Below are 144,179 nucleotides of genomic sequence, written 5' to 3'. Positions count from 1 at the left end.
GTGGGTGTGTTTTTTGCACACTGCACTCCCTGTTCACGCTTCTGTGTATGAGAAAGCCTCTATTCATTTAAAAGGCTGAAACAGGTTTGTGTCTGTGTGCTAGAGCAGTGAGATCTCATTAACAGAGAGAGTAAGGCAGACTGGTCGAGGCACTCATCCAAACAGTCTCAGAGCAATCATCCTCCCTCGACTGCCTGCAGAAGCTCACAGCAAATTAAAACTCTAATGGATATCGATCAGATACCTTCTAATAAACCCACTGCTATCATCCTATCGCAGCCTCCTTTTGCCTTTCTCGCACAAAGCATTTGTGTGCGCGCGCAATCACAAGGCTTTTTCTCCAGACGTACAGTTTTGCATTGCCATAGATGTTTTGGGGGAAAATAACAGCAAAAGCAAAAGTCTCTCCTGTCAGCTCAAATAACATTTGTATCTTTTCTTTTCCCGTCTGCATGCTTGATGTTTTTTTCTTTAATCTTGCCTACCATTGTATCAACCATGTAGAGTTTGAACAACAATCTTGAAAACAATATCAGTAAGAGAGAAAATACTGGAAGAGAAAGAGGTATAAATGGATATTTTCTTTTTCTGAACAAAGGTGGAGAGATTCTGTGAAAGCCTGGTAGATTTCTAAAGGTCTCCATCTGGTATTCACAATAGGGGCTTCAGTTTGAATGGGGAATCCTAATTTTCTCATTCAGTCAGCCAGGCATACAGCCGCTAATGATTTTTAGATGTGAGATGAGTCATGAATTTTCTGTCTGTGCAATATTCCTCTGAGAGTTTTGAAGGGCGATGTGATCAGATCACGATTGGGGAGCCGTTAACCGGGTAAGAGGGCTGCGTTGGGTCAACTCGGTCAGCCAGAAGCCTTGACCTTTCACTTCTGGCTTATAATAGTTCCCTGAGGAGTCTGGTACACCAGCCAAGCATAAATCCCACACACCAGAATGTCTAGCCAGAGAGGTTAATAGGTCAGGATGCTTTGACCTGACCTGTCCCATCAGGACATGCAGATAACATGCAGCTCTGTGGACAGAACGATCATTATTGCGAGATTTGAGGTGATTCTGTGATGTATGATTCATGTTTAGCTACATCCAGGTGAAGATCAGTGTCTAGATACAATTTGGAGAAAGCTATCCATTAGCATTTATCATTCATTCCACGGGTACTCGTTCACCTGCCAAAGGACCTTAAGTGATAAAAAACAAATAAGATCTAGAGCAGGACACTAATTAGCTGGTTCGGGTGTGTTTAATTGGGGTTGGAGCTAAACTCTGCAGGACAGTGTTTGGAGACCCCTGATCTAGAGTAACAAAAATTTGCAATATTATCATTTCATGCTGATTTCCATCCCCACTGATAACTACCTGATATAATCAAATCCTGGTGTAACACAAGGTAAAAGTGTTCCTCAGAAAAGACCCGCACCAGTATTGGAGAATAAAATTGTGTTGCAATCAATCCAATCCTCATAAAAACGGACATGTTTTGAGATGGAGATTTCTAATCGGCTCTACCCAAATGTTATAAATGAAAGATATGGGGATGATTGCTGTAGTAAGTGTTCATTGATATTAAATAGAAAAACGTAATGGGCTTATTTTTCAGCTGAATTGGCATTGAAATCAAATGAGAGATTGTCTGCCTGTGCCATTGCCTGCAGTCACTTCAGCTTTAAAAAAGACTCCCTGCCAGGCTGGAATAAGGCTCTTTGATTGGCATCTCTGGAAATATAGCTTCATTGGACTTGATTTGATGGCTGCAAGTTTGTTCAGGCATCAATTGCCAATCAGGGGTTTGATATGCTGCAACCAACTATGCTCCCTACCCTCAGGGGTCACACTCGAGACAGATAAAGAGAGAAATAACAAGTGCTTCCCTTTGCATCTCCCTCCTTTAGAAGCTCCTTGAATATATATGTTGATGATGGATAGTCACTCAAGATGTGGACGACAGCCAATTTACAGATGTGTTATTGTTTAAGCCCCAGCTAATGAACCCTAGCAAGCGTTCTTAGTTAAAGGCTTCCATAAAAGCACTATTTAGATCGTCTTAAAACAACAGTTAGTAGGCCATGAAAATGTTAGCCTGCTTGCAAATTGCTCTGCACTTTTCTGCATTTGCACCTAACATTTTTGCAAGCCTTGGTTCATTATTCAGATTTAGATAGCTTTCAGAGGGATCATTTATCATCAATGTTTTGGGTAGTTTGTCGTGGTTCCCTAACCACTAAAATGGCACAGCACACAGATTCTAATGTCTCAACTACATTTGTCTTTGCCTGGGTTATATTATTTTTTAAGGCTTTGGTGGGGCAAAAATTACCATACTTACCTAAATTAGTAAAGGAACAGTTCAAGGGTATAGCCCTGCCCATTGTGAAATCTCATTGGTCCAAAGAATCATTAAATGCAACATTTTGTGTTCCAGAACAACCCTTTTATGAACAAAATACATGTCTCATTCAAATAGTTTTTGCCATTTTGTGTCATGCTGGGTGCAAAGGTGGTTTCTGTTATTCACAAAATGAAAAGTATCCACGCTTATTGGCACAAAATTTTGTCTTTTTGTTTTTCTGACTACAAAATGCATCAAAGTATGACTGCATTTTGTCATGGAATACTCCATTTCATGTCATGTAATCCATTCAGTCCACAAATTAGTCAAGTGACACTTGATGCCCCATACAGTTATGCACACAGCTTCCCAGTGCTCTTGCTCTATAGCAGAATGCTTTTGGTTCAGTGTATCTCCTGGAGGCTGCATTGTGTTAATTTGATTATCTGAGACAGGAGCGCTGTACCAGGGTTTACACCAACCAGTTAATAAAATGTGTGCGGGAATAATACATATCATTTACAAGGGAAGATTAAAAGATATTATGTCTAAATGAAGTAAGTACTTCCCCCGTGAGTGCTAATAAAAATCTTTCTTGTGCCTTATATCAGGTTTGTCAGATGCTCTAAATCTAGCCATGTGTAAAATCTCACTGTTTTCTATGGCAATCAAATACTAAACTTTATCTTTTGTAACGTAAAGTATTGAGAAATAACTAGCTAAAAGTAGCAGTGCTTTTAACTACATTTATTTCAGCATAGCCATCAATAGTTCAGTTGTTTTTAAAATACTGCATACAAATTACTTTTTCTTTCAACAGTGCATGACACTGTTTTATAACTAAAACAATTTCATAGTGATGCTATATGAAATATTTGCATAATGCTGCTGTTCAATCGGTTTTTTTTTAAACTCATTTTAAAAATTTGCAGTCAATAAGATATTTTTTTGTTTTCGACATTAACAATCTTCAAGGCTGCATTTATTTGTTCAAAAGTACAGTAAAACAGTAATATTGTGAAATAACTATTTTCTGTTTTAATATATTTCAAAAATGTCATTTATTCCTGTAATGCTCAGTCTCACATGATCCTTCAGAAATCATTCTGATATGCTTATTTGCTGGTCAAGAAACATGTCTTCTTATTATTAATGTTGTCAAAAGTTGTGCTGCAAAATGTTTTTGTGGAAACAGTGATGCATTTTTTTCTCAGGATTCTTTGAATAGAAAGTTCAAAAGAACATTTATTTGAAATTGAAATCTTTTGTAGCATTCTAAATGTTTTTACTGTCACTTTTGATCTATTGAATTAATTCATTGCTAAATAAAAGTATTAATTTCATTATTTTTTATTAGAAGCATGTAGCCTATAGTGTAGCTAGATACTTTTCTTCTTCTTCAAATTTTAGTAGTTGCACCTTAGTGGTGAGATTTTACCACTGAAAATAGTCTGAAACTGAAAATTGCGGATTGTCCATTTTCATTGCCAGATCAATACATCAAAATGTATTGAGGCTGTGTCTAACTGTGTACATTTTAAGTATGAAACACTAGCTGTGAGTTGCATTTTTTTATGCTAGGAGGGCATTTTGCATAATAGCATTTAGGTCATCATTTGCAGAAATGCCTCGCTGCAGATACGTTAAATCACCCCCAATGTGCAGTGTGATAGAGCTTTAATTACACACTCGCACAGCCTGAGGGGGTGGATGTCACTCCCGGCAAATGCACACATGGCTGTTGGCTGATGCCTGGAGAGTCAGGTGTCAAAAGCATAAAAAAAAATTACTCAAACGACCAAAAGCTTTCGCACACATATACATGATCACATAAGCTAGTTTTTTTTTTTTTACGTTTCGCACCACACTTGTGAACATTTCTTCCACACGTTCCTCTCCGTTCTCCTTGACCTTTTCGTTTTGCCTTTGGCAGAGCTGCAGTCAGACTGGGCGTCACGGCTGCGGCACGCTCTCGCTATCGCTCCATGATTTATTCACCAGCCTGCCTCTGTCTGCACAGCCCCCCAACCTCACACAAACTCCACAGTGCAGGCTGTCCCCAAGGGCTCGCACGTACACACAAACGCAAATGGACAAACACCGTACAACATCTCTCCCCTCCTCCTCTCTCAGCAGCAGAGCATAGATAGATCACGTCACCGCTGCTCTCGGCTTGGGTTGTTTGCATTTCATTAACTGCGCCGGGGAGCAAGCGCTATACGCCATATGCAATCACACAAACACAGGTTATTTCTACACAAACCACCAAGAGTAAACATATGCGAGGACACACTTTAACATTCGCAAACATAACCTGAATTTTGTTACTGTGTGTCTTATTTGTGTATAGTGATATTGTCATAATTTTGTTCTAAACATGTGTGATTTTCTTTTGGAACACAAAAGAAGATATGTTGAATCTTTTTTTTTTTTTTTTTTTATGTCCATCCATACAGTGAAAGTCAGTGAGGTCCAGTGTTCTTTTGGACCACACTGACCTTCATTATTTGGGCAAAAACAGTTGAAACAATTTTCGGCATACCAAGTCGATACTTCAATTTTAATAAAATAATGGTACCAGTCTTTCTGCAGTTCCAGTAGAACTGAGAATCGGGTCAATCCGGTAGCCGCTAATAGACAGCTGCTTTCAAACGCGTATTTGTGTGAGCGCTCTGTAAAGAGCGTCAAATGTTTCTATTTACAATGTGCTTTTGCTACATTGAGCATTGTAGCCAGTCACAGTTTGTTTATCGCATGAACGCAATGCCCAAGGCTTTTTAGTTAGTCAGAATCAAATTTTGTTCAGTGTGAGCTCTGCATGCGTGCAAATCATTTCATTATAACCAACAAAGTATAAAGACGATGTAAATAAGAGATTCATTGTGCCGTATCCAATTGGGTGTTTGCAAACATCGATGATGCGTTTGTGGGCAGAAAATGACAGTTCACGTAATAAAACAATAAAAAAGGTGATTTTCGAGATCATGGCCGCGGGAACTAGGGGTGCTGAGGGTGCTGCAGCACCCCCTGACGACAGCTGTTTCACTACATTGGAATTTAAGATGACATGACTTTTAAATAACTTTGTTTTTCAACCTGTTTTTAAGAACACCTTCAAGTGCTGCACGATTAATCGTATCGCAATCGCGATGTCATGCCTACGCGATTATATGACGCAAAATGCTGCGATTTTATATTAAATAAACAAATTAGCGCTGTTAACGCAATTAACGCAGCATCTGTTAATTTTTGGCATCCTTTGGCTAGTGTTACATGATCCCGCTCTGCAAATGCTTTTAAACCATTCATGCGTGATAAGACAAAAAAGAACGCGCTGTCAGTGAATGTCCTCATGACACACACACACACACACACACACACACGACCCACAGATAGACGCGCGCCAGGATCAAGTTCTCTTTCGCTGTAGAACGAACAACACGCATGTATGCCAAAATGAACGCGCTGCCTGTGAATGTCCTGACTGTGACACACAGAAAGACTCTAATATCGTAAGTGCGCACAAAACAGCATGCCAGAATACAGTTCTTGAACGAACAATAACACACACATTATGCCAAAATGTATTTTTGTCGAGTGTCTTCATAACATATGAGTAGTCTTATGATGAACGTGAAGAGTTGTGACTCGTGAGAGAATGAGGCGCGTGTGAGATCCACGCTGACAGCAGCGGCTGGTCTTAAAGGGACAGTACACAGTAGCCACTAATTATATCTGTCCTAAAGTTAATCAAAGAACAAAGGGAACAGAGAAAAACACTCACTGCTCTTGACTAAAGAACTTTTTTCTTTAGGCAGATTATCACTAATCTGTGTGCATTTATTTTCCTTGAGACCCAAGCAAGTTGACTCATGAAACCATTTGTTTATTATATCGCATATCGCAATCGCAATATTGACCTCTATTATCGCAATATGACATTTTCCCCAAATTGTGCAGCCCTACCTTCAACCTTTATAAAATTACTCTAAAGATTATTTCGTTTTTATATGTTGTCGAATAGGGTTTTATGACTCTAAAAGAAATGAATATATCATAAGGCAATAAGCCGATCTCGCATGGAGTGAGTGACATGACACTGGTTGAGGACCAGCATCTCAGAACTGATTTGACAGCCATTTAATGCATGTGAAAAAACTAAATATAGATGTATTGATTAAAGCATTCATCGGCATTAGGGGCTGTTCACACAGAACGTCAACCATTCCACTCTGCTACTTTTCCATTGTTTTTCAGTGTGAACGCACTACTCGTGTTTAACTGTTGTGCTCGCGTCTCACGCATGACACAGCATTCTCAAAACGCAGCACTCAAGTTAAAATAAGTTCAACTAAAACGCGCCTCGAGACCTTGCGTTTTCCCCCCGTTCCATTGCTCACGTTTGACGCCTTGCGTTTTCGGTTTGAAAGATTATGCTTTCTGTGTGAACCGGCACTCCTGAGTGAGTATCATAAGGTAATATGCAGATTTGTGTGCTGTGCTTTTTAAAATGTATAGTTCTGAGCGTTCTCACAACTCTGTACTCATTCATTTGTATGTTCACCTTTTTGTTTGGGCTGTTTAATATTAGGATTTTGTTTAAAAAAACTCTACCATAGCACCGCCCCGCAATATCAAGCCCAGCCCTTTTAGCCCCGCCCCCAGCACCCCCCTGATAAAATATGTTCCCGCGGCTATGTTCGAGATTATATCTCACAATTTTGACTTTTTTTCCCCCATGCATTTCCGAGTTTATATTTCACAATTCTAAGAAGAAATATTAGAATTGCAAGATATAAACTCAATATTCTGTCTTTTTCTTCTCAGAATTTTGATATCAACTTGCTATTTCAAGAAAAAAGAATTGTGAGATAGGCCTAAAAATGTTGTTTAAATGTTACTTATATAAACCGTTCTTGGTTTAAATATTATTTCATGCTGTAACTAAAGCTAGTATGCCCCTATGAACTGCTATTGGGAATATTATGTAGATTTGTACATCAAATCCATGCTTTAATAGTAGACTAATCATCACAGTTTTCATCAGTCCAGTCTGTGGCTTGCAACCATAAATGTCTGCGTTTAACTTCACAGAACGTCTTTGACGACAGTATTCTATAAATGTGAAGACCATCTTTTTTGAATTCTGTTTCTGACATCCAAAGGCACAACAAGACATTTTTTCTCTTATTCCGTGGATTTTGCTCATTTTAATCCATTTGTTACCACTGTTTTTCTGCCACCACAATGTACAGTTGTGTGTGCAACACTCAAACACGTCTATCTAGTGCATAGAAAAACAATGGCTTAGCAGTCCAGTGGAATGCAAAAACTGTGTTCTGTGTGAACAGCCCCTAAGAAACTCACTTTTGTAGTATTTACTTCATGAGTCTGGTTGTGAGAGTTTGCTTCTGAGCCCAGACTATCCTCTCTGCTCCTGTGAATCTTTGGTTACTCTATGACAGGGGTGCAAAACTCAGTTCCTGGAGGTTTACAAGCTTGCAGAGTTCTTCTTCTTCTTCTTTTTGAAATTTTATTGGCGGTTGACAAACAATGAAATGGTGTATTACCGCCACCGACTGGTATGGAGTGTGGATAAAACGACATACTCTCTCCCTTTTTATATATATATATTTAAAAAAAAAAAGAAGCATATCCTATCACACAAATTATTTTAAGATACTGAAAAATATAACATAACATTCATTTCCTGAGTTATTTTGTAAAATAACTCCTAGTATACATTTTCCATTAGTATCCTTCATTCATCCTCGTATTTCTGACAGTATAGCATATGTTCCACAGTTTCTTCTTGTCCACAAAATTCACAACTTCCCATCTTATGTTTACCCATCTTATAAAGTGTGCTGTTTAGGTTGTATGTCCAAATCTCATCCTTGATTATCTCATCTCTCCTGTTTCTTCCTGCACTTCTCATCTCTCCCACTTTCCATTGAATTCTATAAAACCATCAACCTTTCTTCTCCTTATCCCATTGTTTTTGCCACCTTTCCTTCAACCTTTTCTTAATAATACTCTTGATTTCATTCTTACTTAGCCTAACAATTAAGTTAATGTTGTTGTTTTTTATGGCTTCTTTTGCTGCCTTATCTGCCATTTCATTTAATTGGATACCAATATGTGCAGGTACCCATAAAACTACCACTGTAAGGCCCATCATTTAAATTCTGTACAATGTTTGCTGTATTTCTATTAAAATGTCTGGTCTACTTTCCGAGTGACTATTGTAAGCTAGCCAATGATGAACTTGAGTCTGAACAAACTACTGATTTCAAAGGGCTTATCTCCTCTATCCACTGTTTTGCTAACAATAGTGCAATCATTTCCCCTGTATAAACAGATAACTCATCACTGATCCTTTTGCTTATTGACAAATTAAACTCTGGAACGGTAAACTCTATTCCTATCTTATTGTCTAAACTCTTAGATGCATCTGTGTATATCTGTACATAGCTGTTATTAATACATCATTAATATATGTCTGCATCTTATATGAAGTACATTCATTATCCTTGTTTTTCTTTTCTAACATTGTAAAATCTACTGTAGCATCTGAAAGTAACCAAGGTTTTATTACAGGTACTAGCGGTACAGTTTTAAAGTATCTAGTGTTGGATGCTCTTGACTATGGCCTTGTAAATTAGCCCAATAATTCACTGATAACTGTATCCTTCTCATATCCAATGACATTTCTTCCATTTATACCTGTAGTGCTGTAATTGGTGGAGTTTTTATAGCTCCTGTACATAGGCCTGCAGAGTTTAGCTTCAACCGTAATTAAATACACCTGATCCAGCTAATCAAGTCCCTCAGCTTTGTTTGAAAACTACAGGTAGGCCTATGTGTGTTGGAGCAGGGCACAGATTTACACCCCTGCTCTATGACATTACTGCCATTGTATGTGTGCTATATGACCTTAGCACACAACCTCAAGCCATAATGAATAACCATGAGTCTTACTGGTTAAGACAGGAGGCAGTGAGCCAGCTGCATACTGTAATGCTTCCAAGAAATGTGTTTGCCTTTGGTCCGATATTGGTTTGGGCTGTAAACAATTTTGTATTGTAATATCTGGTAAATGCACTTAATTGAACTATAGATTGCAGTACCTCTTTTGTAACAACTCTGTGTTCTTCCAAAACCTCACAGAGGTCATTATAGGGCACGTTAGAGCCCTATACCCTTTGGCTAGTAATTAGTGATTATAGAGTTTTATTTAGGGTGTCTGCTGAGTCTATCCTCTCCTCACCATGTCGCTGATGAAATTTCAATCAATCACCAAGATGGAAGACTCTGTGTCAAATAATTTCACTGACTTTAAAGTTTTTAATTCTAAAACGCACCTCAACGCAGCAATTTAACAGAAAGACCAAAATGACATACAAAATCATCATATAAATATTACTATATTAATGGAAGGTGCATATAACATTAGACAGTGACATATGACCGTAGCTTGGCTTTAACAGCCTCACACCCTGAAGGTACAGCAGACATTGTTTTGCAGTCTGTTGGTTTTTGAGTGGATGCTCTTGATAATGGTTGAGATGACTGAGGTGCTCGTGGATAGGCCTGGTCTTATGAAGATGTCTAACTTAGATGGCCTGGACATTTTGTAGCCCACAGCCAATAATGAGCTTCTCTTAATTCACCAGTGTCTGCGGTGAATCATCTCATCACATTACGCTTCAGGGCAGAGTAGCTCCCATACTGGGCTGTGCACTTGTGGAAGTTGGCCAGGTTGTGTGATGGCATGCCAGTCATCTTTAATCTGTAGGGAATGAAGATCTACAGCTATCCATTTTGATCGCAGAGCAGGTGTGATGTTAGCTGTCTGACCCTCTCTGTTTCAGGCCCACTTGTGATCTCCTCCTTGATGTTCCCTGTAGTCTACACTCATCTCTTTGATGTTCAGAAAGCAAAGCACCATGTTGCAAGTGCTGCAACTTCCTCTCTGTCTGTCAGATGTCCTTAACTTTGTGTCAGTGACATCTTAAAAACCATGTTAGGAAAAGCAAGTCTAACAAAAGAACTACATTTCGGAAGAAAAATGTATCTGTCATCACCACCTATGGTATTAAGATGCTGTCAGTGTTCACCAAGGTGTTGCTAAGGTGTTCAGAATCAGAAAGAGCTTTATTGCCAAATACAATGTTCTGGCATGAAACTCTAGAAACTCTAGATGTAATGAAACTAGTTGTTAATTATTTTTAACTTTGAGCTCCACTTTTCAAGGCTCAGCTGACCAGCAATGCGTCGCATTGGTAACGTTAACGCTGAAGCCGATGCTTCAGTGAAGGGTGAGACCATGACATATATATATATGTGACCCTGGACCACAAAACTAGTCTTATGTGTAATTTTTAAAAAATTGAGATTTATACATCACCTGAAAGCTGAATACATAATCTTTCCATTGATTAATGGTTTGTTAGGATAGGACAATATTTGGCCGAGATACAACTATTTGAAAATCTGGAATCTGAGGGTACAGAAAAATCGAAATATTGAGAAAATCGCCTTTAAAGTTGTCCATTTCTATTGGCGATAGTGCTGCATCCATTCACAAAAATAAATGTTTTATATATTTAAGGTGGGAAATTTACAAAATATCTTCATGGAACATGATCTTTACTTAATATCCTAATGATTTTTGGTATAAAAGTAAAATCTATAATTCTGAACCATACAATGTTTTGTTGGCTATTGCCACAAATATACCCATGCATCATAAGACTGGTTTTGTGATCCAGGGTCACATACTGTATATGGTAGAGACCAATGGCATTGATTCAATGCGTGACTTGCTGATTTTTTTCCCGCTGCTTCCTCGCGCTGTGGAATGCTGACCAGCGCTGACGCCATTCATGGTAAATACCCTTAAAAGGGTGATACAACAAATATTTTGCTTTCCTTGGACATGGCAACCTTTTCACAATAAATGACTTGACAGACGCAGGTAATCGCACGCGCTTAGTCAATCTCTCTCTTATTTATTGTCTGTTTAGGTTTAAGTGCAAATCCATGAAGCCTCTGTACAAATTACCAAACAGTCTTGTTATCATTATTAACTTATTTAACATTCAATACACATGCACGAAGTTCAAAACAAGAAGGGTATAGCCTTATGAAAAAAGAAAACACGCGAATATTGCGGTTACTTGCATTCCTCAGCGGTTGACTTGTCAGTAGCGGCGGTACTACAATATTGTCCCGTACTTGCTCTGCAGCAGCAATAACCTACAGCAGCAGCAATAACCTACAGCAGCAGCAATAACCTACAGCAGCAGCAATAACCTACAGCAGCAGCAGCGTAGCATATCTATTACATTCAAGACCAAACAACATAGTCATATCCATTACCATGCCAATCACTCTGAGAGTTATGACAGAAGTATGTTTGCACAGACAAGTAATTTGTTTTGGTGACAATCTGGATGTATACAGTACATGATTTTGACCCTATTACTATAGGCATCTTCTTTGGCCTGGTGAAGTTGTCAGAGTTTCGTTGAGAATCATAGTTTGTTGTTGTTAAATAAGTCCTGGTAGGAATGCACATATCCTCACAGAAACTGATGTATGATGTGACAGAATCTGAGCTCATTGGCAGCAGCTTCAAAAACACTTCAGTTAGTGCACTCGAAGCAGGCTTGTAAATCCCGCTTTGCTCTGTACACCTGGTAGTCCACCAGATGTAACGCGCTGTCTGGAATGGCTCCATTTAGCCACATTTCTGTGAAACACAGAGCAGCATAGTTTGAAAAGCATTTATTTGTTTGAGAGAGAAGTTCATCCATTTTATTGGGTAGACAAGCAAAGATTCACCAGATGGATACTAGGCAGCTCAGTTCTAAGGCCGTGCTGTCTGAGCTTGACTAGCGTGCCGGCTCGCTTCCCACGCATGCGCGTCTTGGAGCGATTGAGCTTCGCCGCTGCTCCTCCAACTACAATGTTCAGCAAAACGTCAGAATAATCAAAACCGATACGTGATTGGGTGGTGTGTACGGCCGAATGTTCTGCAGGTGAAAGTGGTTGTATAAGAAAAAAAAGAAAAAAAACGTACAAAAAAAACTAATAACAGTAAAACAACTGGAGAGCTCCTGAACGATTTTTGATTGCAGCAGAAATATCTGCCGATTTTGAATGGCAGAAGTATCCTTCAATGCCTTTGATATCCCACAATCCTGTGCTTTCCATTCTGTGACAGTAGAGCTAGAAAAATAAAGATGGTGTCTGAAAGTTGTGGCTGGTTGTCAGTTTGTGTGTAAATGTAAATTTTTGATCAACGTTTTCCACTTATGATGTAATTTCTAGTGAGAAATTACTATTGTAGTCATTAAATATTCACTTAGTTTTCACCAAAGCTCGCTCTATTTTGCTGTAGATCATTAAACCGTTACGCTGCCTCAGAAGTCTGTCCGAAATCAGTTTCGTGAGGTACCTTCGTGCACAGATGCTGCCTGCAAAGTCATTGCATGATAGGGCAGCAAGGCAACAAGCCAGCTGCCTAAGTTTTCTGCGATTGTGGTTTCGTGATTGCTTAATTTGTCCGTTTTCTCCACCATTTGTTCACCTTTTTTTTTTTTTTACCACTATGCTGCACAGTTTCTCCAACACTTTTTGACTGTTTTATCCACCACTTTTTTACCATCCAAGTGAAAAGTTAAAAGTTGTATCACTTAGAAAAGTGATGGCACATCTCTTCATCATTATCATTCATGTTTGTAGCACAAACAGGGCAGTCTTACGAATCGTACAGGTTGCAGTGCTGCCACAATAGCAAAATTTAGCTGGCTAAAAAGGTCCATGTTCAGTTGTCAGTACTGTAGCAAAGTATGAAGCATAGATCAAGCAGCTGTCTGTTAGTCAGCACAGCGAATCAGCTTGACTGACTTGAATCCATTGGAAAATTTGCTTGGGGAAATATTTAACCCTGACCCAAAATTCCCAGTTGCATGAATTCCTATTGAAATGACTGGATTTCGCCCGCAAAAATCTGGCAGACAATGTAAATGTGACCCTTTACGCACTGAAATTTACTGTATTTATGTTAGAGGTTTGTTCAAATCCATTAGCTTTATCGAGCACCACTAATTATGTAAAAACAAATGAGGGCTTGCTGAACGATTCTCTTCCTTAAAAGTACTATTTTGCAGAAAGGAAGGATTCTGTAAAGATTTTACTTGCCTATAAACAGTCCCTTCCACCAGCGCAAACACTCTGAGACTTCAGTGACTTACAGGGAACACCCTGCCAATCTAATGCCTGCTGGTGACACTGATGTTTGCCAGGGCTCAGTGTGTTCAGATGTATGACAGTAATGAACAGAGAACTATCTGTCAGTCACTGCAGGCTACAGTGGGCCTGATGAAAGCCCGAGAGGAGGGGTATTTGCATTTAAACACACAAGTTACACTTCACTGCTTCCCCCATTATCCCTTTGAGAATGCCAGTCAGGTCAAGCTGAGCGACTTCTTTGATTGGAGTTATGACAGACTGAGACAACGATTGATTCGTTTGAGATTATATACTTGGGTGTTTCCTTCAAAGATGCTGTAACTGGAACATATATGAAATCACATCTCTAAATAAAAATCTTTGAGCTGTGCATACAAAATATCTGAATTCTAATACTGATTTTGTTATGCTCATCAATGTTTAACATTTGAGATTACAGTTTTTTTTATTCGCTTTGGTACTATTTTCACAAGTTAGGTGTACATTTTCAAAACTCTTAGTGCTAATACCACAACAGATAATCAAAAGTGCACCTTTTTCAAACATTTCATCATGTTTTCAATTGTGTTAGCACAATACACACAATCACAAAGTATCCTTTTCACAACACAAAATAAGTGTTTCGTCTGCATAAATGTTTCATTCACAGTCACTGCCTTTCATAAAGCTCTTACTATCAAACCTTTGATTTGCATCTCTTCTTGTTCAGTTTAATACATTTGTCTATGATTTAATCCAACTGATCTTAATGGTTAATCAATGAATCATTTGGTACATCTAAAGATTTCTATAGATATTGATTCTATATACACAGTTTCTATAGAACTTGTTTGCAATTTCCGATATGGATAACCAAATGTAATGAATTCTTTTTAAATAAGTGATTTATAGATAATAACCACCACAATGTTCAAAGTGTGTGCACACGCAAGTGTGTGTGTGTGTGTGTGTGTGTGTGTGTGTGTGATAGAGAGAGAGAGAGAGAGAGAGATACAGAGAAATTTGCCATTTGTGCAAATACTGTAAAGCAGAATAGAGTATAAGGGAGAGGAAACAGTCGATGACTGTAAAACATCAGATTGATCAGAGATGCATCAGTAGAAGGGAGACAGACGGCATCAAATACAGCATTTTACATTACAGTATGTATGCCATGTGATGCTGTAAACATGGTAGAGACATTACTGTAACTCAGCCTTCATCTGTAAAGGTCCACTACTGTATAGATTCAGTCAAATGGTCAAAATCATTTACTGTATTCATTGCCAGCAAACTCTGTTAGCACAGAACCTCATGGATGTGCTTCATCACAGCTTTTGATAACACACTGGACAGATACTATTACAAACATTATGGATTCAGTTACATAAGTTAGCTTATGCACGTGTATTTTCTAATGTGGCATATCCTGTATTACTGTAATTAATTCAGCAACAACTGTGATTTGAAACATGTATCTTGCATTGTTTGCTGTTGAATGAACTGATTGTTAAAAGTACTAAATTGAAAGAAGATCATACTGTTGTGTTTCGGTGATTAAACCAAATGTTCTCATTATATTACAATAATCTTGTGTTTGAAACAATGATGTGGACTGAAAAGTGTATAACTGTAATGAAAGCATGAGATCAGGTTTTGAAAGAATGACTAGCTGTGTTACAAGTGTGATCAGTTTGGATTTTTGTACTAAGAGTTTTGAAAATGTACACCTTACTTGTGAAAATAGTACCAAAGCGAATTAAAAAAACTGTATAACTTCAATTTACAATAATGATCCACAAAATTGAGTTTGCCTCTCATTAGATGCGGATTTTTCAAAATATCTAAATCAAAATTCTAACACAAAATTGTATAGATGGATGGATGGATGGATGGATGGATGGATGGATGGATGGATGGATGGATAGATGGATAGATAGATAGATAGATAGATAGATAGATAGATAGATAGATAGATAGATAGATAGATAGATAGATAGATAGATAGATAGATAGATAGATGTTCCCTTATGAACTAGCACAGCATTATCACCATGATGTTAGCTAAACCATTATGCTACATTTGTACTGCATTTTGAAGGTTTAAGCGTTGTAGAGAATTTCACAAGCTTGTTGCGATGCGTACACCCTTCACTGTGCTGTGACGTCAAAATCTACTAATAAAGATACTTTAAGGAGAACAATAACTGTTTTTCAATTTTTTCATTTTGGGGAAACAGATGAGAGAAACCTGCTGTTTGAACCATTGATAGAGATCTTCACAAGCATGTGGTTCACCACAGATCGGTGCCTGTGGAGACAGTGGGTCTAATCGTCTGGTTTTGTTGATGAATGTTAAGGTTTCCAGACAGCCATTGATGTGAAAATGTGAGGATGTGCAGCGAAGCCCTCAGCTTGATATCCCCCCTTGGGCAATTAAATGTGTGTGTCTGTGAGTGTGTGGTTTTTGGTGCTGCTCTATATTTGTGTAATGTCTCCTTTGAGATCATATCCTGGCAGTAAACATTGTGTAGCCTCCTTCAGAGTCCCAATCAAGTCCCTAGATGGTTTGTAGGAGAGGGTCTGGTATACAGTACTTCATCTCTCCTCTCAAGTCTCTCGAGATGTTACAGCCTGCATCTCATTGTCTGCATTGATCTACAGACTGCACAAGGATGATGATGATCAATATCTGGATTAGTGGAGGCAGGTGCATCTTTGTCCGTCTCTGCTTGGCTTTAACCTCATCATCAAGATACCAATCCAGTCACAAACTGGAGAAGAGAGGACTGAACACAGACAAGGCAGATAGTCCTTCACTCTCATTCACATTGAATGCTATATTCACTCACTTGCTCATGTAATGCCAGGATATCAATAGAACGTGCCTCTGCTCATAGCCACTACACTATATCTACATATCTGTGTTAATTGATGTTTGCAGTTTGCCAGGTTGTGTAGCTCCTGCCTGCCGTTGCCATGGCAGCAATCACAGGGCCTCAGCTGGCGAGTTAGTGCTGCCCTATAGGCTTTCTATCTCGCCACTCGTTTCTCCAAGCCTGACAGCCGCCTCAGCAGGCCTTTTAAGGGATATTTAATAAGGCAAATAATAATCTCTCATGTATTAAACATTCTTAATTATTAAACATTCTCTAAAATTAATGTTTTATTTTATTGGTTTAATTTTGAGACATTTTCAGCATTCACTACAATTAATGTGTTTTTATTTTATTTTATTTAAATTTATGCATTTGGGCATTCCCTAAAATCTATGAAGATGATGATGATTATTATTTAATTAATTAAAATGAAAGCTTTTAGGGACTAAAATGAATGAGGCATTATTTTTGGCATTCCCTAAATTAAATAAAAAAATATTGTTTTATTTTTTATTTAAATTGATGCCTTTTTTATTTCATTTTATTTTATTTTAAATTGATGCATTTAGGCATTCCCTAAAATATCTCTCTCTCTCTCTCTCTCTCTCTCTCTCTCTCTCTCTCTCTCTCTCTCTCTCTCTCTCTCTCTCTCTATATATATATATATATATATATATATATATATATATATATATATATATATATATATATACATTTTTTAGGCCCAAAATGCTTCAAATTAAATTAATTATATATATATATATATATATATATATATATATATATATATAATTAATTTGAAGCGTTTTGGGCCTAAAATTTTTTGGCCATTCCCTAAAATCTATGATTTTTTATTTATTTAATTAATTTAAACGGAAGTGGGGCATTCTCTAAAATTATTCAAACTGAGACATGTTTTAGTATTGTTTATTCTTAAATGTTTTTTTGTTTTTTTTCTTTGCAGTGAGGGCCCCCCGGTTGCTCTGTAGGGGAACAACACTGTCAACCCTCTACTTTTCTCTCTCTCTCTCTCAATTAGAGACTAATGTACTCTCACCTTCACAGCTGATGAGTTCAGGGTGCAATCTCACAAGGTGAAATGCATTAATACCATGTCGAGTTAATAGGTGTTTTTCTGAAGAGGTGAGAAAAAGTGGATTGTGAAGTTCAGATTATTTTTCACTTATTAGAGATGACTTCATAAGATCTGCAGTTTTGTCATTGTACTTTATCTTGAATTGAAAAAAGTTGTTTGATTTACTGAAAATACTTCTCAAATTGCATATGAATAGTCGGCCTGTTTAAAAATCTAAAGGTGTTTTAGCTGTGAAGATTGCTGAAAGTTCTGGTTTTCTTAAAAAGTTCCTCCCCGCTCTCTCACTCTCACACAATGCCCATAAGCCTCATTTGCCATCTGATTATCCAGTAGGGAGAGCTGTTCAAGCAGAGTCCCACACAGAGAGCGCCTGAGGCCTGGGAGGGGCAGAGACGGCCCCATCTCTGCCAGCATATGGCCAGCTAAACGCTCATGTGACCTGAAATGACCTGAGATTAAAACACACAGGCTCAAACCTCCAGACTGCTAATGCAATAATTACCACGGTCTCTTTGCACCTAATGCTGGAGACTCTATAATTTAATAATAATCTAGTACCTTTCCATTATGTAAATAGGCATTTCTATAGCTAGTATTTGCAAAGATAGTACTTTTATTTATTTATTTATTTATATTTATTTTAGTAGATTTCTTGATAGAAACTCACTGGTTTCTATTAAGGATAGGTATAAAACTGAATATGTCTGATAAATAATTTTATGAATTATGCAAGTCATATTTGCTATTTTGAGACTATAAATATAGTTACATCTAAAAGTGGGCTTTGTATTTAGCTAGACCACGTCTGTGTTAAGCTCCGCCCATATCAGTATTATTTATTATTTATACACAATTATTGTATTTATTAATATTTTAAATTTTAGCTTTTATTTTGTTATGTGCTTTTGTCATTCTTATTAGTATTTGTTTTTTCAATATTTCTATATAGCTTTATTGACTTTAATAATTAAAGTTATAGTTGCCAAGGCAGCATTTCTAAGCTTAAGATTTTCATCTAATATTTATGTTTTATATTATTTCTGCTTTATTTCAAATCTAGTTTAGGTTAACAGTAACAAGACCCACATCTACTTCTGTCTGAATACAGATATAGATAATTTTGTCATTGCAATGGAATGGCTACAAGTCTTTTTACCACATATAATGCTGTAACTCTTAAACATTGCTGCTTTTATAATTAATTCAATGTCAACTTTTATGCAAAAGAGTTTCAAACCACTGTAGCTGAAGTATTGAGGTTCAAAGTATTCATGTATTCAGGCCGATAGCGTGTCCTTGCGGTCATCCTCACTTTTGCACATCTTTCGCCAACTAGTTTGGCTACAGTAATTGGTTAACATAGCGAGTAACTGTCGAGGCATGAAGGGAAGAGAAGAGAGAGAGAAGGAGACAAGCAAGTTGAAATGCTTTACAGGGGACTAGTGGTGAAAGAGGCTCCTCATTAGCCCAATGCTTTTTTGGAGGTTGAGCTCTCCTCTCCGCCTCTGTGTATGAAGCACGCAGAGGCCGTCCTGTCCCTCATCATCCTCTGTGTTGATGTGCAATTACGAGCTGGAGTGCTCATCAGCCACACAAAGACATGCTCACATGCTCTGCCTGTCTGCTGCCCATTTTAATAGGATACATTTCTTTATTCAGTACTCCACCTTCAAATAGAGACATCAAAGACGGAAGGATGGACAAATAGAGAAATATGCAGAGGTTTTCTGAGTGTAAGGATTGTAGGACCTCCCACAAGAGTGTAAAAGTGTAAGGAAGCCCTCATAAAAGCCTTTACTTTTATGAGGAGAGGGTGAAATTGGCTGACATTTTCACTTCTGGAAAGGTTGATGTGAATTCTTTGTCTTGAGCTCCCTAGCTTTTGGGAGTGGGTTCCTGTGAGTGCTTAAAGGGATAGTTCACCCAAAAATGAATATTCTCTACTGTGGGCCATATTACCGGTAGATAAGATTTGTCAACCGGTAGAGATTTCTATGGTCTCTATCGTGGATACGCTCACGTGACGTTGCCGGGCTGCGCCGTCAAGTTAGCGTATCATTTGAAGTCTTGCGGTTAAAAAGAAGTGAAAAGAGAACTCATTTTGGTATATGCAGCTGATAGGATCATATAGGCCTACTGAAGTTAGGTTTTTATTTTATTAGTTAGGATAGTAATAGTTGTTTTTGTGATTTTGAAATTGGTGATGTGAATTATGAAATTTCATTGCAAATTTAAAAAAAAAAAACGTATCTAAAGCAAAAATAACTATATCGTGATATTATCGTTATTGAGAAATATAAATATTCATATCGTGATATAAGATTTTGGTCATTTTGCCCACCCCTATTCTCAAATTTGTTGATTACATGCTTCAAAATCTTTTTTGTGTTTTGCAGAAGAAAGTCAAGTGTGAATCAGTATGAGGGTGAGTAAATGATGACATGATCTTTATTTTTTGTGTGAACTATGCCTTCAAGGTCAGTCTCTCGTCCAATCATAAATCCTTGTGAAAGATTGTTCTGAGGTTGATGCTTGATGTCTGTGTTTGTTTCGTAATCACATTTCACTATCCAAGACAATTACTCAATGTTTCAATTACTCAATGTTCAATGTTTTATGCTTTGAAACTGCAAAATCAATCAAATGACTAATTAAAAAAAATAATTAAGAACTATTTGGGATAACTTGATTTCTTTTTTTGTGCTTGTTTGAAGGGTTGCACAATTTGGTGTAAAATTGTGTAATTTTATATTTAAATATCTATATAAAATAATATAAAAATTATTTGTATTATTATTTAGTTGATATTATTATTATTACTAAATAAAAATAAAAATATACATATACTATTATTATATTATTATTCCTATTGTAATATTTCACTGTAAAAAAAAAAAAATAGTATTTAGCATGGAAAGTATTTATCTCTATAAAACATGCTGCACATATATTTATATAATTCAATTGCAGTCTTAGTTTTTTGATAATCACACTAAGACGTATCACAATTTTGGCTTTAATTCAATAAATCGTGCAGACCTACAAGAAATACACATCATAGCCCTTCACTTGTTAAAGTGATACCCCCACACATATTCTCCCTTATTTAAAAGAGCACCCCCCCCCCCCCCCCCCATGCTAATTAGACGCACATTAAATCAAAGCAGCATTGGAGTTAATTGATTTTATCCAGTGCCTCTGTAATTATATTGTTTTTAAGTGGTTAAACCTCCCTTGTGTCACTGAGCGGTGCACAGACCCCAGTATCACAGAGCCAGACCAGGATCCTGTACTCAGCACGGCTCTTCAAGAGTGTTATTAACTGAACGAGGGAAGGAGGGGGATTGTATTGCCACGCCACTGTAATCAAACTCATAGAGGCCTTCATTAAACTATAATTGCTTTGTCAAAGGGCTGCTATTCATATTGTGCTTTTTATTACAATTAAAATTAAAATGTTTTGTGGCTTTAGCTCATGTCTATTAGATTTGAAGGCAACAATATGATGGTGATGCCGGACATTTTGCTGCAATTACTGAGTGCAGCAAAATGTACATAAAAAGTGTGTACACAAAAAGTGGGACAGATCTACACTGTAAAGCAGTAGTTTCTTTAAGGAGGTATTTCTACCTGATTCTATCTATACATTTTAATTTTGTTGTTGTAACCTAATTCAGTCAGGTTTATGTAACATAAAACAAGGGAATGCTTAACTTAATTGAGTGACCTAATATACACTTTCCAATAAAGCTCAGGATGGACACATTCGACATATGCGCACTCCAACTGCACCACACCTATTGGGCAGACTAGTCGTGACTCGTGTCAGCTACAGGACATCTGCTCTGAAGGACAAAGAAAAAGAAAAGGTTTGTGTTTGGCTGCTGGAGAAACCTTGTCAGTAAAACCTTGTTTTTTCAGGTTAGTCGAATTCAGTGATGATCAGTAATCTTAAATAATTTATTTCATTTCAACAAAAGCAGTTATTGTAGATGTTACCACATGAAGTACATTTTCTAAGTGACAAAACAAGGGCTCTCAAGTTTTATCCAAAGTTTGGAGTAAGATCTGTTAGGGGAGGAGCCACCCAAATATTTGCAGCAGCGGCCCCTCGGCCCCACCAAATTCAATTTTGCCTATTGTTAATAATTGACCAGCACAAATGGAAATTATAACAATTGGTAAATCTGATGAAAAATTTGGATGACAAATTCATCCAAATAAAATAAATAGTTTCTAATTTATCAAAAAATAAAAAGAAATTTGGCCCCAAACGAGTCAACTGAACATCAGCTCAATGTACATACTCAGTCATAACAACTTGCCCTGAGCATGTATGTCAAGTTGTGTGTGTGTGTGTGCGTGCGTGCGTGCGTGCGTGTACACATTTAGCTTATGAATGGTGTTTTGTGTTGTAAGTATTAGTTGCACATTTTGATGCCTTGATGACAGGGGTAGGGGGCTCCCTCTTAAAGCACTGTGGCGTGGCTCAAGGCCAGCCATTTTCACAGTCATGATGGATCATAGCGTTCCATCCAGAGCCAAACTGTTCCTAGTTTTGGTTTGTTCAAACCCACCACGGAGAACACTCTCTCTGCATCTGCATGCGAGTGGGGAAGAAATAAAGCCATTTTGACAATCATAGAAAGCCTTCCAAATCTGCTCAAACCAGTCACCTTTAAAGGGGTCATCTGATGCCCATTTTCCACAAGTTGGTATGATTCTTTAGGGTCTTCATGTAAAGTTTGTAACATACTTTGGTTAAAATTCCTCAATGGTTGTGTAAAACAACTCCCTTTTTACCTCCTCAAAAACTTGTGGACAGTATACAAAATGGCTGAGGGTGGAAATATGCTAATACGGGAAATATGCTAATAAAGGACAGTCCGTCAGCGCTCGTGGGCGGAGCATGAGCAATATTACATCATATTGCTCAGAAAATCCAAACGCTTGATTATTGAGAGTGTTTAGGCTTTTTGAGGATTAAAAAAAAGTGAATGGATTTTTTTCATTGAGTGGTGGTTGTGTCCACACACTGCAAAGACACATTTATATGCAAACACCATATAAAAGTGAATTTTGCATCCGAGGACCCCTTTAAAAGCAGTATTTTTGCGATTCTGCTTGGTGCTGTTAGTGGCAGGAAAATACACACTTCACCTCTGAGCATAAAAGATGTGAGTCTGTGTTATAATTGCAGGTGAATAAATGAAATTGAGTTCCCATGCGTTCTTGATGGATGTGGAGAGGTGGATGTGCAGGAGGAGAGGGGATGCGAGTGCAGTTTCTCTGGTGATAGTGATTCATATCTACAAGCACTGAGGACCAGAGCAACACACTCTAGCTCAGAAAGGACTTTATCTTCTGTCTCTCTCTTTGACATTCACTTTTTTGCCACTCTCTTAGCCCTCCCTCAATGCACATACATTCTTACCCATACACTTAAACTTCTCGCTTTATGAACATTTTCTCTCACAAGGAATGGAAAACATACAGATGTATGCTAATTTTCGATAAGCATGGTTATAGCTGATGTTCATATAGGGCACAGTGCAGGAATTGGCTGACACCCTAAATTTAATTTAAAATTTACTGTAAGAGAGGGAAAGGGAGAAGAAACAAATTATGTGAGGGAGGACAGTAGACATTAAAATGAGTAACTATCAGGCTATAAGCATTAAAGTGAGAGAAAGAAAGAGAATATAGAAAGGAAGGGAAGTAAAGTCTGATAAAAAAGACTAATCCTTCCACTTGCAATGTATTATTAGCTCAGATAAAGGCCAACCGAGAGCTCAAAGATTAAGATTCATCAGCTGCTGATCTCTGAACTGTCACTTCACTGTTTCAGTCTTCTGCTTCCCACCTTCATCTTCATCACCTCGTTGCTAGACAACCAGACACTCGTCGGTTTCCCGACTCAGCATCTGCTACTGAAACTGGCTTTCTTAACAAACACACAAACATGCCATATATATTCAGTATTCCCATTTTGGGTTAATGACAGCAGCACTCGAGCTGCATGAACTCAATAAGATGGTGTTAAACCTGATGATCATGTTCTCCAGCATGATTTGAAGGGGGTACATCCTGGCTGCAGGAAAAAAACAACCTCAAGACTGCAAATGCCACAGTCCAAAAGCCGTCACACATTAAAATTCTGTCCTGTTCCTGCAATGCAATTTGAATTATGCAGTCAGTGAATACTCATTAGAGGAAATGCACAGCCCCGCGCTTGACATTTTGAGCTGAACTGCATTCAACATAGAAAAATGAATCTAGAGAAGATGTAATCACGTCTGCTAATTGTTAGACTTAAAGTGTCCCCTGGCTGAATAGCACATACACACAAGAGTCGTGACCTGGCATTTGACATATAATTTCTATCTTACCAAAGAACAAAGAACACAGTTTAGGTCTATTGGAGATGTTTGGACTCAGTGAAACGTAACAAATGTGTGGTTTATTACATCAAGACACTAATGACATGTAACAGTTCAGCTGCAGGGAATGAAGTGGAAAGCACCGGACTCACAAAGGGTATATTTTATTCCGCAAAGACAACAAAGGACAAGACAATGTGGCAGAATTTACCGAGAATTCACATTATACATCAGACTGCTTAGTCACATACTTGTTACATTGCTAAATCAGGGTTTTAAGCTTAAAGTAATAGTTCAGCTAAAAATGTTTTTTTGGTTTTTTTTCCATAATTTCTCAACCTTGTTGTTCCAATGTCTTTCTTATTTGGGAGATATTTCAAAGCACTGTTTTTGTCAATGAAAGTCAATTTGATACAATTTTGTTTTTGGACCCCATTGACTTTCATTGTATGCACAAAAACAGTTCTTTGAAATATCTTCCATTTTATATCCAAATTTTTTTTCTAAATATCTTCTTTGTGTTCCACAGAAGAAAGAGTCATTCAGGTTTGAAAACGAGGGTGAGTATAAGTGTTGATAGGACTTTCATTTTTGGGTGAACCATCTGAAATAGATTCACTGGAAGTCCAATGCTCTGATGCAAAAGACACACATTATCATGAAGTACACTGCGTGTTAGGCCACCACAGCTGGAAGTCATTTGTTTTAGTTCTGCCAAGAACATCCTCTCAATTGCAGACTGTGCTATAATTTGAAAATGAAGTGACAGTCCTCAAACTCTGTGATTCAAGGACTATGAGAATCGTTAATTAGTAGGAAGGAAATGCGGCTGATGTGAGAATGAGATTTGTAGCAGTAATGGTTAGTAGAACAGATGCTGCAATGGTGTTTCTGTGTGTTTGTGTGTGCGTGTCTGGAGGTCGGCAGTCTGTTTTCAGAGGAAGACTGCAGCCGTGAGCGGTTCTGCCTTATGTTTTACTAACTCACTGTAACGGCTCATTGGGAGGAGGCTGAAAAACAGAGTGTTTGTCAGAGACATGCTGCGCTGATTTGGCAGAACTCTGCAGGTCAACGCAGCAAGCCGAACACACACATATACAGTACAAACACACATACAACAATAACGCTGGAAATTGATTTGTTCTGGGTCTCACTCTCTCATTTAATTAAAAGAAAATCTCTTTTCATGATTTGATAGTTAGATTGCTTTGCTTTTGTCAGTAGTGGTGTTTGCGAAGGTGCTAATGATAGTGCTAAACTGCACTTGACAAAGCTAATTGGTTTATTCTGCCTTTTTGTGCTATAGACATGAATGATACCTCAAATCATGCGGTTTGTTAAGGAGAGGTTTGCTTTTACTTATGTAAATAATTAGGCTGATGATTAGATTTTTTTTTTTTCCTGACATATAATAAAACAAGTTTTCAAAAATCCCATAGACTTGTATTAAAGGAAAGTCATTTATAGACAATAAAAAAATATATTTTTTTTTTACTTTGGCGGATAGTAAGCACGTCTAAGGGGTTGTGGACCCATTGGACCCCTTTAAATTATTCATTACTCTCTGTAAAATATATGTCTTGGCTAGAAAAGGGGAGAAGAGAAGGACAGTGGGTGAGAGCGAGTGAAGAAGACCTTTACACTGGTATTGTGTACTTGTGAGGAGACTGAGTTCACAAGAGTTTTGCCTCTTTGGAGAGGTAGTTTAGGGCAAAAACCTGATTTACTAAGTACACGCATTCCTGTTGAACCATGCAGGTGCTGTCTGTGCTAGTATAGCACTGCACCAGGCATATTTAAGCACTGTCATTTTCACTTGGCATTGCAAACACATGTACTTTATATGCTAATTAGGCTCATTATAGATGCGGCTCTCAAAACACTCTCCTCAAAAAATGTACTCTCCTTCATCTCTTAGGATACGGAATTGTTTTTCCTTTATATTTTTCGCGTACAGATGACAACGTTGTCAAAACGGTCCCCGTTCACATGGATCCGTGAAAACTACTAAAAACGCTGTATTATACATGCCAGGCCAGTAGTTGAGGATGTCACTTTGTAACGAACCACTATGCGGCTATAGATTTATTTATTTTTTGGCTTGAACAACAATTACAGAACATGAACAAATGTAAAAATAAAAAATAAATAAAAAATGCCAGGGTTAAGGATACAAAAATATAAAATACAAAAAAAGTGAGTAAAAACAAAACTAATTAATAGACCAAACAAACAATATAAAGGCTTTGACATTTCACAAAATCTTAAATGAATGGTTTTAACAGCTTTTTTGTTTGTACTGTCCTTAATGGAAACCATATCATTTTCTAATTCTTTCAATACCACAGAAGTTTCTGATTACTAAATTTACACCAATGAATATGAAACTTAACTAATATAATCACAAGATTAATATATAAGCTTCATTTTCCAGACTCTTTTTGTCACATTCACCGTCTGTCATCGTCCTGTCTTCGTCTTCACTACAGTTCCCAGAATCCTCCTTGTTTCCACACCTGAACTCACTCCCTTCGTTATCCACCTGTTCATCATCATCATCTGCATCACCTGTCTTGTGTTCATCTGTCTGTGTATTTAAGTTCCTTCTGTTCACTCTTCACTGTCGGTCAATGTTTATGTCAGTGTTGATTCTGTACTCTGAGCACACGCTCCCTGTTTCTTGTATTTGCTTTATTGAGAATTAAAACCTTGGAATTATCATCTTGTTCGCCTCCTACTTCATCTGCCCTGAGAACCCTGACACTTTTCATATTTGAATATATATATATATATATATATATATATATATATATATATATATATATATATATATATATATATATATATATATATATATATATATATATATATATATATATATATATATATATTACATGCTCGTATAACAAAAGAAAGTTGCATTCCAATTTGTTATTAATAAATTTAGAAACTTCCCACCATAACCTTTGTATATTGACAGTGCCAAAAAATGAGGTACAGTGTCTGGTTGCATAAAACAAAATGAACAAATTACATCTATGTCTTTGTTAAATTTGGATAGAAAATGTTTAGCAGGGTAAAATTGATGAAATATCTTAAATGAAATTTCCTTGACCTTATTTGTAATATATTTATTAGGTAACAGCCAGACAATTAATATTTCCAATAAACCTTGACCAATAGGAAATGGCATGTGGTTTACTGACTAGTTCTTTCTGAAAAAGGATGTGGCTATAGACTGAACACACAATACATATGCGCAATACATCCGTTTTCACACACTTGCACTTTGAAACCCGTTTTCAAAAGTGTGTGTTTTTATGTCCTGTAAATGACCATAAAAAGTTTTCAGTTTTTAGTTGAAAACTGTGTCATGTAAATGACCGCTTATCGCTTATGGATGTCATGTAAACCCTCTGTAAATCTCAATCATACCCATCTGCTGCTTATGACTGTATCTCCCTTTCCTGTACATTCACCTTCTTGTTACTGTTTGAATACAGACAGTTTAAAATAGCCTGAAGACCTGATGACATGATTAACCAAAGCTGAATGAGCGAATGATGTTGCTTCTGTGAGTCCGAATAATTTCCGAATGTTCATTTGAAATCATATACTTCTGCAGAATCAGTGTCTATTGAAAGGTTTACCTTTTGCCTCTGACTAGGCAACTGTCCAAAGATATGTGGTTATTGTTTTCATACAATTATGAGGTAACTGATTATATTGCACGGAATTTACTAGGAATAAATTGTATTCTCTGACAGCATTGTGGAAGATGCTTCACTGGGGCTGTACAGTATCACTCTACCACTGTGGTTCAGACACCTGATTTAGCTCTTTATTAGAGAAAGTGCGCATGACTGTATGCCTGATTATAATGGTCTTCCCCTTGATTTAATGAATTATTGCTACTATGTTCAATAGAAAATAGAAAATACTTAAAACTGTTTAGCACCTGCTTTTGGTGTTTTTAATAGTAATTGCATCAGTCAAGTAGTGATGAGTTTTTGCAATCTATAGAAAGCCCAATTTGCAAAGAAAGGAGGTGTGTTTACAGTTTTTTTATTTACACTATCTGTTATATTTTTGAAAGAAGTCTTTAATGCTTACCAAGGTTGCATTTATTTTTTATTTTTTTAAATACAGTAAAACACTAATATTCTGAAATATTATTATGATGAAAAATAACTTTCTATTTGAGTATATTTTAAAATGTAATTTATTCCTGTGATGCAAAGCTGAATTTTCTGCATCGTTACTCTAGTCTTCAGTGTCACATGATCCTTCAGAAATCATTCGAATATGATGATCTGATACTCAATAAACATTATTTACTATTGATGTTGAAAACGTTGTGCTGCTTAATATTTTTGTTTCTCTTTCTTTCTCGCAGGATTCTTTGAATGGGAAGTTCAACAAAACAACATTTACTTCAAATATAAATCTTTGGTAACATTATAAATGAGTTACTGTCACTTTTGATCAAATTAATGTGGCCTTGCTGAATAAAAGTATTTATTTCTTTAAAAAAAGAAAGACACCAAATTTTCAAACGATAATGTAAATGCAGTGCATTTACTATTTCGGCGCATTTAGTCCCTGCATGTTAAACTGAATTTCAGCTGGTTAATACTACACTGTACTGTTTGGATACTCTCAAGCCTCTCAAGTTCTCAAGTCTATGAGCTCAATATTAATAGGTTCCCACAACCCTGCCTTTGTTAGTTTGAATAGTTTCCATATCAGTCAACTAATTATGCAACCGATAACAAACAGAATGCAACATCAGTCAACAGCAGTTTGGAAAAGAATACAGCAGCACAAAGAAAACTGACTTTGATCAAGCTGCTACTGACAGGAATGTTGTTTGTGACAATCACGAACCGACCCTCAGCTTTATGACAAGCATCTATAAAGAGTTAAATTCAATGCCCCAGAACAGAAGTATAAGGTTCATTTAAATGGCGATACCACTGATGAGAATGATTGCGAATCCTGGTTGTTGGAGCACAAGACCAGGGTAGCATCAACCGTTGTTTCCTGCCTGGCCCATTTTCTTCCCATCACAGTCAGTCATGCTATTGTGCTCCTGTTTTCAGCTCATTAATATACACTTCTGTTCTCTTGCCAGCCTTCCCCTTTCTCCTCCCATCTATCCCACCCTCCTCCACTTCCATAAGTCAAGGTCAGACAATTTTACCTTTGGTTTTTCAAATGGGAAATCAGATTCATATCACCCCTCCCCCCTGTTCCATTTTCCTGGCCACTGGCTTTGAAGAGAGAGAGAGAGAGAGAGAGAGAGAGAGAGAGTGTGTGTGTGTTTGTGTCCTCTTGTGTGCCCAGTGGAGAAGTTTAATAAATGTAGTGTCACTCTGCAGTATGGCATGTGAGATTGCTTGGCCTGCAGTCTGTGACACGCGTGGAATGCTTTTGAATGGCGGACCTCTGTAAAAAGGCTGCAGAAGGTCTGAGAACAATACAGCATGGCATATGAAAACTGCTAATGACGTGGGCTGACAAGCTTGTTTTCATTCAGATTGCTGTCAGATTGCATTAGTAAGATATTGTTCCCACTGCTCTCATTAATGATCAATTGTCTTTTTTGCACGCTTGCATACCAATGTGCCTGAGTGATCTTTTGCTTGCATGTTGCCTACATAGCAGAGGTTGATTGAATTTAGTTTTTTTTAATTGCCATTGGTGATATGTTAATTTGCAGTTGTTACCTTATGAACTCATCTTAGCCTTAAATTTTGTTTTTAATGGTGTAACGTAAAATATTTAGGTTGATTCAGTATTAAATAATATTTGTGACTTAACATTGTGACTTCTGTATTTACATCGGGTAAATATAAAAGGACTGTCATTTTGTTCATTTTACATTATAACATTTATTGGTATTAAAATGTCTAATTGCCTACAACTTTCTGTTCATTTCAAGGTTTATATGAAAACATCCCAGACATCTGTGATCTCAGGCTTTTGGGTCTTCTGTATATGTTTACTATACTCCACTACAGCTTGAGCACATTACCAGTTTGATTATATTTCAGATTAAATTGAGGTGGGAGGTGTGAGCCTGATGTTTGTCTGTAAGAGTGAGTTATGCTGTTGTTACCTGAGTGGGTTGGGAGCTTGTCGCACAGTGCAGAGGCTCTACTCCACTAATCTGTTCCTGTGACCTTGGGGGGCATTGACCTGAGGGATGCATTCATCACTGTGATGCTGTGGGATGGGGGAAGGGGAAAGGGGAGCTGCTTGCAATTGTGGCATGCTCATTACTAACCTACATCTAGCTTCTCTCTGTGAATATCTATGTAAGTGTGTTTATATATCGGCAAGTTGTTTTATATTAGCCTTTGTTACTGGTTTAATGTTTTTATTGATTACAGTTTTTCTCGATTGCTTTAACACATTTCTTGAAAATATGCCTCGTATTCTCAAAACAGTAAACACAAATCCATAACGTCTCACCCAATTCCCCAAACATCCTATTTTCAGGTCAAAATGAAGCTCTACGCTCAAAACCATTCACTCTTGCTGAAAAAACAAACTTTGCCCTCAGACATCACACACAAGCCCTCTGTAACGAGTTACAGTTTAAAATATATATTTATATTTATAATTAATTTTAACGGATTATAATTAATCATAAATATTTTAGTTATTTTTAGAATTGACTGTAGCAGAATTAATAGTACAATTATTTAATCAGTTCATCCAATGAACAGAAAGCATAATCAATTATTAATCCTAGGAAATATACATGTATTATCTTCCTGGCCAAGAAAGAATAACCTTTTCCAACTGAAGTAAATAAAGTTCTAGCAGGGTAATAGCATAGGTATCGCTAGATCAAGATGTTTAGTTTAAAATATTCTGGCTGACCCCCCAGCGTGAGTTTTTCAAGGCGACCGTTATTTAGAATGTGTCCCTTTATGGTTTCCATGGTGACGCGTCATTGCTTGTCACGTGAAATACCGTAGCAACAACAGAGCTGAATGAATGATGCTCTGCTTTTATGTCATTTTCCCTTTTTTATTCAAAATATTCACATATTTGTTAGATATGGCATGAAATATCTGGTATTCCGATTGTCAAATATATGCAAGTGGAAGTGTTTTGTTGTTTAAACACCTTTATAACGATCGCGTTAGTTGAGCTGTATGCGCGATGGGCGCCGCCATGTTAGTTTGTGCCGCAGACGCAGTTCAGAGAATCGGATCTGTTGGATTTACAACACGTGAATTCATCCACTTCTCCCGAAATACATAAAAGTAAGTGGCTGGTGAACTGGGAGACGAATAGAGTAAACTTTAAAGTTACTTACACAATGTGTATTTGATATGAATAAAACGTGTCTAATTATAATGGAAAGGATTATTATTGCCTCTTCCTTTGTCATCAGTGTGTATTTTACAAACTCTAAATGTATTGGTTTTTTAGTACTTATATGTCTGAAACCTAAAATAAACATTATGTGGTTGAAAACAGTGAAAAGTTGTGATATATGACAGCTCTGAGCGCACCTGTCTCTGTCTCACAAAGCACATTTGAATTTAGCAGTTGATCACGTGATGCACTGACCGTTCTAATCACACCGGTGTGATCGTACGCTCCAGGGACCAGCCTAGACTGATCACACCGGTGTGATCGTACATGCTAAAGGGTTAAGTGACTTCGATAGGTGGCAAACACAGAGACAATAAAGCGTCGATATAATGGTTTAATAAATGAAACTAGGGTAGGCTACACACACAACTAAACTAAGCAAAGATTGTATACGAAATCAAGAAAGTAAAGAAAAGTGAAGAAAGAGAGAGAGAAGAAAAGAGAATGGCAAGATTACAATCAGTTAACCACAACCTACGAGAAACATCAGAGAATCAGGGTCAATAACTTAGAAACGCATATAAAGGCTGCGAACAGGTACTTGCATTGACTTTGGTTGCTGAACAAGTCCAGATGCAGGAGATTCTTGAGATTCTTGATGATTTTGTCAGGAGTGCGCTGAAGCGTTCGTTTGGGTTCTTGGGGTGGTGGAACACGTTGAATCCAAAGAAATTAACTTGGTCCACGCTGAATCCAAAGAAGTTAACTTGACGATGAAGTTGCCGGAAGAAGACAGGAGAATGTTGTCTCAAAGAGACTGAGCAAAGATCTGAACTAATCAGATACTCTTAGAGGTCCTATCAGTTCACACCCATTTGTTGAGGTGACCAATCTAAGATGACCTGGAGAAAGTCTTTGTTCCATCTTATCTCCATTTGCATGTTCATGCTGGCATGGAGAATTTGTGCAGTCTTTACACAAAAGTATGGTACAAATATTTATGATGCAATTTATCAAAACATGTTGTACACCATTGATTATAAAATCAAAAGGGGATTCTTTTGATCCTAAGAAAGAGATCTGGACATTAAAGCAGTCATACATCATCTTTGGATAGAAACATTGGAAGTTACTCTAACATAACTAAAGAATCATAACTAGGCTAATAAAACATAGGGACATGCATAAAACACAGGAGAAATACTATAAACATTTGGGAAAAGTTTGTGGGTACGTATGTCCTTTGTGTATTGGAGTTTGTCTCTATAGTCTTTAACCAAATGGCTAGTGTCTCCTGTGCTGTCTTTGAGGCTTGTACACACAGTCTCTTGCTGAGATCGTTCAGTGGAGCCGAAGTGATAACAGCCTTTGAAGAGAACTGGTTTTAGGGCCGATGACAACAGGGGAGAGGGGGAAGGTTTTCTGACGTCTAGGTCATTCGTTACACCTCACAAACACATACACTACAACATAGTCTTACACACTGGTGCAAAAAATTCAAAACAACATTTCCAAAACTGGTAAGTTATGTTGCTTGTGGTTCCTTTTCACATGATGAACACAAAAGACACAACCAGTAACAACAACATTGGCACATTTTTTCATGTACTACACAGTACAACACACACACACACACACAAAAAATATATTCCGCCTCAGCATCCCGTCTTTGGTCTGGGTCAGGCTAGAGAATCTCGTCCACATCACAGGCTATATTGGCCCTAGCCAGGCAGCAGGGGTAAAATCCTCTTGCATGCCTGTTCCCCGCTGGCACGCATCAAATGAAATATTTGACAGGCTTCTTCCATTTCATCGTCTCTGTGTCCTGGAAAAATAGAAGTACTGATTACTGTAACTGTAACACATCCTTTTTACAAAATGGAAGCATTCAAACTCTATCTGTATGTGAGGCAATTTGATGCATTTCTTTTTATTACAGTAGTATAGTGCAACAGCTACTGTACATCAGTGGGGATTTCTTTAAGACTGCAAGGGAAGCTCGGCTTCCCCTATAATGGCAAAAAATTAATGGTCAAATATGTTCTATTGTGTTAACATTTTACTGACTAAAAATGCGTTAGAACACGTTCATCTCGTTCAGTTCGTTCAGAATCAGCTGCATATAGCAGGTTGGCTGACTCGATTTCCTTCTCATACATTTCTGTAGCGTCACAGTGCATTTCCCTGTTGAAGCCCAGCGTCCATTGACTTCAATGGGGCTGCTTTGAACAGTTTTTTTTCAGTGCTATGAAACTAGACAGTCATTGGATAAATGTTGCGATTATGTCTCGTCCACGGATGCTCAGCGTCTCGGGGGGTGAATGGAGGAGTGGGCTGGCCTGGACTCCGGGCTTCTGCGTGATGATTGGAGGGTCTATCGAAAGACTGCATCTCCTTTTGATTGACAGCGATTTTGTACTATAAAAAGTCGCTGACGCTGAAGCTATTCGAGCTCAATCCCATCGCGGATTTTGCAAGTGTAGTTGAAAGACAACATTTTCTTGAAAAGGAACGTAGGGCATAATTTACGTATAAATAAATGGACAATTTTTATGATGAAGGCCGAAAATGAGCTTCCCCTCTTTGAAAGACCAGCAGCCGCCACTGCAGTACATGTATAACAGCACATAGTACAGTTCTCAAAAAATACAGTAGAGAGCAGTCTGAAGTACATCTACCTGTTTTTCTCCTGGAAGGTTCTTATGATCGAGGCGACGGTGAAGCGGCTTAAATTTGGCCTTCCTCGTAGCCCAGCCTCCCTCATAGTCATACCATGGACAAAGACATGGGCAAATAGAGTGGCACAAATTTCATCCGAGACTTGTCTCCTTGCCCTTGCCCTCGCCCTTCACCTTCCTCCTCCTCCTTCTCCTCCTCCTCCTCCACTCCAGTTTCCTCGACCTCTTCCTTCATGTCTTTCTGGATCCATTGTTCCAAAACTGAATGAACTGACTCTGACCCTTTTATCTATATTGAAGGTTCTGATTGGTGTGTGATCAGTTTTCACTCTTAGTGTTTCCACTTGGGTAATTGTGTGCTAATTTAGCTGAAGCTGTGCTGACTTGAGTGAACAATATTGAATGCTAGTGCTTTCTAAATGACAACATGGTGTATGTAAAGACCACCCATTGGCCCAACGACGGAAATCCAATGGCCTGGGTGAAGGGATACTGCGTGTATGTCTTTTCAATGCTCCAGTGAAGTTCACTAAATTTATTGCAATTTAGTTTCAATATTACTTTAGCTCTACGCTTAATCTGACTCCAATTTCAAATGATAATCAAATTTAGATCGTGTTTCTGATTAGAAAATAATCATAAATATTGATTATGAATTAATTTAGATCTTTGATTATTCTGAGCATCTCATAATTTCAAATATTCGTTCATTAAGGACCCGGTGTCGCTTAGAGACGTCACGTCGCGAATGTGCGCTCACGATCACAAACTAACCAGTTCTGAAATAGTCAGAGGGTGCAGTGCAACTATTTTACCCTAAGCGGCCGCTCACTGCTGACTCATAACAAAGGTGTAATTTTTGTAATAGTTGCGAGCTTGCAACGTGCAAAGTCAGTGATAGTCAGAAATCGGAAGGTCTCCTTAAAGATGTGCCCCAAGCTCCATTCATAGTGCCTTCGGTTTGATCTATCCTGGACAGAGATTTGCAGAAACACCAGACTACACTTTAATCTACTAGTAATAATGATTTCTGAAAAATGCTGAATAAATCAAGATGTAACATTTATTTGTCAGGTAAAATGTATTATGCCAATTACACAAGTGATTAAAAGCCAATTCAGAAATAATAAATAATACATGACATCAATTACTCAAAGATGACTCTAAAAGTAAGCAATGCATTCCTGACAGAGACACACAGTGGTGTGTGAGTGTTTTCCAACAGGAAAACATTGAGACAGCACTGTATGGGGGGATGTTCCTGGTTACTGGCTCCCAAAGACTGCTCTGTCACCTACCCTTAAATACCCAGACCAGAACAAAAGGGTTGTACCAATATTTTTGGGTCAATTCATGTACCCCAGGGGGTAGCACCTGGATCCGGGAGATATCTTGAAGAGACATCACCCAAAGAGGAGAACAGGATTCTCCTAAGTTCTCAATCTTTCTCATTAAACCAATGACTGCAATGAAATTAAGACCATTTTACCAATCACACTGAGACACTTAAAATGATACCAAACATGAAAAGGAAAAACAATAGATTCACAAGATACATATAGACATTCTTAGTGAACTTTTGGTGACTTGACTCAGGGGGAGAGGAAGTGTGGAGGGAGAGGGGGATGCAGAGATAAGGAAAGAGAAAAGTTTGGACAGGACAATGTCCTGTGCTCTGTCTTTGCTATCTTCTGTCCAGGGTGCATTTTATGGCTTTATTGCAGGGTGAGTTTTGACTTAGCAGGAAAATCAGTTCTTATAGTGTAGGCAATGAGAAATGAAGGGATTTGTGTGTAGAGTTTTGCAGTGACAGTTCAACAAATCTGACTCATGTGTCAAAACAGGGGAATAGTGTTTATAGTTTAGGGAAATGGGTGTACTTTTTGATAAATGTCGTTATGGTTTTGAAATTTGAAGCCTGGCTATAGTGTTTATGCAATCAAGAAAAACTATAATTTATTTATTTACCACAATAACAAGCTTCCTATGGCCCCACAACCACTAAAAATCCATTTAAAATATTTTTAGATATCACTTTAAATATCACTTTAGATCAGATAAAGTCAAAGTCTGGAATTAAATATAATGTTTTTAAATGTTTTTAAAAATGTGAAAAATTGTAAACAAAGAAATTATGTAAAATGAAGAAAATTCTACTTGTTATGAAAATGTATCATAAGCGTAATAAAGGTAACATGAAAAGAGCAAAGGTCCTAAAACTAAACCCTGTGGGACTTCACTAGAAATTTTATTTATTTATCAAATAACAGAAAATGGTTTGTTCTGTATTCTCTAAAATGAAATGTAGCATTAAATATTATGAGCATATACTAACCTGAAATGATATAATGTAAACCTGAAAATAATTAAATAAATAATTTTAACCTGCAAATGAACAGATAAACTATAATTTTACATTTAATCATTTAGCAGACGCTTTTATCCAAAGCGACTTATAATTGAGGACAGCAATAGAAGCAATTAAACTAACAACAGGACAATAATATGTAAGTGCTATGACCCTTCCTAGTTTTGTCTAACGCAGTTGTGTTTATATTTATATATATATATAATAGTATAAAAGAAGAGAAGAGAAGAGAAGAGAAGAGAAGTGAAGAGAAATTGTTAGTATTAATGGATCAAGTGTTGCCGAAAAAGATGCGTCTTCAGCCATTTCTTGAAAATAGTAGAAGAGAAGAGAAGAGAAGAGAAGAGAAGAGAAGAGAAGAGAAGAGAAGAGAAGAGAAGAGAAATTGTTAGTATTAATGGATCAAGTGTTGCCGAAAAAGATGCGTCTTCAGCCATTTCTTGAAAATGGCCACGGACTCAGCAGCTCGGGTTGAGTTAGGCAAATCATTCCACCAGCAGGGAACATACCAGGTAAAGGTCTGTGAAAGTGATTTTGTGCCTCTTTGAGATGGCACCACGAGACAACGTTCATTTGCTGAACGCAAGTTTCTGGATGGCACGTAAGTCTGGAGTATTGAGTTTAGGTAAAAGGGAGTTCTGTTGGCAAGCATCAGTGACTTGAATTTGATGCGAGTGGCAACTGGCAACTGTTGTGTAATTTTGTGAGGAGAGGAGTGATGTGTGCTCTTTACGGCTCATTAAAGACCACTCTAGTTGCAGCATTCTGGATCAGTTGCAGAGGTTTGACAGTGCAAGCTGGAAGACCTGCCAAGAGAGTTACAATAGTCCAGTCTGGATAGAACAAGCGCTTGGACAAGAAGTTGTGTAGCATGCTCTGATAGGAAGGGCCTGCTGATCTTCCTGATGTTGTATAAGGCAAATCTGCAGGACCGGGCAGTTCTAGCAATGTGGTCTGTCAAGTTCAATTGATCATCAATCACAACTCCAAGGTTCCTGGCTGACCTTGATGGAGATATGGTTGACTAACCTAGCTGAATGAAGAAGTTGTGATGAAGTGTTGGGTTGGCGGGGACCACAAGCAATTCTGTCTTCACAAGGTTTAGTCGAAGGTGGTGATCCTTCATCCTACCAGAAATGTCAGTCAGGCAGGCTGAGATGCGAGCAACAACCGTCAGATCCTCTGGTTGGAGTTGTGTGTCATCAGCATAGCAGTGATATGAAAAACCATGTTTCTGAATGACAGATCCTACTGATGTCATGTAGATGGAGAAGAGAAGTGGGCCAAGCACTGAGCCCTGAGGCACCCCAGTAGCTAGGTGTTGCGACGTAGACACCTCACCACTGCACGACACACACTAAAGGACCTACCTGAGAGGTATGACTTGAACCATTAGAGTGCGGTTCCCGGGATGCCCTTCGTTTTTAGGATTGACTGGAGGATCTGGTAGTTAACTGTGTCAAACGCAGCAGACAGATCCAACATGATGAGAACTAAGGATTTGGAAGCTGCTCTTGCCAGTTTCAGAGCTTCAATAACCGAGAGCAGGGCAGTCTCAGTTGAGTGTCCACTTTTGAAACCAGACCGGTTGTTGTCCAGGAGGTTGTTCTGTGTAAGAAGGGCAGAGATCTGGTTGAAAACCACTCGTTCAAGTGTTTTTCCAACGACTGGAAGAAGGGATACTGGTCTTTAACTTTCCAGATGTGCTGGATTTAAAGGTACCAGGGTGAAGAGAGGTGTTGATGATGTGAGTGAGTGTGGGTACAACTGAAGAAGAAATAGCTTGAAGTAGATGAGTGGGAATAGGATCAAGCGGACATGTAGTAGGGGGATTGGAAAGGATGAGTTTAGAGACTTCTGCCATTAGCAGAATGGTTTTTTCCACATGACTACATTTTTAACAGCAATAAAACCAACTTATCTGATCGTAGTCATGGTAACCAAGACCCTTCTTGCTAGGGTTGCCAACTGTCCTGTATAAGCCGGGACGTCCCGTATATTGGGCCTAAAGGATTTGTCCCGTACGTGACCTCCCTTGTCCTGTTTATTGACTGCTACGCTGATCTAACCATTAACTAAGGGGCTTCACATATGTTGCGTCTTTTTGCGCGCTCAAGTTGTTATTTTAAATGTAGACGCGCTACAAGCACGCTCAAATAGAGAGCAACGCCGCTGTAACGGTCGTTTTTTTCCAGGCGCGTCTATGCCGCAGCGAGATGAAAAAATCTAAACTTTTCAGAATGCTGCAAGCAGGTCAAGTGACATCGAACCAACCGATCAGATTTGGCCTTTCCATAAAAACATTGAAAGCTCAGCCAAGATGGACGAACAGCTGATCATAGCTTGCTAATCTCCATCAATATATCTAGCAGTAGAGCTAATGCAAGGGCTCGAAATACATTTATCATTTGCTGAAACTTCTTCATCATCATGGAGAACGCGGCTCATGATTGCTTAGCAACGGCAGACACCACGTGAGCGTTTAGTTTGTCGGTTTAATTTGTTCTGCAAACTAGGTGTATGCGAGTAAAATGCGGCAGGAACATCTGTTTTTGTATGCATCTGTAGATTTTGTAAGAAAAAATGATGTGGACGTCGAAGATCTCAAAAATGAAGTTTATTACAGCATAGCAGTGGCAAGCACCTTGGGTTCACCGGCGTCAGAATGAACCCAGAGCATCCAAATCACAAACCTTTTATCCTGTTACAGTTTTACCACTCTTCATGTAAATGAAGTTGCTCTTGTAGCAACAGCTGTGATCTGTATGTTAATGAAGTTTTGACACGCCATTGTCTGAGAAGGTTCTCTGTGTCCCACACCCATTTCCATTCTACAATTGACTACCATTTGCTCAGGATGTGATCAACCCAAATGGTCAAGAAACAATATAACTTGACTGCCTTAATCCCTAGGATAATTAAGCCATTTTGGGGATGAGCTCATTCTAAAATATAGTTTGGAGTGGAATCTGGGTCGAGGCAGACTACAATTTCTTACAATTTGCACAGTGATACTGTAATTGGAAATCCATGTTGAAAACAGTTGTGTACATTTTTTTCAGGATTCTTTGATGAATAGAAATAAAAAAATAAAACAGCATAAATCTGAAATAGAAAGCTTTTGTAACATTAAAATGTCTTTACTGTCACTTTCAACACATTTAATGCATTCTTGCTGAATAAAACTATTCATTTCTTTAAAACAAATTATAACTAATCCCAAACTTTAGAACGGTATTGCTCATTTATTTCTATGACGTTAAAATTCTTTTTAGGATTAAATTGTGCATTGATAGGTTAAGCAAAACAAATGTGTTTATATCTGAGAACCTTTTATACACACACTTAACTGCAGACACTGAAATGACATACACTGTGTGGTGCAGTACAAATATTTTGAGTGTCCCTTATAAAGAACCACGATTGTCCCTTATTTTCCTTTTCTGAAGTTGGCAGCCCTACTTCTTGCCCTTGTTGGGGGGATGGGACCATAGATCCCAGAGTGAGTTTTAAAGATTATTTGTTAAATATAACAAATAATTGTGTCTGATTTGTCTCAGTCGTTACAGAAAAGAGAGTAATGTACTAGAAGACACAGGAAAAGTATGCAGGTTGTTAGGATTGCACTGCCTCCTGCGTGTAACATTTGATTTACGTGTGTTAGTAATAGTAGGGATTTGGGAGAACATAGTGAAGAGAGGTCTCAAACAGAAAGATGAGAACAAGTTGTGTAAAAGAGGAAGGAAAAAACACGAAAATAATACTCAAGTGCCTTGTCGGTGTCCATGCTCAGTGGAGTCGCGCAGGTAGAGTCGCTGGTCTTTACAGTCTTCGGTCTTTACACGATGAGGGCTTCACACGAGGGCTGCTGCGGTATGATTATATACTCAACTGAAATGTCATTATTGAATACAGCTGGACATGCCTCACTATTTTAAGTTACTCCAATATTACTAGGTCACAAATCAAAATTTGTGACATTGTTTATATGACTCTTTGTAGAGACGATCAGATGTTTTTTTTTCAAGATGCTTTTTAATATTTTCAAATCTTGATCGAGAACATGATCATCAGCTTTTAACTTGAAATTCTGCTTTTTTTAACTTGAAATTTAACTTGAAATCATTCAAGCAAATAAACTTTTCGCTCTCATTGTTATGCTAAATATTGTATAATTCCAATATTGTATCATTTGTAATGATATGTTGCATTTAATTAGAAAACTAGTGCACTCTTTTGGACCCCACTGTTTATCCCATCAGCATACCTCGCTCTGCATCATTACACATATACACACTATCCTCCATCTATCTCCATCAATAAAGTGTAATGAATAAGAAATGGCAAAGAGGATGCCCCCTCCCCTTTTACTATCAAACAGAGTAGATCAGGAAGAACTAAGGTCATGCTCTTTCTCTGTTTAACGTCTGCCTTTTGAGCTAAAAGATCTCATACTCTGTTGTACATAAAAACAACTGAATAAGAGATAATGGTGAAGATAGGATGAGGAATTGTGAGATCAAAATAACCAATTGTTCCCATTGCTGAGCAAAGGCTCCATTAACAAAATGCATTCAAAGATTTCTTTTCACTGTGGTTCACTTTATGTTTGAAGAGCTATTGTGGTTAATCTTTGCTCTCTTTGTTGACTGTTTCCTTCCTGAAAGCTTGCGCTGATTTCAGTCAACATGCTCTTATGGCAGACTCCAGTCCCATGGAAACACAGTATCCGATCGAGCTACATGTAGGCTATCTGAATGAAGTTTTCCTTGACACATGTACGGTATGTACATAAACAAAGCATGACAGCTGTCTCTACAGCTCATGTCAGTGCACGGCTGAAGTCTTTTCTCTACCATGTGCAATTGGCCAGAGCTCTTCATCGTTTTATTGACGAATGAGACCAGAGGGTTTGTTTCTGTCATTTATGGTCTAGGACCACATTTTAGTTGAAATGAACAGATTTGTTTTGAGTACTGATACATTTTTTTCTTTTAGAGAAACTTAATGCATCTTAGAATTTAATTTTAGAACATGTGTTGATCTGTAGAGCATGACATTGTGGTTGGTTTTATACTTGAAAGTGTACAATGACCTGTCTGATACCATTGCCATATATGAAAATGCTAAATGCTATGGACCAATCAGAATTAAGTATTCCAAATAGCCATGGGTAAGTCTTTGCAGGCTTAAGAGGAAGCTCTGATTGCCTCTGTGGGCTTCTTCACAAAACTATTATGGCAGCACATTCTCAGGTTTCCAATGAAAGTGCAACACAGGCGGCTTGTAGTTAATTGCTCATTTGAATCTATAAAAGAAGCCAATTATGGTTATGTGTGTTGTAAATCTGATTAACCTTTCTACACTGCTCCCCTAATGCCACTGAGACCACAAAGGTATAATGCTTGTTCAACAAGCGTGCGTGATTATAACAAGCTAAGTAAAGCTAACCAGTGCTGATGTATCATAAACATCAGCATATGAGCTGAAGAACTGAGGTGGATTTTTTGGTAGCTGGACAGTTATGGACAGGCCTAAATGTACTTAAATTTTTCAAATCTTTAATAATATAATTATAATTTATCATTTTTATAACTTTATAATTGTATAAATATGTAACTATGTTTATGTAGCCTATAATAATATGTATTTTATCTATGTAATTATACATAATAGATGTAAACAGTGTAAATGCTAAACAGAGCTACAAATTCCTAACTTTTATTGGACATATTTAAATTAAGAAGGAAAAAACAGGTGCAAAAGATGTGAACTTTGAATTATGCACATTCAAATTACAATACAAATTAGTGTTGCTATTTTTAAATAAAACGAAAACTTTAAAAAAATTGTTAACTCAAACAAAGCTGAAATAAAATATAAATGTTAGATGGAAAACTTAAACTTATTTAATTTAGTTGACAACATTTCAAAATTTTAGAATGAAGTGCTAAAATGACTAAAAACTAAAATTTAAAAAAAAAATGTAATTAAATAAAATAAAAAAAATGACCAAAGCACAACTAAATTACTAAAAATAAAAACTGAAAACATTAAAAATAAAGTTTAATTCAAAATATGAATAAATACTATAATATATAAATAATACTAACGCTGTTATTCCATATTGACCTGATTATGGTTAATAAATTAATAAATGGCTTGTTACCACTGTTTTGTATAATTTATCTGGCTTCTTTTAACACAACTGAACAATATTCTTCTTTGAATATGACAGCTAGAATGCTCTAATTTCAACATTTCACTCGGACATTGTAATTTGTAATGCAGCATGCAAAGCCTGATCCTGCTCCATCTCCTGCCATTATCCATTAAATTATCTCAAGGGAAATAAATAAAACTCAGAAATGCCCTGCCCATAACTGTGGCAACCTGAACATTGGTCTGTAAATCAACACACATTCCCGAAAAGTAATTATATTATTGTCTTAAGTTGCTCCCACAAGACATGACTTTTCAGTGCCTGGGTGAAGTCTGGGTTGCCTCCTTTGCAACTCTGAGATGTTGCTCCTGTGCTGAAGAGGTGACGCGGTGAATAATGAATCTGAATTATCACGACAAGCAAGATTAATTGCCATAAGCTGTGATTAGCCCTCCCTGCCAAGCTGATCTTTTATGCCTCTATACGTACTTCATCATTAAACACACTCAGTAATCACGTTTCTCCTCTGCCACCACATTACATATCTCAGCCGTAATCCATATGCAGATGACATTAGGGCGGATTGTTATTTAATTGGTCCCTTGAAGGTCTGTCAGCACGTCTTTATTGGCGAGCCCTTGTCTTTTAACTAAAGCGACCCAGCCATCCTCTCAGATTCATCTGGCCAACAGTAGTGCTCTTGCTGTCATTGGGTGGATGAATGCTAATGAGAGCGAGAAAGATGAGTCCTTAGTGAGATCGGGTTTTGGCTCATTGCTCAGCGAAATGTTTGGCCAGATCATATTTGTCTTTCCCAGTCTATGCGATAAAGCTGTAAGCTGGAATGGGACTGAGGCGGATCAGTGTTGCAGTGTGAAAATGTCCCCCTGGGTGGAGACCATATACTTACATGCTACACTTTTAAGCCTATATTTCAGTATGAAATATAAGCTGAGTAGTTGCCTTATGAAAGCCATGCTTGATAACACCAGGCATGTGTCCCAAATTGTGGAATCACAGCTTCTGTGAGGAAACTTTCTTTAATGTATCTCAAGAAGATTAAAATAACAAATAAATAAGACAAATAACATTTCAGAGATGTAAAAACAACTGTTGCAGACAAAATGTGTTAAAACAGTCGATGTTCTCTATTTAAATATAATTACTAAAGTGCATGGTGTAAATAAATGCAGAAAACCTCATACACGAAATTACATATTGGCCTACAATACACAAACCATATTTTATTTGTAACAATGAGCAAACTCTGTAAATCACCATGGAGCACACCTCATTTTAAACCAGTAATTGTTTTGGTTTTGATGTTTGTTAAGGAAAAAAGTGCACTTAGCAGCTGGTGAGTCAGTCAAGATGAGTCAGTCAAGATGTGTCAGTCCAGAGGGTATTTTAGCAGCCCCCCAAAACAGGAATGTCTGAAAGCCACCTTCTCTGTCAGCGAGGGATAATACATTGAATGATTGTATGTTCATTTGTTTTTAGTTTTCAGTTAACAAGTTAGTTCATTATTAAGAGATGATTGCCAAGTGATGTCTAGTGTGTTATTGAAATCGCGCCCCCTGCCGGTGGAACGATGTCTAAAAAACACATATTTAATGTGGTACGTTAAACCTTGTAACTAAAATGGGTGCTAGAACAACTATGGTTTTATATATGTTTAGGCATTGCCGAGAAAGCCCGATTAATGATTAATCAAATGAGAGAAACACAAGGGATCGGGTGGCTGGGTATACATGAATTTGTGTTGTTGGGGGAGGGAAGAGGTAGTTCCTCGACCCTCGTTGTCATAGCAACAGTAAAGGTGGAGCGATATTTTAACATAGGGGTTGGATTGTTTGTTAGTTGAAGTCACGTGACGTGCCTCTGGAGAATGGGGGCACTTCCTGTTTTACTCTACTGAGACTTGAGCCGCTGTTGTCAGTTTCAACAAAATGGCTGCTGGAGCGCCACAAACGAAAATCCAGTGAACGCTTCACGTCAGTGCAGTATCATTTTAAATGGATGCATTGGAATTTCCCTACCTTCTGAACATCGGGACATTTACTCGTGTGGACTCGTTTACATACGCATTAGCGAACTGAAGGCATGCTGAAATATTTCCCTTTACGCACTTTATATACTCCCAAAAAAATACAAAAGCTAAAACTGCCAGTGTGCGCGCGTCTGTGTGGGTGCGCGCGTGTGTAGCTGCTCCTAAAATCGTCGTAATGTTAAAGCTGATCAACCTTCAGCTGTCTTGCTGACGTGCAAAATTGTCTTTTTCACTGTTTGCGCTGGCATTTTTTTCGCATCTGGATAAATTCCCCTGCATTTTGAGAGGTGAATTCCTCAACTGGAAAGCCAGGCTCGCCATTGCAGCTCACTGCAGGAGCGAGTGTCCTGTGACTGTCCTGACTGCGACTGAACAATATCTGATCTGTGTCAGTACGGGTATCGACAACACCATGCAGCTCATGCATCACATCTGAATGCATCACATCTGAACAGCAGACCGCAGTTGCTCCGTCTGCAAAAAAAAAAAAAAAAAAAAAAAAAAAAAAAAAGGTAAGACAAGACATTTTTAAAACGGTTATAATATTTAGGTGGGCGGGGTGTGATATTTTTTGGTATACAGTGATATTGCGTCATTTTAGGAATTTATTTTGAGGTGTTTTGTTTCTGACAGACAGACAGTGACATTGAGAGGGACGCAGAATTAGTGAAATCACTAAAACCAGGCATACTGTGTTCAAACGCTCGCCGATAAGGGTATTTAACACCATGCTCGGTCTTTTCTGTTTTGATTGTTAGAAATAGCTTTCGTGTGCAAATGTTTACTTCCCCGAACATCAACATTTGCCCATTTTCTAAACAGAGGCGAGATAAGCCTTATTTCTTATCGGATTCCAGTTGATTTTTAGATACATACGCGCGCGTAATGTCTGGCAATGTGATCTATTTTGTGATTTGCCCGTTGTTGCGTTTCCTTAACGCTAGAGTTTGACGCTCGAATGGTGTGTTTTGTAAATATGTGTCCAGGATTTGCGGGCAGTCCTGTCACGTCGTTTTGATGATAAAATGTAAGCTAAGGCAACTCATTACGTGTTTTGTTTGTTTGTTTTACATGATATTGTTATGGAGAATCATGTTACAGTCTTTCTGCAATGACGTTAACCCTGGACGATGAACGATAGTGAAAGAACCGCTGTGCTGTTTATATTTTCATGGGGTTTCGATTAGAAATATCTCACGAAGAAGCTACTATTATTTCTGGTCGTATTCAGATTCCTCAAGTTCCTTGAAGCTTTTAAGTGTTTTTTTTTTGTTTTGTTTTTTTTTTCTGGGGAGAATTCGAGAGGTTTTATTCTCGAAATCATGTTTACCTATTGAGAGTAAATTGTTTACAAAAATTGGTGATAGGCTAGTTTCCGTCAAAATGTCGGTTATTGTTACTAACGTACTTTGAAGAAAGTTAATTCACAAGAAATATCGTAAGCTGCCAGAATCTTCCTGTCACTATTTATTTTACTTGGTTTTTTTTGTTGTTGATGTTTTTACTACTAAATTACCATCGTTTTGTTTTGGTAGCGATTACTGATTTAGACTGACACTATGGTTACCATGGTAAAATTTCGCAAGCACACTGAATACTGTTTTTGGCTGTGTATGACAACGCTACTGAGGACAGCACTAATGCCAAACATACCCAAGACTGTTCTTGTGGTGGTGCAGTTGCTAATTTGGCAGGGAAGTTTCAGCTCCCCTCACAGGGTCAGGGTCCCCCTGTCAGAGCCAGACCTTTGAAAAGGGCTGTGTGTTTTCCAGGAGTGAAAAAGGGTCAGACAAAAAGAGGCCACTTAATGCTCAGATTACCATAAAGCTTAGGTCACATTGCCCCTCTCAGCTTGTTCTTATAAAGCCTTACCAGCATTACTGTGGCTTGGGATTTGCACCATGTGGCTTCATGTTTGGTCATTTGTCGCTGTTGGTTATTGAAGTGGAATCATTGTTGCTGAGTCTGGTGCATGATTCCCCTATGGACCTTAGTTCCTTTACTGTGGCATTTTGAGCAAGACCATAGTAACCACAGATAAAACCATGGATTGCGTGGTATTTCTATAGTAAGGTCAATGTTAGGGTTAACTGGTTTTTGTAAAAAAACAAAAATCACTATTTGTTACAAAAAAATAGAATGAAATTATAACTAATACTAATTGTAAATGATTAAAATAAAATGTTTGATTCAACAACTTGGCTGGATTACATGCAGGTGTTTGCCTATATCCTGCGAACAACTGTCATTTTCTGTTTTGTGTGTGTGTTTTATTTTCTTGTATACACATTTTACAACTGCATGCAACTATGTTGCTATGTTCTACACTTGGTGATGTATCAGTTTAGCATCTGTATTCTAATCTAAAATAGAGGCTCCCATCTGAGCTCGTCACAGTCACTGGTATCAGACTAGTAATGCTAGGTAAGGTTTTATAGCTGAGTGATTATGTCCCATTATTTCCCACAGTCCTTTCACTTTGAAACTTTTTTTTTTTTTTTTTGTATTTTGCTATGTGCTGTGCAGATCTTGGTCTCTTGTCAAACTTTGACATTAATGCCTTGAATCAACCTGGGTTATCATTTTATTTGTTTGGTCAGATAACCAACAGCTGTCATTCCTAAAGTTAGATTTATGCTGATCTCTGAAGATTGTGACCGGATCTGTGTCCCACTGACCCTCATAGGACTTGTTCATCATAATAGATGATATTGATGTAGAGATATTTCTTTCATATCATAATTATGTAAGCCTCTGGAATTGAGATTAAGTTTCTTGAGACGTTATCTATGTTATGAATAGCTGTCATAATGTGTTTTGCATGCTTTGTTCTATGCTGTTTTCTCCATTCACACAGGACTGATGTGAGGAGGTTGAGTTCTTTTAATCTTCAGGATGTGTTTTTGGCATGCCAAGCCCAAGAGCTTTACATTCTTTTTTTGATTGGTTGAAAACCGCAGGCCAAAGGGCAACTCAGATGAGTCGACTCTTTCAAGGGCAAGTTTGCCACTCTGAGACCCACTGTAGCAGTTATCTGAATTCATTAACCTTTTGAAAGGCATTTTTTTATTTTTAGAATGCCACATTTCACCTGCTTGGTTGACTGCAAAATGGCAGCCTTCAGTTACAGTAAAGGTGTTAAGTCCTTCCTGTTCATCTAGCGATAAGGATGTCTTAATATCACAAATTTTAATAACACATAGGGCTGAGAAACGTGGTCTATAACTCTGTACACTGCTCTAGACCAATTGTGAGGTGCTGAAAGTAACAGTTATTTGGTAGTTTATCTGAAATTCATGTTTCATTGTATTCAGAATATTTGTGGCTTTTTCTGGCCACTTAGACAGGAAGAGACCCTCTGACCGACATGAAAAGCGAGCCACAGTTTGTGGTGTTTAGGGGTGAGTAAATCTGAAATGGATAGATACCACAATAATAGACTGGCACAGATAAATTTGATCTAGAATAAGCCGTGATGACAGTCTCCCTGAACTGTTGAAATGTGTTTTGACTTAACGGTCAGTGTTTTTGTTTCCCCAATAGTAATATTGATTATTTCACTGGCAGAAAACAAAGCTATATAGTTTGCTTGCCTTAAACGAAAGTCTCTAAATATCTTGTGCTTTCATACACTACCCTACAGAGTGTTGGGTTGGGTTTTTTTTTTTTTGAAACAAGTTTCTTATGCTCACCAAGGCTGCATTTATTTGATCAAAAAGTAATATGTTAATATATTTAAAAATGTAATTCATTCCAGTGATGTCAAAGCTGAATTTTCAGCATTATTACTCCAGTTTTCAATCCAATGATCATTCAGAAATTATTCCAAAATGCTGATTTGGTGGTTAAGAAATTTTTCTTGTTTCTTATTATCAGTGTTGAAAACACTGCTTGATATTTTTATTTAAACCATGATACATTTTTTTCAGGATTTGTTCTATGAAAGCTCAAAAGAACACCATTTATTTTAAATGATATAATTGTTTTTGTAATAATGTACAAGTCTTTACTGTCACCTTTGATCAATAATAATGCATTCTTGATGAATATATATTAATTTCTTTCAAAAAAGCTTATGAGTTTCACAAGTTTTGTGTGCAGTATGCAACAGATGGTCAGTAAATGTACTGTGGGAAGTTCGTTCTTCGTTTAGGGGTAAAACGAAGTTCGAAATACGTGACCAGCGATATGTTGTTATCGAATATCTGACGGCACTCACACTGCTGAGAGCGACGGTTAGATGAATATGTAAATATGTGCTGCGCGCATTCCTCTCGGTAACAAAATAAACGCACAACAAAACTAAGAAAACAGGAAGCATTTTTTTTTAAATAAAGCATACGAAAAGCATCTGATATAGGAATGTGGATATGTTTGCACAAGCTCTGCAATTCTGCACTCTAGTAAAGTCAGTAAAGTTTACATTGCTATATCAGATGCTTTTCTTATGCTTTATTAAAAAAATATGAAAAAGCTGTTTTCTTAGTGTTATGTGTATATTTTGTTACCGAGAGGAATGCGCGCAGCACATATTTACATATTCATCTAACCGTGGGTGGCGTCAGATGTTCGCTAACAGTATATCGCTGGTCACGTATTTCGAACTTCGTTTTACCTCAAAACGAAGAACGAAAAAGAATTTCGCCATGAGTATGTTGAGGCCTTTAAGCCTTAAAGGGATAGTTCGCTCTTTGAGATATTTTGAAGTTCAAACAACATTGGACCCCATTGACTTTCATTGAATAGACAAAAAACACAGACATGAGGGTTGGGCTGAATGATTAATCGCAACAAAACCGCACGCGATTTGCGATTATCTTATGCGCAGCTTGTCAGTGGAGTGCGGCTGATTGGTAGGGCGCTCTCACGCAAACACGATAAATATGCCCCGCCGCAGAAGTACAATAATGCGCATCATTCCAGGAAATCCCTATCGCTGTAGCTGAATAAACAGAAGATTGAAACTCTTTGATTAAACATGACTTATAAATACACGACTTATAAATGCCTTATTCTGTGTAAGAATCTCTCACATCTCACAGAAGGAGGAGCTCAACTGTCGTTATGAAGTGAGTTTGGAGTAAATGCATGTTATTAAATGTTGTCTGTTGTTGGATGAGGTTCATAATGCTTCTCATGTTTTGGAAAGATGTTTGACGCGTGTTGTTTTTTCAAATGCACGTTATAAGTGACTCAAACTCACAGTGCTTTCAGATGGAGCAGCGTTTACAGAGCCGTACATCAATGACAAGCTGCGCATAAAAAATAATCGCAGCCTTTGCGATTTTAAAATTGCGATAAGCCATCTCGATTTAAGTGCGATTACATGGAAAGTGCGATTAATCGTTCAGCCCTACATGAGGGTGAGTAAATAATGACAATTAAGATTTTTGGGTGAACTATCCCTTAGAGGTTTCATAGGTCCAGTGTAATAGGCTGTTTACACGTCACCGTTTTCAACTAAAACCAGAAAACTTTGTATGCGTTTTGGCCATTTATTTACACAACAATACGTTTTGGGGGACTGAAAACGCAAACTTTTGAAAACGGGTTTCAAAGTACAACCTTTTGAAAACAGTACCATAATTATCTCTGTGTAAACTACAAAAACACAAATTTTTGAAAAAAGTGACGTCATGTGCTACGTATTACGTGTTCAGATAGGCGCGTAGTGTTTCTTTACAAATAGGCCTCGTCACCTACTGGCCTGGCAGCAGAATACAGCGTTTTTAATAGTTTTCGCTGATCCGTGTGAACGGGGATCGTTTTGACAATGGTGTCGGCTGTATGCGAAAATCGCAAAGGAAAAACGTTTCCATTTTTAGTACATTGTTGTCATGTAAACGTACCCTGAAGCTCCCGGAAGACTGAAAGAATGAAGAATGAAAAGCCATAGCTGTGTTTGTACTAATCTCACTAAAATTCATTTGACAACTTTTTTTTTTCCCTTGATGCATCACTAATAACCTCAGAACTGATCACTCTCAATTTAGTCCCCCGTTACATGAGTTTCCTCTTATGCTAAGTCCATTAGTGTGCTGAACTGTTGGATGTTTTGCATTTTATTGAGACAAATGTGCAGTCGCTGAAAGACCTACGTGATTTGAGTATAATGACAGGGGTCTTTATGGAAGGCATTTGTGTGATCTATTAGGGCAATAAATTGTCAGCAGAGCTTGTGAAAGTGCTTTCATTAGTGACTTTGGAGGAAGATGAAAGTCATCGGACTGCTATGACTGCGAGTCAATCCACCAAAAAGCTATTTTTATGTTTGCCCGCCAGGAACTGAACGTATGAAAAATCACCTTTCGCTGTTTTCTATTGGCATTCAGGCTGGTTGGAAGTTTTCTTCTGCTGAATTAAAAAGGTGCCATACAGATGGTCTGGAATTCATGAAACGGGATTTCACGCCGCACTTTCACCGCTGTATAGTTGCCTGTGGAAATAAAATCAGACTCTAAAGGTTCTTTCAACCCGTCTTTTCTTTTGTCTGTTATTTGTTGAGAGCGGTTGGGTGACTAAAGGAGTTTTTCGTGTTATCCAGGGGTTTATTGGCATGTCAGGTCTGGTCTTCTCAAATGGCTTGGAAGTTATGGGTTTCTAATGCCTGATTGTGTCTGATGGAGAGGCTGCAGATTTCTTCCTCTGTAGGCTGCTGTTGCTAGCCAGCAGGTTCCCGAGGGCTCTCAGCTCTCTTGTTTGTCTTGCAGCGCTGACATTTTTTGGCTCTGTGCCCAGAGAGCGTCTAGCTATCCCCCCCACCCCCTCCCCCGCCCCCGCCCCCTACCACCTCATCTCCACAGTCTCTTCAACTCGCTCATTTCCCCTCCTTTCTCCACCTACCACTTTTTCCTACAGTGCTTCATACTGACTTTGACTTGGACCGTATCATAAATACACAAGAGACCAACAATGTAGGCAGTTATGTTGTGGGATGTGTATTTATCTAATTAATTCTGCCCATAATCTCACACACAGGTAAAGCTAAAGCAAATGTCATTATGGACTGAGACATTTAGACTGATATTTGTTTTCATGTTTTGGCTGATAACCACTAAATAGATGGTATCGAAATCTATACTATTACATTTAAATATATAATTAAAAAAAAATCTCTAGAACTGATGTTTTTAAATGCTACTACAAGTGAATTTATGCATCACACAGATATAATGTGCAGTATGAAAAATGAAGTTTTTCAGTTTTAGATTTAAGTGGTATTAAATTCTCAGTCTTTTTATAAAGCAATTAAATAATCTATTTATACATTTTTGTTATTTGAATTCGCACGGTGACCAGATAGGATATGTCAGTGACGTTCTATGGCAAGCCGTTTTAGCTTAAATTGTACCCAGCGTTACTCGTCGTAATTGCATTTTTACTAGTAAGAATTCAATTAGAGAGCTCTACAATTCAATTCTTACTAGTAGCAATTACAATTATAGTGCTCTCTAATTCAATTATTACTAGTAAGAATTACAATTACAGAGCTCTCTAATTTAAATCTTACTAGTAACAATTCCAATTAGAGAGCTCTACAAATGAATTTTCACTAGTCATATGTCTCCATTGACTTTCATTCATGTTTAATTACGGAGCTGTACAATTGAATTGTTACTAGTAAGAATGCAATAGCAGAGCTCTTTAATTCAATTCTTACTAGTAACAATTTAAATAGAGATCTCTCTAATCCAATTATTACTAGTAACAATTCCAATTGGAGAGCTCTCTAATTCAGTTGTTACTAGTAAGAATGCAATTGCAGAGCTCTTTAATTCAATTACAGAGCTCTGCAATTATACATATTTTTAATTCGTATTCTTACTAGTAACAACTGAATAAGAGAGCTCTGCAATTGGAATTGTTACTAGTAATAATTGAATTAGAGAGCTCTCTTATTGTAATTCTTACTAGTAACAATTCAATTGTAGAGCTCCATAATTAAAAATGAATGGAAGTCAATGGAGACATGGCTAGTAAAAATTCATTTGTAGAGCTCTCTAATTGTAATTGCTACTAGTAAGAATTGAATTGTAGAGCTCTCTAATTGAATTCTTACTGGTAAAAATGCATTTACGACGAGTAACGCTGGGTACAATTTAAGCTAAAACGGCTTGCCATAACGCTCGGGATCTGTTGCATTTATTTTGATCTTTAACATTAGATCTTTACAACTTTCCCTTTATTTATACAAAACGAATACTTGAATCCTCCACAATTGTCTTGTCGGTCATCTTTCCCTACTCTCATCACAAGTGAAATCTGACTCCGGTGTAAGACACTTTCAGTTTATAATTTTAGTGTCCACTGTCCAACTGATCTAAATGATTTTTATTTCTATAAAAAAAGCGAAATGGTATCGATGTACGTCCGAACACGGTTTAACACCGCTAATGCTGACTACCACAGCAAAATGACTCTGATCATGTGACACTGAAGACTGGAGTAATGATGCTGAAAATTCACCTCTGCCGCCACTGGAATAAATTACATTTTTAAATATATTCAAATACAAGTCTGTTATATTAAATTGTAATATGTCGCTCTTTTACTGTATTTTGATCAAATAAATGCTGCCTAGTTAAACATAAGAGACTTCTTTCAAAAATATTTTAGAAGATAATGACGTTTGAACAGTAGTGTATCAGTTGATATGTGACGACCACCTGTGTGGTGCCAATATACCGTGCATCTCTCGTTTCAAATATTTATTTAGTGATTATTAGAGAAGAAGAGCCATTCATAGGCTTCCATCAATCTTTTTTTTGGTGCATCTGGTTCATGTCACATTTGTTTATCTCTGATTCATCCACTCAGGCAGAATTTACTGAAAACAGGTGGTATACAACGAAGAAAGTTCAAAGTCAGTGTTTTTATTCCTAAAAGAAATGTTCCTCTAAATCCCAAGCACATCCTTTTTCCTGCGAATTTCTTGTTAACATTCTTTTCTGACTATTGTTAACATAAGCGCAAAGAGTCAGACCAGCTCTAATACCTTTGAGCTTTGTTCACAGATGGATTTTATTTTTTAAAATTTAACTAGAAATCTTTACTTGATCCAGCTGCTTTCATTTATTTGTGCAAATCTAGTTTAAATCAGTGATTTCTGCTTTTCGTCTCCATGCGGGTTGGTCTGTATTATCTAATGAATGTACTGTTTGGTGTTTTTCTCAATACTAGAGGAGAGCATGTCTTTTGTTTAAGTATTTTATCTTTGGTGGCTCAGACTTATTATTGGTGGTAAATCAGATTTTTGTAAATGTAGGCTAAGCCACACTAAGTTTATTACATTTGTGGGTTCACTTTCTTCATTAACAGACATGGAATATTTTGTTTGTTCTTTCTTTTCTTTTCTTTTTCTTATTTTAAATCAGCTACTCTGTATAATGAAAAAAAAAAAGCATACTTAGGTTCTTTTAGGTTTTAGATCATATTCCAATTAGTACTGCCCTTGGTTCTGTGGGTAGTAATATTAAAGTAATAAATTAGAAAAGAAATACATTTGAAAATATCATATTTGCTAAAAATTGTATCTTAAAATGTTCTATTAGAAATACGACATTATAAATGTTGTTTATAATATGTTTGGGAGTTATTTTGTTAATTGTCTCTAATTGTTTTTAAAGATTAGGACCAAAATAACACACAACTGATCTTTTTCACAGCCTTGGGACAAAACGCGTCACACAAAAGGAGAACCATTTGATGGAAGAAAAGAAAAAGAAAAAGCAAGAGGAAAAGAAAAAGAAGGAAGCTGCTCAGAAAAAGGTGAGGGCTTCTTTCCTATGACCTACAAGCTTTCACCTAGAATCTTTTGCTTGCGTCCTCCTTATGAAAGCTGCTTAGCGGACACCTTGCTGAGTCTGTCATAAGCTTCTGAGACATCTTTACCAACGTAAAGCACAGGTACCAAACTGAAGGCCTAGAGCTCACAACAACCTGTTTAATGTCTGCTTGTGAAAACACAGATAGATATTAGGCTATGCGTCTCACTTCTTAGACATCATGGAGTTACAAAGTGTGTACATTTACTAATGTATCATTCACATCCTGCTGCTCTTTGGATTGATTTAGCACATCCAGCTTGATCTCTATTTAGCATAATACTGAAGCAGATATCCATTATAATCCATCTTACATGTTCCAAGATTTATGGTCCGCTAGTCATTTGTACTGTTTTTGTTTTTGTTCCAGAAGCGACACGTTTTTTGTTATAAAGCTTTTGTACGCTAGACCTGTGAAAGTGTTCATCTCTCAGTCTACCTTTGTTCTTTCTTTACAGGCTGCTGAACAGAAAACCAAAGGTCAGTTATGATTCTCTTTGCAGTGCTGCATTAAAGCATGAAGTTAAAAGTGTTTCTTTTTCAAGGATCTTCTCCATTCAGATATGTTCATACCACATGCATCTTGTCAAACACCTGTAGAGTGGCAAAACCTACGTTGCATGTGCTGCAGAAATTTTTAAATGCTATTGTCAGAATTAACACAAACATAATACCATTCGCTATAACGGTTGTTTCATGTGGGACTGCAGTACATTTGATCAGAATCTGCGCAGTCATTTACGTGGGTGAATTGAATGACTGGCACAAGACGGCACAACAGTTGGTAGAGACGAATCAACCACTACTGGTGAATGCTGAGGTATTCAGACGTTTGCACTTTAAACATTTGAAATTTGAATAAATCAGGATTGTTTTCCTTAATGTAATATCTAAGGAATTATTCACAAAAAACATTTAACATACATTGTTCACAGTTTTTTGTAAACAGGCGGCATCAGTGTTTCTTCAACTATGGTCACTTTTGACCCTGTGGACTTTTAGTGTTCAACAGTGAAGAATTTTTGATCATTTTTGTTATTGCCATCATACCTCAAATAATGTGTTCTGTTTGACTGAATTCTGTGATGGAAATGACATTTAAAGTTTTTTAAATGAAAATCACAATTTAAAATGGCTGACTTTATCTTGCTAGGACTTATTTAACATTAGATTAGTTCTAAATACACAATTGAATTATATTTTTATACTGTTTTATGTTTTAACTTTTATATTATTAATTTTAGTATTTATGTACATGACAACTGAAGGACCGTTGTAGTTTGTGTAAAGATTTAAATAGTTTTCACATAGTAAGTATTAAAATCTTACTGTTTATTTTGCTCCTTTTGTGGCATATCATGGTAGATTATCAAATTATGAATTTTCATATTTTTAGATCAAATCTGGTTTTATATCTGTGTCTGGGACCAGTGTAAAACAATAGAATATGTGCATAAATGGTGTTTGCAAAGTAGCCAAATAAATGGAGATATGGAGAAAAGCCTAACAATTTTACAAAAAGAAGCAAGCTTAAAAATTGCTTGTAGGTGAAGAAACACCCATTCATTCAAAGGTATCTTTTCTATGTTAGTCTGGTTGTTAGTAGGTCCTGGTTAAATCCGTGTTAAGCAGCAGATCTTAGATTGACAGGAGAAGTGAGAGGGACAGCACTGCAGGAGAGGAGGTTATGCGCTGACATGTTTGGTTCTGGTCTCCTCACCCCATAGGACAGGTCACGCCGCCTTCATTGAGAGGGTGAGGTATGAGGCAGTAAATTTTAGACGGCGGAAAGGGCTTTTTCAGGGTTGTCATGGGGCAGATGGGAGAGGGGCTTATGTCATGTGAGGGATAGACGGTCATAAATCTCATTAGAGCATCTGCTAATGCTGGAACTCTCAAACATCAGACTTAACGCAGGAGGGAATGCTGGTTTAGTGCCCACAGGAAACTTATGTTGCAAAATATTCTGGAGAATTGAGTCGCAAAGCTATTTCTTCTCCACTTTCCTCCCACAAATTTCTGTATCACTGCATGAGTCAGTGTTTAGAATCTCTTGTTTCTTGAATCGGAGTACACTAGGGGCATTCGTGGAGCTTTGCTAATTAGATCTAATCTGATTTTGCTTTGTTTCACATCTTTCTTTATCCCCTCTTGCGCCATGGTACCTAAGGACACACATTATCTGCAGCTGATAAGGATATGTCTGTTCCTTCCGCCTGTTAGATCTTCTTGAAGTTGGCTGACCTGTTTCTGGGTGGCTCGACATGTGTGTTAGATTTCTTCTGTGTAAACTAAAGTAAGATGCACCAAAGTACTTGTTTGTGGAAAAGAGTTTGTCGAAGGTGATAGTGTAGTATAACCCTCCTGATCAATGCCTAAGCCTTCTAAATGCTTTACCCAAGATACTGTCTTCGTGACTGATCTTTTATAGTCTGACAAATGTGATACAAACAAGTAGATAAAGTGATGTTTGAACCACCCCAACATATTTTCCTTGTAATTTGGCTTTTGTTGATGAAGTTGTATGTTTATGGTAAGGATGTGCACGATTTAGTGGGTTGTTTGAAAAACTACTTCGTCTTAAAAGGATATTTCACCCAAAAATGAAAATTCTGTCATGATTTAGTCACTTATGTTGTTCGAAAAACTGTATGAAAAACTTTTTTTCTGTGGAACTTAAAAGATTTTTAAAAAATGTGTCAATGGTCACCAAAACTGATTGGCTACCAACATTCTTCACAATTTTTTTACTTGCGTTCCAGAAAGAAAGTCATACAGGTTTGTAACAACATGAGAGTGAGTGAATGATGACAGAATTAAATTTTTTGGGGAGTGTACTGTCACTTTAAGGAAGCTATTTATAACTAGGCTGGTTTAGGGCATGCCCATCAAATGCCAGTGTGAATGCCATCAAAAATGTGTTTTTAGCGATGTTTAGATGCTAATCGCAGTTGTTCAGTGTGGTAACTGACAGGTATTCATCCAACAAAATGACTAAATTATGCAACCTTTAGTGCACAAAATTGTCAGTCATTATAAAAACAGAGACCTACGCATGAATAACAGCAAGCGATTTGAAGACTAACAATTATTGTCTTGAGTTCTGAAGTTTGATGGCTGGACACAACTTCTGTTATTCTTTCAGCATGCTAAAACGCTCTCTGAGAAGTGCTCTCTGTGTCCCCTTTAAATTAAAGCCCTGTCACTATAAATATTAAAGCTAAAGAAAAAGAAAAAAAAGAGTTGACCCCACTTATCACCTACTATTTGACCACTCTGACCACAAAAATCCACTTAAAATGATTTGAGCTTGCCGTGCCTTGCCTTAGTAACAAGTACATTGAATGTGTTCCTATGCCAACAATATGTTCTGTGAATTCTGAAAGGACGTTTTAAATTCAGCATAATGCCACCTAAAGATCATTTGTATCATTAGAGAAAGGTGAAGGTGAGCTCTGAGGCATGAATCTCTAAAGAGGCTCGTGGAGGAAGCAGTGATGACTTCAAGACCAACTTTCTCTTTTCAAGAGAGGCCCAGGAGGGGCCTATACACACATGCACACAACCTGGAGAGATTCACAGGGGAAGTGCTTTTGCCAAACCGACAGAGTATTTTTGTGGAATGAGGAAAGGGAGAGAGAAAAAGAAGTACAGGAAAAAAAGTTGGAAAACGCTGTAGGTGTCTGTGTCAATGGAGGAAGGGAGCAGTGGAACTGTGTGAAAGAAAGTGTGAGAGCCTGCTTAAGTTTCCTGTCAGCTCAAGTCTTTTGGTTTTGGCCGCAGAGAAGCTCAAAGGCCTCTGAAGATTTTTAGACAACTGAAAAAACAACCATCCCCCTTTTCCCCCCTCCAAATCTCTTTCTTTCCCTTTCACTTTCTAACTAATTCTCTTAAACTTAATTTGCATATGCGCACACATAGACGCATACCTCAAGGACTAATCAGATTTGCTGCTGATTGTTAAAGTGCTAAACCAGATTCCTGTTGTTTCTGCTCTTGTTTCAGTTCAGGCACCTTTTTTCCCCTTCAGCCACAGAAACTTTCTGTTTTGCTCACTTGGTCCAGTTTCCCTTAAGATAGTTTCAACGCCAGAAAGAACGTCTATGACCCATTTAACTTTGTATTGTATATTGCATGCAAAAAAAAAATTACCAGTGATTGCAATCAATGGTTCCAGTTAGAACTATTATATATATATATATATAATTATTCGTTTCTTATTTTAGTTTTGTATCATTGTTTTATTATTAGACTTTTTAATGAAGTTCAATCATTTTACTGAATCTAAATTTAAAAGTACAAGTCAATAAAATAACCACCCTTTTTTTTTTTTTTTTTAAGTAACGCACAAAATTTGGACAGAAAATAGGCCTATATTAAATATCAATATATTAACACGATTTTTTTGCGAAGGTTTGCACGGTTCAGGTCATCAAATCTTAAAATTTACTAAACAACATATTCTCAATCACAAGTGTATTTTATACTTTTTCTGTGGAGTAATATCTGTAAAAAATATTTTTTTTTGGTTGAACCATTATAAGCATATTTTCTTCGAATTGTACCTCATCTTGTAGAGAAACGCATAGATCATGGGTCTAAAATAGGTATAAAATATAGCCTCTAGTTGAGAGTTGCCAAATAAATGTCATTTTGTCAAATATTCTTTATAATATTTCACTGAGACTGCTGCTGTATTTTATTGTAGTGATTTTAGATTGTCTTGTTTCTAAACATCAGGAAAGCTTGATCTGAAACTGTTGTTCAGACAGCCCTGCTTATCTTAAGGCCTTTTCGTACCAAGGACTGTTAAGATTACTGTAACTATAAAGTTTTAAATATTGATAATGACACAGAGGAGCAATTCATTTTTCAGCTTATGAACGATAAAAACATTAACAGTCAATCAGCATCCACCTGACTTTAAAGAGCGAGGGCATTTAAAGCGGCAGATGATGTAACCGCAGCACACACTTATAATGAACAGAACGTTATCGTCTGTTGGTGTGGATGCCAAGATATTTATTGTTATCATTCTTGGCGTAAACAATCCTTAAGTCTGTTTGATATGGTGGTCAGGGGCAGTTGTATAGGGGTCTATGTCAGGCTGAATAGCTCACACAGGTTTTGTCGGTTAACACCTGCTCTACTTTAAGAACCTGCTCATTACAGCTCCTTCCTATGCCATATTTGCAGAGTTAGGACATCGTTAATTACTGCTAATGACTCAGTCTGGCTGTTCGTCCTTGAGTTCCTCAGTTCGTAAGGAGTTTGATCCCCTGAGACCTTGGCATTCGCTGTATGAACAGAGTACAGGCTGCCTCTCCATGAGTCCTTTACCCAGACATCCTATCTGAGAGGGCAGCCGCTACCCACTGTGAGCATGCAGGGCAGCGAGCAGAAGGATGACTCATGGCTTAGTGGAGTGGAACAATTTCATTGTTTTAAGCTCTGAACTTGCTTTTTAGAAATTCACTTTTGTTGTTACTAAAACGTCTCTTGGCAGTAACACAGACACCAAACTTGAGTCTGGAAAGTATGGAATTTTGAAGTGTGTAGGAATCCTGTATATATAAGTGAAAATATTATCTAATATTCTCCTTTAAATTCTGTCCAATTTGAGTGTATATTTGAACTTCACCTTCATGACATGTCGTTTTCTGTGGGTTGCTTTGACTCCTATGGTGAGATTGTGAAGATGTTTGCTTTCTTGTGCATTCAGATCATGAAAAATGTGCTGAGTATGTTGAAGTCCTGTAAAATGTGTGCTGTGCCAACTTTTGTCACCGTCAAAGTCTCTTCTTTGTAATGGCTGGCACAGTTTGAATTTCATAAAGAAACTCTGCCAACTCTCCACATTCACGTGCATGTTAGTCAGCTGTCAGTGTTTCTCTGAGGAGCAGCAGGCTCTCAAAAGAAGCCCCGTTGATTTGCATTGAGAACCAAACACACTGTGGTTCAATTGTTGCACTTTTACGTGGGTAACTATTTTTACAATATCCCACAAATGGTGATGCAAATTCATGTCGATATGCTGTTGCTGGCCTGCTTTCTTTTTTTAAAAATCTTTCTTGTATTCAGTGTTACATGTGTTGTGTGAGAATGGAAACAATTTACTGATTGTACTGATTGTACTTTTCTTGTCAAATGTCAGGATGCCTGGCTGATGAGTAAATGAATCCAGCACTGCAAAAAGTACTGAATGTTTGTTGTTTAATAAACAGCTGTGCAGAGCTGGATTTTGGACCAATGAGATTTCACTATGGGTGAGGGGCGGTGAAACAACACAGAAATGGAAAGCAAGCGTTCGACAAAATGCTGTGTGGCTTGTCGCACACAGGTCAACACAGAAGAAGAACATTTTATCACATGTTGCTGTTGTTTTATCGTGTTGTGCTTGGTGAGGACACTGTGTGAGACATGCTGCTGCTGTTGAATTTCTCGAATGGTCGAAAAAGGCCCTGGTGGTTTTGCTGATTTAGAGCGAGTGTGTGTTTGAACCGCTGAAGATGGTGGTGTGCGTGTATGTGGGGAGACAGAAACGTTCTCTGACTGGGTCAGTATTTATAGCCTCCCTTAGGCAGTGCAGCCTACCGCCATCTTGTCTTTTTGCCAGCCGTGTATGTGTATTCACACTAGCTCCATCTACCTTTAAAAAAACGACTCTGATAAAAGTGCTGTGCTTGAGTGTGTGTTTTGATTTGTGGTACATCACTTTCTGCGTAAAAGGCCCACCATAGTGGTTATAATAGAATAAAGGGATGGTGGGAGACACACATAATGGCTTATAATAGAGCTGTCGGTCTTCATACCATTTTTGTCTGAATGTCAAACAATTTGGTAGAATGTGGAGCGAAAGAACGTAGGCAGATGCGTACCGGTAGCACAGGTCAGGTGAGCCAAGCTCTGGAATCTGCTCGTCTTCACGCACGTTCCTTTGATCAAAAAGCTCTCGCTCATAAGACCCGGCCTGGACTAATTCCAGCCGAGGGTGTCAGACACGGCAGGTTACTGTGTGGTTCCTCAGTGTTCAGCAGTTAGCGGTGCTCAATCCCAGATTAGAGGCTTGTGCAAATTGCTTTGGTTTAAGAAGTGGCCAAAAGATAGCAGATTCCCCAGTGAAATTTGTGGCTTCATTGTTATGACACAATGTTGGGAAAGTTACTTTGAGGCTAAGCAATCATAATTTAAAGTATTTAAACTATAGTTTATGAAGTAATAAACTTTATGAAGGAGCTAGCTACACTTCAATCTTCTAACTGCTTTTTGCTAACCACATTTAAGCTATTTAAGAGAGCAATCAATTTATCTGGCACGAAAGCAATGAGCAACTTAAAAGGGGACATATCATGAAAATCTGACTTTTTCCGTGTTTAACTGCTATAATCGGGTCCCCGGTGCATCTACCGACCCAGAAAACGTGAAAAGTGACAACCCAGTAACTTTGTTTTGGTAAGCCTTTCTCTGCAAGCATGTCAAAAAATAAGCTTCTGAGGTAGGAAGGGGAACTTATTATAATATTACCGCCCCTTCATCTGCACGTTTCCACCCACGACAGCGCTGCCATTTGGTTTTCGCAAGCGACAACAGTGTAACCAGTTCTAACGCAATGGCAAAAGTTCGAGAAAAGCATGGAATCTCTCTCTCGGGCTACATCCTTGTGGTATTTTGACCCAAAAATGCCACAGCTGTCTTATAAAGACTTCAGGGAACTGTGTCAACTTGTGTTAAAGTTAAACATGACGGTACATGCAAGTCGATGAGATGAATCAATGTAACCCACAACAACTACATAAATGTATCCACTAACCATTCAGAAACATCCAGGTCACGAGGCGCATCTAAAAGTTGCAAACTCTTCTTGAGTCTCTCCGTGAGGCTGCACTCCACTACTGGTTATTTCTGAGATTTTGGATGAGTGAGAAATTGCGTTTTGTTATTGCCGGAGTATCCAAAGCTTGTGTAAAGGATATTTAAAGGGACACACACAAAAAACACACAAAAAGGGGCAAATTTGACAAGCTGTAATAAATGATCTGGGGGGGATTTTGAGCAAACACATTCTGGGGACATCATAGATTTCTTGTGAAAAGGGGCATAATATGTCACCTTTAAATACAGCTAGTAAAATGAAAGAAATTAATGTTTTCTATTTTAATAAATATTTAAAATGTAATTAATTCCTGTGATGCAAAACTGAGCAGCCATTATTCCAGTCACATGATCCTTCAAAAATCATCCTAATATGCTGATTTGATGAATAGAAATTTAAAACGAATGGCATTTATTTGAAATAGAAATTGTATGTAACATTATAAATGTTAACTGTCACTTTTGATCAGTTTAATGCATGCTTGCTTGTTTATTTCTTTAAAAAAAGTGATTTCCCAAACCTTTTGAGCGGTAGTGTATATTGATAAACAACAGTATTTAACTAAATATTAATATTCTCCTTTCAGAAGTTCCTGATTTAAATGAGTCAATCTTTTTATGAACCAGTTCATTAAAAATAGCCGTCTGGATCAATCGTTTCACTAAAATGATTTGGACTTCCCAACATTTCTTTAGAGAGATGATGAAGGCCACTGTAGGAAAGTCCCTTTGTGTGTTGATTCAGTTTGCTGGTGTGTAATACAAAGTGATATTTTACATTGTTACGTTATACTGCTACTTTTTACTGGAACAACTACAACATTTTGAAATCAGCTGATCTGCTGTCACGCTAGTAAAATAAAGTTGCATAACATAAGGAATTGAAGCTTATTGTTATTGAAACAACTCATTTTTAAAGTGAATAGTTTAATTGTACAATTAAATAAACAGACAATATTAATGCATTTGTACAGTGTCAGTGTTATGACGATCCGATCATTTTATTACTCTGTTAAAGAGTAAAAGCATGTGCCAGAGAGGAGGGGAGGGTGTTCATTTGAAGTGCGGTTAATTGAGGGTGAATATGGTAAGGATTCCTCTCTGCTCTGTGCTCGTCCCATGAGACACGTCCCCAGTCACTCCAGTTTTCATGTAGAGCAGCTCCCAGTCTCCTCCTCGTGTGGGTCTTTTCATCTCTCTGCGAGAAACCGCAGGCCTTAAATACAGCTACATATTTAAACGCTGCTAATTAAGATCTCCGGACTCATTCGTGCAAGGTTAAACATGGAAAGCGATGAGATTAGCATGATAGGCGAGCGTTGTGATTATTTCCCTGCAATGTCTTCCACTGATTAATGATCTTATGTTTGAAGCTTTTGAAACGTGTCCATTGCCAGGGTCAAGTCATGCGTCACTCTCGGTTGTGTAGGTCGTATTAGAGCTAATCTTATTGCTGCAGGGTATTGAACTCTCTGACAACGAGCTGGCTATTTTGTTTGACATCTAGAGTTTGATACTGTAAAAACAAAAGATTATTTGCTTGAGCTAATGCAGCACTAGTCAACGTTGGCAAAGCACACGTACAGATCTCAAGCCATTTTTTTATGATGCTTGATGCTGAGATTCTGTTACATTTATACTGGTATATCTGACACCCAAACAGAAAAATTGGTTTGCTCTTATAGGCTATTTTACGATGGCTAGTCATACTTGTAGTTTCTTATCGTTTCGAGTCTTTTGATTTTAATATAATGTGAATTTGCATTAATATTATCTATCTATATTACCATTTCAGTCGTATCCGACTCTTGGTGATTCTATGGGCAATAAACCGTCCATGAATTTTCTTCCAGGGTAGGTTGGCAGGTCTTTCTCCAACCCTCCCTATTACATAGCTTGGGAGGACACACACACACACACACACACGCACGCACGCACGCACGCACGCACGCACGCACGCACGCACGCACGCACGCACGCACGCACGCACGCACGCACAGACACACACACACACGCACAGACGCACAGACACACACACACACACACACACACAGTGCTTCCCACTGAGCCACCGTGCCACACATTAATAGTACACTTATCTTTAATTTGTTATAAATAACATTTTGTTCATTTGTGTCAGTCAATTTCCAATTAAAAAAAGGAAAATAATCAACAGATATAAAGTATACTACTCACCAATGCTGCATTTATTTGATCAAAAAGACAGAGAAAATATTATTACAGTTTAAAATAGCTGTTTTTTTATGTTAATAAATTGTAACATTTTATTTATTCCTGTGATATGCAGTACTGCAATTGAAATCACATAATCCTTCAGAAATCATTCAAATATGACTTGATACTTAAGAAATATAAGACGTAGTACGTCTTTAGACATAAAAATGTCTTCAAAAGAAATAATAAAAGTTTTTTTAAGTCATACCGGCCCCATACTTTTGTATGGTATTTGTGTAAAGTATTTAATTGGCTGAATTATGAAAAAAATTCAACTGAATTTACAGTTATTGTTTCCAGTTTTTCAACTGAATTCACAGTTATTGAATCCAGTTTTTTTTTTTTTATTATTGTTGCTCTATATAAACGTGAAGGATGCTTTTGGTTATTGCATCTGTTCTTGCTGACAAAGCACAAAAATGCAGTGTTGTGTCGTCCTCATAGCCATTCAAATTGCATGGTTCCTTACATAGCAGTTATAATGAAAAGTATTACCCATCATTTCCTGAGCCAGCTGCTTGGTTAACTGTACATAAAGATGCCTCGCTTAAAACTATATTATCTGTTAACATCTGCTCACTCATTTTGACCTGTCAGTTTATTACATTTTGTGCATCCTGTAGCAGCCTGTGTGAGGTTTGTTTGTGTTGTGAGGAAGTGACAGATGCTCTGCTGTGATAAGATCTGGGAGAGGCGGAGAGAAAAAAACAACTGCAAGGTGTGTATCTCCATAGCAACAAGCTTAGCCTGGGACCCGGGGATGCACAAGGCATCACAAGGTGTCTGTGTAAGTGCCACCCTAAGGAGAAATACTCCTTGTGTCTGGCTCCTGAGGACATGCACAAACAGAGGATACCCTCTGCACTAAGATATCAGATGTTTCACTGCTTCAGAAATATTCTCTCAGTAAGGAATGTAAATAGGGGTTAGAAATTCCTGTGAAAAAAAAAGATATTCGAATGAAAGTTAACATGAAAGGATGCGATGAGTAAGAATTTGGTGAGAGAAACTGAGAATCTCTCTCTCTCTCTCTCTCTCCTCTCTCTCTCTCTCTCTCTCTCTCTCTCTCTCTCTCTCTCTCAGCTTTGGTTTTTGTTGTTGCTCTTTTAAGAACAGGATGTATAAGGAAGCCTAACATTAGACCTGAAAAAAATAATGTAAATTAATAAAATCTTTTAATACATTTTATGAATATACATTTTTCTAGTTATGCTCAGCTCTAAAATATTTTATCAGGTAGAAATTGAGTGAAAACTATTTTTAAAGTTCCTAATCTTGATTGCAATGCGGGTCCTTTGAGACCAAACGTTTGTAGAAGAAATGTCTATTTGTGAAGTGCTATCTCTCTTAAATATATTTTTTTAAACCCTGTCTGCTCACAATTAACCGAAAGTCATGAAAAAAAACATGGAAACAGAAACCATGACTATGACTGTATAGATTGCAAATCACTTAAATGTTTCCAAAAAATGTAATTATTGTTTTCTCCAGACTTTCTTGTCATTTGTACATGATTTTCATGATTTTGTAGCCTATGTTTTACAAACTCTATATAACTATATAATGTTTGGAAAAACAAGGACGGTTTAAAATAGAGCATTTACAACAGAGTCTGTCAAAGTGACAGATAATGATTTGGTAGCACAATATCTGCCTGTTCTCTCCTCCACAGACGGCCACTAACGCGCCATTGAGAGAGAGTGACGTTCAATTATATTGACCTCAAAAACCTGTTCACTCTGTGAGGTCTAATTCACATCTCCACATCTCATAACTCACTCACAGGCTGAAATCGGTGCTGGAAAGCGCTTTTGATCAAAATAAACCCACTCAGCGCTTTTTGGCCTCCGTTTGAAGTCACTGCTCATATCGGAAAGCCTGTCATTACGCGTTAGCAGCATGTGCGGAGTGTGTGTCTGTAGTAGGAGGTGCAGTCAGTGTGCTGTATTTACATTTAAGTTGTCTCCTCTGTATTTAGACTGGGCTCAGGTCCTGTAATTTCATCCTACTAAGACATGTTACACCATTCTCGTACCTTTAGTGCTTTCATCTGTCCCGTGAAGTCAAAGAATTGAACGTTTAATGCAGGATTTAATTTCTCTTCAGACAGTAAATGAAGCTGTCTACGTGAAAGAGAGAGAGATCTGTAGCACGCCGTAAGATGGAAAATACTCCCTCGGGCCAATATATTACGCTTTTTTTTCTCTTTGAAATGAAATGCTGCTTAATTCTCTGAGAATTCAGAGTGCATTTGAGCTGTTTTGCAAACAGACATCTTTAATATCTTAGCGGCCTCCCCAAAAGCTGATGTCTGCTTTTTCCTGTGTCCGTCTTTTCTTTTCTCTTTAGAGCAATTTTATTTTATTTTTTATCTGAGCGCCTTTTGTGTTTTTTGTTTGTTTGATAAAAATAATATATGAAAATTTTCTGCACAAGCAGTGTTTGTTCAGTGATTCTGTTCCATACAGTAGATCGAACAATGGTAATTAAAATAATTTTCTTGGATCAGTAAGTCAATGTATATCGACAGCATTAATGGCATAATGTCCATTACCACAGACAATAATTTCTTTTTCTTTCTTTTTAAGTAACAGTATGGCACTTACAATGGAAATACACGGGGTCGTGCACTTGCAAAACGTGGGTTTCAAAGCAGAAATGTGAAGCATATATTTGTTAAAGCACTTGCATGAATTAGTCAATCATACAAATATTTTTTTATATCGTTAAAAAGTTGTCTAAATCGTCATTCTTGTAGTGGGACTATTCAGGGCCGATGAACTAGTTATTCATCACTGTAATCCATATAAAATGTTGTCTTGTATCCACTGGCATGTTTACTTCAAAACAACAAAAAACGTTCATAATTTTTTTAGCAATATAAATGTTATATTATTATATTATCATCTTATTTTATTATTGTCATTATTATTATATTGTTATTTATTTTATTAGTATATTATTATTATTATTATTATTATTATTATTGTTATTATTAACCCATAAAATATAACATAAAACAGATCCTTGCCAGATCTCTGTGTCAATGGTCTTGCGAGTTGCCTTCATGCCTTTACACGTGAGAGTGTGTATCAGAGCGACAAAGCTTTAAAATAAGTCTCAGTAAACTGGTTAGCAGTTAAAGCATTTCAGTTCACATGAATCTCCCAACGGTGTAATTGTTTGAGGATTTGTGTTGTGTGGCCATGTGTCCAGTGTTCAGAGAGCTGGATTTAGATGCATACACACAGAGACTCCTTTTCCCCCCCCTCATCTCCCATTCGAGGACTCATTGCATCTCCCTCCCCCTTCCACTCTCAAACCACCCCTCGCCGGTGCTGCGTTGTGATTGGACGAGTGCTGACAGTTTCCACAGAAGCTTCTAGAATACCCTTCATCAAAGGGCCCTGACTGCAGCAATTTTTCACGGCCAATTTTTTTAAAAGTGTGAATGTGCAGGTACTCCCAGAATAACCAAGAGAAATTAGCCATGCGTTTGGCAGTCCGTATGCTTCCCATAACACGTTCATAATCGGCTGTAACAATGGGCTGACTCAGACACGTATGTGAGAGGAGTGGAGGAATCTGTAGCGATTGGTCGGCCAGCTCTTGGCAGGCAGGCTGAGCTGGACTTAATCGGGGATTGGCGTCACCGATTCCAGCTTAGCACTGCGACTGCGCCACTGGAGAGCGTCTGTGCTGCAAACATGCCATGAAAGAGAGCAAGGGGCCACGACTGGGGGAGGAACTTGCATGTGAGGGAGAGAGAAAGGGAGAAATTGAAAGGACATGTTCACACTAGCTCAGGATTCATGTTTTCATGTAGCATTCAGGCTGTGTCACAATGGGCCTCTCCAGTGCATAATCTATAGAATGTGATTGTGAGGCTCTTTCCAGCCTATTGGAAAGAAGCAGTGGATGCTGGAGAATGTAGTTCACCTGATTACCACAAACCTTCTTTAATGAGTGACTTTAGTGAGTGCTTTAAAGACCTGACAGAAAACGCTGTATTTACACAAATGTGAAAGAGGCTGTGAGGGAGAGATGAGTTCTTATGTCAAGTCCAGTTTCACTCTTCATTTTACTCTTTATTTTGTTATCTCTTATCAAATTCTTAAAGAAACTGAAGTAAACCCAACTAAACTTAAATGTGCTAAAATAACGATTGAATCAAGTTATTTTGAAGTAAACCATTAGCTAAATATACCTTTACACATTTGATGTTAGGTGTTGGCAGCCAAAATATGAAACTGGTTACATCCATTGCATTCCCAAGTGTAGTCCAAGTATTTGTTTTTTTTATTCAGCACCTTGAATTATTGTTAGCAGGTCTTCAACCCAAACACATGTTCTACACATCACCGCAATGGTAACACCCCAAAAACATCAACATAACAGAACATGAATGAGGCCTCCCCTTTTCTCAGCTTGGTAAAAAATGCATAAAATAGCACTTTGTAAACATTTACTCTCCCTATCCAGTCCCATGCAAAGCATGATGGATTGTGGAAATCTTGTTAACAGTTTATGCAATGCTACTTTAACACAATAAAATCATTCATGTAGTCCCAACTCTAATGGATTGTGGTTGAACATGATTAAATTAAAATGACAACATATCAAAAGATTTTCAACAAGCAGCAAAATCCTTTTTTTTTTTTTTTTTTTTTTTTGTATTTCAATGTGTTGATCGACCATGAAGATGAAGTCTTGTACCTTTGCCTTTTTCCTGATATTTATATACGTACACTTTAAAATGCATACTTAATACTTAGTTGCGGAGCTGTTTTTTGAAGTTTTGACCTGTTCGACAAGGTCTTTGTGTGAATAATTGCAGTGCATCAGTGTAGACCTATCTTTGAATGCATTTTGATATTTCCCCCTCTGTCACTCTGCCTCAAAATTCAGAAGCTCCTAGAATCAATAAAAGCCCAAAAACCCACGAAGTAGAGTTATCAAATAGTTTTTGGTGTTTTTCCTCCTCCAAGCTTCTGCTCCTCCATCAGACAGTGGTTTATCCCCGAGCAGTATATGCATCTCCCCCCGTCTGTGAGATAGGAGTGCGTTACGTAAGTCCGGCACTCATTCACACAGATGTTTGTGCTCCCACTGCTTCATCTTTGCCTCTGCCTCAGGCGGAGATCTGCCTGGATCAGTCTCTCTGATGGCTAATTGTGTAACTGTTTCTACCTCCTCCACAACACTGAGGTATTAAGATAAACGGCACTTTCGTTTCTTTTCGTCTCCCTCCCCGAGCGCCCTTCTGCGTCTGTGATTGGTAGAGACAGGCGAACCGACATCCTCAATGGTCTCGCACCCGCTCATCCCTCCCGAATCCTCTCATAGTCGTCATCCCTCTAAAGACACTTCCTGTTTGCTTTCGTTACGGCATGTGCTAAAATTAACTTTATGCTTCCCTCTCCCCCTTCTCTCTCTCTCTCTCTCTCTCTTTTTCTCTCTCTGTCTGTCTTTCTCTCGCTCTTTCATCTCTGTGTCCACAGTGCCAGACTCTGCCAAGCCCAGCCCCACCCCTCCTCCCCCCACCAACCCCAGCACCGCCATCAACCCGTCCGTGCCCTCAGCCAGCAGCAGCACTGGTGGCAATGGCAAGCGTGCACCCTCCAGCAACCAACAGCAACAACAGCAGCAGCCGGCAGCCCCTCGCTACCCGCCCAGAGAGGTGCCCCCTCGTTTCCGTCAACACGAACACAAGCAGCTACTGAAGCGGGGCCAACCTCTGCCCGCCGGGAGCACGGCTCTTGCGCAGCCGGTGTCCGCCAGCCTTACACCTCAGCCCTTCTCCTGCCAGACCCACCCAGGTCAGCCTCTCCTCCATGATGCACACGGGACAGCATGCTGAGTCAGGGACTAGGGTGCAGCCCAGAAAAATCTCATGGCCTTTGTGTCGACCAAAGTTGGTGACCACGTGGTCTTTTTTTTTTTTTGTCGTTTTATAAAATGTTGGAGGAAAGTGGAAGAGCTGGTTGTGGCGGAGGTCGTGTGGATGCTGGTTTGTACAGGCCGTGGTGGTCATACAGCACATTGTGTAAAACTATAATATAAAACTGTGTTCTTAATTAATAAACGATCTACCAGCGAGGTAATAAATGAAGGCTTAACAACAAAACAAATTATAAATAGGCAGAGAAAAGAAAAACTAGACGATGAGAGGCAGCTGCCAAGTAAGCTGAAAAGAAAAGTCATCAAGAAAATAAAATTGACCATTCTTATTTTTTATGGAATATTTTTTTTGGGGGAATTTTATGGTATAATGAATAGGGCTGTGTAAAAAAGGATTTAATGATTGATTGCACTCTTAATGTACCCAACAATATACCCAAGAATCAAATTGGAATTTAATTGAAATTGTGAATCGGAATTGAAACAAATCGGGAAATATGTAACTATATTCAGGCATAATATTAGATTTTAATTAAAAATACAACTTGTAAGTTATAACGGCTTAAAAAAATGCCTCTTCTTCCATTCCACCGTGTTGTCAAGCTATTTTTTAATCTAAGGGGCCATTCACATAACACATTTTTTATTTAAAGAATGCAAGACGCGTGCAGTAGAAATGAGATGTTTTTTTTAAAGGGGTCATATAATGTCATTTTTGTACAAGCTAATATGATTCTTTAGGGTCTAAATGAAAAGTTTGTAATATACTTTAATTAAAAATTCTCATTAGTATTGTAAGAAAACCCTCATTTTACCTGGTCAAAAACAGCTCTGTTTTCAGCACGCCGTTTCAGTGCATGTGTCTTTAAATGATAATGAGCTTTGCTCACCCCGCCCCTCTGTTCTGTGCGTACACCGTTTAAAATAATAATACAAAAACCATAACGCGTTGTTCATTATAAACGTGGGATTATGAATTATATTGAGAACGTCGTACATAGAAAACATGCCATAATGTACCCTGAGTGTAAAAATAGCCACATTCATCGTGAAGCGTGCAAGCTATTTGCAAAGATTAATATAAAGGTCAATAAAACGTTACACTCACTTGTTCTTCTGGAGGTTCAGCAGGAACACGAATAGTTGGTACTGATCCTTTTTTCTGGAGCAGCTTCTTAGCAAAAACAGCTTTATACTGTCCCTCGTTTGTAAAGCAGTCTCGAGTCTGGTGAAATGATTCGCGCAAACATGACAGCATTGACGTTGATCGTGGGGAATATTCCCTTCGAAAACAAACTCAGCCACTGCGTCTTCAGCTGTATGGATTTAGAAACATCATCAATATGACTGCTGTGTTCATTATTACACCCAAGAACAGAACACCACAATCGTTAGACGCCATTCTGCTCAGCACTCCAGCTATCAACAATGAACGCGCCGGTCGGCGCGTGCTATGATTGACAGCTCGCTCACGAGGGTGGGTCTGTGTTTGAAACGCTGCTGTCAATTAGCCATCGTGGGAGGGGCGTCGATATTGTGACGTCACAATATCGAACAGCTTGATTTGAGACAGGAGGAAACATATAAGAAGATTTAAAAAAAAAAACTGGATGGATTTTTAGCATTTTATGATGGTTGTGTACAGGCACTGCCAACACACATTTCAGTACAATCAACTTGTAAAAGTGCATGTACCATTATATGACCCCTTTAAGTTTAACTTTTTTTGAGTGCCACATTTTTACAATGCCGTGTTGTGCGAGACACCGCAAGAAGAGAGAAGCGAGACGCGGAGCACAACTGTCAGAAATGATGGTCTAGCACGTTTACGTAGACAAACAATGTATAAGTAGCACAGTGGAATGAAAAAGTACATTATGTGTGAGCAGCCCCTAATGAGGCACAAAAGATGTGGTTCAATAGGCAGTAATATGGACTAATTTATTCATCACACAGTCAGGGTCTTGTTAAAATCTCCTGTTGACATTTAATCATGGTCTTTTTGTTATATAGTGTTGTTTGAACTCATTCATGTGTGCATGTGCAGTAGGCAGTAGTGGATGCTGTTTTTTTCGCTGTCTCTGTTTTGCAGGCAAAGAAAGTTAGGTGGAGAGAAACAGTCATGCTGAGCTGTTTTTTGCGACTTCCTGTGTTTGGAGGCGTGTGGGTGTGCCAAGAGTGTTGTAGTTTGTACGTGGACTTGGCAGTCTTCAGCTGTTTCTGTGGCTTCTTGACTGATGTGGCGGAGTGAAAGAATGAGTTTGAGAGGAGAAAGGAGAGATGGCAGACGATCAGCTCTGTGGGCAGGGGTGATTCACAGCTTACAGTAAATGTGCATGATTTTAAAGGAGTCTCCTTTGATTGGGAGGAGAGAAGAACTGTCCATGTGCCGGCCCATATATGTGCCATGCCAGAGTATTGATTGGCTCTGGTCTGAAGCAGGGGTCTTCAATGCTTTTCAGGGCAAGGACCCCTCTGGCGATAGAGACATGGAGCAGGGACCCTGATACAAAATGTCAAACAGAGCTACATATTAAGCATATAGTCTTCAATATTAATAGAGACCAACCATATTATGATATACAAGTTATATTATGCTAAGACAGTAGATTAAAACTGTGCGTGTTATTGTTGTTGCACATGCATCATTGTCTATATATTACTTTATATTACAAGCATACATGTTGCGATTAAAAAAATAACAATTCATTATTTGGTCACAATTATTGTAAATTATTTTAATGGATTTGCAGAGCATTTTAATCTTACTAGTCAGATGGACAATTAAACATTTCAAGTTCACTAAAACTTCAAATTGTAATTTTGCTGTGTGATGGACAATTAAGAATCAAATCACTGTGCATCTGAAATTAGTGAGGGTTATCTTGCAGTAAATTGCAGATGTAATGTGTGAGCAACGGATCCACCATAACAAGAACAGCGATGTACAGTGAGACATTTAAGATTATTTACAAGAAGTCATTATTTTTTACAAAATTGAATATCAAAAATATATTGAAATGAATATTTTTCTATTAATATATTAGCCTGCATTTATATTGCACATATCTATTTTGACAATTGAGGGATTTCAATTGTCAAAATTTCAATTGCAATCAATTGCAATTTCGAAAGTGAATCCCGCATTTGTTTGTAGATGTCACATCCACAATTTTGCAGCGTGTACTTAGCCGTCGGTCCTCTTAGCAGCATGAAAAACAAAAGTTTTATTCAATTAATTATATATAGCCTCGAAAGCACGTGAAGTCCACTCCATTTACAACCACTAAAAAGCTGTCATTCATCTCTTTTGGCGATCTTACAAAGTTCCATTAAAATCAATAGATATCTACACTGCATAATAAATCTCTTATTTTGTTTGTCTTTGTTAATGAGAGGATTCGTAAGCATGCAGAACTCTGGCGTTTTAAGCGGTGAGTGGAGTCTGATTAAATGAAACACCTCTGATTGGCCATTGTGTTCAAGAGATCAACAAACATGACTGTGCATTGCCTGTGTGGCAGTCCCAGAATGCATTGTGATGGTTTTTAAAAACCTACCTACAATTGCATTTCTTTTCCTGCTTGCTTCTGTCTCTATTTGTTGAGTTTGCTTTTGGGTATGTTTTGAGTCGACACGTGCACTGAGCTGTGGTTCCGCTGAATGTTACTTAACGGTCATTGGGAGCCTAGCAAGTAATAAGAGCTCCCAGCTTTCTCTCTGCGTGTGTGTTTTTACAGGAAGCCACTGGAATGCAGCCGAATGGCCCACAGCTCTGCTTTAAGCCAGAAGCAGCAGCACAGAGGCTGTATTCATTTAGCTTGTCTCTTTTGCTTTCCTACAGTCGTCACATGGATATCTAATGTAAAACAGCCCAAGGGTCAGAAACGCTTTGCCTTCTATCCTCAGAAATTGTAGAAGTCGATGCATTTTTACTTTTGTGTGGCCTCATGCCCCATTTTCATGTGTCTGTGTGTATACACAATCACGCCTGTAATAGTGTGAATGGGTAACAGCTAGTCAGAGCACAACTGAATAAAACAGAATGCCAGGGTCTTGAGTCATTATTTAGCAGTAGGGTTTGTTGTTGTTGTTGTTGTTGTTAGAGGCACATCAATTACACACTTCACCTTTAAGGCCTAGTGCATTTGTTTCTGAATGTAGATTTGAGGTTTATGTTGCACAGTGTGGCCGGCTGCTCTGTGAAGTGGATTACAACTTACAGGCCTGCTGTTGCAGAGGAATTATCAGATCATTATGGGCCTGTTTGCCTCAGTGAGTCCTGTGTTCTCTTCCCCCAACCACCAAACAGACCTGAGCGCTGGCTCTGCTCCCGGCCATACAAACTTTCTCTCTTTCTCTTTTTTCCTGTCACACCCATACAACTTGCATGCATCCTACCAACGCCAACACTGTTGTGACCGGGAAGTGAAGTTGACCGGGCTGAGAAGGCCCAGCTTAGGAAATGATAAATAGAACTTTCCCATGTAAAATGGAGTGAAGCCTCTCTTCCTCCCAAAAGTAATGTAATCAAGAGCTAAAAAATATTCTGGTAGAGTAGTTTGCTTCAAGCCAGTACAGCTAGCTTTCCGTTTCTTTGGTTTACAGAGAACACATGCACATACAGGCATTGAGGGCTTTGTCAGCAATCTATACCAATATGCTGCTCTGTACTATTTTATTGCCTGGTCTTGATTAGTTTGATGAGTTCTTATTGTCATGCCTGTGTTATTCTGCTAGCATCTGTTCTAGTCGCCCCCTGCTGCCCAATGCTAGTGGTCGCCTAGTTTCAGCCTATTCCTGATGTCACATCCTGCCATGGATGAGCGGGACTGTGGTATAGTAGATCAAGACGGATGGTTGTTGCATAAGACCCTCATGCATACTGGCCCCTCCCTCCTCTCTACCACTATGCATCTTTGCATCAACTGACAAATAGCAACATCAGTAAAGCCCTCTGTTCTTCGCCCCACAGTATCACTGCTATTGATTTGTACATGAATGCATATACAAACACAGGGCAAAAAATGTTAAGGATGCATATGGTGCTGTTCTGCATGACACAGTTTATGCTTCCATTCACACTGGTTACATTTGTTTTATTAAAACAGTGAGATTGATTGCAGTGGAAAGGAATCGAATGCAGAGGTCCTGAGACTTGAGATTTATCCCAGAAAAACCAGCGAGATGTGTTGCAACGTGTAAACCCAATGTAGTTATCATAACTAAAAACTAACAAACAAATAAATGGAAAAAAATGGAAAAGAAACAAATTAGAATTGATGCCTTGGCAACTTGCTGAAAGAAGTTGAAGTATTAATACTTAAAACTAAAACTGAAATAAAAAATTTAAACTATTTAGAAATATTTTTAAAAAATGGCAAGCTCATAACATAGTTACTAAAGGTTAAACTAAAATGTAAATGAAAACTGTATAAAAGTATAAAGTATACAAATAAAAGCGAACTCAAAAATTGTAATATAATAATGTAATATAGAAAAAATACTAAAACAACAATGGTTTAAACAAAACATTTTTATATAGACCATTTAATTATAGCGAAGATGCCATTTTAAGCATGGTATAAATATAGTAATAGGTAAATTACACATTTACACTCCTGATGTGTTCAGTTTAATTTAAGATTAACATTGCTAATACACTGGAATCTTCCTTCTAATTTGAGGAAATGGCAAAGTTTATTTTTTTTTATAGTATATTTTTCACAAAATGTAAAAATAACAATGGTTGACCTCTAATAGTAACAAATTACATCCTCTTTGTTTTAAGTGTTCCTAAATGTTGGCAAAAATCTTGCATTTAGATCTACTTGTTTGAGGATTTTCATAAAAGGGTCATTTGCAGAAAAGGGAATAATCGATAATGAGGCTTTGATTACATCATTGCATATTTGGCTAGAAAAAGCTGGCTCTGAGTTGGAGTATAATACGAGTCTCTGTTCTCTTCGGACTTTGGTGTTTTGTGTATATAGGAGGCGCTGGGATCATTTGTAAACAATGCCCTCCTTGATGCCAAGAGCTAGTGTGCTTTTGTAAGTGTTCATCTCATTTTCTGTGTTTCTATCTCTCCTGTACTGGAGCCATCCCTTCTTTTCTCCCAGCATGCATGCTTTCCGGTCGTCTTTTTGTCTCCTCTGCATCATTAAAGAGCGGGCACACTCTGCACAGACATTTAGTCCTTGGCCACCTGCCCGCCTACATGTGAGCCTCATTTGGTGTGTTTATCCTGTTTCCCATTCAGCCATTGAAGTGTTGTTTTCCTCTAAACTTAGGACCGCACCTCTAGTATGCAGAGCTACAACTTCACACACCCACTGTACTTTTAATATTACAAGAAGACTATACTAAAAATTAGCCATTATGACAGGGAGCTGTGTGTGTGTGTTTCTGTGTTTGCAGTCCTTGCAGTGCAGCCTATGCTCTGAGGCTGGCTTGCTTTTGTGCATCTATTCAGCTTGCTCTATTGTGAGCAGCGGTGCTAATTGCAGTCTGAATGGTCTCGGCTAAATGTTTTGTGACAGTTTGAAAGCATGAAAGAAGAGAAGGGTGCACAAGAAAAGAATCTCTCTTTTTTTGTTTTGTTTTTCCTCCCTCCTAATGGCACAACGGAATGCTTTTGGCTTTAACCTTCAACTCCCATGCAACCCCTTTCCCCTCCCTCACGAGAGAGTCTCCTCTCCGAATCAGGAATAGAGGTAGATATAAATAAAGCCCGGGTGAGGGAACAGAGATCGGATCCTGCCGAAGCTGCGAGGGACGAACGGGGCGGTCGCTCGTGTACTGAGCTGCAGCTCCTTGGCAGCATTTCAAATATGAGCCTCAGAAGCCTCTCGAGCAGCAGACATATTGTAACAGGGATGGCCAGTGCTCTGCACGCAGCCTAGCGCTTCTCTCAGGATGGTCGGGCGACATCTCTCTTCAGGTACTTTTCCACTTCTCTGCGACCCCACCCCCTCCAACCTCATAGTACGATCCTCCACGCGCTGATAACAGGCATTTCCTTTGCTTTGCTCCCTGCTGTACTGCTGCTGTTTGATTTGGAAGCATACCATTCAAATAACTGCAAATAAAACGCAAATCCATAAAGCTGTTGCATTGCTTGTTAGAGATTAATGCAGGGCAGAGGTTTGCTGAGCTCATCTGATAAACTTTCTGTGGCGAGACACTGTAAGATGTTGATGGCAGCTCTAAGCTTTTTTGGCTTCAGTTCAGATTTGATAAAATGGCGTCCTTTACTACGCAGTGACTCTTTAGAAGGACAGCGTTTGTGTTGGAAATGCACTATCCTCTCTTTTATGCACTCCCTCTTCTTTATCTTTAGTTGAAAGGGTTTTTTGCGTGATTGGTGACACAAAGCTTTGTGTGCACGAACGCTGCTGCTGCTTTGCTCAGATCTGACACAGACTGAGCTGTCTGTGCATGCAAAGCCACACAAAAACAACAACAGGGTTGAGTGAGTGCCAGGAGGCTGGGCAGAATTTGCCAACGAATGAACACAACAGGATCCTATTATCCATATGTGTGCATTTGCACTGCTTTCAATGTTGAGCTCAATGTGTCAGATCAGATTTAGAATGAACATCTTTGAAACCAAAGTGCAGTTGTAACCTGTCAGTCCAGCAGAGGGAGATGGTTGTGGTTGGTAGAAGGTTTTGTGATGACAGCAGTGAAAAATAATGACTCCAGGCTAGCACATACATGTGAACCTGCATTTTTGAAGGTGCATTTTTATTATATTTGTATAGGTTATGACCATGGCTACCATGCTGATGTAAAACCCAATTTGTCTTAAAGGAATCCAAGAAAAAAAATTTTTTTGATCGAAGCAGATCTTGCGGTAAATCGTAATTTAGATGAATGATTTGAAGTGTTATGTTATTTTTTTAATGCAAATTAAAAAATGAATCATCTGAGAACTTTGTATTTGTATAGAAAAAGTGTTTTTATATTTTTGAAAATAAAAATATTTTCCAAAATCTAATTATAATCTAATGCAGTATTGATAACTGCATTTATACATATAATGTATTTCGTAATAACATGTCGTCTATAAAGAAAATAATGCCTTGTTGTGATAATATCATGAATTAATTAAATTCATATATTACATTCACAGTATCTTAATAGTTTGTTTCTTTCTCTCCAATTCTTTTTGTAGAGCTGCCCCCACAGAGTGGCCTGGCAGCCCAGTATGAGAATATATCCCTCAGTCGCAGTGCCACTACAGCCTCTACCAACAGCTGCAGCGGCTGGGATCCACTGATTATTGACGAGCGCGATACGGAGGCGTGGCCTTCCATTTCATGCAAAGAAAGCCACGCACCTGCAGGATGCCCCTTGGACACTGAAAGTATCAGTGACATCAGCAGCATGAGCATGGCCACAGGAGCTGGCCAGCAAGGCCATTTCTCCACCAATCACCCCAGCAAAGCCAATGCCAGCCACTCAGGAGGTCTGCTCTCTAGTCAGGGTGGGGCCAGCAGAGGCTGGGGCTCTGGCCCTTCTCCTGCCAGTGGAGGAGAAGGGAAGAATGAAGTCTCCAGCACATCAGTGGGAGCCAGGGGTTGGGGCTCCTCCAACTTTAACTTGAACTTAAACCCCAACGCCAACCCCTCTGCCTGGCCAGTTCTGGGACATGAAGGGACCGGCATGGGTGGCGGCAGCTCAGGAGGAAGCAACCCTCCTCCTCCTAATCTCTGTAGCCCACCGGGCACTTTGCCCAGCCAGGGCTCTAGCAGCAGTGGCAGTATGGGTGGTGCCAATGGAAATTCTGCAGGTAATAGTGGCAATGGCAATGGCAGCACCACATGGGGTAGCATTGTGCCCGGTGACTCCTCAGAGCCACACTCCACCCCATCCACGAATGTGTCTTTCATCTCCGAACCTCAGAACCTTAACACTGATGGACCAAATCACACTAAGCAGGAGCCCAGAAGCCCAGGCCACAGACAGTCTAACTGGGGTGTTGGCCCTGCTGGCATGGGCTCGTTTATTCAAACTCCAGGAGGAGCCGCGCAAGTCAATGGAGACGAGGAACTTGTTTGGGGTAATGGAGATGCCAGGTCTGGTGGTGGCTCAAAAGACTCTGGTTGGGACTCAGGGAGCAGCTGGGGACAAGGAGGGGCCTCAGGCACTTCTGGCTGGGGACAAGCTGCCTCAACTGGGGACTGGGGTAAGCATTCCAACAGTGAGGCCAAAGGATGGGATTCTTCATGCTCTCCCACCCAAGAGCAGCAGCTCAATTCTTGGGTCCGTGGGGCCAATGCTACAGCTAGTGAGGGAAGCAGTGACAGCATGGAATGCCATCCTCGCATGAGGGACCACTCATCAAGAGATGAGGCTCCCCCTATTCTGCCAGCCCAGGATATGGACCCTCGGGTTCTGTGCAACACAGGCTGGGGACAAACACCAGTGCGGCAGCACACAGCTTGGGAGATTGAAGAAGCTGCACGCTCCAACCGCAAGAATGACATTGGAACTGAAGCCTGGTGCTCATCATCAAACGCAGTCAAAGTAGGACCAACACCAACTTCTGGCAGTGCCAACCCGAACTCTGGCACTACATCCAGACCTGACTCTGGAGGCAAGAATGAGGGCCCCTGTCCTAGTACTGGAGCTGCACCTGGATGGGCCACAGCCATGCCATCACCCCAGGCTAGCTCTGGTTGGGCTGATCCAACCAGCAACAAGAAACCTTCCAGTGGTCCTGGAAGTTGGAGCAGTACCCCAGCCGGAGGCCAAGGTGGCAACCTGCAAAAAAGTGGTCAGACTTGGGGTTCAGAGGAGAAATCTCCTACCTGGGAAGACAGTCACTCTAAAGCCAAACCACAGGGCTGGGCTGAGGGGCACAAACAATCTCACGGATGGGGCAATGGACCTGGTGGAGAAAGTGGGTCTGGAGGAGAATGGGGTGAACCTGGAGATGGAAAGAAAAATGGTCCCTCCAGCTCTACCTGGGAGGGAGAGGGTACTAGCTGGAACGAGGGCTCCAGGGGATGGGGAAAGCCTGCCCCGGGAGTAGGGGGAAACTGGGGAGATGCACAACGCCCCAGTGTGCCACCACAAGGATGGAATAACAAGCCTCAAGAGGGCACCAATGGCAGTAGTGGCAGTGGAAGCGGAAGCATGGGTTCTTGGGGAGGTCCTAGCTCTGTAAAGCAGAGTGGCTCTGGATGGGGTGGAGGAAATGGTGGAGGTTCTAAACCTGACCATACTGGAGACCCCACTGGATGGGAAGAGCCCTCTCCACCCTCCATCCGCCGTAAGATGGAGATCGATGACGGTACCTCAGCTTGGGGGGACCCAAGCACTTACAACAAGACAGTCAATTTATGGGACAGGAATAACCCTGGGATCCAAGGCAAACCAGGACCTGGCAATGCCAACAATGTACCCAACAACCATCATCATCATCATCCCCACCATAACCAACCTCCCATGCAGCCTCACAGCCATGGAGGGCCAAACTCAAACAATAATAACATTTCCCCTGATAATGCTGGCCCACATCAAACGGGACCGCCTCACAGTAGAACAACCCACATGAATCCAGGTAAGAAACAAGACTCTTTGGCATTTATTGTCAATGACCTTTAATTAGTTAAAATGTATCACTATACTTTTGATTATAATGCCATACAAATCAAGAAACAAAAAAACTGAGTAACAGTTCATGCTAACAGAATAGTGTTTACATTCAATCTATGAGTGTGTATGAGAGTTCAACATAGTGTTTGAGCCAGGAGGAAGTGTGTAATTAGAGTTGGGTCGCCATCTGTGGGGAGTATCACTATTCCTCAGCAGGATATTTGGAACAGACCCGACGCCCTCTGCTGTTTGTGTGTAGCTTTACACTCCCTGTGCCAAAGCTGTATTTAACATGGCATCCTCAGTTCTCCCATGTGCCAAGAACTGAACAGACATTTAATATTGTAGCTTATTATTCCATTTTTAGAAAGTGGAGCTTACCAAGTTACATTTGTTTTTTAAATAAAGCAAAGCTTTAATGTTTTAAAATGAATAAATTCTTAAATTCACGTTCATTTTTTTAATTCAACTTCGTACTCCATGTGTTATGCTGGTAATGTAATTTGTAGAGGGGGAAAATGCAAAATAGTAGATATCTAACTTTTGGACCCCACTGTATGTACTGCATGGTGCCAACCTTTAAAGCATTTAGTACATTACTAAACAGTACATGCAGTGAAAACTTAACTTAAGGTGCACTTGTTCTGAAGTTTGCAGTATTTCTCTGCAGGATGGGGTGAGATGGCAAATGTCCATTCAAAACCTGAGCCCTCATGGGGGGATCCAGCCGCCCCTGCAGTAAGTGTGGACAATGGCACTTCTGCATGGGGCAAACCCCAAGGTGGCTGGGGTGATAATGGCACTGAGGTCTATGGTCGAGGCAACGGACCCCCTGGATCTGCCCCCTGCAAACCTGGTTAGTTTTATTCATTTACATTTTTTTTATATATAATAATTAAATATTACAAAAAAATCACATGCAATTATCCAGTTGCAAATTTACAGTGTTGGAAATTGATGTTGGTCAGATGCTAGTTATCAGAGCTTTGAAATGTGCAACAACAGGGCCCCCTGTTGTTGTAAATAATGCATTGCAGGATTGTACATATTTTGCCATTTCAGCAAGGAAAAAATAGTTTGTTTCTTTTAATTGTAAACATAACCATTTGCAAATATTGATCTGTACTATGGACACTTCCATTAATCTATCTTTTTCATCCTCCAGCCCCCAAATCTATGCAAGATGGCTGGGGAGGTGGTGAGGACATGGGCATGTCTGCAGGGCAATGGGAGCAGGATGACGGCGACATGTGGAACAGCACTGCATCTCAGGAGAGCAACTCCTCCTGCAACTCCTGGGGCAACCCACCCAAAAAGAGTCTACCAAAGGTAAAAAAAAATACATAAAAAAAGCTACATGAGTTTAATGTAGGTGTTAGTCACATTACATGCGGCAGATTGAGCTCATTGATCTCTGTTTTTGTTTAAAGGGAAAAGTCCCAAACAAGGATGATACCTGGATAATGAATCGTCTCATCAAGCAGCTGACTGACATGGGCTTCCCTGTAAGTGCTGCTTATCTCTGTAAATATCCCAAATATCCCTCTGTATATTTGACTGTTGTGCCTGGGGTTTATTTTGTGATACTGACTGGCTAGTTGTACATTATCCCTTACATATAGCCATAAATGTCTAGTTACAAATGTATTGTCTTTTTATTAATTTGCATTAATAAATTAATATGTATTAATGCAAATGGTTAATTTATGGGTTTTTACTGTGCTTGTGTTTGCCTTTGCAGAGAGACCCTGCAGAAGAGGCCCTCAAGAGCAACAACATGAACTTGGATCAGGCCATGAGTAGGTGTTATACCTGCAAAATCTTCAGTTCCTTCAGAGTTTCTTTTTTCATTTCTAGAATATTGTATTTAAATATTAGTTGTGTTGTAGGCGCCCTTTTGGAGAAGAAGACCGAACTAGATAAACGGGGGATGGCAATCTCTGACTATAACAACGGCCTAGTCAATAAACCAATGGGCTGCAGGCCTTCAGTCATCTCCAAAGAATCCTCTTCAGATCGCCCCCCCTTCTTGGACAAGGTTTGTGCTTCTCACAATTAAAAATCAGCACATTCTGGTTATTCCATCTAGAAGACTTTACATTGTGTAGGATATTGTTTGACTTTTGTTTTTTCGTTCTTTCCTCCTTAGGATGCTGGGCTAGCAGATGATGCCCAAACCTCACCGTTTATGCCTTCTCCGAGCCTGAAGCTCCCATTGGGTAATGCTTCACTCCCTGGCCAGAGCCTTGGAGTTGCAATGCAAAACTTGAACAACAGACAGGTGGGTCTATGAGGATCTATGTATATTTGTCTTCAATATTAAACCATATCTATTGTTTTTGTATATCTATTTAACTTTTTTAAAAGTCTGTCTTTTTTTATGTTTTATGTCTGTATTAGTTTTATATAATACAGTGACATTCATACAAACAAATATTAATTTCATAAGTGTGGCTTAAGTGCCCAGATATTTTTTTGGGGGCACAGTTTTTCAGCATTATATTAGTCATCGTCCACATTCCTGTGTAGATATTGGTATATTGCCCACGTTAAACCAGCAGCATAACAGCTTTGAGCATATCCTCATGAAATCAGATTCCAAATGAGTAGTTTTGTGTGTGTTTGTGTAGATGCAGAGTGGAGTGTTTGGTAGTAGCGGAGCAGCACAAGCCCGGGCCCTGCAGCAGCAGCCTCCTCTCCAGCCGTCAGTGCCACCTCTCAACTCGTCCCAGCCTAGTCTTCGCGCTCAAGTGCCTCAGTTTCTCAGCCCTCAGGTGTGCACAGACATGGACACAATTGGTTTCGCACTAGGGGTGGGAATCACATGGTACCTCGATACGATACACAATACATGGCTCACGATACCTATATCATCACGGTACAGCAATTCTGCGATAATCGGTATATTCCTAGACAATCCTATAATGATACATCACGATATCTGTCTAATTATGAAAACAAAATGCCTGTGAAAAGATTAAGTGCAGATTTCCAAACTGTTAGAAAACAGCACAAAAAGTTTGTCAGTCTGTAAATTAAATTTAACATTTTAAGTAAATGAAACATTTTATGCTTATACTTTATAAAAGCTTAAACTTTTCTTTGTGTGTAAGCTGACACATTTAACTGCTCATCAAAATTGACTTATTTTATATAAAACCTGGGAATATCTCAGTGTTTACCAGCTTCCTTAAAATAAACCTGGGAAGGAATAGAGTTGTCAAAGGAAACAACTTTTTTACATAGCATTGACACTAGCATTTCCCCCTTGCATTTTGAGCGCTGTTGAGCAGATTCTTAAACACCTCTGATTGGCCATTGTGTTCACGCGCTCAACATGTCTGTCTGTGCATATTCGCATCTATTATTTTACTCACACTGCTGTCCGCCATCCCGTTAAAAAACTCTTTTTCTTAGGCTAGTTAACTTATGTTCACGTTTCCTTCATTAATGTGTCGAGCGCCACCTCGAAGAGCCATGAAGTAGCGATGCTGGGAGCAGGGAAATCTATTTAGAGCGCCTTATTTTCTTAATTAAAATATCAATATTTGGTGCCAGCGTATTGATTCTCGTATCGCACAGAGGACGACAACGATATATTGCCCTATCAATATTTTGTCCCACCCCTATTTAGCACCTTACTGTGACACTGACTTCATTTGGTGACACAACACTTGAGTATTGTGTAGGAGTGATGAAATCATGCTGAACTCTGACTGTCTTTTCACTGAAAGGTTCAAGCACAGCTTTTACAGTTTGCAGCAAAAAACATTGGTCTCAACCCTGCACTTTTAACCTCACCAATAAACCCTCAGCATATGACCCTGTTGAACCAACTTTATCAGCTGCAACTGGTAAGTGCCAGTTTTTTGACATCTTGTTGATACTTTCATCTGTAATTTAAAGAATGTATTTTTATTTGTCAGCATCTCACTCCTAATGTCTCATCACAATGTAAATTTGTCTCGATGATTTTGCAGGCGTACCAGCGTTTACAAATTCAGCAGCAGATGTTGCAGGCACAGCGCAGTGTTTCTGGCCCCATCCGACAGCAAGAGCAGCAAGTGAGCAGTTCTCTTCCAACTAGTGTCATCATGATACCATTGAAAATGAAAACCAAAAAAAAACAAGTTTGTTTGTATTTTAAATCTCAGCCGCCTTTAAAGTTCAGCCTGCTCTGTGTTCACAAACATGTCCTCTTGCAGGTTGCACGTACAATCAATAACATGCAGCAACAGATCCAGCAGCACCAGCGGCAGCTGGCTCAGGCTCTGCTGATGAAACAACAGCAGCAGCAGCCGCCCCCCTCACACCCGGGCCTGCATCTCAGCGCAGGCAAATCAGCTCTGGACACATTTCCATCCCATCCCCAGGTCTCCAGCCTCTCTGTTTCCGACCTTCAGACCAAAGAGCCACAGTCTTCTCCAAATTCCTTCTCACCCTACCCTATTTGTGAGTTGCCAACACTGTCTGCTGTTGTATTCTTTGTGTTTAGACAAGTAAAGATCCAAATGTTCTTCTATACAAGGTTCGCACAGTCCTAGAAAACCTGGAATTGCAATTTTGAAAGTCTTGGAAACGTCATGGGAATTTCTGTAGAGAATATATATTTCAAGTTTTTCTCTGCTTTAAAATGGTTCATTAGCTAGATAGTGCTATTTGGTACAGATCAATTTGTTTGCAAGCCATATTGATGTTCAACCTGTGAGCAAATCTTCTTTTTTTATTATCCATTCTTTTCAATGGTCAGTCACACCGGTTCACAATGATTGACCGGAATGATTAATTGGCCAATAGGTCCAAATCACAATGATTTTTAAAAACTCCTATTCAGTTACAAATGACTAGAAAGGTCATCAAAAGGTTTTTTGGAACTTATTTTCTCTTTAAATTCACCCCCGCTGATCCTTGCGAATGTGCTTCTCTGTAGCTGGATTAAATCCCAACATGAATGTAAACTGCATGGAGGTGGGTGGCCTGTCCATTAAGGACTCTCCTCAGCCTCAGTCACGCCTGTCACAGTGGACACACCCTAACTCCATGGAGAACCTATCTGGGAACTCCTCTCCAATGGAGCCCAACTACAGCAAGCATGGTACGCATCACTGTTACAGTTATCAGTATTGTAAATATGTGGCATAGTGGTTAATTTCAGGCCTGATACTGATGATATTCCATACCACCTATTTTATACAGGGCACTCTGCAGGCCCCGGTCTGGGTCACCCCAGTAAGCCCCAGCTGGATGACTCCTACAGTCCCTACAATCTGATTCCCAGCTCTGAGTCTCCTGCCAGCCCTCTGGCACCTCATGATAGCTGGGGCCAGGGAAAGAACACCAATGACAAGATCTCCAACGGGACCAATATCAACTGGCCTCCAGGTGACTAACTGGCATCTGTAAAATCTCTTTGGACTAGTTATAGTATTATGAAAGCTCTGAGAGGACTCAAAAATATTTGAATACTTTTGGACATTTAGGTCACACTTAAAATAACGGAATGTCATTACACTGGATTAAAAAAATACCAAACCATGTAGCCTCTGCAAAAAATTAATTGCATGAATAATTGGCTATTTTTCAACTGACTTTTGCCTAGGTGTCCAGCAGAATAACTACAGGTGTAGGTCTTCACATTAACATAATCCACTAACGTTTGACAACCGTAAAATATTGAAATACTTTGTTGAACAATACATTTATTATTTTATCATTTGAAGATTAACAAACCTTACTTTGTTTTTGTGTGTTTGTGCTATATTTCTTGTAATAAATGCTATTGATTCAATCTAAGTTTCCCAAACTGGGGTTTTCAAAACCCTGGGGGTTTGTGAGGGAACTGTAAGGGGTTTGTAAGATAAAAATGAGCTAAAAATGATTCATCTGATGATAGATATATATATATATATATATATATATATATATATATATATATATATATATATATATATATATATAATGCAAAGATAATCCCACATTTTTAAGTGTGTTCAAATACTATATGTATCAGACAATGTGTCATATCTGTCATGATCTGATTTGTATGAAATCCCTCAGAGTTTTGTCCAGGAGTGCCCTGGAAAGGACTGCAGAATATTGACCCTGAGACTGACCCCAATATGACCCCAGGGAGTGTTCCCAGTGGGCCCACCATCAACACCAACATTCAGGATGTTAACCGCTACCTGCTGAGAGACAGGAGTGGAGGTAAGAGGACCTATCACCTTTTCTCTTCAAAGAAATTATCTTACTTTCAAATGACACTGGAGCCATAAAGCCTGAACAAATCCCATTATCTTTCCATCTCTAGTAAACATCATATATATATATATATATTTTGAATAAAAGGTATTGCGTATTGCACTATTGTTTTGTTATTGATTTGTTTTGTTTTTTTCACATAAAGCAACCACTAAGTTTTTTTTTGTTTTTTTCTTCACTTGTATTATTTTTCTGATTTCCGCTTTGAATTCCTGCCTGCTTTGTTCGGGACACATTGTAGGTTCCACCCCAACTTCTTCACAGGGTGAGGCTCTGCCTCCCTCCAGCGATTGGCCAGTCACTAGCTCTTTCAGTCTGTCCTCCCCCGAGGCAGACAGCACAGGTACAACTCCCAGAATCCCCTTCCTGCCCTCAGTCCTCCCCATCACAGCCTTTTCTTACCGTTCAACCTAGCATGGGGCCCCAAAACGGTGGCCGCATTCCTGTATATCTAGTGCATCCGACTCAAGAGTGGCCCTTTACCCCTTAGAGAGCTCTGTCCCGCCTACATTCATCCGTACATCCCCTCAGTGGTGTTAGTCACACACTGTCCCTTTGTGCAGCATGGTCACCTGCTGTCTGTGATTTTTGTGAGGTGGAAGTGGTGAGAGGGCACTCAGATATATATATAATTTTTTTTTTTTGTGAGCATCTACTCTTATGGGCCTGGACCCTCTCTTTCCTATTTGCGGTGGTGCCTCATTGACTATGACTGCTGTGAGAACACATTTCACCACAGTATGTGTGGAGTGCACAGAGTTAGCAACAGAATTTTTCTCTTCTGACCTCTTCACACATTCACACCTCTGATCTACAGGCAAGCTGTCTGACATGAAGTCCACTTGGTCCCCAGGGCCCATCTCACACACCCAGCCTTCTCTCTCTCACGAGCTTTGGAAAGTCCCACCCCGGAACACAACTGCTCCCACACGGCCACCTCCGGGCCTGACCAACACCAAGTCCTCGTCCACGTGGGGCGGAAACACCCTGGGACTCGTGGCTGGCTGGAGCGGCTCCTACTCCTCAGGTGTGTGTGTGTGTGTTTGTATCTCTGTGTATGTGAAAGGCGCAGTTTAATCCCAGGCGGATATGTGTTTGCACAGCTATTCGTAGGTGTAGGTGTGGGCATATTGAAACAGCAGTTGAATTTTGTCAGTTGACTGTTTTATGTGGGTGTGAACGCTAGTCTAAACGTTGGGGGTTAAATGAGGTGAGGATTGGAACGGTTGGAGCGTTTGCAAGCGCGGGCTCTTGTGGCGGAGCAAACGTTTTTTTTTTTTTTTTTTTTTGTGGTCTCGCATATGACGTGTGTTAGTCAACATTCACACGCTGTTGCTTGATCACACTTTCTTGACTTAACTGAAGCAGTTGTCTACAATACGTTTTTGCTGTAGAAAATGTGATGTCGACTTTCAATGAAATACAATGAAAGTGAAGGGTTGACCACGGGTTGTGCATCATGACATAGGGATGAACCGATATTAATGTTTTGGTCAATCCTGATAATCTGTTAATTGTTTTCAGGTTATGGCCAATCATAAACTCAATACTATTGTCTAAATAAAATGAAAACCATGAAAACAGTTTAAGTGGATTAAGAAAGTGGATTAAGGCATTACATTAATATACAGCATTAACAATGTATATTAATTTTGAGATTTGCTAAGGATTACATTTAACAATGTTGTTAAAAATCAGTGTACGTTAGATAATGGCAACGGTAATCTAGATAATAGAAATAATATATATTATATTTAATAAAATCAAATGTTTACAGAGGTGACCTTTTATATATTATTTTTGTGGAAACCGTGATATATTTTTTTCCAGGATTCTTTAATGAATGGAATGTTCACAATGAAAGAAATATTTTGTAACATTATAAATGTCTTTACTGTCACTTTTCCATCTATTTAATCCATCCTTGCTAAATAATTTGTTTCTTTTTTCTTTCTTTTTTTAAATCTTGTTTGCCCCAAACTTTAATTTGGTGCTTTAATTCTTAGACTATGTTGTAATGGTTATATTAATGCACTATTGTTAACTGTTTGGCATTAAAGTATTGATTTCTCTCTTAGTAGGTACCACATGGAGTACAGACAGCTCCAGCAGGAGCACTAGCTGGTTGGTTTTGAGAAACCTCACACCACAGGTATTCTTGTGGCTACTGTTATGTTCATTGACTTATAATTTCTTTATGAATTGTCTGCAGTGTAATAAATCTGCTCTTTCTGTTATGTGATATTTAGATTGATGGTTCAACACTGCGGACACTGTGCATGCAGCACGGCCCGCTTATCACATTCCATCTCAACCTGACGCAGGGCAATGCCGTGGTGCGCTACAGTTCTAAAGAGGAGGCTGCCAAGGCCCAGAAGTCCCTACACATGTACATAAATCTTTCACCTTTCTTTTTTTTCTCTCTCTCTCTTTTTTTTTGTTTTGAGGAATCAATCTCAACTATATGATCACATTCTTCTGTTCTCTTTCTCTAAATACTTGCGTTTCAGGTGTGTTCTGGGAAACACCACTATACTGGCAGAGTTTGCTGGAGAAGAGGAGGTGAACCGCTTCTTTGCACAGGGTCAGTCCCTCTCGCACACCACCAGCTGGCAGGCCAACCCCGGCACCAATCAAACTCGGCTGGGAGGCGGAGGGACGGCGGCCACACACCCCATCGGCCACTGGAACAGCAGCAGTCTGGGAGGAGGCGCAGGTGGGACGGGGTCCGGCGGTAAGGCAAGCAACGAGCTGCTGTGGGGGGGTGTACCGCAGTACTCCAGCCTGTGGGGGCCGCCCAGCGGCGAGGACGGTCGAGTGGTCGGCAGCCCCACCCCAATCAATACGCTGCTTCCTGGAGACCTGCTGAGCGGAGAGTCCATGTGAGAGCGCCAAGCGCTCGAACCCCTACCGCAGCGAAATATGAAACTTCAAGAGCAAAAACCAAGCAAATCATTTGGCGATAATCAGCGTCAGTGGAACTGTGAAAAAACAAGAGACAGGAGGCTGAGGCCACACTTGCATAGAGGCTGCTGACCTTCTTCATCTACTTTTTTTGTTTGGTTTTGCGTCTTTTCATGTGTGTTATTTTGATCATTAGGCTTGGGTTACAGTATTCTATAGACTTCTTACGAAGAACCGTGACTAAAGGAGAAGTGAACCTTTACAGAAACTTTTCTCTATTAACTGATACCAGTGTGAAAGTGTATTTTACTACAAAACGATGAGACAAGCTGCCATTTGTTTTAAATTCCTCTGGCTCGAGCACATCCTGTCAGCCCAATCACAGCATATTGCCCTCTCCCCGAAGAAATATGCATCATTCCAAACCAACTCCCTGTGTTTTGGACTGGCTTTTTTTTTTTTCAGTTGTCCTTTTGGATTGTTCGGATTAATTAACAGCACTAAACTTTAGCCTTAACTGCTGATCAGTCCCACTCCACTTGTACTCTGAAGAAACATTTTGAGAATTGCACATTTTCTCATTTCTGAGCCAGGACTGTCATGGGTTGGATGTCAGCCGCAGCATACGCGCATTCGTCCTCCTCATTTCCCTCGGTTGCCATCCTGTCCTCGTTACTCTCAAAAGGATGGACATGTATATGACCCCTCTGCACATTTGAGGCATTTATTCTTAAACTGAGAGGACATGTGGACAGCTGAGGAATATATTAACCACTTATCACAACAACAAAAAAACTGTACAGGAAACACTTTTTCAGATGGACTACTTTCTTTTTTTTCTTTAATTTTCCTAAATGACCTCGGTCTCTCGAAAAACACAAGTCCTCATTGTCGTTCGTCTGACGTGCAATATATGCCACAGACTCTTCCGTCCTTTACGCAGTGCTTTTTTGCCGGCAAAACGGTCGGAGCTCATCTGGGGACGGGAGGGATCAAAGACTCGTCTCCAGCTCCACCACCAAGCATGGGACTGAACAGAAGAGGACTCTGTCAGTGTGTAAGCCCATGGTGATGAAACATTCACTAGCACTTCCTCTACACACTCAAGGACAAGTGTGACTACAGGGGCAACAGGGGCTTCAAACCAAATAAGAGGTGTTTCTTGTAACCCAGTAGACAAAGTGCATTTTTTTTTTTTTTCATTGTTGTTGTATTTGGTACAAAAGTATGGAACAAAGGCGACGTGGTTTCTTCATAGCACTTAGCAAGAGCGTCAAGCTCCGACTTTAATGCCAACAAATTACACGTGTACGTGTGAAACTGACAAAAAGCAATCTACCGAACTTCATGCTCCTTTTTGAACTCTAAACGGATTTTGCCGTTTCGTTTCTTCTTCGTCTTCGTCTTTCCACAGCCTTTCGACTTTGAAATTTAGACATTTCGAAAATGGTAGCAAAACGAAGGGATGTCTGATGAGGGGGAAAAAACACCACAACAAGACTGAAGTGTTCTCGTGTGTTTTTTTTTTTTGTTTTTTTTCAGATGATATATATCAAAGTAAATATCACTGTTAAAGTACTCCAAAATCATTAGCCTTTTTGTCTGGAGATGCTAGACGTGTTGTAATGTTTCTAATGGATTCTGTGGGGCCCCCTGGCCTGGTGGCCCTGCCTACCTGTATGATAAGTGTGGCCATTGAGTGCCTATCTGCTGTGGCGCCTCAGGTGCCCACGCTCTGACTTTTGACCCGCTGTGCCAGGCCGGCGCACCAGATGCCAGAACAGACCTGCCTGGGCCGGAGCAGTGGCTCCTTCAGACCTGGCCAATCAGTACGTACTACTACTGCGCCAGCACTCGACCTCGTCTCAACTTCACTCTCATAGACTCTCTTTCTCCCTCTCATGCAAAGATCACTTTAGCTGGAAGTGGACAGGTTCGTTTCATGTACTTTTTATGATCAATTGGGTTTTTCCCTTCTGGAATTGCCAGTGTTGTTTTTTTTTTGTCAACATTGCTGTTGTTATCGTCATTGCTGTTGTTGATGTTATATCGTTATTTTGCGCTTTTTTGTTTTTTGGTCTGTGTGTGTGTGTGTGTGTGTGTGTCAATGCAGTGGTCTCTATGGTAGCTGCTCTCACCAGCCCCTCTTGCTGCGCATATGCAGAAAACACTCTGATTAAGAGGCACACCTCAGCGTAAACGGCGGCCGCTAACGCCGCCATGGCTTTTGAAATACGGAATATGGATTGTTTTCGGTCGCGCGTGTAGTTGGCGTAACGAAGAGTAGGTTGATGGTGCTCAGTTTGTCTTCTGCCTCTCCTCTGCACTTTCCTCCGCTTCGGCATCAGAGCCCTGCCAGGCCACACACTGGTGCTTACGACAAAGGGCAGACAGAGTACACTACTTTATGTGGTCGCCTCATCTCACAGTAATAAAAGCAAATGATAACGGAGACTCGGCTCTCCACTTCTATGCAAAGACCGGCCGAGAGGTGCAGTTCACGGCCTTCAGCTTCAATCTGTAGTTCTCTCCAAGCCCACTCTTCAGCTTACCAGTTCATTGTGAGAAGGCAGCTTCCTTACGGTGTAGCCTAAAGAAAGAAACCGGCCCGCTTCATTTGAACTAATGACCAGGCCCTCACTGTTTACTCTCTGAATGATCTCTTACATTATGTACATGCAGTCTCAGGGCAGCCTCAGAGAACCCCTAACTGTTTTATCGTTCCGAGGGGGGCGTAGTCGTGCGTTCTTGCATTATCCGATGTGGCTTTAAAGATGCTGAATGGACTCAGAGAAGGATTCGCTGGAAGTCCCTTTGTTTTTTTAGATCCTAATGTACCTATTCTCGATCGTAGACTTAACCTAGACATGAATCTATCAGAGTGGGACTCGTTACTTCTTGAAATGTGTTTTGATGTTTGGTTTTGTAAAGAGCACATGGAGGTGGAGAGGTAGAATGCAGGTTGGCACCAAGACAGACGGGTAGCACCTTGTCCCGGGTATCAAATATACGCCTGGGAGGACTGCTGAGAATTAAACAGGGAATCCAGAATGTTTAGGTGCACTGTAGATGGTTCACATTTGGGTACATCTTTTTTTTAAACCAAAAAAGGTTTTTGTCTCATTATTATTATTATTATTATTATTATGATTATTATTATTAATGTTATTGTTGAAAAAGGAAACTTTAAATCTGTAGTACACTCTTTGACTGAAGTGCTTCTCTCTGCAAGCCTTTGACGCCCTGATGTGGCGGACAGATGACTCTGGGGTTTGCTGTATTGATGGTATTATACTCTGTCCCGACCCAATACTAGGGGAACGGTACAGATTATTTTCTATTTTTTTCTTTTCTTTTTTAAACAGGTCCAGGTCCACATGGACCTATTGTATCAGGAGGCCTGGGGCACATGCCAGTTGATACCAAGTCTTAAAAGGGGGAAATCCCTTTCTGGAAGAATTCTTTTTTTCTTTTCCTTTTTTTTCTTTTTTTTTTTTTACTTCACACTCGAGTGACACTAGCAACAATCACTATTGCCTGTTTTTGAAGATATATATATATACATATATATTTTTAACTGCCTTTCTCTAAGCTGTACTCGAGACCACAGATTGAAAAAAAAAAAAAAAAAAAAAAAAAAAAAAACGAACATCCAAAACTTAAAATCCAGAGGAATGCCTGGCAGACTAGCTAGCTAGCTAAAAAGTGGGCATACTGGGTCTTATCTATAGGACTAATGTACCCCAGCTCCACGAGAATGGCTCAGATGCAACTTTGTGTAGGTAAGAAGTCCGCTTCGATCGTACAAAATAACAGGGGCAGGGCCTGGGTGGAGATAACCTCTAAGAAAATCAAATCCTTTGGCTAGAATATGCACATGCTGGTTGATATACATGTACATCTGAAATCCTGTGTATGTATAGAACTGGTTATATATATATATATTTTTTTTTTCATTTACTTTTACTTTTTTTTTCAGGCCTGAGTAACCCCCTGTTTCCTTCTCTCCATGAATTTAACTAGATGAGAAAGGCATAAACATATCAAAATTATACAAATGACAAAAACACAAATACTTGAATCAAAAGAAGCGCCAATAATGTAATGTGAAATTTTTTGTAATAATTTTGTCATTCATACACTTCCAAGCTTTTTGATAACATCAGTTCAAACTGAACGAAAAACTAAAAAAAGTAGTAAAAAAAAAAACCTAAAAAAACAAAGATAAAAAAAAATGCAAAACGACATCGGTTGTATGTGAGTGTTTGCACAAGATTGCGTGTACTGTATGACGGATGAATGCGTTCGTTTGCCTGTGTGAGTGAGTTCAAACCAATGTATGCTAGTGATTACAGTGGATTTGTTTGCGCCTTTGTTTCATCTTAGAGGTTTTTTTTTGTCTTTCTTTTGTTGGCTAGTCAAAAATATATTCGGATGTGTATTGTTATTGTATTTGTTATTAGCTTTGTTATTAGAGTTGCACTGAGTGTCTGCTTCCCCTCATTCAGCTAATCGTACAACATGATATTAAAGTACTAAGGGGACAAGGTGACAATTCATGTGTTAATGTTTACTCAAGGACTTATTGAGAAAAATAACAAGTGTGTTTTTTATCTGTAATACGGTTATCTACCTTATAGTGGCTTTTATTGTGGAATAATCCATGATAAAGAAATGGATTATTTTGAGTATTGCACCATTTTTGTTTTCAGATTATAAACAGAAAAAAAAAGCAAAATACAAAAAAAAAAAAAAAAGTATATGAAAATGAAATGTGGGGGGGGGGGTCTTTTTGAAGAATTGTGGCCATAGATCGATGTAGAGGGACTTGTAACTCCCCATGTTACACCATGATGAGCTGGATAGACATCTGGAGAAGAGTTTCTTACAAGACTCATTTCAGAGGTGCCTACCTTTCTGGTTTGCTTTTTTTTTATTGTCAATGTTAATTTCTGTTCTAGTTTTCTTTGTGCAAGGCCACCAACAGTTTACAAACATTTCATGTTTTTCTGAAGTTCAAGGAAAAGGAATGTTACGATGGGATTGTCATGAGAAGAGAAAAGAAAGAAAATCCTAAAGGACATATACTTCCATCAAATGAATAACAAAAAAACACTTTACAGAATGAAGATTATTGTGCTACTTGCAGAACTCTGGGATTGATCAGTGTTGTCATGTTTTTGTTTTTATTTATGTTGGCAATGTTACTTTCATAGATTATCAAAGCCTGTATTTTTTTTTTTTTTTTTTTTTTTTTGAAAAAAGAGAAAAGAAGACATAGTTGTTCACTATCTTGCACACACAAAAAAAGTGGATCATGTCTCAGGAAGGCAAGGGTTCCAGAGTACCAACTCCACGCCATTTAATGTTTGTTTCTAGAGAAAGAGGATAACAGAAAAAAAAACATAAGCACTGAAGGTTATGGATTTCAGAAGAAGAAAATACCTTTGTTTCTAAATCCGTAGCAGTTACATATTTACCAAATAATGAACTCTTAATGAACTTTAAAAAATGGAGTGCTTTATATATAAATCTCTATATTGAAATTGCTTTACATTTTAAACAAAATGATCAATGATTTTGATTGTTCAAAAGACGGTGAAAGAACATACAAATGCTGTATGTGTGATTCTTTATTGTATTTTCTTAACATGAGGTCCCTTCCTGTTGAAATCAGGACCATTGTGCATTACTATTTCTTTCCTCTTTGTCATTCTGTCTCCTGTGGCGGGTATTACATGATGAGAACTAAAAACGAGGGGTTGGGGGCAGGGTTTCTGTATCAATTTGATCAATTTAAAGAGGAAAAAAAAAAGCTGGTTTATACGGATCATGATCTATGCACAAGGGGGGGGGGTGGGGTTCTTAAAGCCTTTGTGACCCATCTCTCACTGGGATTAGAGGGAATCTTTTTTTGTCTTTTTTTTTGTGCTCATTTGCTCTGTTGTCTCCCTCCCCCACCAACCCCATCTTACTTCCCATTTTTTATGTTTCTTACATACAGTACATCACCATGCTGTGTATTCCTAAACCAATGAACGTCTCATTCTGAAGCACTGTGGGGTTTTTTTGTAGCCCATGACTTTCAAGGTTGTCTGTGTTCTTTGTGTGACTGACTGAGTGAGTGACTGAGTGAGTGAGTGAGTGAGTGTGTTACTGGGATGAGTGTGGGTGGAGATACTGGGTTGCTTTTGCCTTTTGTCAAGGAATATGTCTGTACTGAGATTTTAAGAAGTCAATGGCTTTTGATGGGGTTTTTTTCCCTCTCTTTTCCTCTTTTTCTCTCTCCTCATAGAATGTGATTGTTGACATGCACCGAAAAAAAAAATGTTTTCAACTATGGAGCTTCTTTCAAACAATTAATAAATTGCATTTTTGTTCTTGGCTGTAATGAATTTGGTTTGGTCATTGCGTATTAGTGTTGTGATGAATACAGGTAAAGTGGGATGCTTAAGCTTAATAACCTGTCATTGTACTCTTCCAATAGGATGAAAAATGCTTTGGTAAAGTAGGGTGGGATGACATTTATTTAGTGATTTGTATTGAATAAAAATAAAGATGCCCATGACAAATTATTAGAAAGTATCCAACCTGTATTCACCCTTAAAATAAGAATATTTTATATTTCTTCTTTAGTAATTTAAAACAACCAGGTTAATGGAAGCACTTTTAACCCAATTTGATCATTTTTATCCCAGTAAATTAGGTTATACTACTATTATTATTATTATATAATACTTATAATAATTATTTTAATACTTAAATATTTTTTGTCTGTATATTGTCATTTGCAATTATGTTGCCATGGCAGTTAATTATGCATTACATTAATTAAGATGACAGAATATTTGTACTCTTTTATTTATTTGTCATATCACTGGACAGAGAAATACATTTCAGCTTATGTCTAAAAGCAATAAGCCACTTAAACTGTGTAATTGTAAATGGATCCAAATATCACATAAAAGCTGCAATTTTTTCTTCTCCTTTTTCCTGATGCTGATTGATCTGTCCTTTTGGGGGATCTATAGTTTTCCTATTGGATGTGGTCCAGCCTGGAGCAGATCTTTCAGGCTCATGGTGGACCGATCTGATAATGGTTTGCACTGCTTCCTTGCACACTTGACATGTCTTCATAAATCGGAACTGCGGTTTGATGCTCTGGCTGAGCATTTGGCTTTTTCTGAGGACAAGAAAGAGGGGTAATTTTAACTTTAAGAATGGCACACTATTGCTTATATGTTAAATGAAGTGTTAAGCTGTGTGACCTTACATGTGTCAAAAAGAGAGCGATAACTGTGAGTAGGAGCAGACTCACTCCTGCAGAGATGGTATAGATGAGCAGAGAATACCTCCTACAGGAGCACTGCTCGCCTAAATCAAACAATGAGAGTATGAGGTCAGATGTGAGCTTACTTTTCCATCACTACAGCTAAATATATTTGGGCTATAGCGGTGGGGTCTTATCTCATGTTTTGTTTTTTCCAATTTCCAACCTCTAGCTGACTCTTAGTGACAGTTTTAATTCAATATTAATATGTGACTCTGGACTACAAAACCAGTCACAAGGGTAATTTTTTTTTTTTAGATTGCGATTTAGGCTATACATCATCTGAATAAATAAGCTTTCCATGTATGTTTTTTTTAGGATGTGACAGTATGTGGTCGAGATACAACTATTTGAAAATCACAGCAAAAAATTCGAAACATTGAGAAAATCGCCTTTAAAGTTGTCCATTTATGTTCGCGATTTTGCTGCATCCACTCACAAAAATAAACTTTATATATATTTACGTTAGGAAATTTAATAAATATCTTCATGGAACATAATCTTTATTTAATATCCTAATGATTTTTGGCATAAAAGAAAAAATTATAATTTGGACCCATACAATGTATTCTTTGCTGCCATAAATACACGTGTGACTGGTTTTGGTCACATAAATATAATTGACAGGTTGTCCCAACCTTGCGCAATTAAACATCAGCAGAGTGCAGAACTCCAATAATATGTAATGTGTGTATATAGGCTATAATTTTTAAAATTAAATATAAAGAAACATTTTCCAACCTGTCGCATTCACAAACAGAAAAAGGGCTGTGTTCACCGAATCCTGATCTGATGCATTTCCCGAGAAATCACAGACATAAAGCCCCGTGTCTGTGCGTCTTAAATCAGAAAGAGTCACAGTAATTTCGCCTGGCTGGAGAAAATTCGGCTGTCCGGAGATCTTGATACGTCCCTCAGTTCCTGGATCTGCTCTCACGCCATCTTCAGAGATGTTCATCACACTTTCTGAATGAGCAAACCTTCGCCGCAGGTACAGAAGCGATGGGTGTGATTTACTTGCTTGTGTAACACAAAATATGTCCACTGATTCACCCTCAAGCCTTTGGATGTAATGATAATTTTGAAATGCTGAAAAGTGTTAATGAAAGAATTAAACTCATGAAATCGAGTGCTCCTTTTGCATTGTTGGCCATATGTATAATTTAGACACGCTTTTTTTTTTTTTTTTTATCAAGCTCTATACACATAAAATAGATTAGTTCACTGGTGTACCCCTATTACAGAGTAAGCCAATCAATAACTTAAAATGGTTATGTATAATAAATTCTGCATACTTAAAATGTATAATATGTTTAATAGCATCACCTGTTGTTATGCTACATTTTCAAAAAGTCTGATGAGACACCAATACTATATTAGCATACATGAGGTAAAAAATAAAATAAAAAAAAACTATTTCTTAAAAAATGTAAATGTTTGAGATTGAAAGCTTAATTTCTGAAATGTTTTTCAAGTAACCTAGACTGAAATTTAACAGCTTACAATAAACATTACTATGGTATCCCATTCAGAGTGACGTACCTAAAGTTTGCTCCAATAAAATCCAGAGAAATAAACAGGCTCTCATAGTGCACTTATTAAATGTTTTAAATATCCATGACAAGTTTCACATGCATCTCTCCTCAAAGCGTTGATGCTGCTTCTAGGACTGTTCTCTTTTCATCTCGCCAGAGCTCCACCCAAGCACAGGAAGTTCAGCAGACACGCATATTATTTTTTTTAGTGTAGGGTAGTGTGTTACTGCTGAAAGTACAGCGTTATATAAATATGATTTGTAGAGTAAATGTTTCCACATTTGTACCAACATATTTTCTTCTCTGGCAGTTTATTCCAGCAGTTCATCATTCATTTAAAGCACATTATTTCAAGTAATTTAAAGCTCAGATTTGCAGGAAACTTCTCTTATTCTTTATGAATTCTTTTCTTCTGTACTCTCATTCTTTTGACGTTTTAACTAATACACTTAATATTGTTGTTCAGTTGTTACTTGCCCGGTTTCACAGACAAGGCTTAAGATAGTCCCGGACTAAAATACATGTTTGAGCTGTTTTAACTTAAAGCAACTTCCACTGACATATAAAATATGTCGGTGCCATTGTTTTTTAAGGCACGTTTATAAAAGCTACTTAAATGTCCTAATTGAACGAAGCCCTGTCTGTGAAACCAGGCCTATATATATGACCAAATATACATATAAAGAATACACAGCTCATTTGTTTTTATTTTAGTTTTTATTATTTTCAAATGGGACAAAAGGAAAAGGCAACTCACTTTGTGCTGCACTTTACTGAAAAGATAAACTCAAAACTCTGAAAGAAATCTCAGTTTACCCTGTACAAAGGAAAATGAGTACAGATATAGAAAATTGGGGACTAAACCTAACCAAACTTACCAGGCAAAAAATTAGTTGACAGTGAACCAGAAAGCAGTGTCTTTTGCTTTTAACCAAATCTCAACTCTGTAAAGGGGGTCCTGGATTACATTTTCCTTAAAAATCAAGGGGAACTGATCAGTAGCAAACGGACAGATATAAGAAACAAAGAACCACAAAAAACAAAACTCACAGACAGTACTTTACAAAACACAAAACCATCGGATTCATATGGTTGGCTAGATGCTAAATGATTCCTTGAAGTAGTAGTTCTGTGGATTGATACCATTAGTGCCATGCCAAACATCTCCAAAACCAGTGAAAGGATTTCAATTAATATTCTGGATTTTCAACAATGCTTGTGGACAGAATCTGTGGCATCCTGAAAAATGTCATCTCATCCTTCGGTTTGTAAAAATGGGAACTACATTACATACATGTAATGTTTATATGCAAGTTGCATTTTCTAAGGACTTGTTAGCTAGCATAACTGCTAAACTTTCATTAATTGCATATCCATTTCCCATTTGTTTAGTACAAACTGCGAGACGAGTCATTGTCTGTGCTAATCGACAGAATGCCATAGATGTAGTTGAAAATAACAACATTCTATTAACACACTACCATTCAAAAGTTTGGGGTCAGCAAGGATTTTTTCAATGGTTTTGAAATTTCTTGTTCACAACAAGCCTGCATGTGTTTGATCAAAAATACAGTAAGAACTTTTCTATTTTAAAATGTATTTTTTTGTCTTTGATGCAAAGCTGAATTTTCAGCATCATTACTCCAGTCTTCAGCATCACATGATCCTTCAAGCTTCGTTCTAATATGATGATTTGATGTTCAAGAAACGTTATCCTCACTGTTTAAAACGGTTGTGCTTAATATTTTTTTCAGGATTCTTTGACAAATAGAACGTGTAAAAGAACATCATTCATTTGAAAAAGAAATGTTTTATAACTTTTGTGTAAATGTCTTTACTGCCACTTTTAATCAAATGAATGCATCCCTGCTAAATAAAAATACTACTTTCTTCCCCCCCCCCACCCCACCCCACCCCCCCCCCCCCCAAAAAAAATCTTACTGACCCCAAACTTTTGAAGCATATTTGTGTACATTTAACATGTTAGCTAAAACGGAGTTAGTTATGAAAATTCCCCTGATATTAATAAAACTGGGGGCCATCACCAAACTTGTTCTAAGTTTGGGGACGTTTGCATCCAACAGCCAAATGACTGTGAGGCCCCCTGAATACAGAGAGTAAAGAGAGAAAATGTGAGACTTGCCTCAGCCTGTGCAGGGCAACACTGAGACTCTGCCTCAGCCAGTCCCATGGCATTGCTACAAGGAGAAGAGAAATCCTCAGTTTAGGACAACAACCACAGGGAACTACAGTCACAGCCTTACCTGCATCTTCCTGAAAATCACAGTCAAATAATGAGCTTTGGCCGGTTCATTTGGGTTATTTCAGTCTTTCACAAGACGGTGATCTTCAGGAAGACTGCCATCTGAATGGTTGTTTATCTCTTTGAGAGCCATATGTTCTTGCATAAGGAGTTGAACATTTAAAGGGGTCTTAAACATTTAGGTCCACTGTTTTTCCCACACCAAATAGTCAAAATTGAGCTTTTCATTGATCGGTTTCTACTTTGTCTCTGAACATTACAATTGAATTGACTTTCTGTTGAAGCATCTTAAGCACCCTCAACTGTTAAGTTCAGGGAACTTGTTAGTTTTATCTTGTTCAGGAATAATGGAATCTATCCTATCCTTACTGGGTGTTCAAAGCTTCCGAACACCAAACAGGCATCACTGATTGAGTTACATCAAGTTTACACGGTACAGAACCACTTTCTTTCAAAAGATCAGAGAAACGTAATTCCTTATTATTTGACCCCTTTAAACTCGAACTTCAATATGAAAGAACATCAAACGTGGGTGCAAACGCTTCGGCTTTCCTCGCACTCATAAATGCATTCCAGCACACGCTAAACACTGCTTTCATACAAATAACAGCCATCACGTGGATCATTGATGTACAAACCTTATGGAGTTGTCCTTTACTCGCTCATGAAAAAACAGGCGTTAGATTTCAATAGTTTATTACAATTCATAGTGGAACAGTACAGATATCATTCACAGGAGTCCTTTTGTTATTGGCCCTACAGAGAGAACACTGTAAATGTAGACAAGCAGACACAGAAAAATAAACTCAACAGTGACAGCTATCTGAAGCCCTCACCAAGCAACGCTGGGGACAGGACGTCCAACAGCACCTATGGGTGCTGCGAAGGCTTCACACTTTTAGTACAGTAGTATATTTACAGTGACTTGCCTTGATAAAGGTGCTGTACGAAACTCCAGCCGCTTCAAATTATTACGAACCATATTTACTACACTTCACTTCTAAAAACCTAAACAAAACATGAGAAAAAAAGCCAAACTGTATGATCTGCAACAAAGGGAAGGTCCAAATAAAAGACTTGGTAAAATCAAATGTCCCATGCGTTACACAGTTTGATTACTCCATCCCCTCATTTCAAGAAGGGTTACGGTTACTGATCTGGATTGTAAAGAACGCCACTAGATGTTAAAATGGTTGAATCACCAAACCTAATGAAGACGCTTCAATATCGGCCTCCAGGAGACATTACTGGAGGTCTCATGCCAATGGCAGGCCGAGGGGGAGCGGCCTGGTAAGGAGGAACCATGGGTGGGGCTTGCCCATACGGTGGCATCCCTCCTGGGACGTACCCAGGCACTGCTTGAGGTGGAGCACCATATGGCCCTACATGAGAAGAAACTGATTAGTTGCATTTATAACACAAATCTGCTTTTATCTTACACTGCGATTCCACACTCATACATAATACCGTTCTAAAGTTTGGGGTTGGCAAGAATTTTATTACGTTTTTGAAAGAGTATATTATGTTCATCAAGGCTGCATTTATTTGATCAAAAATAGTAAAAACAGCAATACTGTGAAATACTATTACAATTTAAAATAACTTTTTTCTATTTTTAATATAGTTTAAAATGGAGTAATGGCTGCTGAGAAACAAATAACAGTCTTCAACGGCTACATTTACATGGACACTTTTTGTTTCAAAAGGAATAAATTCATTCCAATTGATGAATCCAAACGTAGTGTTTACATGAACACTAAATAAAGTGATTGGGTTGATGCGCGTGTCAATATGTCGCAAGCTTCAAACCGGAATGGATTTTTATGACATGTGCGCAGTCGCACAAATAGTTTCCGGCTGTTTGCGCATTCTACTCCCCTACATTGCTTCTTTTTCATTTTGGGTCCTAATTAGGAGACGACGAGCACATGAACTGTTGTGCCTCCCTCCTTATATTAGATTGAGCAGTAAAAACAGTCCTTCCGCGCCCAAAACAAGGACTGGTGGCACGTTGTCCTGCTCCACTTCACAGACGCAGAGTAAAAGTAGAATTTTAGAATGACTGACGAGACACTCATTATATGACAGGAAGAACAGCTCGTTCTGCGCGTCATACATCATCATTACACCATTTCTATGTCATTGCATATACGCTGTACTTTCCAGTTTCTGTTTTCAATCCGATCAAGTGTGTACATGTCCTCTCGATCGGATTACAAAAGGTTTAAACCACCCCTTACAATCCAAATGAAATTTTAAAATGATTTGACCAATTCACACGAATTGACGTGGTTACATGTGACTTATTCCGACTGTGCAAGTAGTCCGACTAATATGCTGATTTGAAGCTCAGGAAACATTATTAATGTTGAAAACAGTTCATATTTTAGTGGAAACCGTGATACATTTTTTCAGGATTCTTTAATAAAGAAAGTAAAAAAAAATAGAAATATTTTGTACCATTATAAATGACTTGACAGTCACTTTTGATAACTGCATTCTTTCTGAATAACAACTATTAAACAGTAGAGTAGCAAGACATTTTCGCTCTTATTTTGATATTCAGTGGGCATCCAAAAGTCTGAGAGCACTTATATGCACCCTACCTTGCATGGGATGCCTAACACCCGGCTGCTGCGCAGGAATGCCCTGCTGAGGGGGCAACACGCCTCCCATTGCTGCGACTGGTGGGGAAGATATGTGGGCCTGTCCCGCACTAGGGATTTTACACTGGTAGCGAGGCAGCTGTGCTCGCAACTCCTCCTGTCAAACACATAAAGCAAAGCGTGCAGGGCGGTAAGACATAAATATGGACTTTTTTGTTTTCTTTCTTTCTTTCTTTTGTTGAACGTAAAAGAAGATATTGTAAAAAATTAATGTCACTGGGGTCCAGTGTTGTTTTGGACTTTTTTGACTTTCACTGTCTGAACAAAAACGTTCTTCGAATTTATGTTCCGCAGAGGAAAAGAAAGTCACAGGTTTGGAACGAGACAGTCTGGGATAATGAACCAGGTGTTTTATCAAATGCAAGCATGCACTATTGATAGCTGACCAGTTATTTCTGCAAAGCTTGAAAGACAAAGCACAGAAACAGGTTCACTTACCAGTGATATGTCTTCATCAGGGTGGATCAACTTACTGGTTGCACTGGTAGTGGTGAGGGTGGCGGGCTTACTTGTGACTGGGGTGCCCGGTTTGGCCACAGTGCTGCTCGTGTTGGCAGCAGCAGTGGTGGAGGACTGGGTGTAGGCTGGGAATGTGGGTTTTGGCGCAGCAGAAGGAGGTGCAGAAGCGCTCACTGCTACACCAGAACCAGCCTGCTGGACCTGAAGTGAGACAAAAGTGCAGATTAGATACATTCAGGGATTCAACTCAATGCTGCACTTAGGTACTACAGTTAACAGAAGCAAAACGGATTCTTAAAAGCCTGAATACAGTGGCCCCACAAAGCATTAAAGTCACACTTGATATACAATGCAAGATATAACAGAATACCAAATCAAGTGTTATTTACTTTATCTAGAAATAGAGAGCAAGCACACTTCAAGCAAAATAACGCCATCTAACACTCACTTAAAGACAATATTTGGAAACACTAATTTCATAAGAGCTAAATGTAATTTTTTTTTCATACTGTACATTACACTTTAGTTTAAGTGTATCATTTTTTATTAAGACAAAATAGTATATATAGTTAATATCATGCATAACATTATCCACCCATATTTCAGCGAACAACCCGGTCGTGCAGGTTTGCGCTTTGCAACATTAAGAAAATCAGACCCTTCTTGTCAAAGTATGTGGCGCAACTTCTTGGCCAAGCTCTAGTCATTTCAAGGCTGGACTACTGCAACGCTCTACTGGCAGGCCTTCCAGCCAGCGCAACTAACCTCTGTAGATGATCCTGAACACGGTAGCCAAAACCCATGTCACACCCCTCCTGATCTCACTCCACTGGCTCCCAGTTGCAGACAGAATTAAATTTAAAGTTTTGACGCTGGCATTGTGGACTGACTACCTCAATTCACTCTGTACTGTCCCTCTTGCCAGCTAAGGTCACTGAATGAGCGACTGGTTTTAAATGATAAAAACACAAAATGTTAAACAAAATAAAGTATTTGGACACTTTCTGGTTGTAAAAAGTGGATCATGATCAAGTGCCCCAATGAGTCCAAATACTTTTTGGGGCCACTGTATATATACAGAGTTAAAATGCGACTATGAAAAGTGACTATGAAGGTGTATTTTAAAGAAAGAGAAACACTGAGTTTAAATGAGAAAATCAAGCTGTCTATCGCTTATAAGCCTCGATTAAAAATCTCTTGATTCTTCTGAAGCACTACAGATGTCCTCAAGAGCAAAGGCAGTTATTCTAAGAGGCAGTCTGAGGTCTGTCTGCTGTCACATGCCATCAATAGTTTTAAGAAGCAGCTCTTTCACCGAGTCAGCAAGCTACTGCATACTTGGGACAGCGGTTTAGAGGATGCTGACAAAGTGTCCAGACTGGAGGAGGCTGAGCTTGTGCTTGGAGCTCGAGTGCCCATCTGCAGCATGGAGAGAGAGCACACAGTAAACACCCTGTTTAATTCTGGACATGACTGCTGCTCACAAAAACTATCATGAACACACTTAACACTGAACCTCTGGTCATTTAAAACTGCGCTCTAAAACTACCGGCACTGAGGGGTTTTTAAATTAGCCCCTCTTAGGTTTATCCATATCACATTTTGGTCTCTTGAGAATTTCCACAACAGCACAAAAAAAAAAGGATAAAAAAAGAAAAAGGGATAACTTTTACTTTTAAAGAATAAAGCAATATATTTCATATATGCACCAGAATTTTTTATGATTTGTTTTTAATAAAACAACTAATAATTATCATATTTTTTTTTCATTTAATAACAATTAAAGCAATAGTAGCCTAAAAACTTTGTATGTAACTATGAATTCATACATTTTTATTGGAAAACACTTTCACTTTTATTGTCCACTTTCAACCACTTCTGTCCTGATTTCTTTGAGGGGAGGGTCAGTGGGTGGGTAAATGTATGGGCTTTATCAGATCTTTTGTGGCTGTTCGCACACATTCGACCACATGAGCGTCTACACTATGAAAACAATCCGGTCAAATGAGTTTGACTACCTCCGGAAGTGGTCGAAAGTGGACAAGCTCAAAACGTTTTAGACCCCGTTTACACATGTAACTAGCGTCCTACACTCGTGATCCGATCGACCAAAACGCATCTTAATACAAGGTGTAAACAGGGCCTTAGATGCTTTGAGTTTGAGACTCCTGGTTCAGAAGCATTGGAAACCTGAAAACATCACTGTCAGTAGCATGAAGTGATGCAAAAGTGTTAATAATCCTGGTCTCTCTTTCTAACCAAAAACTGACCGTACAGTATTTTCCTTGGTATGAGTCAAATCAGTCCCTGAAAGTGACATCAGAAAAAATGAAGACATTTAATTTTACTTAAGATGCCTTTCGGTTCTGCAACTAGCAAGGAAGGGCAGCATACCTGTCCTGCACTGGGAAACAGTGGCTTGGAGACACTTGGCTGTGGCGTGGACACTGTGGTGGCAGGCATAGCTGGCCGGGTGGTAGTAGGAGGAGCCTGCGCCATGTGGGGTATGCCAGGGTGATGGCCCATGGGAGGAGGAATCCCTGTAATACCACAATAATCAAATCATTATGAACAACTAAAAAAAAAAAAAAAAGTTTCTCTTATATACTAAATTGAAAGGTTCCTGTACCTGGTGGCATGCCTGGCATCATTGGGGGCATTCCATGTGTAGGTGGCATCATGCCACTCATTGGCATCATGCTATTGATTACATGTAACAGGAAGGAAAGGTTATTGAAAGAAACATGTTTACAACATGGATGAGCAATATTCAGAAAGCTTACCCTGGAGGCATCCCTGGCATGACAGGGGGCATCCCTGGCATCATTGGGGGAACACCAGGCATCATTGGGGGCATTCCTTTGAGATAAGTAATTTAGGAGACGCATAATAAATATACTATGCATAAAAGCTTGAACTGGTTGTTTTGTATTATTACAAAGCACACCTGAGTAGCTTCCGTGTGGCATCCCTGGAGCTGGGACAGGGGCCATTCCTGGCTGAGTCATGGGGGCGTAGGCTGCCTGAGGCTGTACGGTTGATGCTGGCTGTTGGAAGGAGGGTCCAGCCTCTTCGTCCTCATCATCTTCATCAGAGTCATCTTGGTTCTGTCTTTTCTTTTGATTTTCTGTTTACACAAAGCAGGGGCATATTGTTATTATGGGTTTACGTGGGCTACAAAAAGAGCATAAGTAATACGAAGTTAAATGTGCTACCCTGTGTTTTTTGTTCAAGTACACGTCGTCTCTCCTCCATGTCTTTCTCTGGAATACCCTCCATTCCATAGATCTCCAGTTCTATGTCAGTCCTTCCAGGTATTGCATTAGGGACACCATCAATAGTTTCTTTGTGAACCTTCAATAAACAAACAAAAAAGTTTAAGACATACAGTAAACATATTACATATATACACAAAATCCCAATAGCATATGTACCTGCATACAGTGGATGGCCAGACCAGGACCTGTGTATAACTTCTTGTGACATATGTGACACTTAAAGTGCTTGGCCTTCTGGTGTTGAATGAGAATCTTTTCATCATCAAAATCCCTGTTACAGTACCTGGGTTTGCGGTTAAAGTCATATAAACAAGAAAAAAAAAATCATAACAGAAAGCCAGAAGTGTCATTAAGGCAACATTATTAGCATAAGGATGCTTAAATATTTTGGCCCAGTTCTTTCATTAACACCAGTGGTTCTCAACCTTTTCATCTACACGTTCACCCCATTTTACACTATAATAAGCAAAGGCCCTGTGACATTCTCCAGTTCTTTGTGATTTACTGAATAAGGATTGAAGATAAGGATTTTTCTACCTGATACAACATTTTAGAGGAAAATGAATATCATTATAAAAATGCCCATAGAGTTTACACTTCAACTAAATACATATTTTATTCATTCAGAGGACTTTTGCAGTTCTAGAAATCACACTTTTAAAAGTACTCTTCCACATATATTCTACACATGGTTGTTAAAAAAGAAAAAAAGAAAAGCCAAACAATTAAAAATAAAGGAATTTCTTATTTAACAGCTTTTGTTTTGTCTGATTTAAAATAATCTGGCCAGCAAGTGGACCCTGGTCCCATGGTTGAGAACCACTGCCATAGTATGATGATAGCTATATGGTGTGAAGTTTAGGCACTAAAATGGCTATGAAAGCAGATACATTTGTTTAATATATGACTATCAACATAACTTTTTTGTGAATGATCAATTTAGCATTCAAATGTTGTTGTATAATAACCATGAAACTGTTTATTTCCTTGTTGACTGTTCTCCACGTTATTAACATAATGGTAATTTTTGTTAGCGGAAACGTTGCACTAACCTACAAGTAACCAGACATATAAACAAAAATCATTTCAATCTCTATCGTTAGATATATCATGATGTATCAAGTCAGTGAATTGGTAGGTCTTCGCTTCACACCGAGGTCCTGGTCACCATGACCAGGTTTATTTTGTGATAATGACCGACTGACTGTTCATTATAATAACGCGTTTGATCCACCATCACCAGCTGAAGAATAAGGACAAAGACTGGAGTCTGGACTGTGACTTAATATTTACTCAGCGATCAAACGGGCGTTCAAGCGCCTTTGACGTCTTGGGAGTAAAGCACATAGCTCAGTATGTTTTTGAGACACAGCCTTGATATCATAGAAACATGCGAACAATGCATTAGCCATCCGTAAACAGGAAGTGAGTCAATCCCTTCTAATAAACCAAGCGAAAATTTTAGAACAACAGTACGATAGCTTTAAAAGAAGGATACCAACACCAGGGCTTCATCTGCTTCTTCTTTTTTCTCCCCATGATTTATTTAGCAGGCTTTTCCGCAATCAGCACACTGACACCTACTAAACTATTAGCAGAAACAAAATGGAGTAAACAGGACATGACGACGGCATTTTCCATGCATGCACTGACAACTCAACAGAAGTAATGCCGCCACTAACTGGACAGGAGGTGCACAGCTTTGGAAACTGGTTGGTGCTCAAATGACAGCAAAAGTAAAATAATTAACTGAATTCAGTTATCATTTATGTATGTATGTATTTATGACTGAACATTAATTTTTTTTTTCACTTTCCATACTCACCAACTTTCCTTCACAATCTATTACTTAGAGTCTAATTCTACAGGAATAGCAGGGGGAAACACTGTAATATTACAATGTTTCCCCCTGCTATTCCTGTAGAATTAGACTCTAAGTAATAGATTGTGAAGGAAAGTTATTAAATAAATAGTTTGCCCAATTAATAATTTGCTGACCTGTCAGTAAGCGTTAAAGAGTTGACCTCACCGGTGTTTAATGTATGGTGGTAACACTTTTAGTTTGAGCATCAGTACTACAAACACAACTCAATTGGACATGTACTACACAATCACAGATTATGGGAGTTAGTGTCAAATACAAAGAGTTTTGTTGTTACAACCTACCCTACTACTAGGATGAGTTGTAACATGGGGACAGATGTAACAATGAGAGGTAGTTTGCTGAAATAAAATCTACACTATCTAATTTATGCAAGAACTTTATTGAAGAACAAAGACTAATCACTTTTGAATAAGGTCAACCATTTTAAGTGACAAAAAACATTATAGGCCTATTGTATTTCTTTTTAGACTTTGTGTTGGACTGTGTGTTTGTGTGTGTACTGCATTCCTGTCACATTCAGTCACATTAGCTACTGTATGTTGCCATGCGCCTATTTGTATGTGAATTTTGCAATATCACATAAAAACTGTATGGAAACGCCATGATGCGCATACATTCTAAAGATGTGCACAAAAAAAAAAAAAACAGATGTGCTCTAATGAGGCGGTTAATGTTTTTTACCTGATAAGAAGACATGCATAAACTACAATCAAAACACAATTACCATAATCCATTGATGCTACAAAAAACTCTTTGACTTTGCCTTAATTGATAACTGGACTCATTGGAATCAGTATAAGGGGTTGGTTACATTTTTAATGAACTGTTACAACTTTCCCCACCCCAAACATAGATACTGTTTTAGCATGTGGATTTGAAGTTAGCGTGAATGAAAAGTATCAAATTAAACTAGAGAAACAGCTATTTTAGGTAGCCTAATGTAAGTCAAATAATTGTAGGATATCTTATAATACAATTGCTAGGCAAAACATAATTTTGATTTTCCTTCCTGAAAATCAGTTTTTTTTAAATTATTTATTTTTTATCATAAAATCTACAGTGTTGCTCACAGTCACATGCCACTTCTCCTGTGAGCTCAAAAAGGTGATTGTGTATGATATTGATGACATCTCTATAGCTCTCATCATAGCACTGAAACTGCGCTCGTTGAAATCACAAATGATTTACTTTTAGCTTCTGACCAAGGCTGTATCTCAATATTAGTTTTACTTGATCTTAGTGCTGCGTTCGATACTATAGATCACACAATACTCTTAGATCGACTACAAAATTATACTGGTGTTCAAGGACAAGCATTAAGCTGGTTCAGATCATACTTATCTGACCGCTACCATTTTGTCTATTTAAATGGAGAAAAATCGATCATTATTCCAGTAAACTATGGAGTGCCGCAGGGATCTGTGTTAGGCCCTCTTTTATTCTCAATATATATGCTGCCACTTGGAAATATTATAAGGAAACATGGAATTAGTTTCCATTGTTATGCTGATGACACTCAAATCTATATTTCATCACGGCCGGATGAAAACGCTAAATTATCCAAATTGACAGAGTGTGTTAAAGATATAAAAGATTGGATGACACGGAATTTTCTTGTATTAAATCCAGACAAGACAGAGGTACTAATCATCGGTTCAAAAAACCACCCACAAAACCTCTCACAATACAACTTTAACATAGTAGGATGTCCTGTTACTTTATCCTCTACAGTAAAAGACCTGGGTGTTATATTAGACTGCAACCTGTCTTTTGAAAATCATATTTCATATGTTACAAGAACAGCCTTTTCCCACCTTAGAAACATTGCTAAGCTACGTAACATGCTATCAGTTTCTGATGCAGAAAAGTTAGTTCATGCATTCATGACCTCGAGACTAGATTACTGTAATGCTTTATTAGCCGGTTGTCCTGCATCCTCAATAAACAAGCTACAGTTGGTCCAAAATGCCGCCGCTAGAGTTCTAACTAGATCAAGAAAATATGATCATATAACACCAATTTTATCATCACTACATTGGTTACCTATAAAGTTCCGTATTAATTACAAGGTATTGCTACTGACTTATAAAGCCCTAAACGGCTTAGCTCCAGTCTATTTAACCGATCTTCTATCGCCCTATAATCCATTGCGCTCTTTAAGATCACTAAATTCGAGGCTTTTGGTCATACCTAGGATATCTAGGTCCACCAAAGGAGGGAGAGCATTTTCACATTTAGCTCCAAAACTCTGGAATAGTCTTCCTGATACTGTTCGTTGCTCAGACTCGCTCTCCCAGTTTAAAACTAGATTAAAGACGCATCTCTTCAGCCAGGCATTCATATAATACTTTTAATCTTACAGTTAAATCCGACCTCTAGTTCATAAACGCCAGAGGAGAACTGGCCCCGACTGAGCCTGGGTTCTCCCAAGGTTTTTTTTTTCTCCATTAGGTCACCTGATGGAGTTTTTCGGTTCCTTGCCACTGTTGCCTTTGGCTTGCTCAGTTGGGGATATTTGGGGATATTTAATTTAATTAATCAATCAACAATACTATTGATCAGCATTACAAACGTGGACGTTTTCCACTAGAAACAAACATTGATGTATTGTTTTAATTTAATACTGTGAAGCTGCTTTGATACAATCTGTATTGTGAAAGCGCTATATAAATAAACTTGACTTGACTTGACTCTTTTCTGACAATGTTACAATTGACCCTGCATTACAACACTCCCCGGTCTCCACCCATAATTCAGTCAGTGTTATCTGTTTTAAATGGCCTTTTGATTTTAATGACAACATTTGAAAGGAAATTTTGATTCTGAGACAGGTTTATGAGTAAAACATTTTATTTTGTACTGTAGTATATATTTAATAACCTCTCAAATGTATTTATTCTCACTTATACATAAAAAAGCAGGGAATCGTTGCCAGACTGGCTACACAGCATGCACATATTTTAAAATGAACACAGCATGTCAAGGCACACTACTCTCAATGCAATGCATAAAAGCAACAAAAAAAAAGTTTCCAGAGGTAATTATTTTCTAAGATAAGTTATAAATGTATTTCTCAAAATACTACATTCAGCAAAATCTGAATTAGATGCAGCTAAAACAGTTAAAACAGTGTCTTAAGATCTAGTATGAACCACTAGCAGTTAATTAAGGGACAGTCAGTTGTACTCTTGATTATCAAATGTACATTTTCATGTAACTGACTTTAAAAAGTTATGAACGGTCTTTAAGAAAAAAAATTTAATTGTAAGACTAGTCTTAGCAGTTTATGCAACTGGCCCAAGGACCTTCAGGAGTTGGATTGAATACCCACTATAGTCTACAAAATGACATGTGATACAAAAATTGTAATTAGTTCATTCTTTACCGAACCAAACAATTGACTTTGTTTTTTGTTGTTTAGTCCTGTAAATCCAGTAGTTCTATAATGTGTTTCTGATTTAGAGTCTGGTAAAACCAGTCATGTTTTATGTTAAATAAACATGCATTCCTTGTCATTTTTAAATATAGGCCTAACAGTGCTTTGCATATTTTTTGATATGGACAATCAGAGCTCTTAAAACACGTAAAAACATGCAACTTGTGACTCTGACATCATGCACTACCAAAAGCCCTTTGTGAACAGATTAATACTACTTTGAGCCACATTTATCATTCACCATAGCACATTCCTTAACAAACACAAAGCATCCAAATCTAATGCACAACTTTACTGATAAACTCCCCATCCAGGGTCTTCGGGGCCCCAGTGCAGGTTGTTGTAGTCACCACCCACCACCTTTCTCCCCTCTAGAAACAGCCCTGTCCCCATCTTATATAATGCCCTTGTTGTTGCTCCATTTGCAAGTTGTTCAAGGCAACACTAAATCCTGTATTTTACTCTACACAACAATGAGGCCTGAAATATCAGAAAAGGTTGTAAAAAGCAAAGCAGCAGAACATCATGATCTTTTATAAATAAGATATAAGATATAAATATTTCCACAATCATTTGAAGAGTGCAATTCTTGATCATTAAATTGTAGCATATGACATGCTTAACTCTCGCTGACCTTTACAAAAATACAAAAAGTCATACAATAATGTAAATCCCTGTATAAACATGCTTTACAATTTATCACTCATTCGTAAATGTTATGAAACATCGGTCAGGAGAGACTATTTAAAATATTCTATTCCCCAGTGTACATTAAAACACCTTCTTCAATATTTTGGTCAATTTTAGGAGGGAAACTTTGGTTGCCATTTATAAAAAAATATAATACTGCAATAGGCCTACTATTTCACCATCATTCTCTGTCATTAGATGTCTTTCATTACCTATTAGTTTCTTACCCCACATTTATAATTCCGCCAATGACATTACATTCCACGTAAAATGAAGTACTATGTATGGTGTTCACCTTTGAAGATAAGAAGCTGTTTATAGTGCACAATAAACCTGAGGTCTACAAGCTGCCAGTCAAAGAGAAACATACTCTAAACACAGCCATTGTTCTTAATGATTGCCTCAGCCCAAAACTGTCTTTTCATCCTATTGAAGTGTAAATTGCAATGGGAATGTAATTGTGTATGATGTAGAGTAGGTTTTTAGGTCATTCATTGACTATGTCTTCCTTATCCTGTTCTGTGCCTCCCTAATGCTCCTTTTTTTAATACAGGTTCTCTCTTTCTTTTTCACTCTGATTCTGCCTTAGGATCCCACTCCCAGTGCTTTCTTCATATGCTCATAAACCACATAAGAGATGCTAACAGCAGGAATGACTTTGAGGAAATTGGGGGCAATGCCACGGTAAAGTCCAGAAACGCCATCGTGGGACACAATGTGCTTGAACTGGCCAACCATTGACAGTTGTGGAACACCATCTACTGAAGCTATCCAGAAGAAAGGGAGGAGTGAGGTTACATTTTCATTTAAAATATTTTCATTCTTGTGAAAATTTTTTATGGGTTTCATAAAAATAAAAAACACACAACATAATCAGAATAACATTGCATTTCCTCTCGCTCACCCTGAGCCTGCATGCGTGTGCGGATTAAAGCCAGCGGGTAACTAGCCAGTTGCCCACATGTGCTGGACACAGTGCCGCATGCGAGCAGCACCAAAACCCCAGGATCAGCTGAGCCCATGCAGTACCGCTGTAGCCAAGCATTCTTTAGAGTCTGTCAAAATAACAGAGAATATGGAGGGATATAAATATGTTTCAGATATTTTTTTATATATATATATTTCAAAATATAATATTATACAAAAACAATATTGTTTATATATATATGTCATCTATACATATATATGGATCTATTCGCTGCAGCTGTAGATTTCTTAAATTCAAACTCAAAACAAAATACTCAGAACACATCTACTTGAAACATGAACGAAACAACCAGAATAATGTGATGAGAACAGACAGGGTTAGGGTTAGGCTTAGGGTTAGGGTTAGGGTTATGTATATATATATATATATATATATATATATATATATATATATATGTAGTTAGTTAGTTAGTATGGTTAGTATATATACTATATATATATATATATATATATATATATATATATATATATATATATATATATATAGGTAGTATAGTATATATATATATATATAAGTTAATTTTTATATATTTTATAAAAATTATTATACAGTTATTTAATTGCAAAGCTGAATTTTCAGCATCATTAATCGAGTCGTCAGTGTCAGTCGTCAAATTATTCTAATATGATGATTTGTACTGCTTAATATTTTTGTGTAAAATGACTCTTTGATTGATTAATTTAACAGATACATTTCAAATGAAAAACATTTATTTAAAATAGAAATCTTTTGTAACATTATAAATGTCTTCACTGTCACTTTTGATTAATTTAATGCGTCCTTGGCCAAATAAAACGTTTTTGTCACATGATAAACAATGTCATGGGGTTAATAAGACAATCACCTGAAAAAAGACCTGTGAGTTATTAGAAAGAGAGAATTGCACAGCAACATAAAATACAAAACATTTTAATTTACCAACCATTGCAACTGAGAATGATAAATTCCCACAGCCTGTCAGTGGCAGCAGGCATTCGCGAACACTTAAATGTGTTAAAATACGCACACACAGCCATACCTCATAAACAGCCAGATCAATGCCAGCATAAGGGATGATGCCAAGTGTGTTTGGCACATAGCCTTTGTAGAACGCTCGCACTCCTTCTTTACGCAGTATCTGTTTGGCACAGTCTGCCATGCCAGAATATTGTCCTGTCTTTCGGAGGGTTAGACGCGTCTTCAACACCTGGGAAGGAACAGAGTAAACATATAGAAAGTTTAAAAAAATTTAATAATTAAAGAGAATATTGAGAAATATAAGTTTGGAGGTGACTTTAACTTTAAGCTGCAGAAACTCCTTCCAAGATCTCTAAATAAATAAATAGAGGATTTGTCTTCCAAAATGTGAACTGATCTGCCTCATTAAATAAATACTAGAACCTAAAAAAAGAAACTTGTTTTCTTAAGCACACCAGGAATAGAAAGACAATCTGTATCTGTATTTGTTAACTAGGCCCAGCTCATTTTCGACTCTTTGAACATTTAGAACAACACGAGTAAACAGGCAAACAGCAATTAGGAACAGCTTTGTTAAACAGCTTCCCCTGTTACATGATTCTCTATTGTTTGTACTTTACATTAGCAGCTGAAAAAACTACACTACTTAAGACAATAGGATACTTTTACTGCCAGACATTATATGAGTAAGACCATTAAAGTAATGTTCCAGGTCAAATGCAAGATTTAATTTGATAATCCAAATCATCCAAGTATCAATAATAGCATAGTACACATATACTTTGGTTATACTTTTAAAACAGTGTGTATTTTAATATTTACTGCCTCTCCCCTGTACTTCCATTGTAAGTGTCTTCCTCTAACTGTTTTTTTTTAATGAAAATCCAAAATATGAGTTGAATTTTCTTTTCTGTAGTTAAATAACTGTTTTCTATTTGAATGTATTTTAAAATAAATGTAATTTATTTCTGTGATGTCGAATTTTTAGCATCACTACTCCTTGTCACATGATAATCATCATCATTCTAATATGATAATTTAATGTTGAAATCAGTTGTGCTGCTTAATATTTTTGTAGAAACTGGGACAACTTTTTTCAGGATTCTTAGATGAATAGAAATTCAATTTCAAAAGAACAGCACTTATTTGAAATAGAAATCTTTTTTAACATTATAAATGTATATTTTACTGTACTAATGTCTATCTATCTATAATTATAATATCAGCTTGACAGCTTATACTGAAGTTTTTCCGTCCTATTTTGTCCATAGTCTAAAACTGGGACAGATCTTTTTTTGTTTATATCTATCTACTTTATACAATTTCTGTAGAAGTGCGTATGATAAAAAAGACAATACATTTAGAAGTAAAGCAACTGAATTCTTCATGTCTTATCCTTATAAAGCCATTTAGTCTTGATGTAAATTTGTAAGCCAACCCAGAAGGCTAATTCAGGAAGGATTCAGGAATTCCTAATGGGTTTTTAGAATGCCGGTTTTTGATTTATGAGTGAAAAAAGGTCTGTGGTTACATTACTTATATAGTTGAAAATTGAAAGTCTCTTCATGTCTCTCATTTCCTCCTCTTACCTCCATGGGGTAGATGATGGTTTGAGCAGTAGCTCCAGCCAGAGAGCCAGCAATGAAACGTTCTTGAACCCTTAGAGAGCCACCTTCTCTACTGCCTCTGATCAGCCATTTGATCTACACAAGACATTTGAAATTTTTTACTAATATTAGACAATATGCCTCTAAAAACAGAGTGGTTTAAAATGTGTAGCTACTGTATTCTGGTTTGTTTACCTGCTCATAAGCCATGAATTTGATAGCTGACTCCGGGGCAATTTTGAGGACGTTGATGCCATTGCCTCTCCAAAGGGACTTCAGTCCTCCCTCCTGCACCATTCCACGCAAGCCACCCAACAAACTCACACCACTTGAGCCATGGACCTGTTGAAAACCCACTCAGTTCACACTCCTTTCATTACGAGTAATGTACTTTTCACAACTGCCAGTGCCAACAAAGGATTTATTCATTTCTGTTGAGTTTCTTTGATACAACAATTAATTCATAGAGACAAAACTTCATTCTAACACTTTTAAAGAGGACTTATTATTATTTTTAGTGTGTAATGTTGTTGTTTGTACATATAAAGGTCTGCAAAGTTACAAAGCACAAAGTCACTACAAATTCAGATATTCCCTTTATCAGTAAGCACTATTTCTGAACTCCCTCAAACGCTTTGATTGTAGTCTTGATCGTTTTCTTTCAGGAACGAACACGTCACAATATCGCTCATTTAAATAATTTCCGCCCCTGGCAATCGCAAAAAAAAGGAGCAAGGCCTGGTTGAGTTGCGTTAAAGCTACACTGTGTAGGATTTTCTCCCATCTAGCGGTGAAATTGTTTATGACCAACTGAATATTACTTTCTAGCCCCTCCCATTTCGAGGGCGTTTTAACTCCTACGGTGGCCGTATTATTTCAAATCTGCCGGCAGTCGCGAGTAATCTCCCCCTCGCATTCGTCACGGTGCCACTGAGTGTAAAAACGCGAAAGGCGAAGCTCGAATTTCCAGGTATGTCCCTCTTTGGCTAATGTATTTTCAAGATGGAGGCGCAACATGGCTGCCGCCATTCGAGCGACTCGCTCGTATATATTCTAAATGGCAGATTCTACGCTTACGAGAATACTTGATTAGTTTGTAGAAGTAATTACACATTAATGAGCACATATCATTTTGAAAGAACAAAGTGTTTTTTGCTAAGAATCAACTTAAAAAATTACACAGTGTAGCTTTAATGGTGTGTTGAAATTTGCGGTTATGGAAGGGGCGTGGCATTTTCAAAACACACTTAAAGCGTTTGTTGACCAGCTGACCAATCAGAGCGGAGGGGCTTCATAAAGACATGAACTAAACAGAGCATTACTGACAGACTGGGAGGAGAGGTGCTGCAACAAGGTCATGATGTTTTTTGAACATTCAAGCATGAAAACCTATTTTAGTAGACCCCAAAAATAAAATCAAGACTTTGTAAAAGGGCATAATATGGCCTCTTTAAGAACTGACTGAACCTGAAGGAAAACTTTAAGACGATCCAGAGGAGCAGTTCCTGTTCGCGAAACGGCTCCTGCCATTGCCCCAGCCACCAACTGTCTCCACACCACACCTGTACGCCGCTCTTTCTCCGAAAACTCATCTGGCACCGTCAGTTGTTCTCCAATGTCCAATATCTGACACAAACATTACAGATTCAAAAGACAGATGAAGTTTACATTCTAAAATATATATGAATATCAAGCCTAATTTCTGAAAAGAGCTGGAAGTAAACCAGAGAGTGTTTCCAGTAGTGGGCAATGTCCTCCATGTTGTGCAGGGGGTTAAACAGGAAGTGGTCTCGCCACTCATTCCAGTCAATGGTCATAGTGCCGTCTCTGTCTATGCTGACACACAAAAAGGAATATAGAATAGTTAAAAACAAGCTTTTTCTATGCCTATTGAAACTGTGTGACTCAACACATGTGACAAGACACATCACACAAGAAACATCTTAAAGTCTTCTGAAAACACAGCCAGAGTGGGAGGTAGTTGTGTACACGACATTGATCAAGCACTAAAAACATTAAAGCACAGTGTTTTGTGAAAAGCTGAAGTGCTCTAACCTTTGCAGGATTCTGGAGGCCTGCTCTGTGGACACATTCACTCCAAGGCTGTGCAAGGAGAGTTGAATTTCTGCAACATCTATGTGACCTGAGGCCATAAAATACTTTAATTCTTATTCTATATAGACCGCAGAGGATATACTATTGTTCAAAATTTGGGGTCAGTAAGATTTTTTGAAAGAGATCTCTTATGAAGTGAAGTGACATGTGAAGGCCAAGTATGTTAACCCATACTCAAAATTTGTCCTCTGCATTTAACCCATACAAGTTAATGCACACACCCGGAGCCGTGGGCAGCCATTCACTGCGGCACCCGGGGAGCGATTGGGGGTTAGGTGCCTTGCTCAAGGGCACCTCAGCTATTTACTGCCAGTGTTGAGAATCAAACCCGCAACCTTCAGGTTACAGGTCCAACTCTCTAACCATTGGGCCACAACTGCCCCCAAGGCTCGCCTTTATTTGATCAGAAATACAACAAATAAATAAAAAATACAGTAAAACTCTGAAATATTATTACAATTCAAAAGAACTGTTTTTTATTTTTATATATATTTTAAAATGTAATTCATTCCAGTGGTGTCAAAGCTGAATTTTCAGCATCATTACTCCAGTCTTCACTGTCACATGATCCTTCAGGAATCATGAATATATGATGATTTGGTGCTCAAGAAATATTTCTTATCATCTTATCAACAGTTGTGCTGCTTAATAGTTTTGAAAAAAAATGTGATTCATTTTTGGATTGTTTGACAAACAGAAAGTTCAAAAGAACAGCAGTTGTTTAAAATAGACATCTTGGTTACACTTTATTTTGATAGTTCACTTTAGATATATTATTTACTATAAGTAACTTAAGAGCTACATGTCAACTAACTCTCATTAGAGTATTAATAGAGATTAATATTTAGATTGATTAGATTGACACATTCACTTAAAAATGAACTTATTGTCAGTAGAATGTCTGTTGAGGGATCATCCAAATAAGGTGTTAGCAGATATTAAGCAGACAGTCTGCTAATACTCTAATGAGAGTAGGCTGACATGTAGTTGCAAAGTTATTTATAGTTAGTAGAATGTCTAAAGTGGACAATCGAAATTAATCGGACAATCTTAATTTTTCTTTTTCTCAAAAAATACAATTTCTGACCCCAAACTTTTGAATGATACTATGACGACATATACTAGGCAAAGACACACAAAAGTTATATTAACACTTTAAAAGCAATAGTGCAAAATGGAAATGTGCATTTTCAGTGAAGTATTATGAGGTAGCAGTTACAGTGATGTCGCGTGTTAACATTATAATGTGTGAAAGGATAAGGATCTGCAGACCATCGTTGTTGCGGTCCAGGCTGTGGAACATAAGTCGGAGCTCTTTCTCGTGTGTGCGCAGATACTGTGTGAACTCCTCAATGTCCAGCTGGCCGTCATGATTGGTGTCACTCACACGTACAATCTGAGGGGTGGAGGGGGCGGAAAGTGCAGTTAAGGGCAAGATTGTGAGGGTTTGATGGAGGAGTTATATGTGAACTTGATTTAACACTGCATCTGTGGTCATACCCGTGAATGAGGAACAAAGAGAAACTAACAGAAAGCAAATGGAGAGAGAGAAAGAGGCATTGCTCTGAGCTTATAGATGCAAGGTTGTGCAAAGCCCTGCCAGTAGTCTGGCGGCTCCAGTCGCAAACACATTGTGAACACAAGAGCTAATCTCTCTTCTTACATCACAGCACATGACTAACACAGTCACACAACCCAACAGCACAGACGTACCACTGGCATACAGTGTTGCTCCAAGTTACTCTCTTAATGGCACTTTCATGGTTTCATCTCAGGACTCGATGTGTATCCTTAACTACCTGCTGATGCAATCGTCACAACACAACATATATGCACTGTTTTTCAAGTCGCATGGCAAGAACGAGGCTGTTCACAACAGGAGTGAAAATTTAAATGTTGGTGCTCTATATTTTGTGTTGCAAGTTTAATAAAAATGGACATTTCAGGTAGCCTAAATGGCATTAAGATCTCACATGTTTAAGGTCAGCACTGTTTAATTTGGGCATCAATTTAAATTTTGCACTTATCTCAACTCAAGTTGAAATGCCAACCAGTGATTATTGTTCTGCTTGTATCAAGTCAACAAATATACTGCAGTCTTGTAAAAGATGCTTTCAGTGGAACCAATAAGTATACAGATCATAAGATTATCAGTGAATAAATTGTCAATATTTCAAACTCTTTCCCTTGTCAGTGTGTTGATCAAGTGCACTATCAAGTGCACTTACAGTCCCTGAACTCAAGCAGCCTAACCCAGTGGTGCAGATTTATTTCTGCTGTTTATGGCATATGATTGGATCACTATATGACATCACTTTCTAAAACAGCAGCGCCACACATTTTGTTTCAACATCTGTAGCTCTGTTATTTTGCACCAGGTGCCTAAAATGTTTATAAAACTATCTCATATTTGTCTTCTATGTGTTAAAATATCTTTTTAAATGTACAACTTCTGCCTAAACCGTGTAAATTAATTTTAAAAACAAAAGTGCAGAATTGGACCACAAGACCAATAGTGGGGATGCAGGACTAATATAAACATTAGGCTAATTTAAATTGTGTCAGTTCATCAATTTTAATCATCTCATTTACTATTAAACTCAAAAAAAAAAAAAAAAAAAGGTGCAATTTGTGCAATCTTTTATGCTTCTAAGTTTATCTAGAGGTGTTATTCAACATTCCCCATCTGGTAGACACTTCTTATTTTTGAACATGTAGGCCTGTTGTCCAACACAATATTCAATTATCTACGCTGAGATAATTATGATAAAGTTACTTGAAAATGAATTAACCACAATCCATTTTGTGATTACAGAAGTTATGTTCTGTATTTCAGAACTTACGTTCTTCATTTAAAACAAGTTACTGGGGAAAAATAAAACGGAATATGATGCAGTTTACAAGTTTATTTATGTCTATTAATAATAATTTATTAATTTAAATAATTTTTAAAAGTATTTTTTGCATCTATCTATCTATCTATCTATCTATCTATCTATCTATATATGCCCAGGCCCCCTGATTGAGAGCCACAAGGTTACATTTATGACGTCACAGCTCGCCCTGATTCACAACACTTTCAGGTCTGTCCTACACAAGCAACAACATTAGTCTGGAGGTTTGTCAATATTCAGCGTGGAAAGTCTAACTCTTAAATAAATTACACGGGATCATTTGTCCTTGGTCGAAGACACAGTAGCCTATGCTGGGTACGTTTTAGGCTACTCCTGCTTAAAGTAAGCTTAAGTTTCGTTTGGTCTTATCAAAAATGGTATATGCTGAGGTTTCAGATGTTTCCCATTCATCATAACTTGGCTACAGCATGTTTAGGGTGAACAACTATTAAGGTCCCGGACCCACCTCGTCCACCTCACTGCGAAGGATCCCCCGTGCGGTTAATCCGGTGCGCAGTTCATTCACGTCGATCCTCCCATCTTTATTCAGATCCAGCTGATCGAACAGTTCTGCCCATCGTTTCTCCCGCTCTGGATCGGACACCCCGTTATCTTGACAGCGAGCCCATGTCCAACACGAAGGGAACCGAGTTCTCGCTTCGCCCATATGAAACAGCTGTCGGTGAAAACGGGCCAAATTTGTCCTCGAGAATCAGAGCTGTGTTAGGCAGTGGATCTGCATCCTCTCAAATACAGGTGCTTCTTCAGGAAAGACCACTTTGAGGATTTGTGGATTAAGGTAAATCAAAAACCTCTGCTTCTAATATATAGCCTCGTTCACCTGTCAAAAGTCCCGCAACAGTGTAGGTTATATTTAAATGAAGCGTTTAAACGGGCGAACAATATCAGCAGCGCGTTGCTCCACTGTAGCCCGTTCCGATTACGACAGAGTTAATCCAGGAAGTATTAAACTGCCCCTCTGGCTAGAATAATAATAATAATCCCCGTGACTGTTTCATCCCTTCTCTCAAACCCAGGTCCACCAACCTGTTCTGGCCTGAGCTCAGATGACATCAAGCGCGTCGCCGCACCGGTTAGCTATACCGCATTTCAGTGCGACGGAGAGACCCGCATATAAACGCTTAATTATTGCTCACACATGCGCTTACAGTTAACGTCTTTTGCTCATTTTATCGCTCCTCTCTCTCTGTGGTGTGTAGAATGAGCGCCGTCGCCGCTGGGTGCACAAATCGCATAGGGGAAGGGCTGGGTGTCCCAACTCTATTAGCGCCTCGAGGAGCGATCGCATGTCATTGATTGCTGTTACGTGCAGTGTTCAGATTATTCACTGGCTTCCTTCACGTCGTTCTGATTCTGATGGGTTTGTTCGTCTCGTGCGTCGCGGAAGTCTTGGCACATTTCGCTACTAGTCATTTTTTGGTTTAATACAAACCTTTAATAAAATATAATAGGCTACTTCTTTTTTTGTACAGACTGTCAGGCTACTGATCGACTGACGGTGATTCGGCAGCGTGTTGCTACCTCTTCAGGTGAAACGTATTACATAATATTTCTTACGTTTGTGTTTTTTTTTGTATTAGCTTCACACTGTTAAACCGCTAAAGTAGCCTATTATTGACCTATAGGCTATGCAATATATTATCATAAAATAAAATGTATATTTAGGGGAGAGTGGGTATACGGTTGCAACACTTTTAGCATTTACTTGAGTTTCTCAGAGAATGTTTGTATTGGAAAGCCAAAAATGTAATACAATATAGGCTTACCCACATCTGTCAGCTACCCACTCACACTGTTGCTACATGTGCATATGATAAAACATGTAGGCCTACAATTTATACTTGATGAATAGATAAAGTCAGATGTTGCAACTGACCTCATAACAGGGGAGGGCTGCAACATTCATTAACATGTATCCTAATAAAATCATTCTTTAACATCATTTTCAAATGTATTTATTTTACTTCTGCACAGACAGGGTCTTCACTAAGTTAAACTGGCTGTATAAAGGCAAAGACTTGTAAAAGGAAGAAACTTTTTTTTTTTTTCAAGTAACAACCATGTTTTGGTAAATTATTACAATACATTTGAAGTACATGTTGCAACTGTCTCTACACTGACAGCCATGATAAAACTTGCTATGTCAGCTTGACACAATAACTTTGACACATGCAATGCCTTTTAGAAGCTTAGAAAACACTGACTAAAATGATGACTTAACAATGCTTCACGCAAACAGTTTAGACAGTATGAAAAAAAATCTGATCATAAATAAATCACTTTTTTAACATGAAATTTCTTTTTTGCAGAAGGAATGATCACATGTGGCTGCTTTCTTCCAGGTTAGAGGTTCCAGGTCCTGATTAGATAAATAAGCCATATTGCAACCGTCCCCACTCTCCAAGATGTTGATCCAGGAACATGTTGTATTTAATGAAATCACGTTCACCTAGAAATGCTATCGTGTTTTTTGGGCTGTTGGGGTAAATGGGAACGCATAAATTATACATATTTGTTTTAGTTTCACTAGAAGTATAACCAGCTATAATGACTTCTGCTTCTGAGAACCCCAGACATATGAAAAGGTTCCATCCATCCTTTGACTGAAAAACCTGGAACTGTCCTCATTCTGTGTCACAAGATGGGGCATCTCTGCAGAGCAATCATCCAATAAAACAGAACAAAAGTGCAATCTAATGGCATTAATCAAAAAGCCAACTGCATTTTTATACAATGAACATTTGCAACTTTTTTTTGTCTTTTATCAGGCAAACTGTTTTTAAACAATGTTTAAATGCAAAATATACTTTGCTGAATAGTGTGCTTAGGGTGCATGACGTACATCCTCTTTAGTAATGCTATATGAGATGAATGGAAACTACTGAGTCAACACTTGAAGGATAGTTCAAGATTAGAAGGAACCCAGTGGAGGATTTTGTCATGACGATAAAGATGTCAATGTCAATCAAAGACTGACTGTTAGAAATATAATTTACCATTTATTGATGTTATGTAATTTGTGTTAATAATACTAATATTTTTATTACTATTACATTTAATGTCAAATAGCAACAATAAGGTTATACATGATATAGTTGCATATTGGATTCAATTATTATCATGCAATAGACTAATGGTCCTTACAGGCCGCTTAGATTTCTGTCATAATTGATTGTGCAGTGTGAATGGCAAGGAGTCAATAGCACTGCTTTTAAATTTGGTCATTTACAGTCAAGTTCACTATAGACAACAATCGACCATTTCAAATAACAGCCTCATGAACCTGTCATAAACAGCAATGCTTTTATACTAAACTGTAGGGAGGGGGTGTTTTGTGCTGCGTATTTCTGAGCCATACTTAGCTCTCGTTTACAAACGTTTAGATTATTGTGCTGCAGAAAGGAGAAAGTACAAAGGTAGACTTCAAGTGCAATCCCATGCACTGTAAAAAAAAAACAGTTGCTGCCTTAAATTTTTAAGTATAAACAACTTGGATATTTAAGTCATTTCAACTTAAATCACATTAAACTGACTTAAAAATGTTATATATCTTATTTTGATGAGTTAAAGAAATGTAAAAACATATGTTGTCATAACTTATTGATCATATAATTTTTTACCATGAAAAATGATTTCTCTCAATCACACTCCAGACTCCCACAAAACCTTTTGAAGGACTTCATGAATATATGCTCACACTCCAGTTATTTTTTAAAGTGTCATGGTTACATCATCACCACTGTCGACCAGATAGAACACTCAGTCACATCAAAAGACAAAGGGACATGAAATATAATGTGTCCCATAGTGCTTTGCAGGCAGAGATGATTTTGTCTGTTCCCTTTAGCGTGTATCCAGGGCAACCTCCACTGGCACTGGATATCACCTGTGAGCGGAGACACACGCAGACTGAACAAACAGAGCATTTTAGTATTCATGAATCATCTGTGTTAATCATTCATAGAGAATTTATGAATCTTACATCATTAAAGTTATAAAATAGATTTGCTTCCAGTTAAATCCCTTTTTAGCAAACAAAGGTTCGGTAGTGTTTACTTAAATGGTCCAGAGATAATATTGTACAGATTTCCTGGTACAGGTAATTCATTTACATAAATAATATTTCTGAAATATAATTATGTTATATTTGACAGTACAATTAGCCTGAAGGTAATGGATGAATTTATGAATAGTGAGAACGAGAAGTGCATCCCTCATTTGGCCAGGGCCATAAGATTCACATGGCCCGAGGCAAAAATGTTACGGGTGGGCTTCCTCTCTCCCCTGGGCTCAGTGAGTTGGCTGATATGCAGGACTTTAGTGAACTTCTTCATTTCAGGGATCTGGACAACATTCTCCTAGTACATAAAATCCATAAAAAAGGAGAGACACTACACATATATATTTACAATCATACTTTATAGTCTGAAATCTATACAGTAAAACACACAAATGAAGAGACTTTGCCTGAGCCTTATGGCAGAGACAAACTGAAGCTGTTTACTGTGGTCAAAATGATGTCACTCACGTATGCACAACTCAGGTGATCCATGGCCACATTCAAAGCAGGATGAAATAAAAATAATAACTGCTGTGCATGCATCTCATCCTCCTCTCAGAGCGTAAAATCGGTCTGTTTGCTGTTTACTGCCTCTAAATTAGCCAAATTGTTCAAAAACAAACCAAAAGTGATAATTGTCCACAATCACATATTTACAAAGAAATAAAGAACTGCACTGGGATGGTAATAGCTATTACATAATTGGCCACAAGGTGGATCTAACAGTTCAAATTTTCTGGATTTTCTGTAAAAGCTTAGATCCTCAGTTTGTGACTAATTATTTTGTGACAATATTGTGGGAGAGCTTTAGCTGAATTAATGTCATTAACAGTTTCAAGCAATTTTATATCAACAAACCTCAAGTGTAATGTCACAGCTTTAAAAAAATAAAAAAGTCGGGGGTCATTCTTTTTTTTTCTTTTTTTTAAGAAATTAATTCTTTTAGTCAGCAATGATGCATTAAATTGACCATAAGTGACAGTAAAGACTTTTAAATCGTTACAAATTTCTGTTTCAAATAAATGCTGTTCTATCATGTTTTCCACAAAAAATAAAAATAATAATAATAAAAAAAATATTTAGCCGCACAACTGTTTTCAACATTGATAATAATAAGAAATGTTTCGGCATATATTCATGATTTCTGAAGGGTCATGTGACACTGAAGACTGGAGTAATGATGCTGAAAATTCAGCGTTGACATCACAGGGATAAATTCCATTGAAAATATATTACGACAATTATATTACAAAAACAATTTCAAATATATTAATCTTTAAAAAGTTTTTAAATAATATTATTTTAAATTGCAAGAATATTTCACAATATTTCTGTTTTTATTGCAGTATTTTTGGCTGAAGATGCCTGCCAACTGCATTCAGTAAGACTGTGGAAAATGTAGACCTAAAAATCAATGGTGTGTATTTGAATACATAAAACACAGGGAAAATGCTACATAAAAAAAAGAGCTTAAAAGTGTAGCTAATGGACCCGAGAGCAATGGAAAAGATAATGAATTGAGAAGAGAAAAAAAAATCCCCCTTGATTATCAACAGAGTTTTGCACAGTAGCCTCAGCAGGGGTTCGTAAGCAGACTGGATGGAGAAGTTCTGCCTTTCATCCAAAGTGTTCTCTGAGGGGAGAGAGGAGATGAAACATGCCTAAGGGAGCCTGTGAGGCTGGGCTAATCTGGAGCATCAGTGAGGAAATTGAGGCCTGCTGATTACCATGCTGCTGCCTCTCTCTCATTATCTCCCTCCTCATTTAACAGCCCTCGGCCCTCAAAGCTCCTCAGCATGAGTGGGTGAGAGACTGTTTCAACTGCAGGCTCTTCACACACTCTGTTCCCACAGCCCTCACTTTTTAAAATGCCAAGTGCTCTTTTAAGAAGCTCAAATAGAGATCCAGTGCTTCTGAATTACAAAATTGGCTGTCCAGCAGCATTTAAGGAAGCTGCTTGATCTTGTTTGTTTTCTTTTCATCAGGAAAAAGTACGAATCTAAGACATTTTGTACTATAATAATATCAATGAAGTGACTACAATTTTATTTTTAGACTCTGACCAGGAGGTGGCGGTAATGAACTGGAATTTCCTCACTTGAATGCCTCCGCTTCGGATTTCATTTAGAAAAGGGAGGGCTAAGTTCCAGGCAAACCATTAAGTTGACTTATGACCTTCATTATTGACTTTATTATTTTGCATGCTGCTTTTGCAATCCATCAGCAACACTTGGCATGACTTTGCTGTGTCTCCTGAAGTTACAATGGCTGTTTGGTACAAGACCACACAGGATTTACAGCTCTGACCCACATCTACCACAGTCCAGTGCCTCAGGCAGGCACAGATGCTCCAAGATGCCCATCCAGAACGAAAGCCAAAAGCTACAGGGGAGAGACAGAGAGGAAAAAGAGAGAGAACGGGAGGATGAAAGGGGTGGGAGTATTTGTGCTGGCCGTGACAAACAGGTGGTACCTTGGCTTTCAGGTAGTAATGCCATGTCTCCAGTCTGTTTAGTTTGGACAGCAGCCAGTTTAAATTCTCCTTTAGTGTGGCATCCAAATGCGAGGATCTCAAGTGTATTACGTACATAAAAACAGGAAGAACAAAACACCTGTCATAGGCTGCATATTATGCAAGCTAGCAAAAGCACATGTTGGTCGGAATCTGAGCAAAGTCATCTACATCATTCCCTTATTAACATGAATAAGATACAACAATTCAATTTCTTTAACCAGCCGAAACTTCACACTTCGCAAAACACGTTCTGCACTACGTGACCCAGCCCAGTAAGGGATCAATAGCTAATTCACTTCCAGTCTTTGGAAATGTTTAATCTATAGCCAACTATAAATCACAGTTGACCCGGAGAGATCACATTTGTGTCTGAGAGTTTTTCATCATGAATGGCATTGTGTTAATGTAATAGATCATACTGAGCTATGATGTGAATGAGTGGTGTCATCAACTCTGAATGTTTTTGACATTTCTTAGGATTGGAAACTGAGTCTTTGTGACAGCAGAACCAACACAAACAGACTGTGGTTGGCGGGGTGTTGTCAGGGTTGACTAAACTCACGATCAGATGGGCGCCTCTTCTGCCTGGTGGATTTGTTGTTTAACGCTGGTATGGCTCATTCACTGTCAGGAAGATGAATATCCTCTTCGCCGTCTTATTAGTTTCTCTTTTAAGAAATGGGTTACAAGAAAAAAACGCAATATACAGAACCACAACAATTATATTTACTTTCTGATCGGATCTGTGCCAGATAAGAGATTTCCAAGGCATTCACTGAATCTTCCAACGCCATGTTCATCAAGTATGATCGATTACATTTGTTTGGCTTGGGGGTTTAGATTGAGCTTTTAGCAACTTGTTTTGTCCTAAGTCACAAAAACGTATATAGCCTATCTTATATATTTAATATGGCCCTATTCACCATCATCCAGTGATGACGCTATTACCTAGTGCGTTCAAGTCATGTCGGAAAAGATTGCATTCACAAAGTCATAATTACGAGATTTTGTTTGAGTTATAAAACTAGCCAAGTTGCATGTAGCCTACAAAACACTTAAGTATTGTCCAACATCGATAGAATGGCATATAGGCCTACGATCAGTTTAAAGCACCGATAAATTGTAGCTATACAAACATGAAAAAGAAAAACACACCCAGTGCACATTATTTATTTATAATTTTGTAGAAGATGTACAAATGCACAGTGCTGCAATTCACAAATGCACAGGAAACGATTCACACTCAAAAAACAATGTAGGCCTTAGCCTTTTTAAGATTTACACAATTGAATTAATAGTAAAATTCTATCAAATTGAATTGAATAATCCTTACATATTTTAACTGAATAACTGAATAAGGATTGTTCAATTAAAATACAGAAGGATTATGTATTTTTTTTTTACCAGGCCACACACACACACACACACACACACACATGTACATAAAGATATTGAAACTGCTCCTGATGAATAGAATAAATATCGCCAGCATGCAAATCTTTTCCAGCTATCACACAAAGTACAAGTTATGTAATGTATTGCACTTTTTTGGTATTTTCATTACTTACTAATTAACAACATAACTAGTGATTCAGTGCCGCAGCTACCAGATTTTGCTCCCTCCATTAAAACAGTAGGCTAGGCTAGGTAGCACAATTTGACAATGAAAAATGCTACCTATCAGATTGTGCTACCAGCATCATATTCATGTGGTTTGAGGCTTTATTAATATCATACCTACCCCTACCCTTAAAACAATGCAAATATTTAGTCAAATAAATAAATATTGAAGTGCGCATGCGCAGTAAGCCCTGGTAGGACAATCTGAAGGGTAGGATGACACGCATTTGCGCATGGAGGAGTGCCGCGAACAGTATAACGGCTGAGAGGACAGGAAAGTTCTCTTTTCTGAGGTGAGAAACGTTTAATTTCGTAAGTTACGAAAATAACTTAAGAATAAAATAGGCTAATGACACTGACATAAAGCCTGACAACATCTCATCCGACCGCAAGTTAGGCTGAATCGGAACAACGCGTTTTTCTCAGGCACTTTTTACTTAAACTGCGTCTGACAAAAGTGTCAACAGCTTTTACTCACGGCTTTCAAAATTAAAGTCTCGCATAAGAAAAACAGAATTACTTTTGTTGTTGTTGTTGTTGTTGTTGTTTCTTTCACTGCACACTGCGCGGTCTTGCGATTCACCAGTTGAAACACTGTGGACTTGTTCTTAACCGAAGTCCTGATCGCCTGGCTGGTTGGGGTTTATTTTGCAATTGTGACCATATCCTTGCATTTATATTCCGATATAATTGCAGAGATGTTTCTCAGAGTTGGACTCAGGCCCATAATACAGCATTATCAAAGTAATAGCACAATCAAGACTAATAAGAGAGCTTACTTGCTGTGAATCAGGCAAAACCGCAGCCCCATAATATTTGGATGTGGGTGGCTGAGATACCGGGTTTAGATCGGTTTAGTGTATGAAGTCTTGCAATCTCTCTCTTTTTATTTAATCCTGCTTGAGGACATACAATACATAATTAGACTACAGTGCTTTGAAACATTTATTATAATGAGCTGGAATGGCATGGTTCAATATGCACTTTATGCGAAATCCATAACTTTAAGATTTAAGGTTTGTAATATTGTCATAAAATCAGTATTGTGTTCAAGCCCCAAGTCTTTTATTCTCTCTCTCTCTCTCTCTCTCTCTCTCTCTCTCTCTCTCTCTCTCTCTCTCTCTCTCTCTCACCCCTTTGAGCATCTTCATAGGAAAACCTAAACACATTATTATGATCACACTGCACCTTATCAAGTACAATAGAGACTTGAAATAAAAATGTATTGAGATCTAAACCCTAAATACTCAGGCTTTTTCCAACAATAGGGAAAGCGGCAAACATGTAATTTTCTCTCAAGGAGATAAGTAGGCCTTGCTTTTCAGCATGCAGGGTCCCTCTCCCCCACTATGCCACAGAGGCTTTAATTTCCCCTGTAATGATAGGGAAAGGTGACGCATAAACAGTGAAGCTCCTGACAGAAGCTTTGTGAAGACATTCAGTTTGAGACTAATTGTCTATAGGTAAACACCTGCAGGTGCGCTTCAAGGCTGGTTAATGATACTACTCTACTGAAACTGAGATAAAGAAGGACTGAGGTAATGTAACTTAATCATAGCATGTACAGTTATCAAAAGGCAAATGCCAGTTTCTTGGCTTATTCGTTATTATTATGGCTAAAATACTGCAATATTTCATTAAAAATAAAGAAAAAAATTATGAAAATTTTGGTGGCTTGACACATTTCTAACATTTCATTCAGTTGACACCAAGGTACACCACAGCACAAACTATTGAATGGATATTGAACTTCAACTTCCAGTTGTCTGCTTTAATTAATCACTAGCTAATGATTTGCAAATGTATCATTATGTTATTACTTAACATGGCTGTTAACTGATTGTTAATATGTCATTTTGGTTTTGACATCCACACTAAGCCATGGATTTCAATTATCTGTTTATTAGTTAAGCATGAATGAATGGATATTAGTGCACCCGTATTTTAATTTTTCGTGCAAATCACCAAAATGTAGTTCTGTCATGAAATCTCTCGGAGCGTTTGACATGGTAATGGATATGACAATGTTGATATGTTTTGTCTTGGCGGAATAGATCTGCTATACGCTGCTGCTGCTGCTGCTGTTGGTTATTGCTGCCAATACATACACGACACGCTGCTGTGAGCAAGTAAGACATGCTGCTGCTGCACAATATAGCGTACATGAATTACCCGTAGCAGATCTATACAGGTGGAGCTGGGGAAGGTGGAGGGTTTCTGAAAGCGTTGCAACTGCTAAAGCAAATGCTGACCGAGTATTTGAAGGTTGAGCAGCGAGCTCATTGGCTACTGATACATCAGCTGTGTCCTTTAGAGAACAATGTGATTGCAAGCAGATTGAGTTAAGGACCTTTCAGCCTGCGCCATCTAGAGTTTCATGACAGAACTTTGTATTTATGTTTTCTCATGAGATCCGGTTGGGTTTAGCGCTAACCGTTTCATGCGCTCAGAGCATTTTCTCCTTTTTTGTTCAGGGTTTTCTTTAGTAATGTAGAAACTAGAATGTTTAGAAAGTAAAATTTAAACGTTTTATATAAAACGTTATATAACTAAACGCCAGTCAAAAATACATTGCTTTTGTAACCTCTTTAGCTGAATAATTATTTCGAAATAATAAATCTGCTGTAGATTGATTCAGAGGATTTTAATGATTAATTAAGATCATGATTTTTATAAAAGCCATTTGTTTATTTATGGTCCCCGTCTTATCTCTGTGATTAAATGCCTTCTATATTTCTACTTGCTCTGCCCATACATCTGCATTTTAAAGCAGTGAACAGTTCTCATCTTTCAACCGCAAGACGAATTGATGTTCCCTGAGAAGTGAAGAGAGAGTTTATTTCTATTGCACATCTTCCAGCCATCACAAAATGTTTCCTTTGTGTTCCTCTCATGTGCGGCGCTTTATGTTGCATTGACCCCTGCAAGCTGCCAGCGGGATGAATTATGACTGCGTGCCTGCGATGGATGCCCGCACCGTGTTGTGATGCAGGTCTCTGGTGCGTGTGCAGACTGGGGATGACCGAGTGACTGTTCATCATCAGCGCAGACTGAAGTAACAGCCCTGCAGGCCTGCCCAGATCGCGCTCTCAATTTCTTTCTCTCTTCGCCAGGACTCTTGTTGCCATGATAATGAATACAAATCTATCATCCGACTGTGTGCGATTGTGCCTCAGTGTATTGCTCAAAATTGCAGAAGCTTTGTGTCAGAGCAGCACAGTCTCTTGAAATGTTTCCAATCGCCTTTTCAAAAACTGTTTTTTGTGTTTGCGCAGTTTAAAGAGTGACCCGCTTTTTGTTCTCGCTCTCAGTCTCTCTTACGCTTTCATGTGGTGCTCAGTCACCATGAAACCATGTTATGAATGTTTATTGTTTTCTGGCTTTACTCTCACCGTGTGCTAAGTTGAAATGATGGCTCCAATTTTAGACAGTCTCTTGTTGTTGACACATGTTTCTATATGGGGTGGCCAAGAGGATTTGCATCCTCAATGACAGAGTAACTGTCATTGCCCCTCTTCAGGGGTTGAAACCAAGTCACAGCCATAGACTGTGTGCTCTCAATGTTTTTGGACTGTAGAAGTCATATTATAATCTTTGTTCAGAAAAGTTCACAGACTTTGCGACGTGTCCTCTAAATTTAAACTTTTTTTAATCACAATAAGCTCTGATAGTCTTTGTGTACTCGCTACTGTGTTTAGCTGTTACTAATAAGTGGAACACCAGAAAAGTATCTACTGACAGGAGTACTTTCCGACATTATCTGAGATATGGATGTGTGTGATGACAAGACAAAGTGTCTCTGACCTCTCTTCACCTCTCTTTCAAGTGTCTAATGCTCTCAGGTTGATAGCGGCATTGACCCAGGAAATGGAGCAGTGTGTGGGTGAAAGCAGAGGTAATGCATGGCCTGGAGACTGGCAGAGAGGACATAAATTATATAATAATAACTACTGCAGATTGTACACAACACGGAGATATGAAAAAAGACAAAGAGTGTTTGTATGTGGCGGGGAGAGATATTACCATGTGAAAGTATTTTATATTTATGGGTGTGTCTCATTTTATTCCCTCTATCAGGAATAAGGATACATTTAACATGAATTTGGGCACTAGCAAGGAATCAAAAGATTGCTATACATCATCATGCATATTTGTTATAGCTGTTAAAAATTACAGAGCCTTTGTGAAATATGTGCTTCTGCTGATTTTTTTTTTTTTTAAATTAAGCAAAGCATGTAATCTACAGTATATAGGCCTATATAAATGGCATTTAGACATAATAAAATAGCATAATATACCAAAATAATGCAAAAAATATATATATAAAGATATTTTTATATAATTAAATGTAAATAATATATAATATAAAAATAATATAAATAATTAAAAAATAATAATAATGCCATTCAAGCACATTGGGGTGAAATACAATTACAAACAAAATCTCTTTTGCAGGCTTTAGTCTGATTTTAATTTTTTTTTTACCAGTGCATTGCTGCAAATTTCAAAGGAGCAAAGATTTCAGTGCTCTATAGTGCTGTAGCAATGGGGACTGTCTTAATGAAACAGAAGTAGTGACAGATATTTTCTTCCACATTGCGATGCACATCCAAATATAGCGATTTATGAAAAAAGAAAAGAAATTGTAGGGTAATTGTATGGTTCTATGCATCGGTTTTTGATTTTGATGTCAGGGTATAAAGGACTCAAAAATGAATGCAACTTTGCAATCAGAAATGGATAAAATACTTCATAAAATAGATTTTATTTCATGCTGACTCTTAAAATGGCTAACCCCCTTGCTAGTGCACTGACAACTGAAGTAATGAGCAGACTGAGACACTATATATATATATATATATATATATATATATATATATATATATATATATATATATATATACATACAGTGGGGAGAACAAGTATTTGATACACTGCCGATTTTGCAGGTTTTCCTACTTACAAAGCATGTAGAGGTCTGTAATTTTTATCATAGGTACACTTCAACTGTGAGAGACGGAATCTAAAATCAAAATCCAGAAAATCACATTGTATGATTTTTAAATAATTAATTTGCATTTTATTGCATGACATAAGTATTTGATCACCTACCAACCAGTAAGAATTCCGGCTCTCACAGACCTGTGTAAGGACATCAGGGATAAAATTGTAGACCTGCACAAGGCTGGGATGGGCTACAGGACAATAGGCAAGCAGCTTGGTGAGAAGGCAACAACTGTTGGCGCAATTATTAGAAAATGGAAGAAGTTCAAGATGACGGTCAGTCTCCCTCGGTCTGGGGCACCATGCAAGATCTCACCTTGTGGGGCATCAATGATCATGAGGAAGGTGAGGGATCAGCCCAGAACTACACGGCAGGACCTGGTCAATGACCTGAAGAGAGCTGGGACCACAGTCTCAAAGAAAACCATTAGTAACACACTACGCCGTCATGGATTAAAATCCTGCAGCGCACGCAAGGTCCCCCTGCTCAAGCCAGCGCATGTCCAGGCCCATCTGAAGTTTGCCAATGACCATCTGGATGATCCAGAGGAGGAATGGGAGAAGGTCATGTGGTCTGATGAGACAAAAATAGAGCTTTTTGGTCTAAACTCCACTTACCGTGTTTGGAGGAAGAAGGATGAGTACAACCCCAAGAACACCATCCCAACCGTGAAGCATGGAGGTGGAAACATCATTCTTTGGGGATGCTTTTCTGCAAAGGGGACAGGACGACCGCACTGTATTGAGGGGAGGATGGATGGGGCCATGTATCACGAGATCTTGGCCAACAACCTCCTTCCCTCAGTAAGAGCATTGAAGATGGGTCGTGGCTGGGTCTCCCAGCATGACAACAACCCGAAACACACAGCCAGGGCAACTAAGGAGTGGCTCCATAAGAAGCATCTCAAGGTCCTGGAGTGGCCTAGCCAGTCTCCAGACCTGAACCCAACAGAAAATCTTTGGAGGGAGCTGAAAGTCTGTACTGCCCAGTGACAGCCCCGAAACCTGAAGGATCTGGAGAAGGTCTGTATGGAAGAGTGGGCCAAAATCCCTGCTGCAGTGTGTGCAAACCTGGTCAAGAACTACAGGAAACGTTTGACCTCTGTAATTGCAAACAAAGGTTTCTGTACCAAATATTAAGTTCTGCTTTTCTGATGTATCAAATACTTATGTCATGCAATAAAATGCAAATGAATTACTTAAAAATCATACACTGTGATTTTCTGGATTTTTGTTTTAGATCCCGTCACTCACAGTTGAAGAGTACCTATGATAAAAATTACAGAAAATTACACAAAATTGGCAGTGTATCTCCCCACTGTGTATATATATATATATATATATATATATATATATAAACTTTGGAGTGACGTATAGAATGATTTCTGCAACTGCATTCTGAGCTTGTGAGTTAAAAATGTTTGGTAACCCAGACAAACACTATTGCAGCAGTCTATGTAACAAGCAAGTGAATGAATTTCTCAGAGAGGGAACAACAATACATAGATCCAGATAGTAAACCAAGTAGTGTAAGTTTGATATTTTTCTGACCGGTAGTGAACAGTCTTGTGAGGGTAGTGGAGAGTCTGCCTGCAGAGAGTCTTGTGCTGCTGATTACAGTGAAGTCTTCAATCAGATCAGACAGCTGACTGCTCCAATCAGCCTCCCTTTCCCTGCTTAGTTTGGACCAATCCGGTCAAACCCAATTACTGGAGTCACACTCTAATTGGCTGCCGACCCCATTGAACCACCAGCACAATGAACTGGGTCAACTGACACAGCAGTAAGTTATTATTCTGATGTGACACAGCATGCGGCATACATGTATTATTGTTTGCGTATAGGACCTTTGTGATAGTAATTGATTGAAGATTGCGATTCCCTCTTTCTCATAGCTGTAGTTCTCAAATGACTTGCTGGGAGGTAAAGTGAAGCTCTCGTTCACAGTGTGGGAACAGCTTTGTCACAGAACCCCAAACCATATGGGTTCATTCATTAAAGCCTGTTCTTTCTATGTGCGCACAGAACCTAATAATAGCACACAGTTCCTCAAGAGCTCCTTTATTTATTCTCAAAATTCAAAGCTTTGTCTTGTGAGGAGTTCAATACACCCTTATACATTCTGTATAGTCATGAGAGTTTCCCTGGTGATCCACCTTTTAGATTCGCCAGACCATTTTTAGCTACATGCATACTGTGCCCAAGGAAGAACTCTGCGTTGTGAGTAATGTTGACTCTGTCTATGTCTGTGTGGGTCACATTGGTCAGTGAGCCGATTTGCTGGCTCTAGGGTTTTCCTTAGACACTGTGGCTTCCAAACCACTGGCAACAGGAATATACAAGTCATTTTTTAAAAGAAAACATAAAAATATTACCAAAAAATAATAAATCTGTCACGTTTTTCACCCTCGTGTCATTCCAAACCTGTAGAGAAAATATTTTACATAATACAGAATAAAAGCTTAAAGCTGCATTCCATAACTTTTTTGGGTTAAAAATTATCCAAAATAATTTTTTGAGCAAGTACATAACCAGGCAGTGTTCAAAACTATCTGCTTGCCTTAGCTTGATTCAAAACGGTAAGTTTGTAATAATGTTTTTAATTCCAGTGGTACTGCTGGATTTCCGCGGGAAATTCGAGCATGTCTTTGCGTCATTACGTCACATCTGTACACATAAAGAAGGTGTCTCAGCTAGGCTATATTGCGTGTGAGGATGTTGGAGGTGGAGATTTATAGCCTTTTCTCACAGCACTTGATATAATTAAACTTATCAATTTGATGGCGGATCCAGAAAGGTTCAAATGACAATCACCAGTGACAAGTGGAGATTCACCCGTTGTAAAATGCAAAAGACTTGGGACTTCGGAGTGGCTACAGAAAAAAAGAGACTGCAACAGGGCCCATGCGAAAACAAGGATAAATATCAGAAGGGCATTCACGCAATGCTGATGTTGTTAACTAACAATTTGAGAACAAAGTATAATTTGCACGGTTTTGACGGTTTAAATCGTTAGATTTAATCAGCCTTAAATTTCCCTTAGTTGGTCAGAACAAAAGTGGATGTTACGTGTTCAGATGACATTTTCCAGTGAAAATTCTTATGTTGGTCATACTTCCAAAAAGTAGAATCTGAGATTCCGAATGACAGGATCCACACCGACGCGGTGACTAACAGCCACACATTCTCCTCAAAACATTGGATTCATCCGCACTGTGCCATGCCGAGGCACAACCCACGTAAAGTTGATAATTCCGCGAATAACTGCAATTGCAGATTTCGAACAGAATGGCGGCAAAGAGGAAAAACTATGGACTGCAGCTTTAATAGAAGTTTGGAATGACATGAAGACAGAATTTTCATATTTGGTCAAACTTTCCCTTTAACTCACACAACATGCAGTAAAAAACAACAACAAAATTCTTATTTCACACCCTGTTTATTGACCTTCTATGATGTACATGTGTTGAGTGACATGACTAATAGTGAAAAAGATTAACAGTACTTATTTTTTCAACTCACTGCTTTTGTGTACATTAGTGCAGGAAGAGCCATAGTTCTCATTCATTGTCCGGCGAGTCGAATAGATAAAACCCACCGACAGCAATGAATGTGAATCAGGACCCAGAGCTGTGACAGTAGATGCAGAATACAGTCTCTCGCTTCACTGATCAGCTGGGACAGCTTTAGAGACACTACAGCAGCCATCTTGGCCAGCTCAGCAACAAAATGGACTCGCACATGTAGTTGCTGGCACTCAGAAGGTCCGTGTGGTCGGAGTGTGTTCAAGAGGCAGGGTACACTCAACACTCGATGGTTTCTTTGACTTGCAAACTCACCGACAGCGTTGAATGTTCACTGAGACTCGCCTGGGACTGCATATACTTTGGAAATGCTGGAATTGTGTGATTTTAGACATGCACACCAAAAAAATTACATAAACACAGTTATGCACCTCACATGATACTACTTACATTCCCACCCCAACTAGTTTCAAATATGTTAACCACTTTAATACACATTAACAAATCTACGACCCATCCCTACAGTAAAAAAAATGGCAGACATATATATATATATATATTTATGTATATATATATATATTTACACATACGTACATACACACAAATTTTTCATTTACTCAGCATTTACTCTACATTTTAAGATTGAATATGTTTTCTTGGCCCTTAAAATACATATTGCAATGAAATTGCAATCAACCCAGCCTATATTTAGCATATATTTTGACCAGGACAAATACATTTTTGGGCCATATGAGATTGTGCTCTCACAGTCGCTGAGGGGAAGTTTTGTGTGAGCATTGGAGGCTTTGGAGATCTGGTCATATGCACAGGGAAGCGGGCGTAGAGCGCTGCATGAAGTATAGCATGAGCTCTGTGGGGTCTATTATCTGATCATGGGGGGAAGGGACCAGGAGCTGAGAGTGAGCGGGAACAGAGGGTTGCCGATTGGAGAGAAAGAGAAAAATGTAAGGGGGAAGGAGGAATCAAGAGAGCGGGCAGAGTGGAGGTGGTGAGTGCATGTCTGGGCAAGGGGGTGTTGATCGATTCCAGGCTATGCATTTCCAGACAGACTGAATGGCAAAGGTCAAAGGGTCTCATTTCCTATGAAAGAGGGGCTGTCTGAAATGCGCCTCGTCCGTTTGTTTGCTCGATGCATTTGGAACACGCTCACGTATGCACGTGCAAACAGACGGTGCGGTGTGTATGCAATCTCAAACATGAAAGCAAGTTTTAAAAGACTTTTGGAAGGTTACATAACAACTATTTGCCATCAAAAATGGCAAAGAAACTGTTCTCAAGACCCACATCTGCAAAAAACGGGACCAGCTGTTGGCCTATGAGGTGAAGGTTGATCTTTGACTATATATGAGCAGGCAAAAGTAACAGGCCTGATGTTCATGTTTGTCCAGCCGTTGAAATGACGGCCGTGTGAGATGCGGAAAAGAAAGGGGGAAGGGTCTGGAAGAAAAAATAAGGCTACCATGGCAGCCCCCCTCCCCCACTTGGGACTTGAACTCATGACCCTTTGGTGAATGAGTTCATAGGCATCACAGCCAGTTTTGTGGACCCGACAAGTTCGCTGGGAAACTTTTAAAACTGGATTTTAGAGTGTGAAACACGTAATTAGGAAACTTTAGCATATCTGACAAACTTATTAAAAGAATCCAGGCTTTTACAACAATTTAAAAGTCGTCTTAAAATAAAAAATGACATCACGTTGACATTAGACATAAAAACAATACAAAAAAATCATAACACAATCCACATTTCCTTGGATGAAAAAAGTTCAGAAGTAGCACATTGTAACATGCTTGTGAAGTTCACATGGTAGTCTGTATGTTTGTATCTGTGCAAAAGCATTCGTAGCATCCAAAAACTTCACGTCATTATTGTGCCGGTCACTGCTGTTGGTTTAGTTTTGGGTGCAAGAGGATTATTGATGAAGATGTGGATGGCCCTTCCCCCTCGTCTGGCCAACTGGGTGTATGTCTACCTGCTCCAGACTAAATCAATAGTTTAATCCAATTGCCATTCACTTCCATAGGGATTGATATCACCTCACATGCATACACAAACATATGCGCTCACACAAACACACACCATTAGGAGACCATTATTTCACTCTCCATACTAATGTTTACAACCAACAATTAGTCAAAGTTAGCAGTTAAAACAAAATAAAATACATTTATGTTTCTTAAAAAAAGAAAAATTTAAAAAATACAAGCCACGAACATGTCCCAAAGCTTTAACTAGCATGCAAACACATGCAAACACAACACGCATGCATGCCTTGGTGGATAACATCACATCACAAATGTCCTGCAGTGATGTCTGACCGCATAAGCAACACTTGTCACATTTGTCAAATCAAATTTGTATCACATTCTAACAGCATGACAATGCATCCTAATGAAAAAGTCCTCTCGCATGCGCTCAAACAGTCACAGTAGATCACAGGCTCTTCATTTAGGGAGGTGGCAGGGGTTCGAGAAGAAAAACACACTTACCACAGTGACTCTCTCAGATGCATACACCCAGTCTGGCTCCAGTCGATCTCTGCCCCCCTCCATACGTCGAGCTTGGCCGTTCCACCCCTGCATTCCTTCACCTCCCTTTTTCTCTCTTCTATTTTAAAACTCTTCGTCCTCTTTCTACTCACCTTCCACCCTGACATCTCTTTGTGAATTCCATACCACCTCTTTCTATTCTCACCCCTTCCACCAGTCTCCTCTGGTTTTCTCGTCCCGGTCTCTCACTCTTCTTGAAGCCATCCTCTAGCCGCTGTTAACTTAACTGCAGTCGGTCTGGTGTTTCTCTTGCTGTGTGTGTGTGTGTGTGTGTGTGTGTGTGTGTGTATCCGTGTAGAGAGAGAGGGAGTGCAAATCGGGACACACAGGCTAAGTCAGTTTGAATGAAAATTGTGAATGCGCTCCGCTTCCTTCTCCTCCCCCTCTCCCTCTCCCTCTCCCTCTGCCTCTCTCTCGCTCTCTCTCTCTCTCTCTCACTCTTCATTTCCTTCCCTCCCCCTTCATCCCCACCCTACTCTCTTGCGCACTCTTTTTTTCTCACTCTCTTTTGGGTGCCTGCTCCATCTGTATTTCCTCACATCTTCAAACATTTTCACACTCCAGACAGACATTTATATTTTTATACTTCCCCCCTTCCCCCGTGTTTCTCTCTCATCACTCTCTCTTTCTCTCCTCATTTAAACAAATGCACACACATTCATGCTTTCCTCACTGTGCGCCAGACACTTAACCATTTGTGTTCTGTGAGCCACTACCCTAAAAATAGTGTATACCGCTTGGTGTCAGACAATCTCAATGTTTATTTTATTTTTTATTTTTTTTATTAATTTTCACATTCGTGTTTTGATTATTCTCACAGATTATCCATATTTTGCTGGGTTTTTTTTGTTTTTTTTAGCTTCAGTAACCAGTTTTGTAAATGCTCATTTTAACTCATCTTATGCTTAACTGTTTAATACACTTGAATTTAAGTATTTACATATACACATATTTAGACATGCAATTATATATATATATATATATTAAAATGTCCTGTTATATATAGGGAAAAAAGTATATTTTCCCTATATTTAAACTCACACTACTTTCAAATGCTGCATTAACGGATCCAGTGTCTGGTTGTGTCGCCATGCCTTTAACATTTTCCTGCCTTTCGTGCTCTCCATACTCTCTTCCTTTATGGTGACATATTGATGAGACATTATGGGAGGGGGTGGTGGAGTTGTAGTTACTGAGGTCAGCGCCATGGCTAGACTGCCTCACCCCTACGCATGACCCCCGGCCCCCTCCCAACATGTCCTTGCTGAACCCAAGCTCCCCCTTTCCACACTGACCACTGATCGGCCTCAGCCACCATATCCGTCTGACATTGGCAGCTGAGTATATGGATAGAGTGACAGTCAATAGTCAATACAGGACAGGTTGTGGAGGGTGGGGGAGGATCCAAGTCGATCGAAGGATGAATGAGGGAGACTGTAACATAGTACAAGGGATGAAAATTCTGTCATCCTTTACTTACCTTCATGTTGCGTTAAACCTGTTTGACTTTTTCTCTTCTGTGGAACATAAAATAAAATATCCAGAAAAATGCCTTAGTGCACTCAGAAAAATTCAATTCAACTTAATTAAATAAAGGAAAACGCCATGAAATTAGTTTAGGGCTGTTCAACAAAACTAAAACAAGTTCATTTAAACAAATAATGTTTTGCTGAACCACATGAATCAAGTTCCTGTGTTAGATAACTAGCAATAGCATGTTAGCATGAAAAAGACAATTGCATTTATTGTTATATGTAACATGAGATGAGCAAGTAAGTAGCAGCTGATCTCATTACTGGTATGTAGTACTTCTTACTACTACTTGGTATATAGTTATTGTTCACTGAGTGAAGCAACAGACTCCATGATCATCATGTAACCTCCTTCAGCACAATGGTAACCACACAACATTAAAACAATAGAAACTCTTCAAAATATCCATCATAAGTGAGCATTAAACATTAACAAGCCTTTCTTTTTACTGAAAAATACATACAATTATACTTAATTAATACTCTGCTAATGCAGTCTCAACTGCCCAGTTAAATGTCAATAAAAACGATTAATTTTTTTTTTGTCCACACTTTGGATATTCAGAATATCTCCTTTTGAATTCCCTAAAAAGAAAGAATGTCACTTAGGTTTGGAACAACATGAGTGTGAATAAATGATGACAGACTTTTCATTTTTGTCTGAACTATCCTTTAAATATTGTATTAGCTATTTTAGTGTCATGGGGTTATGCGAACATTGCTTTTGACAATTGAGACCCAAGGATCCATTAAATATAAAGACAAAACAAAGGCAAAAATGAATGAGAAACAGTTTTCCATCTCCATCATCATTTAGCCTAGAATAAAGAGCAAACAAGACAGCAGTGACACCACCTGAAAAAACATGGTGGGCTTCCACTCCATTGCTTTCCACTGCCTAGTTATCTCAGTTCAGTGAGCTTGAAGGCAATAAGGCAGGCCAGGGACAGCACTTTTTAAAGCATTGGGACGCAGCAGTGGTGTGTCTGAGCTGAGAGTGTCTTGCAGAAAGTGCTACACTGTTAGAAAAGCTCCTCCATTTAGCAATCAGCCAATGTCTGGGTCCCTGTGGACACCCTGACTGACAGACAG

General features: G+C 38.5%; 4 protein-coding genes and 1 long non-coding RNA gene across 11 annotated transcripts; 2 read left to right on the top strand and 3 right to left on the bottom strand.

Moving 5' to 3' along the window:
* Positions 1 to 45,051: 45,051 nt before the first annotated feature.
* On the top strand, positions 45,052 to 96,529 carry tnrc6c1 (trinucleotide repeat containing adaptor 6C1). 4 transcript variants are annotated; one of them, XM_084114714.1, is made up of 23 exons: positions 45,052 to 45,560; positions 54,199 to 54,301; positions 54,816 to 54,837; positions 69,966 to 70,283; positions 78,545 to 80,938; positions 81,644 to 81,829; positions 82,139 to 82,302; positions 82,404 to 82,478; positions 82,715 to 82,772; positions 82,863 to 83,011; positions 83,123 to 83,254; positions 83,604 to 83,747; positions 84,708 to 84,827; positions 84,954 to 85,037; positions 85,179 to 85,425; positions 85,904 to 86,068; positions 86,170 to 86,355; positions 87,031 to 87,180; positions 87,476 to 87,577; positions 88,052 to 88,261; positions 89,316 to 89,386; positions 89,484 to 89,623; positions 89,745 to 96,529. In XM_084114714.1, the coding sequence occupies exons 2-23, from the start codon at positions 54,239 to 54,241 to the stop codon at positions 90,118 to 90,120; spliced, it is 5,556 nt and encodes a 1,851-aa protein (XP_083970840.1). In that variant the 5' UTR covers positions 45,052 to 45,560; positions 54,199 to 54,238; the 3' UTR covers positions 90,121 to 96,529. The 4 variants fall into 4 exon arrangements, with proteins under 4 accessions (XP_083970840.1, XP_083970843.1, XP_083970842.1 ...); XM_084114717.1 differs by lacking the exon at positions 87,476 to 87,577 and having other exon boundaries at positions 88,088 to 88,261; positions 89,313 to 89,386; XM_084114716.1 differs by lacking the exon at positions 87,476 to 87,577.
* A 455-nt stretch (positions 96,530 to 96,984) lies between these two features.
* On the bottom strand, positions 96,985 to 100,904 carry LOC311091803 (uncharacterized protein). Its single transcript, XM_084127905.1, has 4 exons — positions 99,011 to 100,904; positions 98,210 to 98,557; positions 97,412 to 97,512; positions 96,985 to 97,321 (listed from the first exon to the last, which is right to left on the bottom strand). Exons 1-4 carry the CDS (start codon positions 99,054 to 99,056, stop codon positions 97,214 to 97,216), a joined length of 603 nt encoding a protein of 200 aa, XP_083984031.1. The 5' UTR covers positions 99,057 to 100,904; the 3' UTR covers positions 96,985 to 97,213.
* Positions 100,905 to 101,062: 158 nt separating this feature from the next.
* Positions 101,063 to 109,281, bottom strand: znf207a (zinc finger protein 207, a). 4 transcript variants are annotated; one of them, XR_014608162.1, is made up of 13 exons: positions 109,168 to 109,281; positions 107,826 to 107,952; positions 107,607 to 107,745; positions 107,339 to 107,518; positions 107,175 to 107,250; positions 107,021 to 107,091; positions 106,786 to 106,931; positions 105,730 to 105,810; positions 104,371 to 104,592; positions 103,873 to 104,029; positions 102,474 to 102,648; positions 102,196 to 102,274; positions 101,063 to 101,201 (listed from the first exon to the last, which is right to left on the bottom strand). XR_014608162.1 is itself a non-coding variant. In XM_084127874.1 (11 exons), the coding sequence occupies exons 1-11, from the start codon at positions 109,206 to 109,208 to the stop codon at positions 102,488 to 102,490; spliced, it is 1,401 nt and encodes a 466-aa protein (XP_083984000.1). In that variant the 5' UTR covers positions 109,209 to 109,281; the 3' UTR covers positions 101,946 to 102,487. The 4 variants fall into 4 exon arrangements, 3 of the variants coding, with proteins under 3 accessions (XP_083984000.1, XP_083984002.1, XP_083984001.1); XM_084127874.1 differs by lacking the exon at positions 101,063 to 101,201 and having other exon boundaries at positions 101,946 to 102,648; XM_084127876.1 differs by lacking the exons at positions 101,063 to 101,201; positions 105,730 to 105,810 and having other exon boundaries at positions 101,946 to 102,274.
* A 3,105-nt stretch (positions 109,282 to 112,386) lies between these two features.
* Positions 112,387 to 123,524, bottom strand: slc25a23b (solute carrier family 25 member 23b). Its single transcript, XM_084129580.1, has 10 exons — positions 122,708 to 123,524; positions 120,620 to 120,743; positions 119,288 to 119,375; positions 118,957 to 119,068; positions 118,700 to 118,858; positions 117,428 to 117,574; positions 117,215 to 117,328; positions 115,687 to 115,854; positions 114,585 to 114,735; positions 112,387 to 114,447 (listed from the first exon to the last, which is right to left on the bottom strand). Exons 1-10 carry the CDS (start codon positions 122,906 to 122,908, stop codon positions 114,266 to 114,268), a joined length of 1,446 nt encoding a protein of 481 aa, XP_083985706.1. The 5' UTR covers positions 122,909 to 123,524; the 3' UTR covers positions 112,387 to 114,265.
* LOC311092780 lies at positions 122,904 to 124,680 on the top strand. The gene is made up of 3 exons (XR_014608290.1): positions 122,904 to 123,040; positions 123,735 to 123,791; positions 124,572 to 124,680. It is a non-coding gene; the product is annotated as an uncharacterized lncRNA (long non-coding RNA).
* The last annotated feature ends 19,499 nt before the right edge of the window (positions 124,681 to 144,179 follow it).

The sequence above is a fragment of the Abramis brama genome (assembly GCF_963993115.1).
Source record: "Abramis brama genome assembly, chromosome: 1".
Classification (NCBI taxonomy): Eukaryota; Metazoa; Chordata; class Actinopteri; order Cypriniformes; family Leuciscidae; genus Abramis; species Abramis brama.
Note: the sequence above shows the minus strand (reverse complement) of the source record. Positions and strands in the feature narration are given on the sequence as shown.

Coding starts and splice junctions, on each gene's coding strand:
- tnrc6c1 (XM_084114714.1), top strand. CDS start 54,239: ATGGAAGAAAAGAAAAAGAAAAAGCAAGAGGAAAAGAAAAAGAAGGAA. Junction 70,284..78,544: donor CTCCTGCCAGACCCACCCAG/GTCAGCCTCTCC, acceptor TTCTTTTTGTAG/AGCTGCCCCCACAGAGTGGC. Junction 82,773..82,862: donor GAACTTGGATCAGGCCATGA/GTAGGTGTTATA, acceptor GTTGTGTTGTAG/GCGCCCTTTTGGAGAAGAAG.
- LOC311091803 (XM_084127905.1), bottom strand. CDS start 99,056: ATGAGAGCCTGTTTATTTCTCTGGATTTTATTGGAGCAAACTTTAG. Junction 98,558..99,010: donor TTTATTGGAGCAAACTTTAG/GTACGTCACTCT, acceptor AACACTTTTCAG/CATTTCAAAATTATCATTAC. Junction 97,322..97,411: donor TCGCTCTCTTTTTGACACAT/GTAAGGTCACAC, acceptor TCTTGTCCTCAG/AAAAAGCCAAATGCTCAGCC.
- znf207a (XM_084127874.1), bottom strand. CDS start 109,208: ATGGGGAGAAAAAAGAAGAAGCAGATGAAGCCCTGGTGTTG. Junction 107,953..109,167: donor CAGATGAAGCCCTGGTGTTG/GTATCCTTCTTT, acceptor CCGCAAACCCAG/GTACTGTAACAGGGATTTTG. Junction 107,092..107,174: donor ATGCCAGGGATGCCTCCAGG/GTAAGCTTTCTG, acceptor TGTAATCAATAG/CATGATGCCAATGAGTGGCA.
- slc25a23b (XM_084129580.1), bottom strand. CDS start 122,908: ATGGGCGAAGCGAGAACTCGGTTCCCTTCGTGTTGGACATGGGCTCGC. Junction 120,744..122,707: donor TTCGCAGTGAGGTGGACGAG/GTGGGTCCGGGA, acceptor TCCACCCCTCAG/ATTGTACGTGTGAGTGACAC. Junction 119,069..119,287: donor GCCTCCAGAATCCTGCAAAG/GTTAGAGCACTT, acceptor TTTGTGTGTCAG/CATAGACAGAGACGGCACTA.